The sequence below is a fragment of the Saccoglossus kowalevskii genome, chromosome 4, assembly GCF_978046115.1.
Source record: "Saccoglossus kowalevskii chromosome 4, keSacKowa6.1, whole genome shotgun sequence".
In the NCBI taxonomy this organism is placed as follows: domain Eukaryota; kingdom Metazoa; phylum Hemichordata; class Enteropneusta; family Harrimaniidae; genus Saccoglossus; species Saccoglossus kowalevskii.
Window position 1 is genome coordinate 12,971,972 of NC_140644.1, and position 113,397 is coordinate 13,085,368.

General features: G+C 34.9%; 5 protein-coding genes across 5 annotated transcripts; 2 read left to right on the forward strand and 3 right to left on the reverse strand.

The window, feature by feature from the left end:
• Nucleotides 1-1,297: 1,297 nt before the first annotated feature.
• Nucleotides 1,298-17,179, reverse strand: LOC102801757 (uncharacterized). The gene is made up of 4 exons (XM_006817727.3): nucleotides 17,087-17,179; nucleotides 11,544-11,832; nucleotides 9,409-9,612; nucleotides 1,298-2,639 (listed from the first exon to the last, which is right to left on the reverse strand). Exons 1-4 carry the CDS (start codon nucleotides 17,153-17,155, stop codon nucleotides 1,786-1,788), a joined length of 1,416 nt encoding a protein of 471 aa, XP_006817790.2. The 5' UTR covers nucleotides 17,156-17,179; the 3' UTR covers nucleotides 1,298-1,785.
• A 7,758-nt stretch (nucleotides 17,180-24,937) lies between these two features.
• LOC146746629 (uncharacterized) lies at nucleotides 24,938-45,219 on the forward strand. Its single transcript, XM_085497800.1, has 5 exons — nucleotides 24,938-25,075; nucleotides 28,016-28,181; nucleotides 28,874-29,023; nucleotides 40,141-40,368; nucleotides 41,060-45,219. Exons 1-5 carry the CDS (start codon nucleotides 25,061-25,063, stop codon nucleotides 41,758-41,760), a joined length of 1,260 nt encoding a protein of 419 aa, XP_085353926.1. The 5' UTR covers nucleotides 24,938-25,060; the 3' UTR covers nucleotides 41,761-45,219.
• A 2,261-nt stretch (nucleotides 45,220-47,480) lies between these two features.
• On the reverse strand, nucleotides 47,481-65,872 carry LOC102801854 (uncharacterized). Its single transcript, XM_085497799.1, has 10 exons — nucleotides 65,751-65,872; nucleotides 62,468-62,594; nucleotides 61,577-61,635; nucleotides 57,586-57,842; nucleotides 56,035-56,118; nucleotides 55,425-55,529; nucleotides 54,076-54,105; nucleotides 53,415-53,504; nucleotides 52,103-52,354; nucleotides 47,481-51,208 (listed from the first exon to the last, which is right to left on the reverse strand). The coding sequence occupies exons 2-10, from the start codon at nucleotides 62,489-62,491 to the stop codon at nucleotides 50,487-50,489; spliced, it is 1,623 nt and encodes a 540-aa protein (XP_085353925.1). The 5' UTR covers nucleotides 62,492-62,594; nucleotides 65,751-65,872; the 3' UTR covers nucleotides 47,481-50,486.
• A 7,910-nt stretch (nucleotides 65,873-73,782) lies between these two features.
• Nucleotides 73,783-75,796, forward strand: LOC102801868 (carbohydrate sulfotransferase 1-like). Its single transcript, XM_006817728.3, has one exon. The coding sequence runs from the start codon at nucleotides 74,188-74,190 to the stop codon at nucleotides 75,493-75,495; it is 1,308 nt and encodes a 435-aa protein (XP_006817791.2). The 5' UTR covers nucleotides 73,783-74,187; the 3' UTR covers nucleotides 75,496-75,796.
• Nucleotides 75,797-86,829: 11,033 nt separating this feature from the next.
• On the reverse strand, nucleotides 86,830-105,075 carry LOC100374320 (uncharacterized). Its single transcript, XM_085497801.1, has 7 exons — nucleotides 104,948-105,075; nucleotides 97,141-97,270; nucleotides 96,319-96,375; nucleotides 94,497-94,736; nucleotides 93,574-93,702; nucleotides 90,397-90,708; nucleotides 86,830-87,138 (listed from the first exon to the last, which is right to left on the reverse strand). The coding sequence occupies exons 1-7, from the start codon at nucleotides 105,049-105,051 to the stop codon at nucleotides 87,043-87,045; spliced, it is 1,068 nt and encodes a 355-aa protein (XP_085353927.1). The 5' UTR covers nucleotides 105,052-105,075; the 3' UTR covers nucleotides 86,830-87,042.
• Between the last annotated feature and the right edge of the window lie 8,322 nt (nucleotides 105,076-113,397).

A 113,397-nucleotide genomic window follows, 5' to 3' on the forward strand; every position in this document is an offset into this window, starting at 1 on the left:
CCTTCATTCTAGTTAGGTTGTAAAATCTGAAAACAAATTCTGGCCCACCGTTTCTATAGCAACAGCCAAAAAACTATTTTTTTAATACATCCGCGCCAAATGTATCACACCCTACATGTCTATGATTAAAAAGCACGGACATAGCTCATTCTACACAGCTTGAGTGTGGGCATAAATTTACTGTTTTTTTATGTCTATTTTCATTACAGATAAAATTGACCTGAAAGTTGGGATAGCTTTTCACCAGCAACGGCTTTTAACTGCTCTGTGATTTTTTTTGGCTTGGCTGATTTTGTCCATACTTGACAGGCAGGTCGTACCGTCACTAATTCAAAAAACAATTGACCCACCGCTGCCATGGCAACAGCCAAAAACTTATTTTTGAATACTTTCGCCCCAATTTTTTACCTCCTACCAGTCTTGTAATAGCAGAGTTCAAAAGATCATGCTTTTTATTTTGGCTACGTTGCACACTGGTAAGAGATCACTGGCGCCGACATTGTTACATTGTATCAACGTAATCCCAACGCAACTTTGAATGAACTGTAAATGCTGCCTTCAATCCACGGTTGGAAATAATAAATTTAACAACAGAATACGTCCTAACAATAAAATAAAGTAACTTCTAAAGACTGAATGTTTTGTGTTTTTTTGCGAACTTCGTATACGTGATTCGGTTTTAGTTATAAACCTACGTTATCTTCACGTTCATGTCCTACCACAACAACAGCCGAAAACGTGTTGCATGTTTTTTGAGCGGCTTGTTAGGCCAATGTGGGAGCAGACTTTCCAAAGACTCTGATAATGCCTTAAAAGACATGGTTCTATGACATAAATACTTCCAGAAATTGCAGTTCGTTTTGGAGCATTTTTAGAACACAACTCGCATTACCAATTTTGAGGTGCTCAATTGTCCAGTAAAAGGGTTGGCTGGTGCGGCGTCACTCATAGTCACTATTCTAATGTCAGTGGGAGGTATTTTAAGGGATGTTAGGCGAACAATACTGGACATATAAAGAGGACTTCACATACATGAGGAGAGAGGTTTCTATAACAACTAACTTCAGTTGTACCAAGCGAAAAAGGCTTCCTAGAAACAGAAAGGACTTGAAATGTTATCCTGTAACGGTATAGGCATGCCAAATGTAGGAATGACATTCTTGAGGAACATATTCTACAAACTCACCTTCTCAGGAGAAACTTGAATGTAAAGCCCAATCACTCAAACAGGATTAACTAAGAGGAGTGCATGTGCATGTCATATTACATAGCCCTTTTGAATAACCATCAAATAAACTTCAATTGAGGTCAAGCAGTTTATTTATGTATAACAGACTGAAATTACACTTATATAGATATGTAAAAGTTTCTTTCTGGAATTAAACATAAACAGTTTATATGGCTGACTCCTGGTATTAAAGCGGGGAAGTCGTCACATGCGCATGCGTCAGATGGCCATAGCTTGACAATGTTTACAAACAAGCGTCTACCCATGAGCCTTTGCGTTTGTTAGCGCGTGTTATCGTCGCTTGGAACTCGATTCCCGCGCGTGCGCAGGTGACGACTCTTCCGCTTTAAGGTTGAATACTATGTTAGCTACTTAGACTAACTAGCATTGCCGTCAAGTGTGTCGTTCCAGAGTTGTTCAAATATATGTGCGTAACGTTCCGTATAAAAATAGTGAATAACTATGCAAATCAGTTAAAATATAATCAAGATTTTGTGTCTTGGTAAATAATATTAATAATATTATGTGAATATAGTGTTGAAAATATCGGTGGATGTTTAGACTCTGGTTCCGTTATCAGAAAATATCGACTGCTCGGATAACATAATATGTTCATCTAAACTGCACATTTTGTCATCAATATCTTGTTCATATCCACTATCACGTGATAGACTGTTTATACGTGAACCCTCAGACAGTGGTTGGCCACATACATTGATTTGTAACACACTTTCAATTTGAGACTTTCTCTCAATTAAATCCGCAGAACGTACACTCTGGTTTAATTCAGTTTCTACGTTTAACGTATAGTATGACCCACCGTATGAGTGTTTGTTTGGCAAGCGTTTGGTGTCGTCTTGCACGCCCAAATTATAGTATTTTTTATTAGGTTTATTTTTTTCGGTACATTCATCTTCGTTGTTGTTGTTATTTTGGTCATCGATATCCGAATACTCGGGATGTGTGTCTGTGTTGCATTCTATTGACGCTCTCTCATGGCCACGCTCGACGAAATTTGTCGACCTCTTCAAAAGGGATTCTTTCTCGTTGGACCGTGTTATGCGTCGATTACGATACGTTATAAGAACGACAATAGGAATAGCAATTGCGATTGTGGTTATAATACTCAGTATCATGATTATAATTGGCGTGTGGTGGGCTGCACTCTTCCATTTTTCGGTTTGCTCAACATCTATCCGCGTTAGCATCCCAATAGGAGGACCGGTATTAACTTTTGTGAGATCTCGTTCATTACCTTTACATGTGGGAATTGTGGTACCGCGAGAGAGAAAATTCTTTGTTGTAGCAACTCCAAATCTATCTTTGGCTGTCACTATATTAAACATGGCGTCTTTACTATTACCATCGCCCGTATCACCTAGCTGCACAGCTTCTCTATCTTCCGAATATTCTGAAATTACGAAATAAATACAAAAGTTTACGCAATTTCGAGATAAAAGTTTGCAAAATGATTTATGTCTAAATGCCTCTTATCGTACCTAGCAAACGTCTCTTTCACGTACAAATACAACGTGTCGAGAAACAATGGAAAGAGTTATACTATCCTTTCCCGTTCTTCCATTGGCTGAATTATTAGTTTGCAATTATTATAACTTGTAATGATATGGTAATTTATTCCAGTTTCAACATACGGCCAAAGTGTAGAATGCAGATCACTGGAACAGTAAATGTGGTAGTACATCATACATTTCAGATATTGTCAAAATTTTAGCTGTTTTTTTTATAAAAGTAATGTTCTAGTAGTATTTTGGATCATACCTGACTCTTAGATTATAGTAAATTGGCCCATTCTAACTAGAGGTGACCTTCGTCTTCTATATCATTAATTAATATTAAATTTAGTACTATCATAATATCTTATATACAGCATATGATTCTTGATACTGACATTCTACAGCTGTCCGAATTACTGTGACATGTCTACATGTAAACAATGGCAACAGCTATGTCAGTAAGAGTAACCAATATTACTAGTATTTAATAATGTATGCATACTTTCAGTAACACGTGGCCTAGGAAGTGATTTAAACGTGTGGTTGATGGTCGCTATTTATAGAAATTAATGTGGGCAATTAATATAAACTGAAATATGGTGAAGTGAAAAATGTATAGGTATTATTAGTAAACATTGTCACCTAAGGGGCGTTAGTCGTCGTACCACGCATGCGCGATATATGGGTCTCATATAAACAAAGATGGCGATTTTGACTGTTGCGCACATCACCTAGTACAAACAGAAGTCGAGGCAAGAGTTAGTGGCGCAAGCAAACAAGTTAGGATGACAAAACCGAATCAGTCACTGAGACAGAGACATTATATTCCATTATATTACATCAGTAGGGTAAAAATAACCTGTCTCACGACGGTCTTGAAACCGGCAGAGAGGGGAGATACAGCAGCAAAATACCAACCTTCAATTAAGTATTTTTTAGGTGATTGGAAGGTATCGAAGGAGTCACCGGTGGTAATTGATGCAAGTGCAGGGGCGTCGATCCATTCTGAAAAGTGAGGGGGACACTTTTGTGTCCGCGTAAACGGCCAATGTCCGCGCTTGCGCGAACAGGGGGGGTGTCTGAGAAGGGGGGACTGCCCTGTGTTCCGACATCTCTATGTTCCGACACCACTATGTTCCGACACCACTATGTTCCGACACACAGTATACTTGTGTCAAACTTAATCTGACTAGCAGTGCGTGACCTTTTACTGCCTTGATATAACCAGGATGTCCTGTGGGTTAATACTGGAAATCCAACTGTAGTGTTGTCCGGCCATGATGCTCGAAAGTCCGTGAAGGCGGGATCTTGCATAATGTTATCGGATAATTATCAGAGAATTATCAAACAATGTTGCCCATTGTATCATTCTAATACTTCGACAATTATTTGACAATATCCGTGTCTGTTGGATGTGGTTCCAACCTTAAATTCCAACCTCCAATTGTCTAACTATCGAAGTTTTAGATCGATAATTATCGGAGAATTATTTTACCTTTTTCATGAAAGTTGTACTTCGATATTCGTCAGTCGCGGAATTGCAAGGTTGCCGTTTACATCCGGTAGCACCTTTCCAAGTTTATCTACATATTAATTAAAATCATTTATTTATGTATTTATTATGCGAGAGATGAATAGGCACTGCATTTAGCATTCCGTAGTGTTTGCATAAGATTCTGAGATTGCCAAAAAATACAAAGGTTTCACACTATCTCTTTCCATTCCTATGTTGTGTGTTTTCGGCCAACATTCCTTGTTTACCTCCACACGTTATACGTTTTCCTATCAATCTAAGACATTGATAGGTCTTAGAGAATTCCATGTTTAAAAAAATTAAACCACCACCCAGCTGTAGACCCTGTCTAATACCAATCTAAAACATCGAGAATTATCAGATATTTATCCGATAATTCAAATATACAATAGGCCGGCTTCCTCTAATGCGAGGATATTGCACAAGTTTATACTACCTGCAAATTTGATGCATAATTCATCGTTCAAGATTAAGGTCCATATTAGACAGATTTCCTTAAGGAAGTCAGAAAGCACTATTCTATTCTATTCTTCGTTGTTCCATTGCATTGTTCTGATATTCCTCTTTATTCTGAAAATATTCCCATATGTTACACTCATAAATTACAGTTGATATAATACACAATTTAAATACTTATCCTTATATCTGCCAAAACATGTATATCCCGTATTTATACTTTACATTATTTTTTTGTCAATATCCTTCGTGTTCTGCAGATGTATTTGAAACTGCCTATTCGCTCCATTGTGCAGTCGTCAATTTTGTATTTCACGTTTGTGTAAATTACCCAAACTTCTTTGCTATATATGTTTAATGTACTTATGTAAATCTTAGGTCAGGCAACGTCTCGCCATCTATTTGAATTCCATTTTTATCTATATGTAATTTCTTGGCAGTGTAATAGCGTTCTCTTAAATAAATAAATGAATAAATATATAAGTAAATAAAATATTGAGAAAGCATAAAAAGACTTACTTTCAAATACATGTATATGTAATGACTAATTCATTTTATCATAGACAGCATTTGCCCAGAAAATGCCATTTGATGATTTTGAATAACGTATAATAAAGTTAATGAATTCATAATGTCAATAAGTAATGGATTATACGATGTAATATCCAACGTAATACTTGTACGCTACACCAATATAGCTTTAATTTGATATATAACACGATGGTGTTTGTCTGAGGTATTGCTATTTAATATGTGACAGGCTATTACGTAATTATATTATATTCCCTTTTTATTTGACGCTGTGTATAATTTTTTAAAGCTAACATATTTACTCTGATTTTCGGGGGCAAAACGGCTCAGATTCTACAGCCAAAATTGACCAAATTAATTCCCATGTTTCTGTTTATTTTATGGCATGTAAATTTGACAGCCTTGTCTTAATTTTATTTGTACAGTCAGTATTCTGTAACTAGACTGATCGCGCTGAACAGAGAAAAAACATGTTGCTTTGTTCTACCATGAAGAGGGGTATTTATTCAATTTTGGCTTCCGACCACTAGCGTACATATTTCCATTGAAAATATGGCACATTCTGGCCGGCTCAGAATTTATTGGATGATCGTCGAACATAAAAGTACTAAACAATGTAATTTAGGTCTTCCCGAGTACAAGTTGTCAGGGGCCCAGATGAAGACTGTCAGGTACATAGTTTATTGTTGATCTGAACGTTTGGCAATAATTAAAAAAGCTTGATAGGATACATCGCGTCTGAGAAGATTGCCGACGATGATTCCAAAAACACCTCCATGAAAGCCCATGGTCAGAAGAGTGGCAAGTATTATAATCCGGCATAGTTATTTTTTAATGTAAAGAAATGTAACATTGTGTTACAAAAGGTGAGCGTAGAATAATATTTGAAGAAGGATAATGATATTTTTTGTTATAGTAAAGAGATAAAAACGCAGTGAAATGTCAAAAACGTTTCTAAAATTTCGTAGGTGTCAGAACCTATTAGCATCTCAACATAGGGTTGTCGGAATATAGGGTTGTCGGAATATACGAATGTCGGAACATAGAGGTGTCGGAATATAGGAATGTCGGAACATAGGGGTGTCGGAACAGTGGCGGATCCAGAGGGGGGTCATGCATGAAAATGCATCTGGATTACGCATAGCATCGTCTGAATCGCACGGTCCCTTGTATTCGACCTATAGGCCTGGACCCCCCCCCCCCAATACATTTTGCTGGATCCGCCCCTGTGTCGGAATATAGGTGTGGAACCCCGAGGAGGGATGTGTCCCTCTCGAAAGGTAGGAATTTTTGAAAAATGCAACCAAAATGAAGTTATTTGGTGCATACTTGGGGATTTTCATTCTTGATCATTAAGAATACAGTACATGTACAGAGAACCAAAGGCCTTACACAAACGCAGGCTTTGATATAAGCCTAATATTGATATTTGGGTAAGTCAGGAAAGTGGAGGGGACAGTTGATATTGTGTCCCCCACCCTTCAGAAAGTGGGGGGGACCTGTCCCCCTGTCCCCCTGATCGACGCCCTCTGTGCAAGTGGCGTTCAGGGCATTGGATTGTGGAGAAAATGAATGTTTATCAAGTCAAATGTCGCACATATGCGGCGCGATGTGACGACGATTCATCCGCCTCCAACTAAATATGAGTTTACCTTATCGTTAAGGTTCGCTTTGTATTTTACTCAACATTACATTACAATACCAGACCCTAGATAGTGAATTACGTTATTATATTCATCTGCAAATAAGCTTCTTTGACTATTATGAACGAGAGTAAGAAATCCGCAGAGTAATATTTGCTAGCTGGAGCTTGGGTAGTTTTCGGTTTTAAGAAACTCTAATATTTATTGAGACACATTCCTTTGCTTTTCTTTTTTTTTTCTCTGGTGACTGTCAGTTTACGTAAAACATAACAGGCCCGTAGTTTGGGGGGTTCGGGGGGTTCGGTCGAACCCCCTAAATTTTGGAAGTGAATAGATTGATGATCGTAGATTAGAACATAATAAAACAAACAGTATAAATTATCATCATTTAAATCACTTGACTCAGTGAGGTAACTATCAGACTCAGCCGAAATTGTATAGTAATGAGCATTTTGGTGGCTGCAAACTTTAAATGTCAATCGCGAAGTTACGTCTCAGCTCAACAGCAGCAAGTCAAAAAAAAACGTTGTTATAAATGGGCAAGCTTTTATTCGGTGAATCCGCGATGGTGTAATGAAGATCGCGTTCAAGCAGCTGATGTTAAATATTAAAACAACATTGAAACAACGTAATGGTAGTCACTTTCTGAAGGATGTGATGGTCCTGATTAGGGCAGCTTGTCTTGTGCTAGTGTTCGCTCAGTTAGTGAAGTGTGGGGATCGAACGGGATTGACACGACAACACGACACTATACTTTCCTAGTTTGGTTCATTAGTTTTGTATTCTTCAAGTTAATGATGGCATATATACTTTTTTGTTCCAAGTGTATCAGCCAAATGTAGTTAACTTATTGTATTAGTACGTGTAGCCTCTGTTATTGGACAATAGTGTACAGCTACGGGTTGAACATATTATTAAAAAAATGCCGAAGATTTAACATCACGAGTTGTATAGGTCGAAGAGCTTCTTGCAGCCAACAATTTACCCCACAGTGTTGCTTCAGCATTGAAACTATGCAATTCAATCATATTTTGTTTGATGTCTGAGAATATTTATTACATGTATATTTTTAGTGGGTTCATATAAAGGAGATGTAGTCATTGAAGTCTATTGAGACTGCAGCTAAACTGCAACTGTATGCATATTATTTTTTCGCCCTCTAAAAATAGATTTACAGTGAACCAACAAATTTACATACCTTGGTGGTATGCCATTGGTTAGTGCATTTAATTTGTTTGATGCAATCATTATGCCACCTATTTCTTATGGTAGCGATAGGGGGTACGAAAATTCGAAAATCGAGAGGGTATAGACAACATTTTGCAGATATCTACTTGGCGTTAATAGTTGTACTAACAATGTAGCGATGTTGGACGAATGTGGAAGGCTCATATTGGTTAAAATAATAAAAGATAGCTGGAACCGCAAAATATGTTATATCATGCTTAAACTATTAGACAAGACCGACATACTTACGGTAAATGGGAAACCCACATAAAAATCTCCTGTTCAAATATGGTTTCGGCATTGTCTGGTTTGAAAAACAAGTTGGAGATACTACTGAGATATTTACTCAAAGAATAAAAAAATTGTCAACAAGAATGGCATGCCCCAAGATCACAATCATCCAGGCTGTGTATTTTCGGAAAAATCAAAGTAGTATATTTATAACCTAAAAGATTTATTGGCAACAATTATAGACTAAAATATATACTGACGGGTTAGGCAGACACACAAATAAGCAGTTAGATCAATATTTTTTTAGTTTTTGCAATGATACATTTGAATTTAGCATGGTAGAAAATGTGTCCATTTTATAATGATCTAAATGCTGATCTTTTGTCAATAACCCTATGCAATTATGCAAATACTGACAGTCTGGGCTTACTTCGTTGCTACACAAACTGCCACACCATATATCAAATAGTTCTGTATCTTTCAAAAGTTTTCAAGCGACGAGATGAATATGAATCCCGCTTAACTTAGTATCATATGTTTACATGGATGTTGTATTGTTTTTAAAACGTGATATGCACTTTTCTACCCATTACATTTTGTACAATAGGCTGAGGCTCTGTACAGAAATAAAATTACATAATACAACATTGACTAATACTAAAATGAATAATTGTAGACAGAATTCGACATGAAATCGTGTCACTTTTATGTGCACTAACATCTGCAAAAAGCAAAAAATTCGTGAGTAGCCTTTTACCTTAAAACAATAGACAATAATGCTAAGATACACTTGTTGTGTGTTTGTCTGTGAGCGGGGAATGGCTCGGGACCCCTTCTCTAAAATAGTTCAAAGATGTTATGTGAAATAACTTAGCAACGTAACACAAAGTAAACCAATTGAATTTAAAAGTGAGAATATAAAAATGTCTGAAACAGCTCAAAGACACTTTTTGAATATTACAAAATTCACACGTTTCACGTCAAATATATTATTGTTGTTTTCGAACCCCCTATTCAAAAGTGCTGGCCACGGGCCTGACATACCTTGATTGGTGACAGGCAGTGTGCTTTCACTCCTCGAAGACATCACGAAAGGACGGTGTTCATACGCACTTTGCATACACTGGTAATCCACCGGTATCTCCGATCTCATGCAATCGTCTAATCTTGGCGTGAATAATTCAGGACGATCAGGAAAACACCACGAACACATTTCACAATTGTCACTTAATGTGTCAAGATAAAAACCTGTGATGAATAAAAAAAGGACAACTCAACACAATAACAAATAATTGTGAACTCATAAACTCAAAGCAACCGCGGCAGCCAAGGAGTTAGATCACGTGTTATGTAGTGCAGCGTAGTGTAGTGTAGTGTTCTGTTGTGTTGTGAGCAACATTATCTTTACTTTCAAACTCATAGTTGCTGTCGACAGAGGAAGTAAAGTAAGCAAATAACACCGAATAAACGGCAAGGTAAATACTACGTCTAATTATAGTAAACACGTACTTTTTGGGGGGATGCCCGGTGGCCAAGGGGAAGACGTGTAGTGGTAGGTGCCGTACGCGAGCGCCGGTTCGAGTCACGCACGCAGTACGTGTTTACTATAATTAGACGTAGTATTTACCTTGCCGTTTATTCGGTGTTATTTGCTTACATTATCTTTACTTTACTTTACTTTTATTAAACACATAAAATTTCCAGGGGGAATTAAAATGGTCACATTTACACTAAACAAAACTAGACTAATAATACAAAACACTAAGTAGTGATTTAAAAAAATAATAATAATAATCGAAATAAAAGAAATAAAAAAAAGCATGAATAGTAATATATCCCATCATTAGCAATAATAAAGGTAGAAGAAACCATTGTTAAAAAGTAATAACAATAATAATGCGTTAAGACATTAAGAGTTACAAATCTTGGAGGTGTTTCTGTCTTAAGTCGAGGGCAGTTTAAATGAATTGTCCAAGTGTGATATGTAATGAGGTTAAATTATAACTCATTGTCAGTGCAAATTTTTCATCAATTGTAGAATTATCAAAATTATTAATTTGTTTCTTACATTTTTCAAATATTAATTTTCTTTGGTCACTGTAAAATGGACAAGTTATGGTGAAATGATGTTGTTCGTCTTCTATTTGTTTTTTTGTGCAAAGTTCACATACTCTTTCTTTTACATGTGTTTTTGGTTTGGAATGTCGTCCTGTTTCTATTTTTAAGTTGTGGTTGCTTAGTCGAAATTTACATAATGTTTGTCTTAGTTCAACATTTTTCAGTGATATCAAATAGTTTTCTAATTCGAATTCATTTTTAAATGTTCTGTATGTTCTCAATTTATTACCATCTCGATCATTATTCAATTCTTCTTTCCAGTACTGTTTAAACTATTTTTTCAATTTTATTTGTAAATTGTTTTTTTTTTCAGCAGTTGTTGTTATTCTGTCCAAATTAATTGTGCCACTTTCATTGATGTTGTTCAATTGTGTCGTTATTGCGTTATACCATTTACTGTTCATTTGCTTGTTTAGTATTGCTGCTTCTTTAATTAGTACGTTAGGCGAATTTATTGCGCGGTTGTAGTATTTGATCATTTGTTTTTTTTTATAAATAGATGTAGTAAATATTCACCCAACTCTCCGTATATTGCCATTATGGGAGTGTTTCTCTTGATACTAATAAATCTGCAGAAATGTAAATGGATATCTTCAACTTCCGATTTATAAGAACTCTCATAGCCCCATATATCACTGCCATATGTCAGAATAGGTCTTACGATCCTATAGAATAAAGACATCAATGTTTTTATGTTTATACTAGGATGTTGTCCTAGTTTCCTAATTAAAGAGAACATGACCGTTTGACCTTTACGTTTTAAGTTTTTTATGACTTCTTTGAATTTTCCATTTGGGCTTAAAGTGATACCAAGATAATTGATTTTTTTAACAATATCAATTTCTTTGCTTTCATAGAAAAATATGTTATCTTCTAATAGTCTGTTCGATTTGTTGAAAACCATAATTTTAGTTTTTTCTGTGTTGACTGATAGTTTCCATTGTTTTGTGTAGGTGGATAAGGTATCTAAACAATTTTGTAAGCCGGTCTTATTTTCTGATAAAATCAACAGTTTGAATAGAGATCAACACAAAATGTCGAAATTGACCGGCCGTACTTACCTACGTCACAATTCTTGACACATTTTGCATTCCTTGTACTGGTGCACTCTCTAATGGTCCGTTGGTGTGGGCTACACATCGTACAAGGTAAGCATATCCTTGTAGCGCTCCACGTACCGGAATAGGTGCCTTCTGGGCAACGTTCACATACGGTGTCACGTGACCCCTGACACTCGACACTGACCCCTGATCCCGGTGGACACTTACTGCATTTCTGGCACATCTGGTTGCCATATGGATCGTGAGAGAGATATTTAGGACTGTGACCACCGTCACAAGTCAGTGCTTCCTGTAAGATAAATCACATAAAGTAAAACAGTATTATGACCACCACATCGTACAAGTTGTCGGTAGTGATGCTCATGCTCGCTCGAGCTAACCAGTCAAGACGGCAGCCCATTATACAGGTATCATTTTACTTCATTTTCCTAGCGTAATAAAAAATTAAATTAAATTTTCGAAAGCTTCTGATTTAGTATAAATAATTGGTATTCATATTCTGGAGAATAAAGTTGACACCATAAGCCATGAATAAATGGTGCATTACGCTATATTTAAACATGGCTTACATAAATTATATAGGATATCATCCAATCACAATAATGTAATCGTAGCACAGGTACAATATATTACGATACACGATTAGCAGTTTCTGACATGTTCCAGTGTTGAACGCATATACTGTACAAGGTAATGTTCAGAGTCGTATGCTCGGCTAATTGTGTGTTGACATTTATTGAAACGTTTGAGTAATAACAAAATGTTATACGAGTAAGTAGTAAAACAAATTAATAACTCCAGAGGATAACTAAAGTGCAAAACACTGTTTGAAATTACAACATTGGGACAAAACAGTATCGGGTTCCAGACTCTTCAGAAACGCAAACCGATCCACCATCCACCCCTGTACTCCCCTGTTGCTTGGGATTCAATTCTTGCGCGTGCGCAGGTGACGACCCTCCCGCTTTAAACGAACAGGTTTGTCAATTGAAATTATAGTAAACTGCATAGTCCTGTAGAAGGACTGTGCGTAGCGTCAAATTGCTATAAGATTGAATTTCTCGTTTTGTAAATACAAAACAATAAATTTAAACATATAATTACCCGGTCACAAGACTCTGAATACGACACACCATAACAAATAATACATGTACTCTATCTGTGGATAAAGTTTGTTACTTTTAAGGTTTATTTTCCACCCATAGACAGCATGGAAAAGTTGTTAGGATATAACGTTAGATGTGAAGCAGTTGAATGCTTATCCGTACACGATGAGATTAGATTGTGAAGAAGTTACAAATTACGCGTGTAGAAACAATTTTATGAGCGTACGTAATTTAAAGCGGCGGAGTCGTCACCTGCGCAAGCATCAGATGGCCATAGCGTGTCTTTGTTTACAAACAAGCTTCTACCCATGAGCCTTTGCGTTTTTAGCGTGTGTTGTTATCGTCGGTTGGGACTCAATTTCTGCGCGTGCGCAGGAGACGACCCTCCCGCTTTAAAATATTTTGGTTTTTGAACTTGTGTTATTGAACTTGTGCGCACGTTGAGAATCTATTGCAAGCCATATATATAGATTTTTTATTTGTATTGGCTATAATTATGTGCGGAATTAAATGTCTTTTTCCCCAATGTATGAGAAACTTTTGTTTTGAGTGGCGTAATCAATAGAATTAAAATTAGTTTCATAGTGCATGGGTTGAGTGCAACATGACTGTTAAGCGGAAAAGGAAGTCGGATATAATTCCTAAGAAAATAGTTAGACTCTAGTGGCCTTGCCCTTCGTTGGTTTTCTTTAAAAGTGATTTTGTTACTCTGACAAGGTTCCCTATTTCATTAGGAACAAACCCCAAATCACGAATTAACTTGGAAACATACGATGCAATCACTCAAAGAGCAATATGTAAGAACTCTGAATAATGGTTTAAACAACGAATAGAAACTACTGTGATGAATTTGTTTTTGCGTATCTGTTCATCGACTTATTTAGTTGATTACTAGTACTAGCGAATTGCTGTGTTATGTCTGGCACCGTTTAGGCCATGTGAAGTTTTGGACGGAACTTGGCTCAGTGATTTGGAACTAATTACGAGATAACCGTCGCTATTCGGACTACTATTTCTGACAGTTAGTATTCGTAGTTATTAATGTAGTGAACGATTAATCAAAAGATATGACGTTTCCAGTACTTAGTGTGATTGGCTTTATGATTGAAGGTTACGCCTTAGAGTCTTTTTACTGTATTGCAATTGGTTAATGTTTTGAAAATGAATAAAGAGAGTTTGACTTGGTCTTGGCGAGTACACCAGAACTGACGCAGTGCAGTCCTGGAGAGTCTTGGGCGAGTCTTGGGTCAGCCTTGCGATAGTCTTGGGGATTTTTCCCCAGGGCGCTGTGTCTTATAGAGTGCTCAAATGACCGACTAAGACGAGAGTTGAAACGTATTTCGTTGTGTGTGTCTTGTTTGACTGTAAAGCTTAAGTGACTTTCCCGATCCCGTACCTCAAGGGGACGCGATAGAGAGACGAGACGAGATTCCCCCCTGACACGTGTAGAGAACCCCATAGGAGAAGAATTTTACCCCTGATACTACCATGGAATGAAATTACCAAAGCAAACGTTAGTCAGTTTAATATTACTATGAATTCCAGAATAATCCATGTCAACTTTTAAACATACATTAAAATGCTAACTATCTAGATAGTTAACAAAAACATGTTCGAGGGAGCTTTTCTACTTTTCACATGATATTACTGCAACTGATTTGGGCTGAGGTTATTGCCGGATACACATTCACGAATACAAACCCAGTGCCCCGTCAATTACATATACACAGTAAAAAAAACAGATTTGGGGCACACCGCTGAAGTTAACAGCATATTCATATTCAAATGTTGAAGTTAGCAACATATTCATATTCAAATGTTGAAGTTAGCAACATATTTACATTCAAACTGGTGTGAATGTATCTCATGGGCAGATGCGCATAATGTAAAAAGAAACGTAACTGTAACGGTATAGACGTTAACCTGTGTTGTAAATTCAACCTGGTATTTAGCACACAATTTTCATAACATGATATCTCATGATATGTTCACAAAATCCAACTTTATACTCATTGATGATATAACCAAATATGATATTGTTTAGATACAAATTAATGTCCTTCGTAATAATTGTGCGGAATATTTTTACTTTTGTTTGTATATTTATATTTTCCTTTTTTGTTATGTTTTAATTTCTTTCTGTGTTTGTTTATTGTTTCAAATTTTCTTGACAATTACTAAAATAGTTATATTTCATCGTCACTATGTTTTCCTGTAGGACTTTATTCAATTCCTCTTTATTCTGTACTTATAACGTTCCCTATGGTTGATTATTAGAGACTCTGTGAGGGGCTGAAAAAAATATGAACATTATTGTTTCCCCCCCCCCCACTTATTTTGAGCTATTTTTATCAGGATGATGATTATTATGCTGGTTTTGCTTCCTCTATCAAATGTGCGTATTTTTATCAACATATTAACTTCCTGTGATTAATTCTAGATTGTTTTGATCCACTAAATCCAAATATATCTTCCTAACTTAAACTGACATCCGTTTAGTTGGTATGTGACAGGCACAAATAATGAATATTTTCATAATCAAAATATAATTGAGTCTTAGTAAGCAAAAAAACGGGTCAGATTTAGTTTGGAATAGCTGTTTCATAGTCCGTACTAAGCGTTCGCTCCTGTTTTCTCAGTACGGGCTAACGTGTTCGACCTCTTTGCCCGTGCTAAAGAGCTGGGCGTGAAAGTATAATGGCGGTTACACTTGGTAACCGTGGTAGGATGTAACATATATTTTTATATTGCGAGCACATTTAATATGTTTTACCTCCTTCCTACACGAGCAACAGTGCAGTGGTTTTGGGACAAATTGCATAGATTTGCAATACCCTTTTTTCTAGTAGTTGTTATATGTTTTTACTTCGCTCACAGCAAAGCACGTATTGCCGAATAAGGAAGAGATACATACCGGAAAAACGTGTGTTGTAGTAATTTCAACGGACGTGTGAGTTCTGTGACAGGATTACGTAAGATATATTAAAATGTATAAACAGACAAATGGTGAAACATGTTCGACTCTAATTTTAAATTTGTTTCACCGATACTAATACCGAGACTAAGGCTTGGGAATTCCCAAACTTACGTAGCGTCTGGCAAGTATTTACTACAGGTTAAAGGTTGGCCCCCTTTTACGTCTATTGTTAGCGACGTGACTCTCGGCATACAGTTTGAACAATAGTTGATCAATAGTAAACTTTGCTACAGGTCATAGAAAACTTATCAGAAAAAAAATATATATAATAAATCTAATCTTGTATATAGTATTGTTCGGTAGGATTGGCGAACTGCGATTCGGGTGAAAAGTTCGCGTGTACAGTTTGTTTTAGAAGGTGGATTTGCGGGGTGACGACAAATGTCAAACGACCGGCCGTCGGTATTTCCATTTTAGGAATCGTTATATTTAGAAAACCGAGAATCAGTGCTGTAATTAAAAAGAAATTCTAATTTGAAAATAATTTTAGTACTTTGTTTTATTGTGAGAGTGCCCCAACACCCGGCCGACCGCGATTTGGAATTTCGTGTTATTAACCAAACAATACATTTTACTCGCGCGTAGTCCCATGGGACAAGACCAACGAGAATCAATTATAAGTTATATTAAGTTAAATACTTTATTTAATGACAATTTTTAAATGATTTTATTAAATTAGAAATGTTAAGTGAATTCAAAATAATTCGTGTTTTGTGTCCCATTCACATTGTCGGTAAATAGCCTGTAGCCAATCACTCTGTATTATAACGTGTTGTTATAATACACAATCACCAACATGACATACCGTGTACTCGCGGTTGTCAAAAACATTTCAACTAATAAGTGCCACAAGACGTTGGCTACGCAGTGGCGGCGGCACAGGGGGGGGGGATCGCGCGCCCCGAGAATTGTTGGGGGCGTCACCCCCCTAAAATTAAGCTGAAATCCTTTGTGGCGGCAAAATTTTGCCCTCAAAATGCAGGAAATAGCGTTTCAGAGGGTCTAGATTTCAAATTTATTAAGGGGGAGCATGTCCCCGTACCCCCTAGGAGGGGTGATCAGATCTTGCCCCTACATGCACAATTTCGTGCCACCGCCTCTGCTACGAGTGTTTGTATTTGTATTTGTATTGACGACGCCTCTAATATTTTGAGATCTTAACATTCCATTGAATATTTTAGGTTACCACCCAGCGACCAACCCTAGTTGTCCCCAACAAAATGAATCATATATAGAGTACGGGTCCACGAACACGTAGATTCATGTCGGGTGGGAGGCGGGTTCGTGCCGTGAAGTTACTTACGTATACTAGAAATGTATACCGTCTGCTGGTTCAGACTTGCCTGGATACGTGCCAAATCTGTCACCAGGCTTGTCCCAGGCTAGTTCGACGAACTTTTTTTCTTCTCATAATACTGGCAAAAGTTACCATCGATTGACGTAAACGAAGATGAACTTACCACGTGTGCACCTAGAGTCAATGTCAAGCAGACTACAGCGTTTGTTATGATTACTAGTGGACACGCCATGTCGGTGTTGCCGTGTCGATTCCAAGAATTATACTGGCGTAGTTACTACTCAGGACAACACTCGAATCAATAAAAAACACACGTGACTCGAATGGAAAAACCCATACCCAACCGGAAATAGCTAAATTGGTTAATGATTTTTTTATTTTTTATTATTTTTAGCTCGATGTCAAATCTTTCTTTAGTTCACGGTTATTGGTGACTTAGTTTGTATGTGACTTTATCCCCACTCATGCCCCTACACGTAACGAGTCAGAGTTTCCTTCGAAAATGTAACGAACTTCATTGCAAAGAATTCTAACACAACACAAAGAGCATGTATTGTGACTTACTATAAGGCCAGAAAAAAAACTTACGTTGCCTCAAGTCGGCCCGAATCGGTCGGATTTTTTTAAACTTAATTTAAAGTTTAATAGTTGATCCAGCTTTTGCTGTCATGCACACAGCAAACGTGTTCGCCATGTTCGCTACCGCTGTACGTACTAACGTACGGCACACGATGACAAACCCGGAAGTGAGAATACTGACAGCGCTAAAACAACGTGCAAAAGCCGTCGTTTTGTTTGTGATGTAAGCCGGATGAGACAGTGGCGGATCCAGCAAAATGTATTGGGGGGGTCCAAGCTACGCTTAAGATATACGGAGCGTAAATCGCAGAGAATCTATGCATAATCCAGATCATATGAATCGTCATGCGTTTGGGGGGCGCATGCCCCTCCCCCCTCTGGATCCGCCACTGGGATGAGAGTTTTAATATTATATGTCACGTTTTGTAAATTCAATAACATTTTGTGCATTTCATGTATTAAAAATTATATTTACGTATTGTTTTTGATTCAAAATAATGTTTTTATTTAATTAAGAAAATACTGGGTGCGGCGATATTTTTAATATTGTGCACAAACTGTCCTTCGAATCGCAAATGTCAAAATGGCCTGAAATGCAAAAAACGTGTTTGCTCTTCAGACTTCATAGTATTCGGAACATGTCAGAGAAATACAGATCAACCCGAGGTTCAAAGTCGCCACTTAACCCCAGGGGACCCTGGGGATAAAACAACGGTCCGGGAAACACTTTTTACTGCCTAAAATGGTGAGTTTTTAATATTTAGACCTATTAAAAAAAAAAAAAACGCGACCCGATATTTCATATTTTTCGGTCGGTCGCTAAGGGCAACAAAACAATTTGTTTTGGCTTATAAATATATGACTGACTGACGGCCATTTTGATTCTCAGATTTGCCCAATTCTGATCATCCGGTACCGTTTATCGAAGATGAACAGGCGGCTGTATTCAAATTTTATATAACGTTCATGGGTTACAGGTGCACGTAATATATTTTTTGAGATTCGAACAAAAATGGTCGACTAGCGGGTGTTTTGTTTTTTATTCACGTCCATGTTTAACATCTCAGCTGAAATTGTGCACATAAGCACTATTCCCATGGGTAATAGCGTATCTTGTGTTATTTTGTGACTTGATCAATTTTGTAGATTTGTTTGTTATTTTGTTAAAAATCCTAAAATCACATTTCTCGGAAATGAACAGGCTGATTTCATTCGAACTTTTTTTTGTATCAGGATTATGCATATTGAGTTACAAGTGTACGACATTTTCAAGGTTCGATAAAAAAGGCCGATTTAGGGGTATTTTGTTTGCATTCATGTTCATGATGATTCCTCACTTATATATTTCCCTATTCAGTACTTGTGTTATTTCGTGATTTTATCCAAATTATCGAACTGTCTAAAATCCTGAAATAGCAGTAATTGTTTTTCAATATCAGCGCCATACATATTGAGTGCACATCTTTTTTTATTTATTTGAGATTTTTTTAAAGTTGTTTTTATTTATTTCCCATATTATACAAAGTGAAAATAGTTACAGTAGAAGTAAATAAATAAATAAATAAATAAATAAATAAATAAATAAATAAATAAATAAATAAATAAATAAATAAATAAATAAATAAATAAAAGTCTACGTAAATATGAATAATATGGTTGGGAAGCAGAAATAGCTATAGCGAAGCTAGTCGAACCTGCTTCCCAAAGTTTGACTCGTAAGTAATCTTAAATGAATGAAATATAAGGGCGACAAAAGTGGCATATTGTTCTAATAAGGATTGTCCAAGGCAGAAAAAAATATATATATAAATAAATAAATGATAACATAAATATTATATACACAAATAAATAGTAACTAAATAAGTAATTTTATAATAAACTATCTAAATAACTAAATAACAGAAAAAAAGCATCTAGCGAAATTACATGGTATAGGGCACCGGCAAACAAACCCAGTGTCATTTCATACCTTGTTAAATAAATAAATAAATAAATAAATAAATAAATAAATAAATAAATAAATAAATAAATAAATAAATAAATAAATAAATAAATAAATAAATAAATAAATAAATAAATAAATAAATAAATAAATAAATAAATAAATAAATAAATAAATAAATAAATAAATAAAAACTAAAAGCAAATGTTGCGGAAAGACCAAGAGGAGATCAAGTATTTTTTTAATTCTTTTTTTAAAACCGGTTCGACTAACAGTGTATGTTACATGTGCTGGCAAATTGTTCCAGAGTTTAGCGCCTTGGAAGTCTATTGAAAATTGGCCAAGGGGGAAGTTTGTAGCTGGAATGCGATGAAAACCGGGTGCAGTGCTGATGATCAGATAAAGTGAAGTAGTGTTCTGTTATCCGAGAGAGTCTATGGTGGAGCAGATCATGGATGAATATGCATAGTTTGTATTTAGGTCATATATATTCAACATTCTTAATGAGTGAAATAATGGTTTACTGTGTGTTAAATTATCTTTGAAAAGCATGATACGAGTTTTTTGTAGCTTGTAGATTTGGTCTAATGTTGTTTGATATGTACTATATACCCCATACTTCAAATCTATAAGATATATGCGGTAAAATCAGCGAATTATATTGAAGAATTAGGGCAAATTTGGGGAGAAGATAGCGTACTTTGGCAATCAGTCCAATCAGGGGTGGAATATTTTACATAATTTTGTTGATGTGGGGTTTCAAGGTTAAGTGATTGTCAATAGTTAAGCCAAGATATGTTGTGGTGTTTGTTTCATTTATCGGATGGTCATTCAAAAGGAGAGTACCTATATGTCTGATAATTTCTTTGTGCAGATGAGAACACCATGAAGTTGGTTTTATCTGTATTGTCTGTTAGTTCATTGGCTGTGCACCAAATGCTAATCAAGGACAGGTTGGAGTCTATGTCAAGTGAATTATGAATAGGATTGTTAAAAGAGTGAAACAGATTATAATCGTCAGCAAATAACTTGAAATTAAAGAACGGTGATGAGGAGGGGAGATCATTTATATAAACCAGAAAGGGGACCTAGAATAGAGCCCTGAGGAATACCATACCTAATGGGGAGGGGTGTGGAATTACAACTATATGCATTAACATACTGAGTTCGGTTAACAAGATAATTTCCAAACCAATTTCAGGGGAATACCTCGAATGCCAATGTTGGATAATTTGGAGAAGAGGATATTGTGGTTGATAGTGTCAAAGACCTTTGCAAAATCAAGGAAAACACCAAGAACTATATTACCTTTGTCAATGTCTTTCAACAATTTATAGACAGTATCAATAAGGGCGAGTTTAATGCTGTACTTTTTACGAAAGCCATATTGGTTCTTGTGAATGAAATTTTTGTTTTTCGAGAAATTGCAGAAGTTGTTTGATGATACATTTTTCAAAGTTTTTGCTGAGAACTGGCAGAATAGAAATCGGTCTGTAATTACAGGGCTGGTGTGGGAAACCTTTCTTGCAAATAGGAGTAATTTTGGCAATTTTTAGCTGATTCGTGAAAATGCCAGAAACAATAGAGAGATTAATTATGTGATATAATGGCTTAGTGATACATTGTATAAGGGATTGCATCATGTAACAGACAGGAGTTAATTTGAACGTGTCCACACGACTTTTTTGGGGTCTAAAAGTGTTAGCTCTGTTTCAATTTCATGTTAACACCCGACACTGAACTAAGGAAGAACGATTTGCGTTGTTATTACGAGGGAGATAGTGCAATGGACAGGCCAAGTCTTTCCTAATATTTACAAAAAAAATTGTTGAAGCAATTGAAAATGATTTGGTAGACACGTGACTTCTAATGAACTTTAACATCAAAATCAACTGATAGTTATTGTACGTTAACGGAAATTTCCTGTCATTTTTTCCCTCAAACTTTTACCTGACCGATGCTCCAAAAGTGGCCGTTAATTTCTAATACCTTACGTAGGGTAGACAAGTTATACTGCGAATTTGATAAGTTTTAGTGTATTATAATACTTTGTTTTTTATGTAGAACTGTCGTGGGTTGATAACATCCACATATCACATTGAACTATATTCCATCACAAATTACCTGCTTGTTCTATGTTTAAACATTCCCTCCATGGTTTAAATGCGGTAGCAAAGTTGTACTTTCCACCTGGATTATGCGAATACAAATTCATAAAAAAAAACAGTTTTTAGTTGTCAATCATTAATGTTAGAACAGTTAATACTGTATACATTGGATTATATTTTTAAAAGTGGTGGTGTTGGTAATGATTCAGAATAAACTGTTGTAATAGACTTCTATTACATATGATAAGGTGAACTATACCAGATACCTGTCTCTATACTATATAGAGCATTCACGACAGAACAATTTACAGTGCAGACGTTCAGCAACTTCTACTTTGGGCGAAACCCCGTGGACCAAACCATTGAGGCGGACATTCTGACTCCAGGAAGTACAGCTAATTTGAGGCTGAAAACTTGAGCTATCAAATGGTATGACATAATAGGTGAGCATCACAGAGCATTTCTATGACAGTTAATATACATGGTTCAAAATAAAACAAATGAGAACTTCACTGTGGAGCTACTGTACAGCAAAGAAGAATCAAAACAGAAAATGAAGGAGTTTCAGCAGTTGTTGGCATCATTCATGGCTGGGTCAAACAATTTGCAGACCTATTCAGCGTATCAAGACAGTTCCAAAAAAACATCGCTACTAACGCTTCTGAAAACTATGCCACCTTCAAGGATTCAAGATTCAAGACTAACTAACAACAAGCTAACAAGCTGAAGTCATTCATCAAAATGTGTAAGAAGAAGAAAGTGAAATCATTGTGAAATCAGACAAAACTCTATTTGGTCGCATTATTAATGTCATGATGTATGTTATACCCAACATAGGTTGTACTATATGCAGTATTGGGGCACTATATTCTGGTATGGTGAGTCATTGTATTAATTAAAACTACATCCTGAAACTTGGAATCCCTGTGTGGGCAGATGTACAAAACATGTATTGCATTCATTTTCGAGTTGATGTTGATGATGAAATAACACACGATATATATAAATACTGTGTGGGTATTGGGTATTTTCTCTAAACTATGGATTGTAAGGCGACGTGCCTGGCATGCGACCCGGCTAAATGGATACGTGTATATTAATTAGTGGAGGCCACTGATTGGATGGTACCTAAGCATGCATGCATGCAGCACGTGATCCGTTTTAAGTCGACTGCAACTCTGTTGAATTATCCATGCTGTTTTTGCTGCTAGAGAGGGATATTGGTCTATGGTAGTGGGTTCAGAGGGCACATGTTCCCATTATGTCATTGGCATTTAATGACAGATAGACATTCCACTGTTTCAGAATGTGACACAAGTATAGATGCATGTGGTTGTGATACAGTTAGTGACTTTGCATATAAGGGGAGGGCCCTGAAACTTTTACGTAACAACAGCAGGGAAGTCCAACAGGTATTCCTGGAGTTGGATCAGGAAGGTTACCTTACTCAGAAACTAATTGACAAACTAGAAGCATTCACATTACCTTCTCTATCTTCCAAATCGTCATATACAAAGGTAAATAATACCAGCTACCACCTGTGCCAAGAAAGATGAGACAGGGAGTCATTACCTTCCACTATGAATTTCCTAGCCGTGTTGGTAGGGGTTGGAAGACAGAGAAGAACAGATGTCTGAACAGTTGACAGTGCCTTGGATAGATCGTCAACTAGCACCTCAGGCCATCTTAAATATAATCGCCTGTTAGTAACTGTCTAACGAAGTGTTTTAACAGATGCTGTTCATCATATATGTTTTTTTTATGAAAACGTTTTTTTATTAATAAAAAGGTCCAGTGCTTTAATATTTGAAAGACAGAGACATTTAACACCTGACATCTACTGAAATATTCTCACCTTGTAGTAAATATCAGTCACTGTTGTAATGCTTTAATAGTAGGCATAGGAATGTATTCAGCTAGAGTGTTGCCTGCAATCTTCAATGACGATACATGTACACTCAAATTCGTGCATTGTAGATCAACTAATAACCCAATATGTAGCAGATGCCATGTTAAACAGATATCATGACGTGACAAGGCTTATGTCAAGCCATGATTTTGTTTGGGCATTTTATAATTTATATCTAGACTATCAATACGACCCAAAACCCAAGTTCACATGTCAATGTCAGTATAAGAATTGTCCGTCACACATATATAAACACTGCCATACGTATATGTGTTAGCGTCATGGTGACGAAATGAAATGGGTCCGCTTTTCATGAAAAAATAGGCAAATTAAAAAAAAATTTAAGAATTTTTGAGCCAGATTTGGACTAATATTTATGGAAAGGACACAATTTGTATCCAAAATACGCCTTCAAAACAATCGATGAACACTGCAGTGCTTTATAATGAAACTTGTTACCAAGCTCAAGATTACCAAACTTGAAATAGTCTTAGACAGATTTATAGTCGATTTCTGCCAGTATTTCACCTCATTTACAATGATTTTGTAAGCTTTCACAAAATCTAGTGGGCGCAGAGATGATCGTTGAAATTCTCAGATGAGCCATTAAAGGTGCAGCATTATTTTATGCCTTGGTAGTTTTTGATCTGGTATGTATGATAGGCATGAGATTTCGCAAAAAATAGAATAGTCAAAATATAGAATAGAATAAGTTAGAATAGAATAGAATATAATAGAATAGAATAGAATAGAATAGATTAGAATAGAATAGAATGTATATTCTGAGCATTTCATTTTTTAATTAAATTTAAAACAGTGTGTTTCGCCACATTTATAATGTTTTCATCCGTATAGATTAAAATATTAATTACCGGTAATAACTAATAATTATATTCGGCTTGAGTCACTGTGCCCTCAACGACGAACTCACTCAGATGTTGTTTGTGCGAGTCTATCGGTGAGGGCACATAGCTCGTGCGGCTATAATAAAAAAATTCACAAAGATTCACACTGTGTACAAAAATAAAATAAAAATGTTGGTGCAGCATTATTTTTATAATTTCGTCTTAAATTTTGAAAATAATGAACGTGCCTGCTGTATGACTACATATTTACAATCGATTTGTTGTTGATTATTTGTAGTTATTTTGTAATTTACTGGTGATTTTCAATGAAAACGGGACGGGTTTGTAGAAATTTTATCTGTCGAAAGAAATGACATGTAGGCAGGTAGCTGGCTAAAAGCGTGTTCCCCGCTGCCTACAGGCTCTGCTACCAAATTTATTCAGTTATTCAAATTTATTTTTTATTATTTATTTTGGATGGTCACAAAATCGAGCTCAGCGTTCAAAGAGTCGAATGCAATGGTGTTCATAACTTTGAATAATTTGAGCATGATTTTTTTCATTCTAATACAGAAACTGTAGTATTGACTAGCTCGACTGACGTTCGCATGGGATGCCGGGAAATGGGGGTTCCCCTGATTTTTTTTAATGATGTAATAAAGACGACCGTACCCAAATGTACTAGATGGAAGATGAGATATAGCTGCGTTCGTTTTACCGCTGTTATTTTTGACAAATAAGACATTACGGCAGAATGGAATTGATTCTGGTAAGAACCAATTCAATATTATTATCATTTTACGCTTGAGAAAAATATGTAAATGGATTCAAACATGAATGACATTCTCCCGCGTTTTTTTAAAAACAGCATATGGATAGAATCTTTTTTTAAATGTTACAATTTAAAAAAAAAAAAATATGAGTGTTTATGAGAGTTGATTTACTTTAGTATCCCCCACAAAATGTGGGGTCAAAACAAGTGACAATATTGCTGTGTTTGTGGCATGTATACTTTACCAGACCGACCACAGTCAGACCTGACAGTAACACAAAAGAGAGGGACACGCCAGCTGACTGGTCCGTACGATCACAGCGAATCCATCTATGAGGTGAAGATAGTAGTACACCCTCAATGCTTCCATAGAGGATATTCTGCAGAAATTGTGCGACCAAAATTATTGACTCCTGTGTGTAAGTCTTTGTGGGTACGCTGTCTGTCTGTCTGTCTGTCTGTCTGTATAATAATAATAACTTTATTACACAACTGCACCATCAGTGGGTGCTGTATGGTAAGGATACAGATCAGAAAAAACAAACACAAATAAACAAAAACAACAAAAGTTTCAAAATTACAAAATTATAATGTATTATGTATGCCTGACCCATCGTTATCGCAAAAAAACGCTGGTCAAATTTCAATTGTAATTGGTACATAGATGCTCTTGGACAAAGTTCAGACCTGATTAGTGATTAGCCTTTGCTAAAAATCTGTGCACATTAATAACCTAGTTTGCATATTGATTATTCAATTTTCGGCATTTCTACTGATATCTCAAGTACTATTATTTCAATGTAACTTTGTACATGGATGCCAGTGGCGGATCCAGCAAAATGTATTGGGGGGGGGGGTCCAAGCTTTGCTTAAAATTTACGAACCGTACATCGCAGAGAAGCTATGCGTAATCCAGATGATATGAATGATTGCCAGGACTAAATAGCAGGGTAACTACAGGCAGTAGATTATAAAAAATAATAATAAAACAAAATTTAATATTAATTCAACAGCATAATTAAGAATTATCACAAAACTGACACATTCTTCCTCAGAATGTTAATAAACAAATTAATAAATAATTATCACAATTATCACTGCCTGAAATAAAAATGCTGCTGCAAAGCCAACATACTAGTAATAATTAATAACATTATGACTTTTTTAACATGGTCACAAACATATGTCACAGCTATTTTAATATGACCACAGATATAAACTGTGATATTATAGTTACTTATATTATACATGTTATATAATGGCTTTGAACAGATTTTTAAAATAATAAATGTACAAGTAATATATATAAATAAATAAATAAATAAATAAATAAATAAATAAATAAATAAATAAATAAATAAATAAATAAATAAATAAATAAATAAATAAATAAATAAATAAATACAAATAAAGTCAATTAATACACTTTCAAAATAAAACAAAAATGCACTCATATAGTCATACTCATCTTTTACTTCAAGATGAAAGTATTTGTAACAAAAATCAAATATGTGTGATGCTATCACATAAAGTCTTAAGAACTCCAAGCCACATTAGGCCTACATAATAAAATCCAGTCTTCTTGCACTAGAAGTAGAAAATGAGTCAATCACTTCATCTACAGTGGCGTCCTGTTTCGATGAACCTGGAGTATCAAAAGTAACTCTAGCCTTTCCTCCCTCATACTGGCCCTCAGAAATGTTAATAGGCTACACAGTGAAGCCTTTTACAATAAGGGGGGGGGGGGGCGTAAAATCAACTTTATTGAATCTGTATGAATAGTGGAAGGGGGAGGCTTACAATAATACTTTTCTATAGGGCTATATTACTATCGGCGAAAACGTGGGTCTTCCACTGAAACCATATATATACAAGCTAGAATATATATTAAATTGGTTGATAGTGCTGCGACTGACCTAAAAAATATACACATTAAGCACACTAAAATCCACCCGGGACCTCGCCCCCTACTACCTCTCTAAACTGGCCACACACACTGTCCTAAAAAGTTAATGGTCTACATTTAATAGGTCCCTAATTATGCTTTAAGCAGTCGTATGCATAATAATAGACCTATAATGTTTTAGATGTCTCTTGAAAATCTATTTTAGCATGCTTATACTGATAATAATTTATAATTTTTGTTTTCGTCATGCGTTTTTTTTACCTCATTTGCTTAATTAGTCAATATTTGGCTTTTTAACTGATATCTTAAATACTATTTACTGATTTGCATAATAATTAGTTCTAGCTCTTCCATCAATATCTAAAGTGCTTATCATCTTATGAATACTCTAAGACAAAGTAATGACCTAATTAGTTTTGGGTTTATATACATTATATTAATTACCTAATTTGCATAATAATTTACTTTTGGGGTTTTCACTAATTTTTTAAAGAATTAATCATCACATTATAATGAAACTTGGTACATATGTGCCCGTTTACAATACACAGACCTTATTGACAATATGACAGATGGCCATAGCATGTCATTGTTTACAAATAAGTGTTTACCCATGAGCCTTTGCGTTTTTAGCGTGTGTTGGTATCGTCGCTTGGCACTCAATTCCCGCGCATGCGCAGGTGACGACCCTCCTGCTTTACCCCAAAATTCCCTAGGATAGATAGAAACAATCTTTAAAGATTGACTATTAAAGTGAATGTTTTTCCAAGTGATAGAGGCAACTAGATTATGCTGTATAAAGCTTCCATGCTGAGGAATTATAAAAATCTCTTGATGTGTTGTTATAAATTGACGAATGCTAACAGTAACTGTTCGGTTGCACATGACAAATATTTTATTATATTGGGGCCAAACCATTAACTTTCTATAGATTTATTAATTGCCCCATTTAATCATGTATAATATTCTCACTTGAAGCCATTGACTTATCAGGAAAACAGTTGTGAATTATCTATATTTATATTCAACAGATTGCTATTCTCGCCTTGTTCAAAACGACCAGTGCGCTTGAATGTCAAGGTCATCGGCCACAGTATAAAGTTAAAGATGATGATGGCTACTGGTACTGCAGGGAATGTTCGAAGTGTCCACCAGGACACGGAGTATTTAAGGAGTGCACTGAGTTCAATGATACAGGTACTTTCTTCAAATTTAGTTGTTTAGTTACTTCTACTTTCAGTTCTCGAACATTGAAAAAAAACAAAGGCACACTTGTAGAATATGTAACCAAGGGTTTCTATCACATGTGATGGTTTACTGTTGCATGTTTGTTTGTTTTGTGATTTGATTCAAAATTCTCTATTTGTGTTTTTTACCCTAATTTTATTCGAATTCTAAGGGAAAGGTATATGATGGAAAAACATCTTTCCTTTCACCCTCATTGACAACACTATATTACTATATTCTTTCTGTACCTACATACAGCACTTTGCTGTCACTTTGACTGAACCAACCCTAGATATGGTGTTATTGGATGACAATTTTGGAAATTTGCGGAGGCTTTCAGCAGGTGATGCACTAACAGGCTAAATGTTCCCCCAACATTTAATTATAATCTATCTACAAATTTCACTGTTTATAATTATGACAGTTACTGAAAAGTAGATGAAGACTATGTCATTAACCATGACTTGTTTTCTGAGATTTTTGAACAGTATCATTTAAGTTAATCATATCATCATGTTTAATGGTAGCCAACTGACTCAAAAAGCCAGAATTTGAATAATTTCCCTGGGAACTGTACATTAAATATAATACGAGTACGAAAATAGTGATTGTTAAACAGTACAAGCACTACATTGTTGAATTTATTATCGTTTTTGTTTCAGTTTGTGCTCGTTGTATTCCCGGTATAAATTATTCGTCATCAAGCAGCGTAGACGATACCTGTGTCCCCTGCACGATGTGCTCACCAAATCAAGAAGTCTTGAGGAACTGCACAACAACAAACAATTCCCAATGTGGTGAATGTAAAATAGGTGAGCAGCAATCAAGCAAAAATAAAAGTGAATGACATCAAGTGACGATAGAGAGGAATCAGATAGTGACAAAGAAATCAGTGAAATCAAATGAATAGAAGTCAATAACATCAAATGACAAATAGATAAGTGATATCAAATGACTGAAAGTCAATGACATCAAGTGACAAATAGATAAGTGATATTAAATGACTGAAAGTCAATGACATCAAGTGACAAAATAGCCAATATCAAGTGGCCAAAATTCAATGACATCAGGTGAAGTCAATAAGTCCTGGCATTGAAACAACAGTAAATAACATTGACAATGAAAGAGTCTGTGAAGCCAATGTAATTAGTGACAACAATAGCAATGACCATGACTGTGACAATGAACATGCTATTCTTGTAGTGTATTCATCAATGAATAAAGTGTATGTGCTATGCTTGTAGTGTATTCATCAATGAATGAAGTATATGTGCTATGCTTGTAGTGTATTCATCAATGAATAAAGTATACGTGCTATGCCTGTAGTGTATGCATCAATGAATGAAGTATGCATAATATTCTTGTAGTGTATTCATCAATGAATAAAGTGTATGTGCTATGCTTGTAGTGTATTCATCAATGAAGTATGCATGCTATGAATGTAGTGTATTCATCAATGAATAAAGTGTATGTGCTATGCTTGTAGTGTATTCATCAATGAAGTATGCATGCTATGAATGTAGTGTATTCATCAATGAATGAAGTATGCATGCTATTCTTGTAGTGTATTCATCAATGAATAAAGTGTATGTGCTATGCTTGTAGTGTATTCATCAATGAATGAAGTATGCATGCTATGAATGTAGTGTATTCATCAATGAATAAAGTATATGTGCTATGCTTGTAGTGTATTCATCAATGAATGAAGTATGCATGCTATGCTTGTGGTGTATTCATCAACGAATGAAGTATGCATGCTATGCTTGTAGTGTATTCATCAATGAATGAAGTATACATGCTATGCATCTAGTGTATTCATCAATGAATGAAGTATGCATGCTATGCTTGTAGTGTATTCATCAATGAATGAAGTATGCATGCTATGAATGTAGTGTATTCGTCAATGAATAAAGTGTATGTGCTATGCTTGTAGTGTATTCATCAATGAATGAAGTATGCATGTTATTCTTGTAGTGTATTCATCAATGAATAAAGTGTATGTGCTATGCTTGTAGTGTATTCATCAATGAATGAAGTATGCATGCTATGAATGTACTGTATTCATCAATGAATAAAGTGTATGTGCTATGCTTGTAGTGTATTCATCAATGAATGAAGTATGCATGCTATGCTTGTAGTGTATTCATCAACGAATGAAGTATGCATGCTATGCTTGTAGTGTATTCATCAATGAATGAAGTATACATGCTATGCATCTAGTGTATTCATCAATGAATGAAGTATGCATGCTATGAATGTAGTGTATTCGTCAATGAATAAAGTGTATGTGCTATGCTTGTAGTGTATTCATCAATGAATGAAGTATGCATGCTATGAATGTACTGTATTCATCAATGAATAAAGTGTATGTGCTATGCTTGTAGTGTATTCATCAATGAATGAAGTATGCATGCTATGCTTGTAGTGTATTCATCAACGAATGAAGTATGCATGCTATGCTTGTAGTGTATTCATCAATGAATGAAGTATACATGCTATGCATCTAGTGTATTCATCAATGAATGAAGTATGCATGCTATGAATGTAGTGTATTCGTCAATGAATAAAGTGTATGTGCTATGCTTGTAGTGTATTCATCAATGAATGAAGTATGCATGCTATGAATGTAGTGTATTCGTCAATGAATAAAGTGTATGTGCTATGCTTGTAGTGTATTCATCAATGAATGAAGTATGCATGCTATGAATGTAGTGTATTCATCAATGAATAAAGTGTATGTGCTATGCTTGTAGTGTATTCATCAATGAATGAAGTATGCATGCTATGAATGTAATACATTCATCAATGAATAAAGTGTATGTGCTATGCTTGTAGTGTATTCATCAATGAATGAAGTATGCATGCTATGAATGTAGTACATTCATCAATGAATAGTGTATGTGTTATGCTTGTAGTGTATTCATCAATGAATGAAGTATGCATGCTATGCTTGTAGTGTATTCATCAATGAATAAAGTATGCGTGCTATGCCTGTAGTGTATTCATCAATGAATAAAGTATGCGTGCTATGCTTGTAGTGTATTCATCAATGAATAAAGTATGCATGCTATGAATGTAGTGTATTCATCAATGAATAAAGTATGCATGCTATGCCTGTAGTGTATTCATCAATGAATGAAGTATGCATGCTATGCTTGTAGTGTATTCATCAATGAATAAAGTATGCATGCTATGAATGTAGTGTATTCGTCAATGAATAAAGTATGCATGCTATGAATGTAGTGTATTCATCAATGAATAAAGTATGCATGCTATGAATGTAGTGTATTCATCAATGAATAAAGTATGCATGCTATGAATGTAGTGTATTCATCAATGAATAAAGTATGCATGCTATGAATGTAGTGTATTCATCAATGAATAAAGTATGCATGCTATGAATGTAGTGTATTCATCAATGAATAAAGTATGCATGCTATTCTTGTAGTGTATTCATCAATGAATAAAGTATGCATGCTATTCTTGTAGTGTATTCATCAATGAATAAAGTATGTGTGCTATTCCTGTAGTGTATTCATCAATGAATAAAGTATTCGTGCTATGCCTGTAGTGTATTCATCAATGAATAAAGTATGCGTGCTATGAATGTAGTGTATTCATCAATGAATAAAGTATGCATGCTATTCTTGTAGTGTATTCATCAATGAATAAAGTATGCATGCTATTCTTGTAGTGTATTCATCAATGAATAAAGTATGCGTGCTATGCCTGTAGTGTATTCATCAATGAATAAAGTATGCATGCTATGCCTGTAGTGTATTCATCAATGAATAAAGTATGCGTGCTATGCCTGTAGTGTATTCATCAATGAATAAAGTATGTGTGCTATTCCTGTAGTGTATTCATCAATGAATAAAGTATTCGTGCTATGCCTGTAGTGTATTCATCAATGAATAAAATATGCGTGCTATGAATGTAGTGTATTCATCAATGAATAAAGTATGCATGCTATTCTTGTAGTGTATTCATCAATGAATAAAGTATGCATGCTATTCTTGTAGTGTATTCATCAATGAATAAAGTATGCGTGCTATGCCTGTAGTGTATTCATCAATGAATAAAGTATGCGTGCTATGCCTGTAGTGTATTCATCAATGAATAAAGTATGCGTGCTATGCCTGTAGTGTATTCATCAATGAATAAAGTATGCGTGCTATGCCTGTAGTGTATTCATCAATGAATAAAGTATGCGTACTATGCCTGTAGTGTATTCATCAATGAATGAAGTATACGTGCTATGCCTGTAGTGTATTCATCAATGAATGAAGTATACGTGCTATGCCTGTAGTGTATTCATCAATGAATGAAGTATACGTCCTATGCCTGTAGTGTATTCATCAATGAATGAAGTATATATGCTTTGCCTGTAGTGTATTCATCAATGAATAAAGTATGCATGCTATGAATGTAGTGTATTCATCAATGAATGAAGTATGCATGCTATGCTTGTAGTGTATTCATCAATGAATGAAGTATGCATGCTATGAATGTAGTGTATTCATCAATGAATGAAGTATATATGCTTTGCCTGTAGTGTATTCATCAATGAATAAAGTATGATAGACATGCTTGTAGTGTATTCATCAATGAATATTTTGTTCATCCATGTCTTGGTTTTGATTTAGTAAACAGTTTTAATTCTTTCAATTCTTTTAATTCATCAATTGATATCAGTTCATTGCTTAGGTGAAATGACTCACTAAACAGGGTATGCAATTTGTGAATAAACTAAATCCTAATTGTTATATTGTTTATGTTTTTGGCAATAATAATGGGATAATATCACTCCAAAAACTGGACATATTTAGGACTTACTGGAATTAATGAGAGCTATTCTTGTATGGATGACATTCAATTTTCAAATTTACATTTACCCCAGCTGTCTGCATCTGTTTTCTCCACTCCACTACTCAAATGTGAAGGGGAGACAACAGACGATGGCAGCTGGGGTAGCATGTCTGCTACACAGTCACAACTATTATGTTTAATGGTCACTTGAGCATTATAAATTATTTGTGCATGGGTTAATATTTAATGAAGTGGCATGAGATATATATAATTGTGATTCTGTGTGTATGCAAGTCTACTTCACTCTGTGTTTTAATCTCAAGTTTTTAGTAGTAGTAGTTAATTTTATAGTACTAATTGTTGACCCAAATTTGAAGTGATATAGTTTACATGACTATATAAAATAGGGATGTTGTTAGGCCCAATGATGTTTTTCTTTTTTTAATTATCATAAAATATGCTTTTTTTTTCATTTTTTTTTTCTGAAATTTTTTTTTTTTTCTGAAATTCTGACAAATATAACAAGCCGATTTTAAACCAGGTACATTACTATTTATTTTCTAATATCAGTACTATAATCAAATCTTTTGTACCCTGATAATCTAATTGACAAATTATTTATTGTAAGTATATCTTAAAGTGTATTGCTACTTTAACATTAACATTACCAAAAATTCATTTTGTGTATATTGCCAAAGGAAGTATATATTTAGCCCACACATGTTTTTATATGTGTGTTTACATCCGGTATTCAGATAGTGTGTGGGTGTAAATGTCACGTACGTGGAAATACTTTAATGCGTGATGGCGATTTGCAGTTGTGCAGTTATCTTTGGATAGTCCAGTCAAAATAAATATGAATGAATCTTTAGTCACTAATATATAAATAAATTCTGTTTATGTCTCTCATGAAATAATTGGATAAGATTATACTAAAAATGGAAATAAAAAGTAAACAAAAGGCTTATAGGTCATCGCACTGTGACTTCATATGCTTATATTTTACTGTGAAATATTTTATTTTCGCTGAAAAGGCTTTTTGAGCGTTTTGTAGGAAATTATTTTCACTGATTTTTGATGAGTTTAATGTGAAATATAGAAAAAAAGGTAAAATTGCTGGATTTTATTTTCACAGAATCACCCCTTCAGCGAAAATAGCGAGAATAAATTCCAAGCGAAAATAAAGTATTCTACAGTATCTAAATAGAATGCAAATTTCTAAATATAAACATTGTTTTCACTGAACAGCATTACCTCGCGATCTGCTGTGAGAACATCCCTGATTACCAAATTAAGTTGTTTTATTAACAGGGACATGTACATGTATATTTAAAAACAACAGCAGTGGCCAACATAATTATTTCATCTTTGTGTGCGAATGACTAGATATCATCAACCAGTTACAGCTCATGCATACACACGTATGCAAATTGTAAGCATGTGCGATGACGTAAATCAAATCGCTTATGTGACTTGCATGTACGTTGGCGTTGGCGTAACAGACACGGTCTTCTGTCAATAAAAAAATTCTGGGAGATTTTCTTTATTCAAAATGATGAACATCTGCACAATCAAATGTTGTTTACTTTTCTTAGGTACACACACAGTGTGTATATTTAATAATGACAACAGAGATCCTAGAACAACGCCCATCTTGATACCTCAGCTTCAATCGAAGTTCGCCTCGCCATCCTATTATCCATGTAATACAAGTACAAGCATAGCAAATCTAAACAGGTGCATCTTATAACTGACATGCGTGAAGATTTAGATTCTAAATGTTAATTAACAGATAAGATTTTTACTCAAGTTAATTTCTTGTTATGCAGCTGATTCCACACCTGTGCATGCAATGGTGATCTGGCAAAATCCCAGCATGATGTGGCACATGGAATTATACAAATAGCAGGGTTTTTCCTAGAAAAAAAACTGCAAGAGGGAGCACTGCAATTCAGCGGCGCCACCAGTGGAGGATATAGGGTTATCCCCACCAGGGTGTGGAGTTTTTGATAATTCTAAATTAAAATGGGGCATTTTATGGCTTCAGACAGGTCACAGTTGAAGACCGAGGCCACATGTGATCCCCAGTCAATCAGAATTTTATGGTTGCCTGAGGATCTGCTTCCCAGGGTAAGGGGGCGAATGGCCATGGCATGAGGGAGCTGTGCTCCTGTTCCCTTGTTTAAAAAAATCCCTGAATAGTGTGCACGAATAAATAATCCAATATTTTTTTATTTTTTTATTATTATTTTTTTGGAGAATTTCTTTCCCAACAATTTAAGAGTTTGGACACTATAGTTTAGACAGAGAAATACCATTAATTCATGATATAAATGTGATACAATCTAGCAAATAAAATAGGTGGTTTATCACACGGTGTATTATTTTTCTAATTTTCTTTTTCAAGAAAAATATTAACAAATTAATCAGCCAGAATTTTATTATCCCAGCTGTCTCTCTCTGTTTTCTTCCCTTCACTACCAAAAAAAACCCACTGACTAACTTTTAGTATCTGATTCAGTTGTTGGTGCTGGCATTTCTGAAATGTGTACAACATGGTAGAGGTGTCAGCAAAGTAAAAATTGTTCAAAAACAGGACCAGTCTACATTAGCTTAATTCTGTTTGCTCTGTAGGCTGTTGCTATGCAATAACTATTTTAATGGAATGATTACGTGTATAAAACGTCTACGTGTTTTAATGGAATAATTAATGTATTCAATTTTCAGTGTGATGGGAATACCCACATATGCCATTTCTCACGCTATAAATAGTATTGCTGTTATAACTGCACTATAATAAAAAAAAAAATAGGTGATATATTTTCGTAATCTATTCCCGAAATGTGGAAAGTGGTTTCACTATATTATCACAATTTTCGAAGACAGACATGTTTCTTTGTTTTTAATTGACACATGGTGAATTTGAATCAGTGATTCAGTTACTCACCAGACATTCACAATTTGCTGGTATTGTTTTTTTCAAAATGTCCTAATCGTTTCAGAGAAAAGGCCTCAGTGCATTCTGTTAAATTTACAGTTTTTTACACCCAAAATATGGCAAATATTTAAAAATGTTCCATGATGTCCTGTGAGTTGAGACCACTTTCATTTTCGAACACATAAAACACAGGTTGCTTTATTATTTATTATTTTTTGTTTATTTATTTATTCGGTTTACTAACAGGAATAAATTTCCCAATTACAGGTTCAGCAACAAACAACCTAAGAAGACAAACTACTAATAACACTTAAAATACAATTAATACAATTAACAATTAATTAATAAGATTATCTATAAAAAAAATCAGCAATGCAGATTTAAATTTACTAAAACTACTAAATCTATCTACCGGTATAATAAAAAAATTAAAAACATTCACTATATATAAATGTTCTTATGTTTTCCACTCGCATGCTTGTCTGTCTATCCATCAAAAAAATGTTCAACACCAACAGAAATATTGGCCATTCATTGATTCCAAAAAAAGCTGTGTACATATAATATACTTGTATATAGGTCATGCATGACATTTTAGTTTTTATGCCCACCTTTATTTCACAGCCACTATAAATGAACTTTAAATTACTTGGTTTTGCTGTGTATTTTATACTGTCATAAGAATTACGTCATGGAATGCAAACAGTTTCATTTCAAGTGTATTCAAGTGTCTATTAAATGCTGGTTTCCTGTTACATGTACATATTTTACATATTACGACATTTCACCCACATTTATGGTCTTCATGTAACAGCACAATGTTCACTGTAAACTGCTTCTAATTTATGAGAGACAAATATTCGCGAGTCAGTGAAAACTGTGAAATTTTATAATTCAGAGTGTTAGTGAAATCTTGTCTTAAATGCAATTTTGTCTTAAAATTCATGAATGCCAAAAAATCTTCAAATCATGATAATTCATTCAGTGAAATATAAATGAGAGTATTCTTTGATAAAACACACTTTAATATCATGGAATGTGAAACTATTGACACCAATTTACACTTACTGTATTTCATTTTAGTTTTTACTGCCATCTAAATAAAAGAATTCACTCAACTTCAGCAAATTCTTGTGTTATTCTTTAAGTATTTTGGCAGCTGCAGTATATGCAAACCAGTTGAAAGTCAGCTAGGGATCGATTTAGATATGTACCTCAAAAAAGTAGGGCAAAGTTATGCAGTGTATTTGAGGTCAAACTAGTTGTACCGTAAAGGTCAGTTAAGGTTTGACATGTACCTAAAACAAGTAGGGCAAAGTTATATGCAGTCAGTGTATAGGTAGATTGATATTTTATTTAGCACAAAATTTAGCATGAATTAAAAAAAAAAAATAATAAATCAGTGGTCAAGAAAAACAAAAAAAAAGACTACATGTATATGGGGTTGAAATAGTTGTACTGTAAAAGTCAGTTAAAATTTAACTATTACAGTATATAACCACAAACTATTGGGGCAAAGTGTGCATGCATGCTGTCATTAAAGCAGTAATTTAAGCTTACACTGTGGCTGAACTGTTTATTATATTGTGTGAATGGTCTGTCTAGACATAGTTCACACATTATTGGAGCTATGTAAAGTTCATAGGGGGAAAAGTTTACCAGTTCGGTAACCTCAAATAGTTTATTTGTGCGGTTTCACTTCACTGTGTAAAGTTTTGTTTGGAAGCTAGGTTCCTGAAAACATCTGCCATTCCAGGAAACGCCTCATCATTTCTGTTGAGCCACATCTTCTTTTGAATACAAAACTTATTTTCACTTTCAATAGGATCTTGATCTGCAGAATTTGTGAATTCTGTCAGTCATTTTTCTAATGGACTGGATTACAATCAGCTCAGTATTTATAGATGATTTAACACCCATTGCTCATCAAAACATTTTGAGTAATATGAGAAATGTCAAATGTACCTTTAAGTTAGTAAATGACCCAACTCTCACTTTTTTTTCATCGACATTCCTATTATTTATATTGCAGATATATGGAAAAATGTGTTTTATTTGAAAATGTTTAATATGAATACAATCATAACATCAATTTAAGGCTGACAAATAAAAGATTTATTTTATTTTTGTCATTGTATGAAACTTTTGCATACAAGTTATATTTTAACTCTGTGTTCACTCCCATTCATGTCTTTTATGGTTTAGAAGTAACAAAAATGGCTGCTGAGAACACTGTGTAACTTGTGTATGTCTGTTATTCCTTTTTACACTTTATTGTTTGAGACGGTTTCAACATTGTCCAAACGCCATATTTGTTTCGTTTATGACTTTTTGATTGTGTGGATTCAAAATTTGATTTAAAAATGAACTTCCTATCGCCATTGCGGCATGAATCTTGTTTTGTGGTATTCTGTTCATCAAAGTCAAAATGCCAAATTGTAATTATTCTTATTTTTGCCTCCCCTGTTCAAGTATTGCAAGGCACAAGAGCTAGCTTCTTGCATGTTGTAGTATAATGAGATGATACCATTTTGTGCCATAGAGGGCACTGTTTTAACCCTGAGTTCACACATGTCTCAGAACTCGGGGTCAAGACCAGCCCTTTGACCCTGAGCTATAAACAAACTGCTTAAAGACAAGGTTCATGTGCTCACACATATTTTTCAATAGTGGTTTAAAATAAGCTTAGTGTCAAGCTCTGCGTTTGCTACGTATATGAACACTGTATTTATTTGGTGTATTCAGTCATCACATGCTGTAATTATGAAATGGGATTGTATGATTATATTTCATAGTGGAATAATTATTTGAATATTATACATAGTGCCATAAGTTACAGGGTGCCGTAATTTTGCGGTAATTTACAGGGTATTTTCATTCTACCTTAAAAGGAAATGCGAATCCAAATATGGAATGATTACGTGCGTAAGCGTCCTCTAATAATAAAAACACCAGGGTTTGACCAGACTCCACACAAAGAAGTTTGCTGATTCTGTTCTAAACGTTTTGGATTTCGGCATTTTCTCAATTTCTGACAACAGTGGATATGATGTCACATTTTACCCACAATCCTTTGCTGGAGAATCAAGATGGCGGACTACATAATATTGGTGAAAAGTCGAATATCTAGAGAGAAAGAAAAGTGATATACAAAAACTGTAAATTGCATTCTTATACATTTGTGGAGCTCTTTCCTTGGGGAGCATTATGTTCTTTGGCTTGACTTCCCCTTTAAATAACTACTTAACTATAAGCTCCATACGTAATAGAACTAAGCTGAATAACGATGATTATAGTATTTTTCTGGTTTGCAAAATGAGTCGTATACTGTTAAACATATTATTTGTATTTCTGCTAAACTTTTGAACATGACACAATGCCATTGCTCCTCTAACTAAATCTAACACAAACGGACTTTCTAAAATGACCATGATTTTCTTTACTTTTATCCTTATTTTTTTTTTTATAAACTGGAATTTCAGTGAATTAGTGCAATTAGTTGCCTCACAGGGAATCTCTGGGCACCTGTAAAGTGTGAAATTATTCACTGACTTTTAATTTTGCTATGTTTTTTGTGAATTAAATCTGCTAAAATAAATCAACACATGGACACATCATTCATTTTTTCACTGAAAAATCTGTGAATTTTCTTTATGCACTAAACCTATGTACCATAAACACTGCCCTCTCACATTAATGTATTGATTCTATTGTCTTTACTGCAGGTATTTGCTTGATAAGCTGACATACCAGTAGCAAATGTGTTGTAAACACTGCCCTCTCACACCCTTATGATGATTCTATTGTTTTTGCAGCAGGTACTGTAAAAGGGTTACCGTAATTATTCACTTGGTGCTTATTTCGCTGACTGGAAAATGCCCTAAATTAAAACCCAGTGAATATGTAAAATTGAGCATAGAACACATTATCTAAATGATGAAACCGTGAATTTAAAACCCACTGAAATGCTAAATCAGTGAAATTTAAACCCAGTGAAAATTGGTCATTTTACAGTATTTGATTGATAAGCTGTCTGATGTACCCCATTTATAATGAATACTGCCCTCTCACACCCTTGTGGTGAATCCATTGTTTTACTGCAGGTATTTGATTGATATACCCCATGTATAATGAATACTGCCCTCTCATACCATTGTGTTGATTATATTGTTTTTACTGCAGGTTATTTTCTTGATGAGTTATCTGATTTCTGTGATGAATGTTGGTATTGTTATCCTGGTATATCTATCTATATATCTGATTGTGACAGACCTGGTGTACTGAGTGGATATCATTGTATGCAGATTAACAATCCCCCATACCTCCCACCAGCACCCACAGACCAGATAGATGCCAAATTCAAATTAAAGCATTATCCAACACAGGAGGAATCGTTAACTACTATTTCTGGTAAGCAATTCATTATCTCCTCAGTCTGACTCACAAAAACACTTAGGACCATCATTAATGATATTTTTTAGCTCTGCTGTTGTCATAGATGACAAAGCGGAGCTGTTCATATAGGTAATTGTCTGTCTGTTGTCTGTCTGTTGTCTGTCAACAATTGTATTCTTGACTTCTTTAAAGCTGCCAGCTCAATCACTATTCAATTTCATCTTGGGTGGACCACTGTTAGATTTGTTCATTCACTGACAATAATTTCAATTCTCTATTTTTGGCGAATATTTTTTGGGGGAAAATGCTATTTTTCGATTTTTCCTTGAAAAATACCAGCTAAATTGCTTTGATACTTGGTATGTAAGTACCTTGACTGGACTCCTGGACTCATTTTGTGATGATATCTTCAATGCTCTATTTTTGGCAAATATTTTTGGTAACTTTCTAAAATTTCAAAAATAATGCCAAAAATATAAAATCCCCATTTATCTGTCATCTTCGAGGTTTGAATTATTCTGACACCTACATGTACCTTACAAACATGTATAACTTTTCTATGTGAATGAACCCTCCGCTACCACCATCACTACCACCACCATTCACCAATCACTGATTTTATGAAATTGTGATTCTGTTAGACTCAGTAACTGCATACATATAAGCTACTGAAGATTGATTCTATGTTTTTTTTATTTTCTTCCAGCAACTGTTAATACATGTACGTCATCTGTTGGAACAAAAGAAAACATGACATCTTATAAAACAATCAAAGAACCTGGAGTAATGATGATTGCTTCAAATTCACAGAAACATGTAAATATTGCATGGATTATTGTACCAGTAATGCTGATTACAGTATTATTGGTACCCGTAGTGATTGTTATAATTTTCAAACTGGGCAAGTTTTCAAAAAAGTATTACGCAAGGCCACTCAATTCGATAAGTAAGGATGTGGAACATTCTGATGGTCACCAGACTAAACACAATAACGATACATCCCAGGTAGGGGGCATTAGCAATGAATCCAACAGCCTTGTAGAGCACAATGAAACATGCAGTAGGGGGAGTTCTGATAATTGTTTAAACAGCCAGGTACCTGATGATTATTCTAGTAAGGTAATGTGTAAAACTACTAACACTGAGTCAGAATCATTTAAAGTTGAGTCACTATGTCCTGATGAAACGGCAAAGTTGTTTGTAAATCTTGTGTCAAGTAATTGCAGCAATGAAGCTGGAAAACTGGAAATTCCTTTGATAACTCGGCACATTTCATCTGATTCGGCATACGATAGTGAATACGATGAGATGGCAGACGATTACAGTATAAGTGCAGATGATCGTCATTTGATTCAGAAAACTCAACTCAACTCTACTCCCAGTAGACAAAGTCAGGTTGATGCATAGAGTAGATTATTGTATGTATGTCTTCTGCACAAATATCTCAAGAACCGCTTGTCTGATTTTAATGAAACTTACTATGTAGATGCCCTAAGTCATTGTACAGATCTGTTTAGTTTTGGTTTGAAATCCAGGCATACTAATCACCTAATTTGCATAATAATTAGCCACATTTTTGGTATTCTACGATATCTCAAGAATAACGATAGACTTAAATAAAACTTGGTACATATATGCCCTGGGACAATGTACAGATCTGATCAATTATGGGTTGCATAATAATCACATAATTTGCATAATAATTAGTCAAATTTTTGGTATTCCACGATATCTCAAGAATGATTACACACTTAAACGAAACTTGATACATACGGTATATGCCCTTGTACAGATCTGATCAGTTATGGGTTAATAATCACCTAGTTTAATAATTCATCATTGTATATCAATCAAGAATTAATTTTCATGTTACAATGACACTTGGTAGGATAGATGCTCTTAGAGAATGCCCAGACCTGATTCGTTTTGAACATGCAATCTTTGCTTAGTAATAATAGTAATTGCACAAATTATAGGTATTTCAAAGATATCTCTGGTACCATAAATTTGAATGAAACTTGGTTCTTTTAGATAATCTACAGACCTGGTTACTTTAGGGGTGAAATCCATACATAATAATTACCTATTTTGCATAAATTGGGCAATTATCTGATATTTCAATTACCACATATCAGATTTCAATGAAACTTGGTACATATAGGTACACTGTGGTAAGTGATATACATGTTTAATATAAGATTAAATTCTGTGCATATTGATTACCTAATTTGCATAAATTAACCAATTTATACATTTTCCACTGATATCTCCAGTATCACTTGTCAAATTTAAATCAAATGTGATACATAGGTGCTTTTAGGGTTAAAATCCATGCATATTATTACCTAATTTGCATAAATTAACCAATTTATACATTTTCCACTGATATCTCCAGTACCACTTGTCAAATTTAAATCAAATGTGATACATAGGTGCTTTTAGGGTTAAAATCCATGCATATTATTACCTAATTTGTATAAATTTTACAATTTTCTGATATCTCAATTACCAGATTGAAATTAAACTTAGTACATGAGTACCACAGACTGTAAGTGGTATGTATTATAAAACCTTATTACTGTGGACAGATTGCTTTCATAGTATAGTACATCTCGAAGGACAGAGTTTTATTAGCCACAGGCATCTGGTTCAAAAGGCAATTATTAAATCAGTAATTTATTTTAAATAATTGATATTTGTACTCAAAGACCCTTAGCATACGAGAGTTGTATCTAAAGTTTTTTTGATTTAAAAATTAGACTCGGAATTGAATAATATATTGTTTTTGTAAGTATATAAACTAATCAACACTGCCAGCTCAGCAGAGCACATTTCCTTTATGCAGGTGAACTAGACCAAAATGTCAACAACAGTAATTATAGTTTGTAAATAAAACCAACCATACTGTTACTAACGTATGCCGATGTATTTTGGGCAAAATGTGTAAAACACTCCAGATGTTACTGCCTCCTCATTTTAGTATTTATACCAATCTATACCAAAATCTTTCAATGTGTATTGAATTTTAAAAAATCTGCAATATTTATATTTATTTAATTACTTAACACACATTGAAATGGATTATACTACCGTGAAAACTCTAAAATTCCGACAACTCTTTTTTTTTTTTAATGGTCGGGTTTTTAGAATACAAAGTAACCACAAATTTTCAGCAAATTTTTTTAGAGTAAAAGTTCAACAAATATAAAAGTTGGGTTACCGGTATATACAGTTGCAGAAATAGAATAGTTATGGAGAGCAATTTCTGGTGAGGTCAAAATTGTGGAGGTCAATAAATTACAAAAATTCGCCAAATAATTAGGTGGTTGATTTTTTAGAGTAGGTGACATTTTTTAGAGTTTTTACAATGGCCAATACACAAACAAAAGAGAATGCATGGCCAAGCTATAACAAAAAAAAGAAAACTTAAAAAATTGCAAAATGAAACATACAAGACTAGTAAATCCAAAAATTCATAAGATCATCTAGGAGGTGATGCTGTCAAGATCCATACCAGGTTTCAAATATTGGCCTAAAGACGGATTTAATGCTCACATTAATGTTGATTTTGTCATTATGGTAAATTTTATTGAAATTTGTGAATATTTTCCATAAACGGAATGTTTCTTTGTGGAGCACGGGGAGGGCAAGACATCATCACTGAATGGTTCTTCATCTTCTATCAGATTTGTGTTACGGAAAACACAATTGCTGGCAGTTGAGTACAAAATTGTTTTCTTGTGCAAAGTACTGAATATTACCTTAAGTTATTAAATGTATATACATGGTAAATCTCAAGCACTAAATATACCAAGAAAACATTGTTGTAACTATAAATAACGATTATAAACAGAATACAGTGGAGGGCATAAAACTGGTCATTATAAACATTCTGTAAATATAGATTTTTATAAATCTGAATGGATGTAGAATTCAAATAATTGACCAATCCAGAAGTGGTATTGTGACATCAATGCTAGTATTAATTAATATTAATGAGATGGCTCATCCAATAAGCAAGTGCCTCATTTTGTCTCGTGAAGACACGTGCACACATTAATTATGGGTGTAGACAATGTTCAGATATGAGCCAATCACTCTTTAAATATTTGAATGCAAGCAGATTATTGGTATTTACCCCAGCTTTGTGCCTTTCGCTGTACTGTTTCATCTGCAGCAGACTTTATAACTTATTCAGTAAAATAATATGGGGCAATCACAGAAGAACTGGAAAAAAGAGTTTGGTTTTATATAGACAGGTTTTACTGTTTATGCTAGTGTTAAGGCTAGTTTAGATGATCAGACTAATTTTATCAGACAAAAACTGAGTAATATATAAATTTCAAAAAATCTAATGTGTTTCTTTCTCATCAGATTAATCCGACAGTGTCATAGAATGCTGTACAATCTGAACTTTGTGTTTTTCATCTGATTATTTCCATCAGATATCTGATAAGATGAGTCCTATAAGATTGTTCTGACCACTTTGCGTGATGCATAAACGCTTTTATATAGTATTTATTCTTAAAATTTATGAAAATATATTTTCTTATTGTTATCAAAAATAGACTAGTTTGGTTTCCATCTTTCTGTTCATGTATATTTGTCCTTCACATTTGTTAGCCATGATATATTGTATACGATATACCTAACAGCTGTTGTAAAATGATTTTTTTTTAGTTCACATTTCAGACTTTGGTTGATATGGAAACATAGCGACATTTGCAATGTGTTAAATACATCGTTCGTTTACATGTAATTCGAACATGTGTTGCATGTTGACCACTGCCTTTAATGACGTGTTCATTAGCATGACAAGCAGGTTTTACATGCTTAATGTAAAAGTGAAATAAAATGATTTCATTATGTTGCGTCTTTCAGTGATGAGCTATAGGGAATGATGAATGCAATTATAACATTTTAGGCCAGTTTATTTGCTTATCACAACATGGTTTGGATTTTGAAATTTAAATTTAATTTTCACTATAAATTCTGGTGGTAGGTGTTAATCACAAATTTGATTTTGTCAGGGATTCAGAGATGATCAATGCAAACTTGCATGCAAGTTAGCGGACATGAGATTATTAAACTATTGCTATTCTCTGTGTATTGAAATTTATCTGTTTTACGATAGTACATCTTGGAGTCGAAAACATCATTTTTTTACCAAAAATATTCACTAAAATTAGAGAATTGAAGATATTATCATGAAATAACCAAATCTTAGAGGTCTACCCAAGGTGCATAGGCTTGTAGTTTTTTAAAAGAAGTCAACACAGACAATCACTCATCAAAGTCGACAGCGGAGCTAAAAATTCATCAAAATCAAACATTATGAACTTGTTCATGCATTGACAGATTTCATTGAAACTTGGTACATAAATTGAACATTATGGAACCTTGATGCACATCAATTTGTTTTAAAGACCAATCCAAAATTTTCAACTGGGGCCTATATTGTTTTATTGAATGCTGTTCCAGAGCCATGATTGTTCATAGTGAAACTTTATACAATTCTTAAACTTGATAACTTGTGTACTAAGTAATACATATTTTTCTTGTCCTTTTTTTTTTTTTTTTATATTGTGTATTCAATTCTTTGGCAACAGTATTGCATTCAAGTTTCAACTCATTTTTTTTTATACTGTGAAATAATTTATTTTTACTGGAATTAATTTTCGCTGAAAAGACTTTTTGGGTATTTTGCATGGAATTTATTTTCACTGATTTTTGGCGAGTTGAATGTAAAATATAGGAAAAAAGGTATATTCGCTGGATTTTATTTTCACTGAATCACTCCTTCAGCGAAAATTTATTCCAAGCGAAAATAAAGTATTTTACAGTTAGTCTATATTAGTCACTATTCAGATAAAGTCTAAAAATGGGGATTTATATGCACCTCTTCCTTTACCTGTATTCAAACACATCCTATTCAAACTTCACACGTACAGCTTGGGTTATGTACATGCATTCATTTCGTGATCATGCAAGGATTTTGGAGGCATAAATGATTTATACATGGTCCTACATATCAAACACATATCCGGCGAGTGCTATCTAAGAAATAGATCAGTCTTGCAAATGTCTTCATTGTTGAGCTTAATTTTATGACTAAACAAGTTTTATTTTGCCAAATTTCCTTGTCAATCTTATTATTCCTGCTAGTTGACCAAAGTAAGCATATCTCGTTGGACTAGTTTAGTTCCTTGTTCAAACAAAGTAATTGTTTTTCCAAAATAAGAGCATTTTGATTTTAGTCGTGGTGGTAATTAGTTTTTGATTTCACAGAAGTCTTGTGTGCCCTCTCCAGGATGTTCTGTGCACTAAACACTAAAACAAGGTCTATCAAAGCACTTTCTCCTTTCTCACTTTGTTCTCCTTAATTTCTTGACTTATGAGTAATTTATTCACTTGGTGTCAGTCTTTTTCAGACTTCCATGCAAATGCATGCAAACTTCAAAAAGCATACCCCTTTCTTTCCCTGCAAAATTCAGAATGCATGCACGTATCCCTTGGCTAGCAAACTGACACCCTGAGCAGTCCAATTTACTGTAACATATAGAATACAACATGGTACTTGATTTTAGAAAAGCAATTATGTACACTGAAATAACAAATATTACATGTAGTTATGTTATATAATATCAGAGGTACATTACTTGGGGTTTGTAACTACGGTGACATGATACCAAGATCCCGTCACAATCTCGCGCTCACATAAGCGTTCCAACTCAGAAAAATGCGAATGCGCATGCCCGAGGTAACTAGGATACTGGGATGTCCAGGTGGATCAAAATAGCTGCTCACGATATGACGGATTACGAGAACTATATTTTCTGTACATTTTCGATGTATCACATTTTTCACTATGATAGCGACAAGAAAAGTTTTATTTTTTCATTACAAACCTTGAACATTGATATGTGTCATGTCAGAAGGTCGTAGCCTCAGTCTCGCTATCTACGAGAAGAGACTTGAATGGGATCTTGACATGATGTCACCATACAGTACTATGCGAGTTGCAAACCCCAAGTAATGTACCTCTGATAATATATATATCAACCAACTAGACTACATACAAGATATGATACAGAATGGCTTTCTGGAACTGCAGAATAATACTAAGATTTGTGGACACCCTTGAAATTAACCATTTATTAAAACAAACATAAAAGCATGGTTTCTTGAATCACATCGATTATGTCAAATATATACAAAAACAGAAATTGCTTGAAATCTTTAAATAGTGAAATTCCACTGAAAATGAATTGTTTTAGAGTACTATGTTTGTGCTACTGTAGAATACTTTATTTTAGCTGGAATTTATTTTTGTTGAAAAACTGTTTGGGTGTTTTGTATGAAATTTATTTTCACTGATTTTTGACAAGTTGAATGTAAAATATAGGAAAAAAGGTATATTCGCTAGATTTTATTTTCACTAAATCAGCCCTTTCGAAAATAGCGAAAAATAAAATCCAAGTATAAATTAAGTATTTTACAGTATTTTCCTATTACCAGTATATTGGCAACTTAACGTGATATCTCACTGACTGTATAAGACCAAGTCAAGCATGAGCACCTGCAGACATCAACCTTAACCGAGATTCCCTCCAAAGTCCCATCCCAATCTGCCAGTATCTTTGGCCTCCTTTTTTGCGGTGTATCTGTGGCACACTTTCAATTCCTCCCTTTCTGGCTATGTACTCAGGACCACAAGTCTAATGCAACAACTGCTATGCTCTGTAATGAGGAGGCTTAAATCTGTAATAACACACCAAACATACGGCAAATTCTTGGTGTGTTTAACACCTACATGTACGAGTATCACATTTATAAAGCTGGATTAATTTATTAAAAAAAGTCACTTTTTCAGGTCAAGGTTTGATTATTCACACAAAAATTTAATTAAATGCTGTGCATTATATGATTTCTCAATCAAATTGAGGTGTGATGTGATCGCCGATGGAATGGGATTACATAACTGATCATTACTCATCAAGGCAACACAATTTGATGATATCTCTACAATAAGTAAATTGTACTTCAAGCAAAATTATCTTTTGAAAAATGATATATTAAGTCAGTTCGTCATTCCTACTTCGTACTGAATTCAATATTTTGTTTCTAATCATAATTGTAAATGGTTAAGGAGGTCTGCACTGAATTTAACTTTTGACATCTACTGTGATACGTCAATTTATTCAAAATTTGCAACAATGTCAATATATCATGTCACCAGCCAAATTTTGTAGATATGATGAAAAATATATTATGGTATATAGAAACAATTTTTTTTTTGACTCCCACTGTTCCTTACTTTGGATGGTGGCCTCGTATTTCATCAATACAACTTCATACAATGTATCATGAGGCTACCAAAAATGGGGGGACCAGACAATGTTTCAAGATACAATAGTCTTAAATGTCATAAAAAAAGGTCAAAATTGGTATTTTTACACTGCATTGTGGAGAAATTTTTCTTTATAACTCAAAATTTTTCTTGTTGACATGGGATGAAAGTGTGATATGAATTTGATACAAGCAGTCTGTCGGCTGAGATATAGCTCCACTGTTACCGGTAGCAATGCACTTTTCAATTGAAGAACTGAAAATGAACAAATCTGAGAGAGGTCCACCTGAGATACTATGACAGAACCCTTTGCATATGGAAGTTATTTTCACGAGTGATGCGGTGTATCCTGCGGCCGTACTTTCACAAGCGAAGCATGGAATACTATGATTGGGAGAACTTAATGTATGTTGACCACCTGGAAACTGAGCCACGGGGAGGGTGTGGGGTTCTGTCATAGTATAATATCATAGCAATCAGTTGCTGTTTTTAACAAGTATATATCACTTCTTACCAAAATGCACTAATATTAAAAAATTGAAGATATCATCACGAAATGAACAAATCTAAGAGAGGTCTACTCAAGGTACATACATACCAAGTATCAAAGACATCTGACTTGTAGTTTAAATTTAAGAAGAAGTCGAAAAAGTAACAAGCGACCTTGTGGTCGGTAAAGCTCTGCTGTAATTGACAAGTGCAGTTACTACCCGGTAGATGAATGGGAGAAGTGGAATCTATGACAGATTAGTAATTGTGGCAATGCATGGTCACTGGAAGGGCATATCCTCTAAGAGGAAATGTATTTGTGTATGTAATGCATGGATATGTATAATTGATAATGTGGGTATATACAGGAAATTAAAGCTGAAAGTTGTTGTCACTATTACCAGAATATATTTTTGCATTTTATAGTTACTGTACATGTGAATGACAATGTACAGTCAATATGACATGTGATCTTGAGATGACCCTAACCTGGCCTTGAAGATTTTGGAGAGGTGTTTTATTGATTCCCTCCAACCCTCACTGTTCAGTATCGCACAAATAAAAGCAGCAAACATATAAACCATTTTTGGAAAACATTGGCCCATCCAGTTCATTTTCAAAGACAATGCCTAGCTTCCAACAGTTGATACATAGCCCATATATAACATATGGGAAAGTGAAGGAATCCAAAACATTAATAAAAAAAAACACAACTTTCACAAAAATGAAGATATCTTCACCATTTGAACAAACTTGAGAGAGGTCCAGTCTAAATTATGAATTTCAAATCAATGTGGCAGGCAGTTTCAAGAAGAAGTCGAAAATGCAATAAAACTTGACCCTTGCATATGGTGCCATGAAAATAATAAGTCTGAGTGTAATCCATGTCAACAACATTCATGTTAAATTTCAAAGCAATCTGACAGTGGTGGAAAAAATCATTTTTAACCATAAATGACAAAAATTGTCCAAAAGTACATAGAGGTTTACATGTCATGAAATGAACAAATCTGACAAAGGACCATCCCAGGTATGTGTGGTATGAATAGCAGAGCAATCCAGCTGACGGTTTTGGAGAAGAAGTTGTTTGATGAAAAAAATTGATGGAAGACCACAGGTGTGGTCAACCCATGAGCTCAGGTCGGTCATCTTCAATGACAACAGAGCTAAAAAGTTGAAGCAGGCGATGACAGACAATCAGTCATATAGGCTCCACTTGACAATTCCATTTGAATTCAACTTAAACTGTGTTAATCCTTCTAGCATTTCACATTGGATTATAGCCATCTCTTTTTTATGCAGGAATGGAAGATAAGCACTCAATATTGTTATAATAGACCTGACATGCTGGACAATCCATGTGATATTTTTGTATTACCAGAATATCTTCATTTCTTCCAAGACGATTTTGAAGAAATCGTATAATCTCCACACATTTCAAAGCAGGGTTCTTTGATTTCATTTTCAGAAAAACTTTCTTTGTGGCAGAATCATTAAGATCAGAATAGTGTTTCACAGCTTTCATTTTATTTGGATTGATATCAGTAAACTCCTGCGCAAGATAATCCACAGCATTTTTACCGCACAACGGAACATCTAAAGACACCAACTCGTCCATGAGGTCAATGTTTCCTTCCATTTCAGTGACTGTTAGCTTACACTTCAGGTTCCCAATTTTCTCATAATAGACTTGACACGCTGGACATTCCTTGTGATATTGTTGTATTACCTCAACAACTTCATTTCTTTCAAGATGATTTAGAAATCGTATAATCTCCATACATTTCAGTTGAGGATTTTTTGATTTCATATTCTGAAAAACTTTCTTTGTGGCAGAATCGTTAAGACCAGAATGGTGTTTCACAGTTTTCATTCTATTTGGATTGATATCAGTAAACTCCTGCACAAGATAATCCACAGCGTTTTTACCGCACAACGGAACATCCACAAACACCAACTCGTCCATGAGGTCAATGTTTCCTTCCATTTCAGTGACTGTTAGCTCACATTTCAGGTCTGTAAAGAAGGAAAAAATGTATTCTAAATTGTTTGCAGGAGCTTACAGGACACATTAAAATAAACAACTTGGCCACCCTTTTGAAATAAGCTACGAAACAAAGTGATGTGAAATAGTAACCTATCATGTGTATTGTTTTCAAAGACATTCAAATTGTAATTTGAGTTTTTTGAACAATATGATCACTAGTCAGTAAAAAATCAGTGAAAAGAGTATATGAACCAAACATGAAATGAATGTGTAGCAATTAAAAATTAATTGTACTAATTAATTCATAACTCATGAAGGATTTTTCTAGTCCAGGTATATTTATTGATATTATAAATCGCTATTTTTTTGTATTGGTGTTATGATACAGACAACAGCTGTATTTCGTATGCAAATTATCTAATTGATATGCATAAAATTGCATAAACTCTTATTAAATATTTGTCTATACAAATGGTATGCATGTTTCTATCTATTTGATAAACTTGCAGAGATTCACAAAGAGCATGCTAAAACCAATTAAATATGCAAATCACTTATTAATAAAATGCACAGATTAATTGAATCATGAAACTACATAAACAGTACATGTATGTACAAAGTTTCAACCCATTCAAGCTAACTTAGAAAATAAGCAAAACATTCTGAAAGTATTTTGCAAATTACCAAATTAATATGCATGGATTTACATGGACGGACTTTACAGGGACAAACAGACGAGTGGATGAACTTAATTGGGTACAACATTACATTGTGCAGAGTATGAATAAGAGATAAAAAACAAGTAGAACTCAGGAGAAGAAACAAAATGGCCACCAACCGGCCATTTTGAATCAACTCATGAAACAAAGTGGCATGGAAACATGGGTGATGTCAATATACCAATTGGGCAATAAAACACTTACTTTCAGAGACTAGTTTATTATCATCCATTCTGCTCATTTCAAGTTCATTATCTTTGTGATTATTAATCCCACCAAGAATGTTACACTGTGTAGGCAGTTGCTGATTTGGTGGTGGCAAAGCTGTAACACAAGCTGTCTCGCCACTGACGGCTGGTTTGTCTTCAAGATGGTTTGGGGAACCATCCTCATCACCGTCACTGTAAGGCGTAGCTCGCTGTGTAACTTCATCTTCTGTTTGTACATCTGCAGGGACTTGAAAGAGGAGAGATTTAAATATATTATAAATTCAGAAGTTTGGTTTTGAAGAATATCAAAATTGTATACAAGATTGCACACAGGAGTGGTGACAGAGAAAAAAAATAACAGGCATGAAACAAAACATCACAAAATTTAGATGTCAAAACAATCTCATCATAAGTTCATGTTATCACTCCCTCATAATCATCATCTGTGGAAAATACTTTAACAAGTAAGTTTAAGAAATTTCAACACAAACAGTCAGAGATGTGGCTCCAAAACTGAATTTGCTGAAACAAAATGACCACAATCTAATCCGGAAAACAAAACAGATGTGCATCAGGTCCCATATTGTATGCACTATTTTTTTGGAGTAAAATTCATGCACACATGACTGAGATGTGGTTCTGGAATGGCGGAAAACATTCAACAAATTTTTGACATTAAAATGGCCACCATTCAGCCATCTTGAATTGAATTGTCCAATGATTATGTGCATATGTGTGCCATGATGTGTATATAATGTTTGAATATGACCGATCAAGGCATGTCAGAGATATGGCTCTTGAACCGAATTTGTTAAAACCAAATATCCGCTAGTCAGCCATTTTGAATCAGCTCTCACGAAAACAAAATGACGTGCATCAAGGTGCAATAATGTCTAATGTATCGTATGCACCAAGTTTTCCATACCAGGCCAGATTTGGTTTTGAAATGACAGAAATGCTTGATTTTGATGATTTTTTTTTGGCACAAAAAAGGCTGTCATTCAGCTATCTTGAATTGGATCAGGAAATGAACAGACATGAATATGTCACCAAAAATTTGTGAGGTATTTGTAAAGTTTGAATGTGATCAGACCAAGCATTTCCAAGATACAAATGAAGACGGACACAAACTTGCATGCACAAATACTTGCACACACACAGAAGTCAAAACACAAGTGCTTGTTTTTGGACTGCATCCGAACGGGGACTAACAAGTTCAGTGACAATCCTAATACCAAACCAAACATGATTAAAATATCAGTAAGTACACACTGTGTTTCTAACAATTAGTTAACAACTCAAATTACCTTGAATAGATTCCTGGGAATTACTAGAACTTGGAACACTTTGATCATCGATTCCTGAATCTGATAGCTGTTCTACCAGAATTTTATATTCTGTGAAAGAAACACAAGATACAAAACATCTAATGTGAATCATTTAAATGTTATAAATATATAACAAAAGTCAGCACTCGTCAATCACCCAATATAATGATTTCCTATATGGTATGTAATTTTTTGCTCCCATGTGTAAGAAGCAAACAAAGGAAGACAATGTGTTTGGTGTGTCTGTTCGTGGTCTGTCTGTTTGTCAAATTTACCTTGGAGTAATGTTCAGACATGAATACCGGTAGTTTTGGAGCCATGACATGCATAGTCAATCTTGTGCATTAACTCAAGTGTGCGACCCAAACTTGGCAATATAACACCTTCATTTTTGGTAGACGTACTGAGGTCGGTTGGAGAAGGTAAGGTAAGAGTACTCTTTTTTTTTTGGTGTGAAAATATGCCTGCCACACCCAAAAAGGGACTTCAAAACAAAGTGAAAGGAAAACACAAAGTTTTTGAACTTGAAATGTTGTAACTAATCAGAATCCAACATTGTTTTTTTGTTCAATCAATGCATATAAGAGAAATAGATAACAATTTCATGAGTCTTGTAGGATAAGATTCTGTCTGCACTCACCTGAATTTTGGCCATCTGTAGACTCTGAACCTAAAAAAATGAAATGTTATAGATGAATGTTACATACTTAACATGACGTATGTATACATGATATATTATACAAATGACAATTTACACATTTTATGTTATATTTTCACTAAGTGATACTTCACACTAAACATAACATTATCCTCATTAAAAGTTATAATTCGGTGATTGTCCAAACAGTATGTGGAGGAAACCAAACCATGCGACTATGATATGAGAATTTCAGATTGACTAACAATGACAAGATAAAAATAATTCTTAACAAGTCATTGAAAATGACACAGTCCCCGTTAAATTTTTGAAAGTTCTCTTTGTGCTCGCCATATTAAAGCGGAGGGGTTGTCGCGAGCGTGTCCTTGAAACTTGAGTTCCAAGTGGTGTATACAACAGATTGTTTATTTACATCAAAACACATGTTCCGTGTAGTAGTAATATGTCCAAAAAAAAAAAAAACAGCCGTTATTCGGCCATCTTTGATCTGATTATGAAACACACTGATATGTATGATGTATGTGCCAAATACGAATGAAAATGGTACATAAATTGTGGAAATATAGTAGTAAGGCCAAAAAGTCAGATGGCTGTCAATCGGCCATCCATATTTTGAAACAAATTGTCATGGACATGCATCCTAACATGTATAAAGTACGTGTATGTGCCAAATTTGAATGAAAACTGACAGAGCACGTCCAGATACCGCATAAAAAAACAAACAAGATGCCTGCCAGTCTACCATCTTTGATCCAATTGCTAAATAAATCGTCATGGACATGTATCCTAACATGTATATTCTATGTACCAAGTTTGAATGACAACTGACAAAGCATGTCCAAAATACATCATTTTCAAAAAACAAGTTGGCTGCCAGTCGGCCATTTTGAATCGAATCGCTAAGCCACTGCATGTGCATATGTCCCACATAAGGTACAAGGCACATGCAAAGAATGAACGGAATCGGTCCACAGGATTCTGAAATATGACTCTGGACAGATTGACGCATCTGCCAACAGTCATGAAATGTTGTAACAATTAAGTGTCAAGTATCAAAGCAATCAGGCAGGTAGATTAGAAGAAATTCCATTTTTTTAAACAAAAATTATAGGAGGATATTCTCAAAGGAAAAAAATAAATACATGTAATAGGTCAACTCAAGGGATCTCCATATGCATTTAGAACATCAGAATAGTGGGTTTTCAAAGAAAAGAACACTGATGGGTGATAAAAAATCATGTATACTGTATGTGAAAAATGTGGTTCTGTCAAGTCTTCAGTGACAGTGGAGATAAAATGTATATGGCATTAAAACAAATTGTATACAATACCTTGATTATTTCTGGATTTATATTTGTTGCAACATATGCATGCAATGATAACAATAGCAATAATAGGAATACCAATCCCAATCCATTTCAGCCATTGTACAGAAGCTGAAATGAACAAGATTAAAAATATTAAATTGATATAACAGCATGTCAAAAAGTGCGTCTGTTATCAGATAATGATATAAGCAATTCAACAGCATTCAAGTACCGAGTTTCAATAGATTTGTGCAAACAGATGCAATAATAGACGATGAAAGTTTATGCCTAAACAAATTATTATGCAAATTATCTCATTAACATTATTATCTAATAAGCACAGATTTGACCCCAAAGTCTAACTAGGTCTGGTGTTCATAATATGGTAGCTGTATACCAAGTTTAATATCAATATTGTTCACAGACAGACATAGGTAGCTAGTTATTTGTACATGCCTTACTCATGGGTGCCAAGAATTGACACTGAAGTAAAATCCACATACCAAAGCATTGGTGGTGTTTTTCAACATCGCTTTAACTAATGGTTTAATTGCTTTGTGAAATTTCATTGTTTTTAATGACTTTTTCACATTGCAGAAGTGTGCATTCTACTGGTACTGAACTCTATACTTACATTTTGCGGAAGGTACTATAGGTTCTATTGGAATGGGAACTGTTGTGGCATTGGCAGTGGCATTCAGAGACGTACCGGTAGTATCTAATGATATAAAATATTACAGAATGGATAATTAAACTACCTCTTACATTCAAACATAATCCTTCCAAACGACTTTTTTATTAAAAGAACAAATGCACATATTTGCAGTATTATTCATTTATAATATCAATTTGACTAATTAATAACAATCATGGCATTAAAAACATTTGGTAATAGCTGTTCTAAACTGACAAGTAGCATTCCTAATTTGTATTACAGTATATGCAGGACATGTCCCACTGACTTCTGTAATTGCGTAAAAAAATAATAAAATCAGTTGCTATGGCAACAAATTTTGAAGTGTCCACTACATGTCATAGTGTCCATACCGTACTCGACCACGTTAGCGCCCAGGGGCCTCAACTCAGAAAATCGCCATTTTTAGGGGTGGCCGCTTACCCGAGCACTCCCCTCGAAAAAGAGTGCAAATGAAAATTTTGATTCATCATGTGACAGATTACGTCTTTGAGGGAAAATCAAATTACGAAATTAGTTGCGTCGTCATTGATTTTTACGATGAAGAAACAGAAATAATCACAAAAAAATATGCACATTTTATTACAATATTAATTACGTACCACTAGAATTTACAAAATTAAAAACATTAGAGTCTGTTGGAACACAGTCAAAGTAAAAATTCTCATCATTATCTCCACTGACGAATGTGTTAGATCGTCCACAAACTGTCAATGAAATTCACTTTCCGCCATGATGCATTTGCTGATTTGACCTGCAACAGTGTCCTTTGACCTAATGGGTCAAGTTGGTTATTAACGAATCAGAAATGCCGAAGACTTTCCGGTAACGCAATGCGGAAGTGAATTATCGATGTTGAAGTATGATCTCTTGGAATTGACATGGTTTTTCCAAAAAACTGGTAACTAGCCATTTTTGAGAGGCAAACTGAATATGGCATGAAATATTTACTGCATTTTACTTGTATTAACAGGTCATTGTCAAAGCGTAGTTTACACACAGCGGTCAATAGCCACCACGCTGTATCATGATATAAAAAATGATTACCAGTATTTGTCAAGCAATAATCAAAGACCAAGCTTTAAATTAGTTGCATTTTGAAAGGGTGGACGCTTTGCCGAATGTTACCCCGAATATAAAAAATGCGCAAAAGTGGGGGGTTGGCGCTTGCCCGGGGGCATGGGCAATAACACGGTCGAGTACGGTATATCAAACATAATTTTCCTTGTTGTAATCACTCAAATCCATTTGCATATAGGCATTTTGAGATAGGCAATAGGAGAACTTCTAAATCAGATTTTTTGGATTCTGTTGGATATGTTTTTTTCTTTAACTGTACAACAACCAAATTCCTTATTAAGCTTACGATGCTTACAGGGGTCAATGAGAGGTTTAATTTATACAGTTAGACAAAGCTGGAATTTAATTGTCATTTATGTAGCAAATCATGTACAACAACCAGAAACCTCAATAATCCAGTGAAACACAAACCTGTTGACTGCTGCTGAGTACTGATCGTGTTACTACTGGTCTTACTACTGCTGTGAGTGGTGCTTATGTTATTGCTGACTGGCAATGCAGGGGTTGTAAAATCACAGGAGCATTCAGATCCTTGTTTGGGTTCAAAGCACCACTGAAATGGTTTCATTTCCTCTGAACATTTGTCAACAAATTCTTGTCTGTCTATCTGGTCTTGACAACAACAGCTACAGTCCAGGCAATATCCAGCAAGAGCATCACAATATTTCCTGCAACAACAAAAAAACCCACAGAATTATACTTGTGAATAAATGAATTAATTTCAAGATATACTTAACTATATCATACTCTAGTGTTTCACTGACACACAAATGAAATGAGAGATGAACTAAATGTTTCCTTATGTGTTGATTACTATATGCAAATGAGATATACATTTATATACATAAACAACATGCATGAACATGTGTCAAGCTTGCAATACTTCATAACTATATGTCGAGAAAAACAGCACAAATTCAAACATGAAACAATCCTTAGCAACCAAATTTATACACGTTAGACATAGTATTCTTGTTACACTGTTCAGCAGTCTCAATAAACATCCCATGAAAGTACTGTTTTCAGCCTTTGTTTTCACCGTGATGGTTGCTAGGAGATGAAAATGCCTGGCTGTCTGCTCCCAAGAATAGGCAATAATAATGCATGTAACAAGTTCTAATCCGTTTAAACATTTAGCAAAACAAAACACTAGCAAATAAATCTAAAACAAAAATGTTGAAAGTAAAGCTGAAACTATCTGCAAGATTCAGAAAATCATTGTTTTTAAAAGTTTAGAACATGTTTCCCTCAATTTGCTCATATGACATCCCAAAATATCCTTAAAGTTAGACTTGATTTCCAGTTCACATAATCCTGCTTCAACTGTACTTGTATATTTGGCTTCTTGGTTTATGCATGTTGAACACTACAGTATTTGTTTGGAACATATGCAGGAGACCTACTGGTGAAACTTAACTATGGGCTAAACCAGGGCATACTAAATCTTACTAGATCTGTTATGTAATAATATGGTTATTTTAGGACTATTTTGACAAGCTTAAGAAATGTTGGATGTATCATGTTAATAATCACTAAAACTAGAAAACAATTTCAACAAACCATGTACATTTTTGTGAAATCATGCCCAAATTGTAACTCGATGTTCAATTACCACCAAGCTTCAAGTTTTTTGTTTTGTTGAACATTGTATGTTGCCTATGACTCAAAGTTCTGTCATTTGAAGATGTCAGCATCCCATATTTTATGTTTTTGTCATATTACCTCAAACCCTGCAAATGGAAGTGTGCATGGAATCATGGGAAGAAACAGTGTGCATTGCCTTGTGATAACTGTCATAAAAGTGATTGACAGGTCATATTTGCTTTCAACTCTGGAAGGACAGTTGAATCTACCAGGTGTGCTTGTGATTTACATAACAAAGGAGCATTTACAACTTTGGAAGGAGAATTGGAATCTACCAGGTGTGCTGTTATTTGAATCATGCCTATAAATTAGACAGACTCAGGACAGCTGGGGTCCTGTGTGTGCTGCTACGACATTGTGTGACAAGTGATACAGGCTTGGATCATCATTCTGTGAGACTTGTATGAACTGCTTAGCGGTGCCTTCCAGAATAACAGCGTCTCTCTGCAAGCAAGACTCCGGTATTTCGACGTTGTTGTGTTGCAGTCCTTGATTGTCGTCCATTTCTACATTCTGGAACTGTGAGTTATCACCAATGCACACTTCCCTAAGCAATCCCCTATTTTAGTGACATTATTCATTGTATTGTTCTGTGCTTTATTTCTTGTAATTATTTTGAGAGGTATTAAAGCCAGTACTATTGTCTTGTCTACCCAATTCTAGCAGTGAAAGAACACCCTGTGCAGTATGAGTTCTGTGGGTGGCCCTCTCAATTGCGATAACAGGCGTTGAACTGTGACAGAAGATTGAGTTACAATTTGGGCATGGTTTCTAAAATACGAGCATCATGGAGCATGGTCATGTTTTCCTAAATCAGCATCAAGATATAAGACGTGTATATTATATATCTCGTCAATCCGACTTATTTTTATCGGGAGCGATTATTTTTGATCACTTGATCGCTTCGATAAAAAAAACAGACCCGCCATGATGTTTGTGAAACATTAGCATGTGTCCTTTGACCCGATGGGTCAAAAATTCCATTAACCAATCAAAATGACGCATGGTAATGCCGGTAGAACCCGAAGTTTTCCGAATGGTAGTGATCATAAAAATTACATTGCGGAAGTAAAGCGATGTCGTAGCACGATGTGTTGGCATCGATTTCAATTGAAAACTGCATGACAGCTTTCGAAAGAGGTGATTTGCAATTTTTAAAAGGTAAATTAGGTCTTGAAAGAAGAGTTTTTACATGATTCGCAATGATAACAGTTCAAATGTATTTTACCAAATCACGCAATAAACACGTTGTTTTTTTCTTGAGTAGCGTGAACTGATCGTGAACTCCGATTTGACCATGTTATATCGAGGTGGAATTGATTTTGAAATAATTTTAGCTTTAAATCTAAAGACTGTGTCTATCGCAGAAAGTATTTACTTACAAAGAAAGAGGTGCTAATTCCACAAATTTGACTAGCCGCTACGTATCGTGCGACTAGGTCTATTGTTTATAAATTATAATCCACGACTGGCAGGATGCGTGTCGGTCGGTACGTAATTAATAGTCCTCGTCGGAAGCATTTCCGTGGTGGTCACTAATTTTGAGTGACGGTCGGGGCCGACCGGCGTGGTGAACAAAGCTTTTTCACATCTGATATTGGCATGTCAAATATGAAATCAAGCGCCGAGGTGGGAACACATAGCGCCGAGGTCCCAAGTGAAGCGCCGAGATTCACAGCAAAGTTAGATTTACAGAAATATTTATTATGAAAAGGAATGAGTCTGTCAAAGAACTGGTCGGCGTTCATCCCTAATACTAGCGTCATTGCATGTTTGCAAAGTGTGTATTACATTCTTGAACACATCTCTAATCTTGCTCATTTCTGTCATTTCTTGCCTAATCAATCCACTGTGTTAAGTAATGCCAATTGTTAGAAAAGTGGGATCATGGGATCTTTATAACATATCACTGGACATAAATGTTTCATACACTGCTAGCATAGTAGTTTTTACATGACCTTGCATCTACCAATCTTAACACAAGAGTAAGGCTAAATAAAACAGATATTGTGATGTTGTGTGTTAATAAATAAATAAATAAATAAATAATCCACTGGCGGAGATTTATTCACTAACAGATAGAACTTTAAGGACCACGGTTGAGGTCCCCATGAGCTTGTGTTTGATCGTCTTGATTGAAGCCAGGACAGTGCATTGAATTGCCATTCGACAGAGAGATAGCGTTCACAGCCCTGTCATGTCAATATTAATATGTCAGCACTTACACTTCGACCTTAACATAAATAAACTCAATGTCCGGAACTGTCTCCTGGCACATTTTTTTTTTAAATTAAAAAAAGTTACCATACACATCATCTTATAAATCTTTGATTGGAACAAAAATATCTAATTTCTTTTCATTGAAAACCAAAAATTGGCTCAAATTTCATCTGTTGGCTCCAAAATTAGGGTTCATTTCCAGAAATATTGAAGAATATAAGAAAAAAAGTGTAGAATAATTTCAATGAGAAAGTCTGGTGGTGAAAAGGTTAATAGTTATAGAATTACAATTGATAAAAATGTCAGCATTATGCTCTGAATAAAAGTTGTCAAAAGGACAAGTTACTTGTGATAATATTGTTTATTGTCACACCTCAAAAATGATTGACACGTGACGGAATGTTTCCAGTGACCTGAGCGTGGGGCTAGAATCAACCTAAAAGTTAAACCTCAGTGAGCAACTTTGAAATCAGTAACAAATATTTAACTTAAACAGGATGACTTATATTCATTTTTAGAAAGGAGGAATATTTCTTACCCTGATGAACAGTCACGATTATGGTAACAAGCCAGGCAAGAACCACTCAAAAATAAAACCTGTAATTAATTAGAACACAATAGGATTCAATTTAAAAATACAAGATTCATTTGTCACTATCAAGTGAGATCCTCACTTGCAGCTGGCACAACTATCTCACAATCATTCTTGGAATATTGCAATATCTCAAAACAACCAGAGAAATATTCATGGTAAATTGTAATTGTATGTACCAGGTAATGTAACTATGACAATGCATACATACCGGGGTATTATTATTATTAGTAAGTACATATACAAGGCAACTTGGATACATGAGGACAGATATTTGTAAAATACTGACTGTTAACTTGACTACGGTAGTGAATGTATGTTGCAGAATCACATTTAACAACAAAGAAACAAATAAAAATGCATGATATATGTCACGTACATGCACCACAAGTTAATTTGACAGCTCCTCCATAGTGGTTTATAGAAAGGAGATCATATCTGCATCACTTATTATTATTATTATTATTATTAAGTACATATACAAGGCAACTTGGATACATGAGGACAGATATTTGTAAAATACTGACTGTTAACTTTACTACGGTAGTGAATGTATGTTGCAGAATCACATTTAACAACAAAGAAACAAATAAAAATGCATGATATATGTCACGTACATGCACCACAAGTTAATTTGACAGCTCCTCCATAGTGGTTTATAGAAAGGAGATCATATCTGCATCACTTATTATTATTATTATTATTATTATTATTATTAACCATTTTCATTTGGTGGAATGTTAGACAAAGTCAACAGTGGAGCTAAAAACATACTATTTCGTTTGCCAAAAATTTACAATAAGAATTATTTCATATACACTAAATAAAAACACTTACCAAAATGAAAAGAAACCACGTCATAATTTGTAGAGTTAATAACCACCAGGATACTGATGAATAAATGACTCCACAATTCCTACTTTCATGATTGACAACTCATTAGAGAAAACTATATGAGGATAATCTGGAAAACAAAAACAATGAGTACATACCACTAGATTAAGTGCATAACTGTCTAACATGATAAATACATGTTGGCGATATTTTGTATAGCGCCAACAGTGTTGTATTTGTTATTTTATCTGTGGTACGTTGAATCAAAATAAATAGTGAATGAAGTTCACCTGTGTCAGTGACTGTCTATGCTACACACAGTCTCTGTTGCAATTTGGGGAAATGTTAATTATGCCTAAGATGAAGTAATATGGCCGAAAAGAAAGACGGCTGCAAATCTGATCACAAATTTAATTAAGTATTACTGTAAAATACTTTATTTTAGCTGGAATTAATTTTCGCTGAAAAGACTTTTTGGGTTTTTTGTATGGAATTTATTTTCACTGATTTTTGACAAGTTGAATGTAAAATATAGAAAAAAAAAGTATATTCGCTGGATTTTATTTTCACGGAATCATCCCTTCAGCGAAAATAGCGAAAATAAATTCCAAGCGAAAATAAAGTATTCTACAGTACTAAAAAATACATGTACATGTATATGGATGTAAGATTTTCTCCTGACATGTACAGTATATATCAGCTCGTATACATGATTACGATTATTGGCGTGGGTAAACTTTAACTGACACTCTAAGCTTTACATTTACAAACATACCTTGTATGTTAGTCACTTTGTACACATTCATGTTTGACTTGTACTGTGTTCTCATTAAACTGTAAAGTGCCTTGATTTCTCACTATGAAAACATTGTGAGATGAGTGTCATTGAATGACACTATAACAAGTAAACTTGTACACGCTTATAATACTAGAAACATGCAGTTTACATTGTAGGCGTGAGTAGGCCCTCGTCGGCTGAACGACATCAGACCTCACTAACGTCTGACAGAATAGTGTATGTCTCATCGGCAAAATCAATACTGCAAATTCGCAAATTTCTCGCCTTCTTGCAATGAGTTTCAATGAATATTCATTTTGGTGGTTATGGCAACACCATCAATCAAAGCCATGTTTGCTTTGTCGGCAAAAATCACAGACTGTTTTCAACAAGATGATAAACATTGGGCGGAAATAAATTCAGCCGTAAATGGTTACGGTACTCTTTGATGGTTGTCACTATCTGACATTCCTGCAATTTGATTAGTGCAGACAAAAAATCGTTGGGGAAGTGAAAAACTACATCGTTCTGTCAGGTGTGTGTTTGGAGCACCGCGGAGAGCGCAACTCATGTGACCTCGTCAGGCTAGTTTACTCAAGTTTACATACAAAAATTGCATTTTAGAAATAGCAAATAGAAATGTACATTGTTTGTAAAGTTTGTGACCATATATTAAATTGCAAATTTAGAAGTTATTTAATAAATCTGATTTTTGTTGATGCTAGATTAGTCTATTATTCACTCTCTATTACACAGTATATACTATACTACTAAAAATAATTAATCTGGTCATGTGATCAGTGATTTGCATATCCAATTATACCTTTAAACATGTATTACACATTGAGCATAACAATTGGATCAAATCATTAAACCACTGCAAATGCTGAATCTGAATCATAACATTTTTAAAACATAATAAAACAAAATGCTAGTAATTTTATATATAATTTCAAACTTAAGGTTGATCGATGCAGTTTTGAAAAAAAATGGTGGGTGTGAGGTGGACATGCAAGAGGCTCTAAGATGAGATATAGTACCGGTAAGTCCTTTTATCTGATAGAGGGACTGTGCATGAGAACATAACTTCAGTTGAAATGAAAAGGTTGTGCTTACATGTGTAATTTCAATTATATGATACTGAAGTGTTGGAAAGAAGGGTGAACTTCAGATATAAATCAGACATCATTGAAAACTCTAAATACTTTGCCCAGTATGATTTATTGATTTTTTTCCTTACTTCAGAGCTGGTTTTTTTTCAGTGTAATCATGTAGCGATAAGAAATCAGAAGAAAATTAATACTAAATAGTACTGATCATGAATTTTCAGTCCTCAAGTGACCATGTTAGGAAAGTTGAATGGTACTCCTGCGTTTTTGACATTTGCACATAGTTTAGCTCATACAGTAGTGACAATAATTTGTGTCAAAATCTGAAAACAATTAATCTATTTAGTAATCTACAGTATTTGAACTTTTTGAATTCACTTTCAACTTTAAAAAAAAAAAACTATCAATAATATGTATAAAATGAAAATTTAGTTTCCATGAATCACAATAAAAACTCGTATGTCATTTATAAATTCACTAAAAATGTTGAATTGTTATTACATGTATATCAAAACATAAACAATTATCAAATTTTACTTTATTTGTCTTTTGTTATCATTTTTTACCGTACCTTACTAAACCCACAGATGGTTAAGTTGCGTAATAAGGTTATTATTATTATATAACGAGTGCGGCGAGAGCAACCGAATGCTGCTCGCGAAGCAAGCTCTATAGATAACATGTGTATGTACAGAAGAGTATGGAAGGAATCTATATACCCTAAGAATTTGAAAACGGAGTACTTCCGGTCAATGGGAGCCGCCATTTTGTTTCAAGTTGTTGTTTAACAAACTATGCAAAGCGAAAGAGTTTCCTCATGATAAAGCGTGCCTGCTACATATTATCATATCAATTTACAACACTATCATTTTTTACTATATTTCACTGGCCACAATTTTTAGATATATTGAGATATATCCTTGCTATAGGAAACAATAGTAATGCCCTAAAACAAACAAAACGTACTATTTTCACTCCATTTTATACCCATGTTTTTATTTCATTTTATTCATCCTTATATAATGAAATGTCACATATAGAAAAAGAAAATGATATTTTTACTTTTGACTAGGTTCTTTCTTAAAAACACCTTTGTATTTGATGTGAGCATATTTTTATCATGGAACTAACAAATATTTGTTTACCTCCATGTTTTTTTTGTTAAGATTTGAACACATAGTTATCTTTCTAGTTTCGGAACAAATCTTTACAGAATATCGTCACCGTCTGAGTGTAACAAAAAGTAGCAGTGTGTCAAGAATCTAGGCACCATGTTCAAATGGTTCCCGGAAACTAATATGATTAAAATAAATACGATATTATTACGTGATCAAGTTTGTTTCCCGGTCAACATTAAAACCAAGAACATGACGGCGAGACTTCTAAAGTGAAAGCTTACCTGATTCAGCATATATATATATATAGAAAGAGAGTATCTCTTTGGTGAGTGGATATTTCGGGAATTATGCCAACAAATACTTCGAGATATTTCCCAAAACACGTTGAGTGAACATGGCTTCCTGATGGTCATGTGACGATGTCGATGATATAGTAGAATCATATTCGTCAGATTGCCTAAATAACACTTGGATCATAACAACTTTAAATTGAATATTTTGTTTAATTTCACGAAAATTTATATTTTATTTACGGCTGATGTTTTTTTCTTGAAGTTCCTGGTTTGCTAAATATTCTTTCGAATTTTGTGTGTCATGACGAAACATTCTAAATTTAGCAGCAGGGGGATTTCCAGGAACTGGTGACGTCATTGACAAAACATGGAACGACCAAAGCCAAACGACTCCAAAACGAGCAAAACGGACCCAAAACGAGCCAAAGGAGTCACAAATCATAGACCTTAGAAAGAGATCTCTTTCTAAGGTATATGCACAAACGAACCAAAACTAGTCACAAAATCATAAAGGGTTAGTGATCAGCCTTTTTGAAAGGAAGCTTTGAACTGGTAGTTGGGGGCGCTGTTCTCATCTCGCTAGATATGCCCCAACGACGCAGAAGTCAACATAGGTAAATAAATAAAAAAAAAATGTAATGAATATATGTACGTGTGGAAATAAATGAATTATAAAGACAGTCATACAGAATAATAATACATCAGCAAATAATAAATTGGTCCGTGGCTAACTTAAAGGACGGCCAAGCGAATTGTAATATTTTCCGGAAACTACTAGTATTTGTCTTTTGGCGTAATTTCAATGAAATAATTAGCGGTGACGTCACACCCACCACGGCAACTATGTCACTGGTAAAACGTTAAAGTTGTACTAGTAATTGCTGCACATGCCCGTAGTTCGGACGACCCCCCCCCCATTCGCGCTCGAAAGACCGTCCCCTAATGTGAGCTGGTACACAGGTTACATAAAAGAAAGGGCATTTTACGTTTTTACAAGGAATAAAATGAAAGTTCCATTTACAGTAAAAATGTGTTTTTACACTTTACAGATAAAACAAATTCATAATTACATTTTACATTTTTTTATATATTTAATAAGATGTGTTTAAGAATGAAGATTCAAACAATATCACACATTGAATAATCCTTCGGTCGACGCGTTCTGATGTGACGAATCTTCTGGGTTTGTGTGACGCGCATGCGCGAATCAGGCCAGGATTTAATGTCGAACGTTAACGTGCAATATTATTCCGGTATGATATACTTCCCGGCGTTCTACTAAGAGCAATGTTTGCAGAGGACACTTGCACAAGGCATTAAATAAAGTGTAAATAATATTGCGTACATGTCATTGTAAAAGTCAGAATATTTGGGAACATCGTGTTAACTTCGAACGTAAATGGCGCATTACTTTAGCAAATAAGCAAACAAATTAAATATGCATATGATCATGACATGTATAATCTATACAGATACAGAAGATAAGGGAGGGAACTTTTGACAAGTTTTATAGTGACAAATTATAAAAAACAAGCCGGTAGGCTGGTTGGCGATCCGCTCCGCTCAAAAACAAGCAACATGTTTTTTGGCTGTTTCCATGGTGACATAAACGTGAAGCTGACGTCGGTTTATAACTAATACGAAGTTCGCAAACACCATTCAGTCTTTAGAAGTCACTTAGTTTAGTACTAGGACCACAGTTACTCTCTCCTAGTAGAGTGACTGTGCTAGGACGTATTCTGCTGTTACATTTATTATTTCCAACCGTTTTGCGATAGCATTTTTTAGAATGAAGAGTTTCCCGTAAATGCTGGAAAGCGAAATAATGAAATGGTAAATATTTACCTAAATTGCAGTGTGTTGACCTTCATAATAATATACTTCATAATGCAAAACACTAGTCACAGTGAGTAATTTAAATATACGACTCCTAATCGAAAAATGTGACCACAGTCCAGAATTTCAGACGGATATTAAGCAACCTAAGAGCATATCAGAAGCATTTACTCTAAAATATAAAAAAAGAACTGCAGTCAAAAGTCAAGAATGCCAGCAAATAAAGGACTCTGTCCCACAATCCTTTGTGCGCGTTATTACGGACACGCGCAAAAAACTGTACCACGCTTGTCAAATCTGGGTCAAATATACAGTACGCTACTATCTTGCCACAGATTGTTTAGTAGTGGAGTGTTCGGTGACCATTGAATTAGCCCGTGATTCATATTTTATGTGTATTAATTTATTCATCAATTTTCGTGACTGACAGTACTGCCCAAATTTTAGTCAAAAAACGCAACTGGTGAAACGGAAGAGCATCGCCAGGCGATGGACGCAGGGCTCTTTGGCAACGACCGCATAGAGGTCAAAATACGCGTTCTATTTTTACGCGTTAAATTTGGCTCTTCCGTTTCGCCCCCTCCGGAATGTTCTACTTTTGCAGCCTAATAGCAGGTTTTTCGAAAAACGTCTAAAAAACACAAGAATTAGTAGAAATGTTCCTGTTTTGGGCGGATTATTGATAGAGAATAATGTCTTTATTACAAAAATGCTGAAAAACCGTGAGTTGTTGCCTTAGTTATTTTTTTATTGGCGAAAAACTGCGAACTCGGCAAATTTGGTTGCACAACTTCCCTTTATCATATACACCCAGCGACACCGATGCCAGCTGACTGTGTACAAAACTGGTAGGAGGTAATACATTTGGGGCGAAAGTATTCAAAAATCAGTTTTTGGATGTTGCAATGGCAGTGGTGGGCCAGGATTTTTTTCCAATTAGTGACGGCACGACCTACCTGTGAAGTATGAACAAAACCAGCCGAGCCGTTGCTGGTGAAAAGTTACCCCAACTTTGGGGTCATATTTCTCGGTAATGAAAACAGATATCAAAAATTCAAATGGTAACTTTGTGCCCACACTCAAGCTGAGTAGAATGAGCTATGTTTGAAGTGTTTTATCCCAAATTTGTAGGAGGAGATACATTTGGCGCGAAGCTATCCAAAAATCAGTTTTTTGGCTGTTGCTATGGCAACGGTGGGGGCAAAAAATGTTTTCAGATTTTTCCTTATAACTAGGGTTAAGGTGTGACCTACCTGCCAAGTTTGAACGAAATCGGCCAAGCCAAAAAAATCACAGAAGAAATAATACGTGAACACTGGAACACTGGAAATGTACACACAGAGACACACACACACAAAACGACAAAAGTGATTATAAGGGCAATCCTAGCGGAGCGGATCGCCAACAAGGCGAAACAATGATCATCATGGTATGTTGTAAGGATTTGCTCTTAAGCTTACTAAAAATTTACAATAATTATTGTATATTTTCCTTATTTTATCGACATAATCATGATAACCACTAATTATAACAAGTTTTGTATTTGCGAATACTGAATACTAGTTATTTTTAGCTCCTCTGCCATCGAAGATGACACAGCAACGGATTACGGATTAACTGTCGTCCGTCCTTCAAGAATTGCAAACTGCAATTGAAAACCAATAGCCCGAGTGTTTTGAAGTTTGGTATACTACTACCTTTGTTTGGTGGGTCTCTCCCAGATTGTGTGTCGATATTGTATGTTTGTGAATGTTTTGGGTATTTTTTGTCAAAACTGCTATTTCCGACGACTTCTTGAATACTAGTGATTTGATACATAATATCACAGTCCCGGGATAGAGGGACTGTAATAATATGTATCTTGGGTTAATCTCTATAATTTAGATTGTTTCTTTTTGTGACGATATCAACTATTCTCAATTCTTAACAACTATTTGTTCATGTTCAGTAAAGAAAATGATACGTGGTCATTCTTGAGATGTTTGTGGAATCGTTAACAGAAGGGAACTAGAAGAGACAACTTTTTCACATTTATTCTAGTAAAACAATAGAATAGTTGAATTACAAAAAATGCGACACGTATTATGTACAACGTCAGAAGTCGGAAGTCGGCCACCATTCGCCACCCCGAAAATAGTTTCGACGACACACATGTTTTATATCCTATCCCTGCAGTTATATACATATATTTAGATTTAATTATTGATGATTTTAAATATATTTACTAATATAATAGCGTATTTGTATGCATTTACATGTGGCTTTAACTCTTACGCGCATTTATATTTATTTACCAATAACTCACACCTTACAAGTATGGCGTATTTACATTCATCTAATAATAACTCAGGCTCGTTGCGTATGTTGCAAGCATGATGTATTTATTTTTATTTAATATTAAATACAATTACATGTATAAATAACTGATACGATTATAAAATCTAATATCTATTATACATACACAACCAATACAAATATAAACTTGTTAAAAATGCGTCTGGTGCGTCTGTCGATGCAAATCTTTAAAAATATATATTTTTCTAAATCAATATCAACAGACTGCAAATTAAACTAGTCCTGGAAAGGCATATAATTGTCGAAATACAAGAGTGTGAATAAACATTTCTGAACTGATCATCTCTGCAAATTTAATTCAAATACACTGTATTTTCTTTACTTCCGAGTCGATTAGCAGTAGTCTTTTCTCGCGGGCTTTGTGGCAGGTTTGCGTACTAGTTACTAGTATACTGCTTGACCGGAATGGTCAATGTAACATTTGACCTATATAATTCACCGCGACGTGGGAATTAATCAATGGAAATTAAATTATTACCTGTTTCAAGAATAACATTACCACTGGAGATTCGTAGCCTGTGGCAGTGAAACTGCTCTACATGTTGTATGTACTAAACATTTAGTCATGTGACTTATTATGACAGCCGTAACATCATGGCATCGTCCTAACAGTTTGAGCCGAGTGAAAGTAACCTTCACTCGGTAAACTGTTTACACGGAGACCTCAAGTTTCAAAACTAAATCATTAACTTGACTTTTCTGAGATATAAGGTGGTCTGTCAGGCATGTCGTTCACCGAGAGAAATACTTGGTGAAAGAGTAACACAAATTTTATTTGAGATTTGAAATATTCCCCTTCTCGTATTTTAGCAGACGCCAGAAGAACTCATAAGCCAACTGCTTCAGACTGAGGAACTATAATCAATTGTTAGCGTAGTCTATACAAGCGAGAGGGGGGGGGGTCGGCTTGAATCTAGTGCAATAAATGTCCAGCGAGACCGTATGTTTTTAAAGTGAAAAAAAAACAGACGAGAAGAATGTAAAATATAATTTATAAAAAATATCAACTTGAAGAATATTAGTTGTTCGTTCAAATTTCACAGCGAGTTACGACTTGGTTAGCCTCGTCCGTGATCATTCTTGTGATTGTTTTTTGACAAATTCCCAAATTAGGCACCGCCTCCAACTTTGCTGTACTGTACCATGCTTTCTGTATAACCGTTAATTGGTTGGAGTCAATTTGTGTAGTTTTCTTGATCATTCATTCTGCCGATATAAGTAAAATAAAGTCTTTGGTGAAATTTGAAGGAGCAAATAATATTCTTCAAGCTGTTATTTTTTATAGATTTTATTTTACATTGTTTTCGTCTGTTTTTTCCAGTTCGCTGGTTATCCCTTGTATAATATTCCAGCTGATCCCCCTCCCCCCGCATAGCGAATGGGCATACAATTTATGGGCTCCCCTGGCCTGTTGTGTTTCTCTATCAATGTCAAACATGTCTGCGTGAGTGCGCCCTCTATACAAGTTATATCGCATGTATTACTTCAAACTCTAGACTCTTGGTATTTCTAAGTTGAATTATTGGCACAATATCTTCGGCGACATCCAGTATATCCAGTAATAGTTTACCTCACACGCCCGGGCCCTCAGCGTCCCATCATGTGTCGCCGTACAGTATAGACCAGACTACGTACAGTATAGAGCGCCACTCACGATGTAATGGGGGCAGTCATGAATCCAGCTGTCACACCTACGGCGGTCTGATGAGCTGGTGGATGAGACAGTGACAGGAATGAACACGTGACCTACCCATGACGTCATCATGCGTATATGCATATACATGTCAAGAATATGTATGATAGATAACATAATGTGACTGTTATAGATGAGTGACGCGTGAACATTATGAATAAGTCACGTGACACGTCACCTAATAATAGTAAATTATTATTAAAATATTTATACATTTTTTGGACGTATTTGGACAAAGTGTATATACTAGTAATATGTTATTATTATTACAAGAAAAAAAGGTTTAGCGGACAATATTCTGATTTGCCTGTGATGAAATTACATTCACTGAAACCAAAAGTAGTTTCATTTGAGTTCTTAAAAATGTATTTACTTGTGTGACTACATTTCTTGTTTTACTAATTTATACTCGAGCAAAGAATTGTTATAAAAATGTATATATACTAGTATAATATGATCATGTGTGTTTAGGGATTGCCTGGCTTGGTCAGTCATTATGTCTTGCCTGTATGACATTATTTGTATACGTTTTATATAGTGTGTAATGACGTACAAAGCAATGACGTGAATGCTTCCGACGCGGAGTCAAGAATGCAGATGTATCCGTCCCATTTGATGTAATCAGGTATAACCAATCGTTTAATATATGCCAGTTACCATGACAACGTTCTTACTGATTTAAGTATTGTGTTCAATAGTTCCATTGACAAAGTGTTTGTTATAATACCGTTTAATTTCCTCACTTCATCGTGGTATTGTAATTATCACTCAGTATGTTCTGGAAAATCTCCAAATCGCGTAGTTGAGTTTTGCAGAAAATTTAATGTAAATATTTCTGTATTTATTTTTTCATCCTCTGATCGGGCTGTGCTTATCTATATTCGTATATCAGAGTAACAAATAGTGGCTGTATACACTTTCCAGATTTCTGATTAAAATCTGACGCATTGTACTAGCCTATATTCTGATTATTTGTCATTTGTTATTGCGTATATTTTATTTTAATAACTATCGCCACTTGTGTGGATCGGGTTTCACGGTATAATTTTAAAAAGATTGCCAACAAATAAATTTTAATCTAATATAAAATTAAATATATATTTAAAAAATAGAAGCAAAAGAGGATAGTCCACAAACTAGGATCTTATTTTATTCAGATTGTGGACAACATAAATCACAATACGCAGACAAAAAGGGTAGTGGAAAATAACTTTCATATACGGCTTCTTCGTCATGACGCAAAAGGGAAGTTCACTTTCTGAAAGTTTTCCCCGCAGGTGTACTTACAGTAATTGTATTACTGCCATCACGTTATTGTAGTGTTTACCGTTTGTTTGTCAGAATCGTGAAGCTTCGTGGGAAAATTACGGATTACCCTTCAGACGTCACTAGAAACACACAGTCGTCAGGAAATTACATTAGTCAATTTAAATAATACCGGCACACACTGATTGGTCGGTTAAACGTCACACACTATCAGATAACACGATGATGAGCGGTACGCAGGGGAAATGTTTCTTTCAATAATAAATGTGCCGGTTGCCAAATGCGACGCTTTGTGGTCGTTTCAATGATTGCATTTTCTGTTGTTAAATACAAAAAACTTATCAGATAAAATATTACCCATTGTTCATTCGATAATTACATCCATAGCCGTGATCAACGTTAATAGGTAGTTTCTCGGACGATATAAGCTAATTGAATGGCCTCGGGAACAACGATGTAAATGTGCGCGCGCATCTATCAGCGCACGCGTAGACATTTCAGGAAACAATAGATACACTACTGATGGGGGTTTAAGATATCATCTTCTGTAGCCGTTTTGTGTAAAATTCAGTCACCCCTGCTGTTGTCGAAACTAAATATACGTTCGTCACCGGGGAGGCATTATGTCTCCATATTAGCTGCCAGCGAAACACACGGATACTCGAGTCATGTGAGACGCGTGAAAGAGGGCAGCCATTATGATCTTTATTTGCAAATCTGCTCTAGTAGTTGGAACATTTGAAACCTGCTCCGACATCTTCAGCTTTCTGGTCGTTCTGATTTCACGGGAATTAAGTAGTAACCTGTGCTTTCTCCGTCAGCGCTAATCAGGGAATGCTTTCAAGTTCAAGAGCCGTTGTGTACCATTGATTGCGGCGGCGTTATATGGTTCGTATATAATATAGCTTCCACCGACAGCTGAGACGGGGCACTAGCGGGGTCACGGTCGAAGTGAGAAAATCGCTCAAAGAAACTGTTCGGTATATCGTTAAAGAAAACTAACTATATGGTTGTATGATAGATTTTCTGGTTATGACATTTAAATTACACATACTGATGACGTATACTATCCTTTGCTGACTTAGATCATGGGATTTATAGTACTTTTTTGATCAAAGCAGGGGAATAATTTATCTACTACGGAAAAAAATGTCATGAATATTCTGCTACGACATACATGTGTCACTGATCACCGAAACAAGACTTTCTTTTGTCGTCTTATCTTTGTAACATATAAATCATATAACATATAAGTCCGCCGGGGTTGACATTATCATGATATGTCGCGTTAGCTCGCTGCCTTTGTTCTTTTTCTTACTGTCTATGGCCGTCGCCTTCCTTATTGTCGCCATAGCACCGAGATTGAAATACGTTTCACCGATGATCCAGCGATTACGCGGGAGCGAATCAGACTTAAGCCGACATCGTCAGCTTTTCAAATACCCCGGCAGGCCCCTATTTCATTCGTTCCATGACCGTCAACCTTATCGTGCGATAAATCCTGAGTTGGAACTCAATCATGAAACCTGGAGCGACTATCTTCACGATGCGTTGGATACAGACGGAGACAATTCTACTAATAATACCCGTGTGAAAGTTATAATATTGGCTAAAATGAGAACCGGTTCATCTTTCTTGGGCGAGTTGTTCAACCATCATCCAGATTTCTTTTATTTATTTGAGCCGTTCCTAGTTGTCAACCAAATGGTCCGCAGCGGAGTTTTGCAAAAACGGAAGTTCACATCCGAGATGATCCGACTTCTTGGCAGACTTTTGAACTGCGACACGTCTGATTATTTTGTACAGTATCTGAATCGAGAGAAATGGATGGGACTACAACAATCGAACTCAATTAGCCCTGGTTTTACTCGCAAAACTTTCAGAGAACTATGCAACAACCAGCGGCATTTTTCACTAAAAACTATCCGTGTCGAGAATATACGAGACATGTGGCAGTACGTTAGAAACGCTTCACAAAATATCAAAATTTTGCATTTGGTAAGAGACCCACGCGGAATGGTACATTCACGTCTGAAGTTGAAATACTTGACCAATAAGCGAATCTACGGGATGGGCGGGGTGATGATGGACCCACAGCTTATACACACTACCCGAGATACGTGCCAGTGGATGGCAAGGAACGCCCAAGAAGGTTTCAACGGCCCTTTTTGGGTGCGTAACAACTACAAATTAGTCAGGTATGAAGACCTCGCCGAAAAACCGTTTAAAACCGCGAAAGAGATATTTAATTTCATGAATATTCCTATACATCCAAATGTTTATGAATGGATTGGGAAAAATACCGGAGAAGAGCCCCAGACTAAGGACAAGCATAAATACCCGTACCAGACAAAGAGGAACTCGAAAGCGACCTCACAGGCTTGGCGGTCTAAGCTTACTGCATATGCTATAAATGCGATAGAGAATGCATGTGGCCAACGAATTATGTCCATGTTCGGATATAAAATTTTGAAAGATTCGAAAAACTTGGGAAACAAGAGTTTTACTTTCGTGTCTCCAAGCGTACCAGTCTTGCCAGATTACGCGTCGTTATTGGACGTCAGTCGCGCCGATCAGCTATAAGAAATACAACAGGTTTAAGAATTCCACCCACTGTAATACTATGATATCAGTGCACGATATACCAATCATGGGATACCTGTCATCGCCATGTATTACCGCATTCATTGCACTGTCTTATCCAGTCCATACCCTGGGTTCAGTCAGCCAAAGACACTAGAAAGGATTTTCTAGTGTCTTTGGTTCAGCCAGAATTCAACCTCAAGTTAAAATATATGCAAATACGAATTGTAGCCATTGTCTGTTAATATTTGCACTGGATTTCAACGCAGGAATTCTTGAAGATACTTTTATACGTTTTGAAGTATTTTTTTTTCCTGATATTTACACGCATTACCCAGGGCATTGTTCTAGATTCAGCAGGGTCGCGCAAAGAAAAGCAAGTTAACGCGTGTTACGCGTTTAGGGTAACCATTTCAGTCAAAATATTGCTTTAAGGAATTCAATGATCGCAAGAGGAAAACGTCCGACCCCCTGGTTAACGACCCTCGATCACGGGCGATCACGGCATATGACCAACCCGTGCTTACACTGAAGGGTTAGAAAGCTCAAATATCACGAGATCAGGCGCGAGTTCAAGGTGCGTGATCTTTTAGCTGTGGGTGAAAAGGGTACAAAATGTCGACCTTTTAAAACGTGTTTATGGTCATTTTGAAAACCCCTTTCACAGACATGGGTTCCAGGTATTTCCACAAGTCGGACCCCCCCGGTGATCGATGCGTTTCTCTATGTGAATGAAGTGCCACATTCGTCAAGGTATTTTAAAAGTATTTTATCCATCGCATTGGACCCATATTTCATTTGACATCAATCCTACGAAACTTTTTTTTTTAATTTTCAATTATATAAACTCAGTCCACAGCTTGTGGTCAACATCACATGACGACCAGACTTTTTAATCCGTTCCGAACCCCATATAATGGAACTTGAAAATAAATGAATTTCTCGTGCCGTTATGTTCACTTTCGTTTGACGACACAGTACATATATAAATTGTATATGGCAAGGCCTTTTCAATCGGCGAAACAGTGCTAGTACCGTACTAGTACTTTAGTACTAGTTAGCTAGTACTTTACTTATGCCTCTAATGATGTGTAATAGACAAGGTATATAGAGAAAAAAGTATGTTTTTATTTGTACATAATTAATTTATTAGTCTTATCCTTGGTAAAATAATTAGCTACAATACACTTTTCAGTCCAACATATTTGTATCCAAATATTTTAAGTTTACATATGTGATTAGTCCCAGCGGGGAGAGACTGAGAATGAATACACATTTTCTATATAACGCGCCCTCTAGTGACGAAGTTTTTTAATGACGTGAATGGGTGACATGAAATTCATTTAAAGCGTCAGTATCGTTCTGATATGTAGTCGTTCATCAAAGACGGCTAAACAATCAAACACAATGGTCGACTTGAAAGACATCTAAAACTTCACAGTCGTCGCACTGCGCTGCGTGGCGCTATGTAACGACTGTGACACTGCGTGACGTCCCTTGCGCTCTGTAACGACTGTGGCGCTGCGTGACGCCCTTGCGCTATGTAACGACTGTGGCGCTGCGTGACGCCCTTGCGCTATATGCGACTGTGGCGCTGCGCGACGCCCCTTGCGCTAGGTACGACTGTGGCGCTGCGTGACGCCCCTGGCGCTATGTAACGACCGTGGCGCTGTCGAACTCCGCACAGTTCGATACGCGTTACTTATCATCACTGCACAAAGCAGATTTGCATATGACTCATTTGCATATTCGAATATGTTCGAACTATAAGACCCAGTCGGTTAACAAAGTTAGGCGTAAGTCACTTGGTTACATTAATCATTTTAATAAGACGTTTCACGCCCGACTCCGAATAAAATGTTCAGTTAATTAGATTAAAATATACAAGACTTGCGTTAGAAAAGTACGATCCTTTCCTACATGCCAAAGCATTAGTTTCTACTATAAATGACTAACTTTATAAACGTACTAGAACCTTTGTGTTCTATGGCTGTTAGACGCGCAAAATCGAACCCGTTCAAGCCAGAAATAGTATTGAAATATTCACCAGAATACAAGATAAACGGAAAGGCTAGAAAACTCCTTTCAGTGAAATTAGTCTTTAATGTTTCTTTCCCAACTATATACGTTAACAGAACGTTTTTTCTCCCCAGTTTTAGTGTATCACGTGCGCCATTTCACTACAGTAACATTACCTTGCAAAACATAGTCCGCGATAAAATGGTTCGTATTTACGTTTTTACTTAAGTCTGACATTAATAAATAGTTCGGATGTCACGTACGTTTTTTCCCATTTTTTGTAGTTCGGTTTCAAATGAAACAACCGCGGAAAAATGACCGTGCGTAGTGAGGTGATTGACCACAAAATTGAAGGCTGCCTGTGGCAGAGGCACTATTGCGTAAAGCGCAAAGGCCTCTGGGAAGGAGATTGTGGCGCTGTGTGACGCCCCTTGCGCTATGTAACAACTGTGGCGCTGCGTGACGCCCTTGCGCTATGTACGACAGTGGCGCTGCGTGACCGTGACGTCCCTTGCACTATGTGGCGCTGCGTAACGCCCCTAGCGCTATGCAACGACCGTGGCGCTGCATGACTCCCATGGCGCTATGTAACGTCTGTGACGATGCGTGGCGACTAAAACTGTGTGACGACTGACACTACATAAAGACTGGCGCCGCACTGTAGTGCTGTGCTACGACTATGGCTGTTTTATTATGAGACTAACGTCATGAGCCAAGCTTATGTAATAGAGTAGTTTACCATCTTGAAAGATTTAAGTATGTTAATAAATTACACTACCTCATATATTACAAGATGTGGCGTATATAAATCGATTACCCTTGTTATGCGAAATATATACATGAAAAAAACTGTGCCTTAGCCATCCACAGATGGTATGCGAAGGAACATATATCGGTTGGTGGTTGTATCTAATTGCCATAGTGACATGTTTTCAAGCATGTCTCGCTAATTGGTCGTATACCATGGAGTTCGTCGAATTGCCTATTTGCATACTTTTATGAAATGAGCGCGTTGCAAGCTTCAGGCGCTGTTCGTGGATAACGCCAGTAAAACTAATCAGTAGATTACTCACATCCGTTATTGCTGCTTAAAATGATAACAGAAACTCTAGAAATATTATTTATTTATTTATTTATTTATTTATTTATTTATTTATTTATTTATTTATTTACTTACTTATTTATTTACTTATTTATTTATTTACTTATATTTATTTATATATAAAGTTATTTATTTATTTACTTATTCAATATATATATATATAATTATATTATTGAACATACGGGGTCACGCACTCGAACTCATGGTGGTAGCTATAAGATTCTGTGCGGAGCAATTTTCTCCAAGTGTCTAGCCTGTGCATCTAACAGTTTTCTTTGCAACACCTTTGATGCATTTTTTGTTCTCTCTCGGTGTCTAGCTTGCAAATTTGTTAACGAATATTTCAGCGATCTCTCATAATTCCAAATTACTGCATTCTCTGTAAATACAGTAAATTATTGGCCGTGTGGTTTGATATGTGTCTCAGTTGTTCGTGGCTACAGCTACACTGTGGGATGACTCTTCTGTTAATTATTTCCTCTCAAGTATCGGATAAGAATATTACATCCCGATTTACACTTCACCTCATCGTAAAGTAAACGGCCGAGTGAAAATGTTCAATATATAGATATACATAGTACAACGCACTCAACAATGTACAATTAGTGCGAATACATATTTCCATGGCAACACTCCGAGCAATCGTAGATTCAATACAATCACAGCATGATCATTACAACCACTAGTACGCTGTCTCTAACGAATATGAAGTGTCTACTTGGTAGGCGTGGTTTATTATTAATATCGGGAAATGATGCGAGGAGCCCTCATTACTCGGATGAAGTAGAACGTATGACAAAGGTGAATGGGGGGGGGGGAACTGTGAGGACATTTACACTATGTGGTTGAATGTGTGTTTACAGTAAGAGTAAGTCGTCTACGACGACATCTATTGAGCAATCACCTTCGTTATAGCAGGTCCTTTCTTAGTTGTTATATATTTGTGTTTAGTAGTACGTGTTGAAGACAAAATTGGATTTGTATTTATCGTAAATTAAACACTACTACGCATCTGCAGTAGTTGTTAGTCACTGTAAATACAGAAACAATCAGTGCGCATGATGAATTAGTATCAAATGTATGTATCAGGCAACACTGATAAAAAATTGCATGACTACGTTCTTCTTTATGTAGGATCTTTAAACATGTCTTATCCGGGAATGAATAATATATGTTTAACCTTTTAACAGAAGTGGGCATGGATAATGGAACTTAATATGACTGTGTAGGTGGGTGTAGACACAAGAAAAGGTCTTATGTCGAGACTTTCTAACTCAATTATTAGTTAAAGTTGTCCGTGTGACGTATTTTTTTATTATTTGTATTGACATTCGAATATACTTACTGGAATTGGCATACAATTTAAAATGTACATATAAAAACATTTGTTATGCCCTGTACTATAAAAATTGTACATGTAAACACAAGCATCACTTTCATGAACCAATTAATTAAAACCCGATAATGAATCAAGATGTAATTAATATTACAAATAATAAATGAGTACTCTGTGAGTTCCATTATACAACTGACGCGTCGTGACAATGCTACGTTATCAGTGACATCCTCGTCATGACATTTAGTGACAACGGGGATTCCTAGTTTTTACGGTAATGCAATTTACTTCAAATCAATTCAAGACTGAGACTATCTGCATATATACAAGCACGGGCGATCCCTGTGGTATTTAGTTGCAATTGCAAGACGTTCTACGTTCACAGTGAATACCTCATGATTTGAGCAATATAGTCATGTATAGCATTGAACATCAGAGTATAATTCCTTTGTATGCTATGTTCGTATACAACTTACATCAATTCGAACGAAGCTGTCTTTAATTGAAGAAATGTATGATTATCGCCCCTAGATACATTTGAGTTGCCATGGTTTCATACTGCGACATCACTGCTAAAGTGTTCTTAAATAGTATCCCAATCTGTGCCATGTATATGTATGAAACGTTGTGTGTTGAACTGGGTTACCCTGGAACTACACCCGGGAGCCTTGTATGTCATTTTCACATCACGTGGTGGTACAAAATAGAAGTGGTGTGCAATGAATTTCAATGAGAAAATTTTACGTTATTGTCTTGGCGACGTGTGTGTATATTGTGAAGGTTAACACATTTCCTTACATTTGAACATTTATGTTTATTCGGAAATGATTATCACTTTATTCCTTCCTAGGATATTTTACTGCATTGAATGGTGATAATACATTACTGTATTGAATGGTAGGATATTTTACTGCATTGAATGGTGAGAATACATTACTGTATTGAATGGTGAGAATACATTACTGTATTGAATGTTGAGAATACATTACTTATTGAATGTTGAGAATACATTATTGTATTGAATGGTGAGAATACATTACTGTGTTGAATCGTGGTAAAACATTATTGTATTGAATCGTGGTAAGACATTACTTATTGAATATTGAGAATACATTATTGTATTGAATGTTGAGAATACATTATTGTATTGAATGTTGAGAATACATTATTGTATTGAATGGTGAGAATACATTATTGTATTGAATGGTGAGAATACATTACTGTATTGAATCGTGGTAAAACATTACTGTATTGAATCGTGGTAAAACATTATTGTATTGAATCGTGGTAAGACATTACTTATTGAATGTTGCGAATACATTATTGTATTGAATGTTGAGAATACATTACTGTATTGAATGGTGAGAATACATTATTGTATTGAATGTTGAGAATACATTATTGTATTGAATGGTGAGAATACATTACTGTATTGAATCGTGGTAAAACATTATTGTATTGAATCGTGGTAAGACATTACTTATTGAATGTTGAGAATACATTACTGTATTGAATGTTGAGAATACATTACTGTATTGAATGTTGAGAATACATTACTGTATTGAATCGTGGTAAAACATTATTGTATTGAATCGTGGTAAGACATTACTTATTGAATGTTGAGAATACATTATTGTATTGAATGGTGAGAATACATTACTGTATTGAATCGTGGTAAAACATTATTGTATTGAATCGTGGTAAGACATTACTTATTGAATGTTGAGAATACATTATTGTATTGAATGGTGGGAATACATTACTGTATTGAATGGTAAGAATACATTACTGTATTGAATGGTGAGAATACATTACTGTATTGAATGGTAGGATATTTTACAGCATTGAATGTTGAGAATACATTACTGTATTGAATGGTGAGAATACATTACTGTATTGAATGGTAAGAATACATTACTGTATTGAATGGTGAGAATACATTATTGTATTGAATGGTGAGAATACATTACTGTATTGAATGGTATGATATTTTACTGCATTGAATGTTGAGAATACATTACTGTATTGAATGGTGAGAATACATTACTGTATTGAATGGTGAGAATACATTACTGTATTGAATGGTGGTAAAACATTACTTATTGAATGTTGAGAATAAATTATTGTACTGGATGGTCGGGAAATATTGCTGTAATGAATGGTGAGAAAACATTACTGTATTGAATGTTGAGAATACATTACTTATTGAATGTTGAGAATACATTATTGTATTGAATGGTGAGAATACATTACTGTATTGAATGGTGAGAAAACATTACTATATTGAATGGTGAGAAAACATTACTGTATTGAATGGTGGGAATGCATTACTGTATTGAATGGTGGGAATACATTACTGTATTGAATGTTGAGAATACATTATTGTATTGAATGGTGAGAATACATTACTGTATTGAATGGTGAGAAAACATTACTATATTGAATGGTGAGAAAACATTACTGTATTGAATGGTGGGAATGCATTACTGTATTGAATGGTGGGAATACATTACTGTATTGAATGGTAAGAATACATTACTGTATTGAATGGTGAGAATACAATACTTATTGAATGTTGAGAATACATTATTGTACTGAATGGTCGGGAAATATAACTGTAATGAATGGTGATAATACATTACTGTAATGAATAGTGAGAAAACATTACTGTATTGAATGTTGAGAATACATTACTTATTGAATGTTGAGAATACATTACTTATTGAATAGAGAGAATACATTACTGTATTGAATGGTGAGAATACATTACTGTATTGATTGAATGGTGAGAATACATTATTGTATTGAATGGTGAGAAAACATTACTGTATTGAATGGTGGTAAAACATTACTTATTGAATGTTGAGAATACATTATTGTATTGAATGGTCGGGAAATATTGCTGTATTGAATGGTGATAATACATTACTGTATTGAATTGTGGGAATACATTACTGTATTGAATGGTGGGAATGCATTACTGTATTGAATGGTGGGAATGCATTACTGTATTCAAAGGTGATAATACATTACTGCATTGAATGGTGGGAACATCATTACTGTATTGAATGTAGGGAATGGTAAGAAATCTTTGAAATCAAGAGGGGAAACTTTTCACATACACAAATGTCATTTGTATATCCTTGTATGTTTGATAACACATTTTGACGAAGTCGTTGACTTTCAAATACAAATAGTACAAAAAAAAGTTGATTTTCTTATCTGTGTCATGGGAGATTGTGCCCTGGAATTGTTTTCAATAACTACTTATCAGATCTGGTGAGCAACATTTTTCTGACTGTACTCACTGTTTATCTATTCGGTCTGCGCACTTTCGCATACTTTCAGTCTTCTAGCAATACATGGATGATAGCTTCATCTTCAGGGGTTATCTAATACATACATACATTTCCATTATGATTGTTATTGCACAATTTGAACTACATCACACATAAGGCCAAAAAAAAAATTGTTTTGTTGCCCTCAGTGGCCGACCAAAAAATATGGAATATCGGGTCGCGTTTTTTTTTTTTTTTTTTTTTTTTTTAAATAGGCCCAAATTTTAAAAACGCACCATTTTAAGCAGTAAAAAAGTGTTTTCTTTAAAAATTAACGATCCTGGACCATTGTTTGATTCCCAGGGTCCCCGAGGGGATAAGTGGTGACTTAGAACCTCGGGTTGATCTGTATTTCTCTGAAAAAAAAAATCTAACCGACCGACTAAATTTTTCAATTTTCCGACTTAAGGGCAACATAAGTTTGTTTGTTTTTTGGCCTAATATGGAATATATCCGATGATTGACATTGATCCAAAGATAGGTTGACATATTTATAAATTATCAATTTTTCTGCAATTTGATATCGAAAAGAGCATTCGAAAAGAGTTATTAAAAGTCAGGCATGGAACGAGTACATAGATAGGTAATTGTAGGTTACCTGTATATTCTACTAGCTATGTCAGAATTACATCGTGAAGTTTTTTTTTTTTTCAGACCATAGTTTATGCACAGATAGATGGACTGTGGTTTAGGCCAGTAAAATGTTTAATTTATCAAAAGCTTGGATAAACAACACAGATACTAGTATTGATGAGAAATTAGATCGACTTAATGATCCTGATTTTTCTATATTCATACTATAATTGCTTGAAAACATATTTGTTTGTTGGTGACATTTTTTTAATTGAACATGATTTTTTTTTATTTAATTGCAAATTTGACTTTTGTTGTAGCAATAGACTAATTATTCTTTTTAAAATAATTCCAATTCCATGTTTAAGAACCAGTTCATCCAATTCAGCATTGACCATTTGAACGCAAAACTTGTTGATACCTTGCATGCAATCCTTTTGTTGGTTATTGATATCTCTTTAATGTGTGCGAGTAGGGGTGGTGTCTAATAGCAATTTGTATGATGTAACATGTTTTAGTTACCTTAGAGGGTGACTATTAGAAACTAAGGAAGGGTGATTATTTAAGTTTAATCTAGAGTTTGTATTGGTCAACTTCTCATATTATTAAAATGTTCATGTTTTATCCGATATGGATTCATTATTGATTCGTTCCCATTAAATTGTTCAGACCAAATTCCAGCGATATCACAGACTACTTTCAACACATGAACAAATTTCACCACTGTAAACAGGTTCAGAATGTTTTTGACACAAACGATTGTTTCCTTTGAAATAAATTTGAATACTTTGAATTTTTATTCAGGTTTTGTCACAGACTTGAATGAACATTTCACTCATCAAAATAATCTGAAAGATCAATAATTTGTAGTGTATTTTTCTATTGTTGCAAACATTCTCTTGCAATTGTGCCAAACTTTCAAGTGAAAAACGAAATGAAGTCAAATTTTATTGGAAATAATAAATATTTTATTCATCAAACTTTTAGTTGGTAGATAGTTTACACAAAATAAACATATCTGTTAAAGTACAGATGACATGGTTAACAGTAAAAACATAGTCGACTAGTTTTGCAATATGTATATGTACGAATGTGTACTACAATACTATGTAAATTACTGTACCTAGTTTGTCAAACACAGTCATTCCACCAGAGACAGTAAAATCTAATGCCAATACAGTCTGGCTTTCATTCAGTCTGTCATACATACAAATGCATCCATACATCGATGAAATCCACTTCACTCATCTTTTACCCATTTTTCATGCTTGCATCACACATTATCATTGTGTATTTTCTGCACCACAATTGGGATCTAATTGACTGGCCATGAGGAAAGGATCATAAAAGTTAGATTGCAATATTTGTGCATTCCAGAGTAAGGGTAAGGCAATAAACACACACAACCTGAAAATGAACACTCGGTGATGCAAAAGCAACCAGAATGTGATAAATGCATTATCCTAACCCAAAAATAATGGCAGGATGCCTGAAAACCATACTATTGACACACCCCAAGCTGTATTTTGAAATAATTACATCATTTAATCTCATATTTTTGATACATTCAAATGATTTTTACTGAAAATCTGTCTACATATATACCATGTATATTTCACTCAGTCTTAAGACGGCTCATCAAGCTCATCATGTGTACACTTAGAAACAGGAGCACAAGAAAAAAATAAAAATCTCAATATTTTTTGAAAAATGATATATATATATATATATATATATATTAATTGCAGTCATTAAAATGGCTCGCTATACAAACCAGATTTATAATTTAGAAAAGGCACTTTACAATCATGTAAATAAAAATACTGACCAACCAAGACTACCATATCGCATTCATAGCAGTGGCAATAGTCTGTGGTTTGAGTCAATAATTATATTTCAAAGGACAATTTTTCTCTAAAAGAAGTAATTATTTATATCTTGTAATACAATATTTTTTTTATATTTGGGTTAATATTCATATCTCAAATGGTACATTACAATATATTGTCTACTATTTGAACTCAAGATGTGGTCAACATTTATATGTCACAATGAAGTCTCTAGATGAGGTCAATATTTATATGTCACAAAGAAGTCTTCTCTAGATTAGGTCAATATTAATGTCACATTGAAGTCTTTTCTAGATTAGGTCAATATTAATATGTCACACTGAAGTCTTCTCTAGATAAGGTCAATATGTATATGTCACACTGAAGTCTTTTCTAAATTAGATCAATATTTATATGTCACACTGAAGTATTTTCTAGATTAGATCAATATTTATATGTCACACTGAAGTCTTCTCTAGATTAGGTCAATATTTATATGTCACATTGAAGTCTTCTCTAGATTAGGTCAATATGTATATGTCACACTGAAGTCTTCTCTAAGGTCAATATTTATATGTCACACTGAAGTCTTCTCTAGATTAGGTCAATATTTATATGTCACACTGAAGTCTTTTCTAAATTAGATCAATATTTATATGTCACACTGAAGTCTTTTCTAAATTAGATCAATATTTATATGTCACATTGAAGTCTTCTCTAGATAAGGTCAATATTTATATGTCACATTGAAGTCTTCTTTGGATTTGGTCAATATTTATATGTCATAAATAAGCCAGGGTCTCTTATGTCAATATTCTATAAGTGCTGTCAAAGTATTTTGATTTACAATAATTATATCGTTCATTGCAGAAAATAGATATAGTGGATGACACAAAAACTAAAACGAAGATAGAATGCTATGGTAACCACAATATCAATTACAACTAGATTGCTATGACAACCACAATATCAATTACAACTAGATTGCTATGACAACCACAATATTAGTTACGACTAGATTGCTATGGCAACCACAATATCAATTACAACTAGAATGCTATGACAACCACAACATCAATTACGTCTGGAATGCTTTAAAACTGAACTGGGAATCACAAATAATCAAATTTACAAAACTTTGATTCTATATTAGAAAGGCTATGTTTTAATTAACAAAAATAAGAGAAATGACATTGACTGAAACCTGCTAAAATATCAGCTTTTCCATACAAATTCACTGAAGCTGTATATGTACAGAAGAGAATAAGCAGGTCTTTATTTTAAATGTTATTGATTGTTACCGGTACTGTTCATTTTAACAGATTCGTTTATATGCTCTTCTTTTGGTCATTATGCATTGATGATTTTCTTTGCCACGGCAACATTGATAGCAGCTTGGTAACCAAGGTCTGGTCTGCGATCATTGACATTTACCATATCGGGAACCTGAATTGAACATAGAGATATATTACTTACCAAATTGATTTAAAGTGTAACTGAATTGGGACAATTGACTTTTTTTGTGTGCAAAATTTATTTATAAAAACATTATGAAAAAAAATCAAGTGAAAAATGTACATAAATTAAGTAAACGATCAATAATAATGTTCTGGATAAGGACACGCCCACGTTCAGTTTCTTGGTCGACTCAGAGCGAGGCTCCAACTAGAGTACCTAATTAGCATACAAGGGTACTTTGTGACGTCACGGGGGGAACTTGTCATCGTCTCACAATGGCCGCTATACGTATGCAGTGCTCGGAAAGCGACACGGAGTTTATGTTATCGTCTGACGAGAGTTATGAAATCGAAGAGTATGATGACAATGAGAGATGTCACGATTTTGTTTTAGAGTGCCAGGAACAAATTGGCCCATACAGGTTTGAACCTGCAAGAAAAGTACGCGATGTGGGTGATCGTGTACCTTCCCAAAATGACCGTGACACAGAGTTTGAACATCGTGACCGGCTTGGTTTCCAGTTTCTGTCTTTTGTTCATCCAAATTCTAAACACATATCAGTGTGCAATTTTCAGTTTCTTGATCTTCTGAAGAAATCATGTAAAGACACAAAGTACGTGAACGGTGAATGCGTCCAGTGCTTACATTTTCCAATCGCCATTTTGTGTTTTGTTGTTGTTGTTCCACGATCGATCTAGTTATTTCGACTCTGGCATAATAACATGAATACATTCTAAACTTTTCAAGCAAATTAATATTCATATTCTACATGGAAAATATTCTTCTTCTGGTTATTTACACAGTTATTCCTGAAACCCAAATAATTCATAACGAATCCAGATGGTGGATCAACAAATGATTCGGGCGTAAAATGGACACTGCAAATAACGGTATATGGAGAAGGTCCATCCCAATGTTTCCTGGTGTTCTTGACGGCTTTGGTCCACTGATGTCATAAATTCGAATCTTTTGGGAACCCATAAAGACTTACGCGATCGCCGTGTGTGTTACTACACCCGCCAACAACACAGCGTTTCCCCATGAAAACGATCGTGGTAACTCGTTGTATATGATGGTAACTCGTAAGAATTCTCGATCTTGGTAACTCGTTGTATATGTTTACGAAACGCGTGCGTATGGAAAATGATAAACAATCCTGTCTGCTAGCTAGCTCATGCTTTATGCTCCCGTTGGTGGCGCCATTTCGGTTACACTCGTAATGCCGAAAAAACTCGAAGGTGATAGGAGAGGGGGGCGTGGCGCGATTTCGGAATATCATTGACTGTTTACCCAATTTATATACCCTTTTCACTTGATTTTTTTTCATAATGTTGTTTATAAATAAATTTTGCACACAAAAAAAGTCAATTGTCCCAATTCTGTTACACTTTAAGGTAGCGATAGGAAGTAAAATGAGAAAAAGAAAATTTTCCTAAAAAATCTCTGATTATGTAACATTATATGTATATTTTTATTGTTGGTCCAAATTTACTGTTTTTTCACCATTCCTGTACTGTTTTTTAAACTTAGTTGTAGGTAAACATCCCACTATACATTAACATAACCAGGTCAAGTGCCGGACTAAAGACAATTAAATATAAATACTGATTGAATCAATACAATACAATCAAATACTTGTATATTTATAAAGTACCATCAAAAAGGCATACATTTGACAATAAATTAATTGAATTTGTACAAGAACTAATTATTGACTTTCACAACGATTGAAAATATCAGCTTGTAACACTATTTCCCTCATCAATGATGCTTTCACAAACGAAACCATCCATTCACATCAAAATGGGATAAACAAACATAGATGTTTTTGTGTGCCCCATTTTGCAGTGGTTTACATTTGGATTCAATACGATGCAAGTGACTTTTGCAAAATTTTGTCTGAAAATACAAATCCATAAACATAGTTAAACTCTGGTAACCTTGCCATTTGTTATATAATATTATTTCCTTTATCATAGTTTGTTTTTATATGAATATGCATTGTCATGTTTTAGAACTGAAACAGGGATTATTCATGTATGTAATATATATCTCTGATTATGAGCTAAGTTGAACACTTTTAAAAGTGTTCTGAAAATACACAGGAAAATGTAATGGGAATGTAGATTCTCAGGAGACAACATTACTGTTGACTTCTCTATCCACTCCACACCAACTAACTATTGTTAGAAACATGATACATACTTCAAGGCTGAAGCTGATTTTCAAACAAAGCATAAGCTAAACTTGATAGTTATTCCTAGAGGGCTCTTTTTACTTTTCAAATAATACAGAAATGCACAATGAATATACTGAGGAAGTTCATATTTGTCTCAGTAATTGATTAATTTTTGACAGAGATACCTGTACAAAATACTTCTGTATTTTCTGTTATCTTGCATGTTTTATTGTTCTGTTCACATCTAAACACAGCACTTTTTTACTGAGATGAGGTATTTGTTTTTAAACTAAAATATCTGAATAACTTTGAATAATATTTTGATTTGAGTTAACCTGTATAAATTCAAAACATGAATTATGGGTATTAAAACTATTGTTTATCAACAACAAATTAACTCATTCACGTTTCGTCACAACTGTAGCCATTTTAAAAAGAATTTCACATTGTTGTACTCACTGTAGAATAAATAAAATAAAACAGAACGAGCTACTAGCTAGCTGAAAAGTGAATCATAAAAATATGAATTTTTATTTTCAAAATTTATATATAAACAAAGACATTTTGTCGAATGAATTGTATGTCAAATACAGAATATATATTTTTTAGTACAACTTTCCTTTCAAAATGTGAATGCAAAGTTTTGCCTGTTATGTATTTTTGCATTATTTTTGTTTTGATAACTTTGGACTAACTGACGTAATATTTTATTGGCTTCAGATCTTGATCAAAGGTTTGAAGTTATAGGAGTGCTTATATCGCTTATCTTATTTCTTGTTTTCTGTTAACAATATTTGAGCTATTCTAGCTAATCTGTAATTTTGGTAATTCAAGATGTTCCTAAATAAAAAAAAAAAAATTTTCACAATGAGATTGTTAACACTTTAAGCTAAATTAAGATTCTGTTAATTCATGCATGGAGTCAAATTTGCTAAAATGGCATGTAGCTATTTAATTATATTTTACAGTGTTGAATGAACACTCAGCTGGGGGATAGACCCCACTACTCCCGTGTTGTGAGACTAACATACTATAAACACTGTACCTTGCTTTATAGATTTACTTACATGTTGTGAATTGACAATCACACATCCGGCTTCTTTCATTTTATTCTTCATTTTTAAAGCATCAGTACAATCTACACTGCGGCAGGCGTCTTCAATAACCGTTGTACGAAATCCATGCTCTGCAGCGTCAATAGATGTGAAACTGACACATATGTCAAAAGCAAGGCCACACAAATATACATCAGTGACATTTCTTTTACCAAGTTCTTTTGCGAGAGGTGTTTGTGATAATTTCATATTGTCCCAAAATGCAGAGTAACTGTCAATGTTTGAATGGCTTCCTTTTGAGATGTTAAATGAATTGTCTACAATCTGAAATAAATACCAAAAATATATTCTTATTATTATTAATTTTTTATTACAAAGAAGATTACAGTTTCACAAATTTATTTGATATTAATGTGCAGATTGCAGAATAACAGGAAGTCATTGTCAGTTCATTTTTTCTTGAGAACAATATCTATAAGTGTGCTTGTGTTGATTGCCATGTCGGAAACAGTATACCTAAATAAATAATTATGAATATAATAGTAGATCTTCCAAATTAACATTGAATACAATGGTGTTTGGGTACTTAGCCTGAGCTAAGCCTGAGGAAGCCTGAGCTAAGCCTGAGCTAAGCCTGAGCTAAGCCTGAGCTAAGCCTGAGCTAAGCCTGAGATAAGTGTTCACACATACTTTGTTAGCCTGTACTAATGATCTGGACCAAGTCTTAAAACAAGCAGCCTCTCGGCTGAGATAGCTCCGCTGTTAGCAATGCACATTTCAATTAAAGAACAGAAGATATCATTAGAAAATGAACAATATGCATAGTATCAATACAATGGGACTTGCTGTTTTCAACAAGAATTCAAAAATATCATTTTTCACCATAAATGATTGTGGTTTTTAACAAGAAGAAAATATCACTTTTTACCAAAAATGACAAAAATATTCATCAAAATTAGAGAATTGAAGATATCATTACAAAATGAACAAATCTGAGAGAGATCCACATGTAGTACCTATATATGTAATATCAAAGCAATTGGACTTGCGGTTTTTAACAAGAAGTTGAAAATATCACTTTTTACCAAAAATAATAAAAATATTCATCAAAATTAGAGAATTGAAGATATCATCATGAAATGAACAAATTTGAGAGTGGTTCACATGTAGTACCTATATACTGGTATGTAATATCAAAGCAATTGGACTTGTGGTTTTTAACAAGAAGTCGAAAATATCACTTTTTACCAAAAATGACAAAAATATTCACCAAAATTAGAGAATTAAAGATATCATTACAAAATTAACAAATCTGAGAGAGGTCCACATGTAGTACCTATATATGTAATATCAAAGCAATTGGACTTGCGGTTTTTAACAAGAAGTTGAAAATATCACTTTTTACCAAAAATGACAAAAATATTCACCAAAATTAGAGAATTGAAGATATCATTACAAAATGAACAAATCTGAGAGAGGTCCACATGTAGTACCTATATATGTAATATCAAAGCAATTGGAATTGCGGTTTTTAACAAGAAGTCGAAAATATCACTTTTTACCAAAAATGCCAAAAATATTCACCAAAATTAGAGAATTGAAGATATGATCATGAAATGAACAAATCTCAGAGAGGTCTACCCAAGGTACATATACACCAAGTATCAAAGCATTCAGGCTTGTAGTTTTCAAGAAGAAGTCGAACAAGTAAAACATTGACACGGACGACAGACACCGGACGACGACGGTTAATCACTCATATGATAAGCTCCGCTCGACAAAGTCGACAGCGGAGCTAAAAAGAGGCCAGATTTAATCCATACTTAGTGTTTCTTAGCCTCTGCTACATGTTCAGACATGTTTTCTTAGCACAAGCTAAGTTATTCGTCATGACCTCTTAGACTGTGTGCTAATATTTATGTACATGTAATTATCTGATTATAAACTGCCCAATATGTGATTGTTTCCCAAAATGTCATACCATCTTTAGTTTATAATGGTACCCGAAACAACACTCACAGACTTTAGAATTATTCTTGAAGATTCAATGTTGCTAATATGATCACCAATGCACCATGTTTTGCTGCTGTGGAACGCCAGTCGAAAAGCCAGTGAAAACAACCAAATTCAAGCTAACAGCACAAACTCAATTTGGAGCAATCATAGTTGTAATCTTGTTACACTGTTCAGGGGGATTCTCAACAATTAGCCCAAATTACAGTTTTTGATTGTTGTATTCACGGGTTGTGGTTGCCAGGCGGTGAAAAAGCATAGATGTTCGCTTTTGAAAATATCAGAACACCTGGTGATATTGTTTTTATAATCACAAGGGGGAGAGTCTACTAATCCTCTCCAATTAGCATAGTTTGATAAAAGAATTGTCTGTCTTGGGAACCAGTCAATATGTTACCTTGACAACAAAAGAACATGAATGCAATTTGTTCAAATTAATATTTATGACATCAAATCTGTGTAATGCAAGTGTACCCATAGTCATTGTTATATATACATTATGATAGAGAGTTTTACTGAGAATACTATGAAGTTATCACAAAAATTCCACAAAATATGCACAAAGGAACGAGCAGTAAAGTTTAATGCAATCTAGTACTAACTAAGAGCATACTTTGAAAACTTTAATTCGATACAATTTGTTCCTGAATTTGCAAATGTGGTTGTCATAATTTTGTGAGAGATTAAAACATGTCAACAAAAATAAAAAGTATTTTTACGTAACTATCTGATACAGTGACATGACTTTATTTTAAATACTGTGTTGTTGTAGAGTCAGATGTAAACTAGGGAACGGGTTATGAATGTGATTTTAGATTTCCAATGTAGGAAAGAGTGTAAATGCATTTTAAACACAAGACTTATTTATTATAAGTATCATACGTTCAATAATCAGGGCTTGAGCTTCAAAGTTGTGAGATCACCTAATTTCAAAAAGTAAAATCGATATAATTGTATTATAGGAATAATATAGGGATATCAAAGGACACCAACTCGCTTTCATGGAAACTGTCCTTGATGTCTATGTGATGTACAAGCCTTGAATAAACACTGTTCATCATTAAGGATTGATTATTGGTAAATAAATTCAGAGAAAATGGTTGTCTCTTTGATCATTTGTAACATAGTGTTATTATCTGCGGCTCATGCCAAGCATAAAGGTATTGTAATACTCACTTTTAAGTCTTTATGATACTCTGCTCCAACTGAGTTCTGAACACAATGTGTTGGCCATAGTTTCTGTTCAGTTACTGGTGGTCCAGCAAATCTAACAACATCAAAAAGTTTGGCATCTTCAGAACTTACCTGCAAAATATATGCAGAACCGAAAAGATTTGTAAGATTTTCACAACCATGCATGGTATGGTCTTGTACTTTGTGAACATTAGAAGTGAGCACATTTCACATACATGTCAATCAAACATATTTCTAAGAATAAGGCCATGTCATGAAATGAACCAGATCAAAATATTCAAACAAACAAAAATGCATGCAATTTGTGCTACGGATCCCATATCAACATACTGCAAACCGCTTAATTTTCATGGTTTTATGGCATTCGTAGAGACACAATTTCATAGGACCCAGGGATTTTTTTAAACAAGGGAACAGGAACGCAGCGCCCTCATGCCATCGCCATGCCTTACAATGGGCAGCAGATCCTCTAGCAACCATAAAATTACATGTGGCCACAGTCGTCAACTGTGACCTGTCTGGTAGTAATTTTGACCCCAAGGAAGCCATAGAATGCTCCATTTTAACTTAGAATTATCAAAAACTCCACACCCTGGTAGGGGGAACCCTATCTCCCCCACTTGGTGGCGCCACTGAATTGCAGTGCTCCCTCTTGCAGTTTTTTTCTAGAAAAAAACCTGGAGAAATTATGACAGTTACACAATGTTATAACTTTTCCCAACTCAAAAAACCTGTGCAATTTGTCTCACACAAAATCAAAGCAGTTTACAATATACAATCCGTGTGAAATACAAAGTTTGTTTACATGAAATTTAAACTTACTTTATCTATTATGACAAGTGAATTATAAAAATTATAACCAATACATATAGTATGCCCTCTAGAGGTAGAGATTAGAAACTCACCAATGAGGAATGGTCCATTTCTCTGTGTTTAGCATTTTCTGCAAACGATATGTGGTCAGCAGGATGCCAATCACGTGTGTAGACAACAACATCAAAGTTAACTTCATCTAGCAATTTATTAATAACCGGCACAACTTCCTCTGCATCCTGACCCGAAGGGCAATGTTTTAAAGCCAGCGATCCACTGATAAAATCATTTTGTACATCAATAATAATTAATGCTGATACCGGTGAAAGAATCTGCATGGAAGACAAAACAATCATGAATATATATTGACAAGGATTTATAAAATGTATACTGGGTATGCATGAGTGTGATATGCAATGGAGATTGAAGAGATTGCGAGATGGTCACAAAACTGAAAGATAAAACTACATTTCTAGAAATTCTAATGCAAATCAGTGAGTGTAAGGAAATACCATAATTAGTGTTTATCTCATATCGTTTTTGATATGTCATATGTCCATGCTTATTCACAACACCTATAATATGTGTGTTTTGTGTTTCTGTATACAACAATAATATTTTCTGATGACGCAATAAAACTTATCCAAACGTAAACCATGTTCTGTGACACTAGTGTTTAGAAATTAAATTGACACTCATAGAAAAGGATTGCTTTCAAACTTCAGCAAAGCTTGGGAGTTTATCTCTTGTAAGATCTGACATGCATATATTGATGCATTGTTATATTGATTGAGGCTCTACCTGGTTAAGTAAGACATACACCAGACGAGATGTTACAATGTATGTATAAGTGTACAAGCGGCAATTGCAATTTATTTACAAACTACAGGACATTAAACGACACACACACACATAAAACAAAATGGCAACCAGCATCCACAATAATGAATAAATAAAACAAGCAGCCTGTCGGCTGAGATAGCTCCGCTGTTAGCAATGCACATTGCAATTAAAGAAAACAACAGGACTTACTGTTTTCAACAAGAATTCAAAAATATCACTTTTTACCAAAAATAATCTTCAAAATTAGATAATTAAAGATATCACCACGAAATGAACAAATCTGAGAGAGGACCACATGTAGTACCTATATATGTAATATCAAATTAATTGGACTTGCGGTTTTTAACAAGAAGTTGAAAATATCACATTTTACCAAAAATGACAAAAATATTTACTAAAATTATAGAATTGAAGATACATGTATCATTACAAAATGAACAAATCTGAGAGAGGTCCACATGTAGTACCTATATATGTAATATCAAAGCAATTGGGTTTTTAACAACAAGTCGAAAATATCACTTTTTACCAAAAATTACAAAAATATTTACCAAAATTAGAGAATTGAAGATATCATCATGAAATGAACGAATCTGAGAGAAGTCTACCCAAGGTACATATAAACCAACTATCAAAGCATTCAGGCTTGTAGTTTTCAAGAAGAAGTCAAAAAAGTAAAACATTGACACGGACGACGACGGACAATCACTCATATGATAAGCTCCGCTTGACAAAGTTGACAGCGGAGCAAAAAAATGGCTTGCATCAACAGCTGGTCATGTGTGCAATCTTTTTAGGGGGTTCAAATAGAAAACATACAGGTATACAAAAGAAATTACTATTCTACCAACTTTATACAAAGTGTTTTAGAAGGATGCATTAACTGAACACATGGACATCCAAAAATTATTCTATTTCTCAGATTAAATATAAATCAATATAGCATTATCTTCAACTTAGTAATAAGACTAATTCACATTTGCATGGTGTAAGTATTCTCTCAAGTCAAGTCTGATCTTGAGCAGAAAAGACCCATTACTTAATAGCGCCCCCTACAGTTCCATGTCTTACCTGCTTGAACCAATACCTCCAACAGGCTTTAAATTCTTGTAAACTAATTTTACCATCCTAACAATAGAAAGATTAAAAGCTAATAATTACTATGCAGATCAAGGAGTAAATAAATACTAATAATAAGAATAAATATTGCAACAATTAATATCTAGAGCATAATTTGTTAAACCTATAGTGTAATAGTGGTGCGAGACCTATAGTGTAATAGTGGTGCGAGACCTATAGTGTAATAGTGGTGTGAGACCTATAGTGTAATAGTGGTGTGAGACCTATAGTGTAATAGTGGTGTAAGACCTATAGTGTAATAGTGGTGTGAGACCTATAGTGTAATAGTGGTGCGAGACCTATAGTGTAATAGTGGTGTGAGACCTATAGTGTAATAGTGGTGTGAGACCTATAGTGTAATAGTGGTGTGAGACCTATAGTGTAATAGTGGTGTGAGACCTATAGTGTAATAGTGGTGTGAGACCTATAGTGTAATAGTGGTGTGAGACCTATAGTGTAATAGTGGTGTGAGACCTATAGTGTAATAGTGGTGTGAGACCTATAGTGTAATAGTGGTGTGAGACCTATAGTGTAATAGTGGTGGGAGACCTATAGTGTAATAGTGGTGGGAGACCTATAGTGTAATAGTGGTGTGAGACCTATAGTGTAATAGTGGTGTGAGACCTATAGTGTAATAGTGGTGTGAAACCTATAGTGTAATAGTGGTGTGAGACCTATAGTGTAATAGTGGTGTGAGACCTATAGTGTAATAGTGGTGTGAGACCTATAGTGTAATAGTGGTGTGAGACCTATAGTGTAATAGTGGCAAATCACCTTATTCTCATCCAATTGTTCTATCAAATCTATGACTTGTTCTTCTGTTAACTGATATCGACCACCATGATTCCTTATAAATAATGATGCACATAGTTTACCAAACTCTTCTGCGTCTAGAAGTCCATCACTGTGAAAATATTGTGATAAACACATTGCTGAAAACCTCAGTAGATAACCAATTTAATGGTACATGTATACAACAGTGTTACCAGTTGATGTGTTAAAGAGTTAAAGGATAAAGCTTATCTGATTAAAATTACCAACCCCAAGACAGGTAATTAGTGTGAACAACAATATATTTACCCAGTGATACCAGGCTATATTTACCCAGTGATACCAGGCTATATTTACCCAGTGATACCAGGCTATATTTACCCAGTGATACCAGGCTATATTTACCAGGTGATACCAGGTTATAGTTACCGAGTGATACCAGCCTATATTTACCCAGTTTTACCATGCTATATTTGCCCTGTGATACCAGGCTATATTTGCCCTGTGATACCAGGCTATATTAACCCAGTGATACCAGGCTATATTAACCCAGTGTTACCATGCTATATTTACCCAGTGACACCAGGCTATATGTACCCAGTGATACCAGGCTATATTTACCCAGTGATACCAGGCTATATTTACCCAGTGATACCAGGCTATATTTACCCAGTGACACCAGGCTATATGTACCCAGTGATACCAGGCTATATTTACCAGGTGATACCAGGTTATAGTTACCGAGTGATACCAGCCTATATGTACCCAGTGATACCAGGCTATATTAACCCAGTGTTACCATGCTATATTTACCCAGTGACACCAGGCTATATGTACCCAGTGATACCAGGCTATATTTACCCAGTGATACCAGGCTATATGTACCCAGTGATACCAGGCTATATTTACCCAGTGTTACCATGCTATATTTACCCAGTGACACCAGGCTATATGTACCCAGTGATACCAGGCTATATTTACCCAGTGATACCAGGCTATATTTACCAGGTGATACCAGGTTATAGTTACCGAGTGATACCAGCCTATATGTACCCAGTGATACCAGGCTATATTTACCCAGTGACACCAGGCTATATGTACCCAGTGATACCAGGGTATAATTACCTAGTGACACCAGTCTATATTTACCCAGTGTTACCAGGCTATATTTACCCAGTGTTATCAGGCTGTATTTACCCAGTGTTACCAGTCTATATTTACCCAGTGATACCAGGCTATATTTATCCAGTGATACCAGGCTATATTTACCCAGTGTTACCAGGCTATATTTGCCCTGTGATACCAGGCTATATTTGCCCTGTGATACCAGGCTATATTAACCCAGTGATACCAGGCTATATTAACCCAGTGTTACCATGCTATATTTACCCAGTGACACCAGGCTATATGTACCCAGTGATACCAGGCTATATGTACCCAGTGATACCAGGCTATATGTACCCAGTGATACCAGCCTATATTTACCCAGTGTTACCAGGGTATAATTACCTAGTGACACCAGTCTATATTTACCCAGTGATACCAGGCTGTATTTACCCAGTGTTACCAGGCTATATTTACCCAGTGATACCAGGCTATATTTACCCAGTGATACCAGGCTATATTTACCCAGTGATACCAGGCTATATTAACCCAGTGATACCATGCTATATTTACCCAGTGTTATCAGGCTATATTTACCCAGTGAAACCAGGCTACATTTACCCAGTGTTACCAGGCTATATTTACCCAGTGATACCAGGCTATATTACCCAGTCATACAAGGCTATATTTATCCAGTGTTACCAGGCCATATTTACCCAGTGATACCAGGCTATATTTACCCAGTGATGCCAGGCAATATTTACCCAGTGATACCAGGCTATATTTACCCAGTGTTACCAGCCTATATTTACTCAGTGTTACCATGCTATATTTGCCCAGTCATACCAGGCTATATTTACCCAGTGATACCAGCCTATATTTACCCAGTGTTACCATGCTATATTTGCCCAGTCATACGAGGCCATATTTACCCAGTGTTACCAGGCTATATTTACCAAGTGATACCAGGCTATATTTACCCAGTGTCACTAGGCTATATTTACCCAGTGTTACCAGGCTATATTTACCCAGTGATGCCAGGCAATATTTGCCCAGTCATACGAGGCTATATTTACCCAGTGTTACCAGGCTATATTTACTCAATGATACCAGGCTATATTTACCTGGTGATACCAGGCTATATTTACCCAGTGTTACCAGGCTATATTTACCCAGTGATACCAGGCAATATGTACCCAGTGATACCAGGCTATATTTACCCAGTGATGCCAGGCAATATTTGCCCAGTCATACGAGGCTATATTTACCCAGTGTTACCAGGCTATATTTACTCAATGATACCAGGCTATATTTACCTGGTGATACCAGGCTATATTTACCCAGTGTTACCAGGCTATATTTACCCAGTGATACCAGGCAATATGTACCCAGTGATACCAGGCTATATTTACCCAGTGATACCAGGCTATATTTACCCAGTGATACCAGGCTATATTTACCCAGTGATACCAGGCTATATTTACCCAGTGATACCAGGCTATATGTACCCAGTGATACCAGCCTATATTTACCCAGTGTTACCAGGGTATAATTACCTAGTGACACCAGTCTATATTTACCCAGTGATACCAGGCTGTATTTACCCAGTGTTACCAGGCTATATTTACCCAGTGATACCAGGCTATATTTACCCAGTGATACCAGGCTATATTTACCCAGTGATACCAGGCTATATTAACCCAGTGATACCATGCTATATTTACCCAGTGTTATCAGGCTATATTTACCCAGTGAAACCAGGCTACATTTACCCAGTGTTACCAGGCTATATTTACCCAGTGATACCAGGCTATATTACCCAGTCATACAAGGCTATATTTATCCAGTGTTACCAGGCCATATTTACCCAGTGATACCAGGCTATATTTACCCAGTGATGCCAGGCAATATTTACCCAGTGATACCAGGCTATATTTACCCAGTGTTACCAGCCTATATTTACTCAGTGTTACCATGCTATATTTGCCCAGTCATACCAGGCTATATTTACCCAGTGATACCAGCCTATATTTACCCAGTGTTACCATGCTATATTTGCCCAGTCATACGAGGCCATATTTACCCAGTGTTACCAGGCTATATTTACCAAGTGATACCAGGCTATATTTACCCAGTGTCACTAGGCTATATTTACCCAGTGTTACCAGGCTATATTTACCCAGTGATGCCAGGCAATATTTGCCCAGTCATACGAGGCTATATTTACCCAGTGTTACCAGGCTATATTTACTCAATGATACCAGGCTATATTTACCTGGTGATACCAGGCTATATTTACCCAGTGTTACCAGGCTATATTTACCCAGTGATACCAGGCAATATGTACCCAGTGATACCAGGCTATATTTACCCAGTGATGCCAGGCAATATTTGCCCAGTCATACGAGGCTATATTTACCCAGTGTTACCAGGCTATATTTACTCAATGATACCAGGCTATATTTACCTGGTGATACCAGGCTATATTTACCCAGTGTTACCAGGCTATATTTACCCAGTGATACCAGGCAATATGTACCCAGTGATACCAGGCTATATTTACCCAGTGATACCAGGCTATATTTACCCAGTGATACCAGGCTATATTTACCCAGTGATACCAGGCTATATTTACCCAGTGATACCAGGCCATATTTACCCAGTGTTACCAGGCTATATTTACCCAGTGATACCAGGCTATATTTACCCAGTGATACCAGGCTATATTTACCCAGTGTTACCAGGCTATATTTACCCAGTGTTACCAGGCTATATTTACCCAGTGATACCAGGCTATATTTACCCAGTGATACCAGGCAATATTTATCCAGTGATACCAGGCTATATTTACCCAGTGTTACCAGGCTATATTTACCCAGTGTTACCAGGCTATATTTACCAAGTGATATGAGGCTATATTTACCCAGTGTTACCAGGCTATATTTACCTAGTGATACCAGGCTATATTTACCCAGTGATACCAGGCTATATTTACCCAGTGTTACCAGGCTATATTTACCCAGTGTTACCAGGCTATATTTACCCAGTGATACCAGGCAATATTTACCCAGTGATACCAGGCTATATTTACCCAGTGTTACCAGGCTATATTTACCCAGTGATACCAGGCTATATTTACCCAGTGATACCAGGCAATATTTACCCAGTGTTACCAGGCTATATTTACCCAGTGATACCAGGTTATAGTTACCTAGTGATACCAGGCTATTTTTACCCAGTGATACCAGGCAATATTTACCCAGTGTTACCAGGCTATATTTACCCAGTGATACCAGGTTATAGTTACCCAGTGTTACCAGGCTATATTTACCCAGTGTTACCAGGCAATATTTACCTAGTGATACCAGGCTATTTTTACCCAGTGTTACCAGGCTATATTTACCCAGTGATACCAGGCTATATTTACCCAGTGATACCAGGCTATATTTACCCAGTGATACCAGGCTATTTTTACCCAGTGATACCAGGCTATATTTACCTAGTGATACAAGGCTATATTTACCCAGTGATACCAGGCTATATTTACCCAGTGTTACCAGGCTATATTTACCCAGTGATACCAGGCAATATTTACCCAGTGTTACCAGGCTATATTTACCCAGTGATACCAGGCTATATTTACCTAGTGATACCAGGCTATTTTTACCCAGTGTTACCAGGCTATATTTACCCAGTGATACCAGGCTATATTTACCCAGTGTTACCAGGCTATATTTACCCAGTGTTACCAGGCTATATTTACCCAGTGATACCAGGCAATATTTACCCAGTGATACCAGGCTATATTTACCCAGTGTTACCAGGCTATATTTACCCAGTGATACCAGGCAATATTTACCCAGTGATAACAGGCTATATTTACCCAGTGTTACCAGGCTATATTTACCCAGTGTTACCAGGCTATATTTACCCAGTGATACCAGGCTATATTTACCCAGTGATACCAGGCAATATTTACCCAGTGATACCAGGCTATATTTACCTAGTGATACCAGGCTATATTCACCCAGTGTTATCAGGCTATATTTACCCAGTGTTACCAGGCTATATTTACCCAGTGATACCAGGCTATATTTACCCAGTGATACCAGGCAATATTTACCCAGTGATACCAGGCTATATTTACCTAGTGATACCAGGCTATATTTACCCAGTGTTATCAGGCTATATTTACCCAGTGTTACCAGGCTATATTTACCCAGTGATAGCAGGCTATATTTACCCAGTGTTATATAATCTGAATAACACCAAATTCGCACTGCTTCTGGGCGATATGAATGTGTTCAAGTAAACTATTTTAGAATTTTTTTTTTTTACTTGTTGTGATCTTATAAAAACAGTATTTTGACCCTAGCACACTCAGACTATAGCAATTCACAAGGTTGCTCAACATATACAAATAAATTCTAAACACATACATCATTGAAATCAAAGTCAACAGCGGAACTAAAAGTTGCCTCATTATAAGACGGCCCAAGCAGGTTGCAGCTTTTAATGCGTCAGTTGACCCTATGGAAACCACTACTCTCTGCGACAGGAACAACTGGATCTTTTATAGGCACTGAGGATAGAAACAGTACACAAGACTGACAATTTTACATCCCCCTACTGAGAGTGCAGTCAACCATGGGGGTTGAACCCAAAATCTCCATGTGGGAAGATGGACGTATATGCTAAGATTACAGTATTTGCAAATGTAGATTTCTATGAGCACTACAGAGTACTGTTCGCTGCTTATTTCAAGAGTAGGTCACTGCAATTAATTTAGGCACACTTCAGGGCTGAAATTTAATTTACATACAAAGCTAAATGTTAATTACCAATAATGTCAGAGTGAGAGAGTAACTTGAGACTGTTAAGAAAAACAACTATAGGTATGCAGAGGCTAAAGTTCAAGTATATTAAATAAATCCTGTATATTGTTTTAATTTTGCAAGAATTGCATTTTCATAAATTACGCAAATCAGAATTTATAGCTTGTGAATTTATAGCAGAGAAAATTTCTCTGGGTCCCACAAAATGGAGTCTCAGTGACATTTGCAAAATTTTGTCTTCCACAAATGCTATACAATTCTGAAATTGAAAACATTTCTAGCAGTGAAAATTAAACACATAATACAGTATAATATTATAATGTTAACCTCAGAGACAGCCAGAGTTATGAGACACAATTTTGAATACAATTTAATTCACTAGTTTAGAGACGACGTCAAAAGATCGATGTCGGATAAAAAACTTATTTGCTTTAGTTTGGGGGTGGGGGGTTTTGACCTCAAAAAGTTTCTATCCTACAAAAACGATTTTATTTTTTAATGAAGTCAAAAAAATCTTGGAGTATTTGTAATTCGTTTTTTTTCTCTATCCAATCATGGACAAAAATAACAGAAAATGAAGAAAAAAACATCCAAGACGAGAAAATGGTTTGGTCCGAGTGTAAAGCCTTTTTACACCCACTCGACAACCAACTGCTACGCCATACTACTGTCGGATTATCAATTTGAATTTAATGGTGAATGTATTCTGACGCCATGGTCAATATTTATCAATTAAGTTTCAGTGGGGGGTAGGGGGGTTTGGGAAAAAAACTAAAGGAATTAAGTTTTTATCCTACATTGAACTTTTGACGTTGTCCCTTATGACCTTTTCACACAAGATTTTAGACTGATTGATAATATAATCGTGAAAGGATTAAAATAATTGTTAATCTATTTATTGTATGTACTTAACAATTATACTGCCACACTCAATATCATTACCATCATGCTAGATTTCCACATACTTAAGTAATTCACAGTAAATGTCAACATAAAAAAGTTTGAAGAAAAGATTATTTCATTGTTGATAATAAATCATGAATGAAATTGAAAACAACAACATCGCCACAGACAGACAAAGGTCCCTCATCTACCTGACCCTTACATTTACTTTATGGGCAAGAAGGCAAAAATAAACATGTTTTATTTTTTCCAGTCATTCTGTGTACAATTGATGTATTCAGTTGTACCTGAATACAATGCAAACAATGACCCTGACCCCATAGGATTTACATGCAATGCATTTTACTACCAGTACTAGTGTTGGTGTGATGAGCGATTGTCACTGGAATTTTATGGATAAAATCATATGTTTTAAAACTTGTCATAATTGTACGTGCTGTGCCTGGTGACGTAACTCCAATTTGCATCACAAACAAACAAACCGAACAATAATTATGTGTCGAGTCGATATACGGGTCATGGCTCCAGGTCCTGTTTTGACGACTGGAATATGGGGGTCAAGAGTAATACCCCCAGTCGCTAAAACATACCCTGCCTGCAGCCTAGAAACCAGGGAAAAGCACCAGGCAGATACGTAATCGCATATCATTATCAATATTGCATTGGCATGGGTTTGTTTACACTGTACATTCATCACACTGTCACAGTGACAGACGGAGAAGATAACTGCCAGGTACAAGATTTGGGGTGGAGAGCCATTATTTTACGGTGGAAAATAGTGACAGTAAGACGGGTAAAATGCCTTATCACCTGTATACATCAATAAGATTTGATTTACTGCCAGTACATGCAACCAAATGCCGAATGCAGTGTCGCCTGTCGGTTCGAAAACTCGACGAAAATAACAAACGCACATCCATTAGAAACGGTTATAACCAAGCGTATCGTAATATCAACGAAATGCTTACCCATCTGAGTCGAAGTGATCAAAACATTCTCTCATTCCACTCGCCTGCGAAAAATTTGCTTTCCTGTAGGGGGCGAAATAATCGTTATCGCCTTCTGCAGCCATGTTGTTCCGTTGTTCCCGATTCCTCAGGTGATCTTACAAACGGGAACACGAAAGTCACGCGAGACCGAAGGCACGAAGCGTTACAGGATACTCGTATTTGACCTGGGCCTACACAATACAGAGCTTGCACAAAGTCCAACATATATATTATAAATATTTCATAAAAGTTTACAATTAAAACAAAATAGCCAAGCTATGGCTGAAGACTAATGCAATCTTCCATGCAGTTTATGTTTGCGTATGTGTGTAATCTAATATTATGGTGGAAACTGATTTAATTGAGTAAACAGTTACTCCATGGTTACCATATCAAACGTCTTTGTTTTCAAAAGTGTAAAGAGATATACACAAATAAGCAATGGACAAAAACATTACTATAAATAGAAACACAAATGAGGCAGTTGGTGTGTTATATTTTTAATTTATATGATATCAGAGGTACATTACTTAATGTACCTCTGATGATATATATATTTTTTAATCTATTATTGTTTTAGTATTTATTAGAACGATGTTTTGAAATAATCTTGTTCTTAATTTTTTGAATAATTATAGAATTCTGATCTTTGATCATAACAATTGAAGGCATGAATTTTTTGTTGTTGAAAATTTTGAAAATATTTATAAAATTTATTCGCCCTGAGAGACCCACGCTTCACTCGAAGCCATTTGGTGACGTATATAACCCATGAGTCTTTGTAGGTTTCCTTAAATATATCGGCCGATCTATTTCCATGTTAACGTGTTATATGATTGGTCAATTTGTTTTTAATAGTCATTTATGTATTTCATATACAAAATATTTTAATTTTTTTTATAAACTATTTTATATATATATAAAAAAATCACGCCTCATAAATTTCACGTCCTACTTATGAGTAATTATTTAATTGTTCACGAGTATCAATATTTTATGACTCCTGGATATATGGAGAGGGCTGCACAGTTAACCCATGAAAGCATGAATGTGTTTTTTAATGCAAATTCATAAAATATTTATAAAATGTATTCACCCTGAGTGACCCCCGCGCTTCACTCTATTACCCATAAGTCTTTGTAGGTTTTTCTTTAATTTAATATACTGGTCGATCTATTGCCCTACACCCGTTAACGTGTTATATGATTGGTCAATTTGTTTTCAATAGTCATTTATCTAGTCATGACTAGATCTTAATCAACATTTTTTCTGGTATGGAATTTGGAAATCAAAGAAACGTACAAACTAGATCTAGGAAATGAAGGTTGCTGCATTAATGGGCATTCCGGAAGTTCAAAACTAAAATGCTAAACATTTTCTAAAAGAGCTAAAATAATTACCCCATATCGCGTAAACCTGACCCAAGGAAATCTATATGACATAGAAATGTCTAAATGTGCCTGAATAACCTAAGCAACTGGTCAGTTCAGTTGACTTCAAGTTTTAGGAATACTTGCACCAGTTTATCCAAATTTGTGCCTCTGGAAATCTGTTAGTTGTTGTTTTTAGGTATACATATGTACATGCTTTATAACTGCCTCATACAACCATAGACCGACATGTAGGCGTGAGTGTCGCCCTCACCGACTGAACAACCTCAGACCCTATGTTGGGTTTTAGAGCACCGCGAAGAGCGAAACTCACGCGACCTTGCCAGGCTAATACAATCACAACGATACTTATAGTAATTTCAAGTTGATCCTTTTGTTAGAATATAACATATTCACTTATTTTATTTATTAGAGCCGTCGTAGCTGCGTTTATTCCCATAAATTGTCTGTGGGTGTTACCATACCCTAAATCGCCCGGAGATAATCCGTTCTATTTTCTATTCATTTTTCTCAGCAAGAGGAATAGTTCGCCTCTGAAATGTATTTATTCATGAACCAACATGTTACTCTAATAACAGGTTCAGTTTTAATGGACTATAAATAATTTCTAGTGCGAATATACACATATAGAATCATTAAAATCGTTAAAAAATATCAATATGTACACTTCATTATATTTGCACGTGGGTAGGCTTGACTAAAAAGAACTGCGATGCAAGCAAACAGCACGAGGTATATAGAATTATCTGTACAGGCATGTTTGGTATAATCACAGTCCCTCAACACCGGATTGGGGTATAATATAATAAGAATTATACATTTTTATAAAAGAAAATTTTGTCTAAAAGATCTATGAAACAGGTCAAAGTACGCCGAAATACGAAAACAAAAATATTTCACAAATGTTATCCGAACCTTCTTTAGTTTCTGAATAAGGTATGTTTGAAGGGGAGATCAGAATAATAATCGACGTGGCTTGTGACAGGGGAGATGTTAAAATGTTTACATAACACAAAAACAGAGCATTTTAAAAGCTTAAGACACAATTTCGTTCGCCCACAACTTCCTAGTAGCATGGACTATTAGGTCAAAAACGTTAGTCCGTGCGCAGAGGGACTGTGGCTCGTGCTAAGAAAACGTATGCAAACGCTTACCACGGGCTAAGGAACAGTAAGTACGCATTTATCAAGCGTATTGTGTGGGCACGAAGCAGGAGTACGAGCTAACCTGACCCTTTTTTAAAGCGTGGTAGTCGTCGCGCTGCGCATGTGCGACATTTGTGTTGATAAACATTGATTTTCCCCACAATCCAATGCGTTCTTCAAATGGAAATCACAAGTATGAGGTTTAACCTGGGCGCGACTTGCACTGATTACCCACAGTGACTCCTTCGATACCTTCCAATCACATGAAAATTGCCTAATTACAGCTTGGAAACGTGTCAGTCCGTACTCGTTGATCTGTGCAACAGTCAAAGTCGCCATCTCACCGATCTTTGTTTATATAAGACCCATATATCTCGCACATGCCCAGCGCGTCGAGTACCACGCTTTAAGACCCGGTCTAAACCATTAGAACGGGTTAACGAGGTTTGCGCGAACGCTTTGCTGGGACCAAGCGCTCAAAACATCATTCATATGTATTCAATGTCCATTTGGAAGATTAACTACATTTATTAAAACTTAACTTTTCATTTTAAATTTGTTCTCTTCATCCCCAAACTAACATTGGTGTTGTATTTTATTCCTTGGCTGAAACATTATACTTTGAAAATTCGAGATGGAATTTATAAGAAAGGCTACCATGTGACGAATCGACCGCCCCACTCCCATTGATGTGCTTGGAGTGCGCCCTCGACGAGTGAGAACAGTGGGGATTTCATACTGTTTGGTTCAACTGCTAGTCCGATTTATTATATCATTAAGGGAGCAGCTGTGGAAAACAAATTAAATTTATTATGCGACTCAGATGTTCTCTAAAAGTTACTTAACATGCTACAACAACCTATACACCATATGACAGCATAGATATAGGCTCAGACAACCAATCTATGAATCGATTGGTTGTCCGAGAGGTGAATACGGTAGCGCATATGCCGAAATCTTAAGGTGGTTTTACGCTTTGTGGGTGTTTTCTGCTCCATATTCATCCCGAAGCGTTGTTTTTTGTGAACAGTTATTCGTGACAGTGTACCATCTTGAATTTTCAAGATGAATGCTCCAGCAGCACTTCAGGACACAGTCACTTGGGGGCTGAAAATCAATAAATACTAATTTTTAAAAAAGAAATCATCCACTATACGTATATAAAAATTGATTTTCAGCCCCCAAGTGACTGTGCTTCAGGAGAGGAAGGGATGTCTGAACGGAACAACACCATGCAGTGGACGATGCAATGTACAAGAAACTTGCATTTCGATTTTGTTTGATTTTGAAATTTACTTATGTATTTCTCTGACCATTATTGAAATCAATGCATTGTCGATTGTGGATACATGGTTAATATTAATAACAATGCAGTGCACTGTAAAACACAAGATGGTTACACACACTACACCTTACACAAGAATTTAGAGCAACTAATATTTTAATTAATCACATAAAATACCCTGAATGCATTACAGCTTTGTTTAAAAAAAGAAAAATCCACTTTTCAAAGTAACTAGACAAATATCTAGCATAAACATAAAAAAAAAGATCTATCAGATCTTAATCAATTCACTACAAGACAATCAGATAAATGTTACATATTTCAGAAGGAACAACAAATATTAAAGTTTACAACTGATAAACACTTTTGTTGTAAAACTAAAAAACCCTCCCACACATAACTAACGGCTCATTCAATCATGGCCAGGCATCTTAAAAAGTAAAGCTGTATTCGATCTGTCAATAATAGCACATTATTACTCAAGTATATGAATAACGTGTATGTAAATAGTTTATTGTAAATACAACATGCAAGTTACAGAGACGAATCGCATTTCCTGTCAGTACGATGATGCAATATACGATCAGGTGCCATGAATCTAAAATTGTAACATGTTGCGCATAATAGGAAACCCAAGACAAGATTCTTGTACAATTTTGTACAATCGCTGTCATTTTTTAGATCTCATTTCTCAAAACTTAGAAGCTTAGGATCATGTATAATAATATTGCAAAGTATGCATTCAGTCAACTGCACACCCCTATTTGTCTTTAAGCATACTTTAAAGTTTTCCTAATTCAAAAAAACCTCATACTGCAGAGTTTATCTGTTGAGTAACCCTAGGCATCAACTGCAACAGGTGCATTAGTTTTAGCTCTATGATCAAATTAATGTTAAAATAGAATAAAAAAAAAAACATTTTTAACACAAGAAATTTAAAAAACCAAAATAGTGAAATTAAATATAAGGGAATTAATGTTTTTTTCGTACATGTTAACACCATTAAAATGGGTATAAATCCACTTTTATATTGACATAAAAAGTTCAACATAAATGCCCGTATGAATAAATATATAATAGAAATCAAAATGTAACAATATAACTCTGTTCATTTAAAAAAAAAAATCACCAATGTATTATTAATGTACCCAATTTCACATGGAATGTTTCACTCCTATCTTATACACTAGAAAGTATAACAACTATGTAATCAATCAAGTATTCATAAATAAAGGGCTTGCAATGTAATATGTAAAGTGCCTTGTGAGAATTTGTTTAACTCCATTGCCAAATTTGCAATTTATATGATTAAAATATGCATTTACCTAAAGTCAGAAAATATAGCAAATGAAGCATCATGGGATATCAAAGAAAGCTTAGAAAGAACTCTCGTGTGCTGAGAGTATTGAAGACACATTAAAAATTAATTAAAAATTACTTGTACATGGGATATTGATAGAAAAGCTGAAAACTAATTATGTACATCAGGTAACTAATATGAACAGAACAGAACAAAAAAATTATGAATTATTATGCTAATTAGAGAATTAATATGAACAAATTTTAACCCAAAATTAATCAGGCCTGTCTATTGTCCTAGAGCATTTATGTACCAAATTTTATTCAAATGTGATGATCAGTAATTGAGATATTAGTGTTAATTAATTATGTTAATTAGGTGATTAATAAGCATAAATATTTACCAAAAACTAATTGGGTTTCTGCATAGTTCTCTTTAAAAGTTTCATTAAAATCCAATTTGTGGTTCTTTATATATCAGTGGAACATTATGTAAATTAGGTAATTAATATCCAATTAAAACTAATTAGGTCTCTGCATAATCCTAGAAGATCTATGTAGCAAGTCTCATTGAAATATGATGATTACTACTTGATATATCAAAAGCTGAAAAATAATTAATTATGCAAATTAGATAATTAATATGTACTTATATTACCCTAAAAACTATCAGGTTTGTGCAGTGTCCTATGACATCTATGTACCAAGTGTCATTGAAATGTGATGATTACTACTTGAAATATCAAAAGCTGAAAATTAATTAATTATGCAAATTAGCTAATTAATATATACTGATATTAGCCTAAAACTATCAGGTCTGTGCAGTGTCCTATGATGTCTATGTACCAAGTGTCATTGAAATGTGATGATTACTACTTGAAATATCAAAAGCTGAAAATTAATTAATTATGCAAATTAGGTAACTAATATGTACTCATATTACCTTAAAAACTATCAGGTCTGTGCAGTGTCCTATGACATCTATGTACCAAATTTCATTGAAATGTGATGATTACTACTTAAAATATCAAAAGCTGAAAATTAATTAATTATGCAAATTAGGTAATTAATATATACTGATATTACCCAAAAAACTATCAGGTCTGTGCAGTGTCATATGACATCTATGTACCAAATTTCATTGAAATGTGATGATTACTACTTGAAATATCAAAAGCTGAAATATAATTAATTATGCTAATTAGGTAATTAATATGTACTCGTATTACCCTAAAAACTATCAGGTCTGTGCAGTGTCCTATGACATCTATGTACCAAGTGTCATTGAAATGTGATGATTACTACTTGAAATATCAAAAGCTGAAAATTAATTAATTATGCAAATTAGGTAATTAATATGTACTCATATTACCCTAAAAACTCTCAGGTCTGTGCAGTGTCCTATGACATCTATGTACCAAGTTTCATTGAAATGTGACAATTACTACTTGAAATATCAAAAGCTGAAAATTAATTAATTATGCTAATTAGGTAATTAATATCTACTGATATTACCCTAAAAACTTTCCGGTTTGTGCAGTGTCCTATGACATCTATGTACCAAGTTTTATTGAAATGTGATGATTAGTACTTGAGATATCAGTGGAAAAGCCGAAAATTGATTAATCATTATGCAAATTAGGTAATTAATATTGCAGATTTTTACCCAAAGCTAATCAAATCTGCGCATTAGTTTGGAGCATCTGTGTGCCAAGTTTCATCAAAATCCAATGAGTGGTTCTTTAGATATCAGTTGAAAAGTCATGAAACAGCTAAAAATCAGCTAATTATCATGCAAATTAGGTAATTAATATGCATGGATTTTTACCAAAACCTAATCAAATCTGCGCATTGGCCCAGAGCATCTATGCACCAAGTTTCATCAAAAACTGATGTATGGTTCTTGAGATATCAGTGGAACAGACGGACACACATACACACACACATACACACATACAGACACACTAATTGCAAAGACTCCCTTTTTGTGCTTCGCACACGGGAGTCAAAAACTAATCTAACTGCAAAACAAAATAGTCAACTGTTATTAGAAGATACAACACCCAGCAGTACAGGAAACAAGTGGCAAAATATCAAAGTAACGGAAAGCTGATGAAGTCAATTTATAATTTAGGTGGTCAGACGACGACGACGACGACGACATCAAGAAGAGCTACTTTAAAATCTCATTGTTGAAATTATGGTATGAAGAAAATAATTAAATATTTTGAAATTAATGCTTTAACAGGAAAACATATTGTCACCCACTGCCTCAATCTGGGTTGGGAACAACCAGCTTTCAATACCAGCATGTCTGGAAATCAAAATGTTTAGTCCAACTTGGGGAATTCACTGCTGCAATTGCTTACACAACCAGCTGCAATATTATTAGATCTTACGAAATATCCAAAACCTCTTGATGGTTAACAATTAACTATTGAAGCACCAACAGTCAAATTTTGTGCCAACAAACAATTGAATCTATTTCTAATAGATTTCTATAATCTCTGAGTGTAACTCTGCATACTATAATTGTACCCACCAACAATTTGGTGTAAATTTTGGCTTATTTTTCTACAATATTTCTTGAATTTTACACCCAAATGGACATAATTTATTATTCGCTACACGTCTAGATCGGAATTTGTTTGGAAGTAAAGAAATAAAATAAATTATGTGGATTTTATTTTATTATGAAGCATGACCAAAAGTTGGCTTGGACTTGGTGTTTTAAGAAAATAATTGTACACAGATTTCTAAGTGATTTTAAATTTTTCTGATGTCACATAATGCAATCTTTCTTTCAAATATTAATAAAATAAAACTGAATTATGGAAATGTTTCAAACCCACAATCATGAGCTACACAATGAGATATGAGAGGAAAGTATTAAACAATACAATTGTCACAAATTTGCGACAAAATATCCATGTGCTTTTCTTCTAACCAGGCGATACTGAGAGAAAATTTCAGTAAATATTTGAGGAGGATTCTGTTTTATATTATTATTTAATAAATACAGTGCTGTTTTTTTTAAAAACATATTTGTATATACAATTACAATGCTAATTCATGTGAATGATATTGATTATAGAATTGAATTGTGGGATCTGGTAGATTGTTTTATAGATAGTAAGGTTGTAATGAGTCTCTGAGATAAATAAATTCTAGTTAATAAAACAAGGCAGTAAAGACATCAACAGTGTCACTGTGATTATCCGCATAATCATTGCTTTTTTCAACACAAGTTAGTGTTTTTAGTGTTTGCAATTTCACATACGTTAATTCCAATGATATCCTTTGACTATA

What these genes read in the sequence shown, in the direction of transcription:
- LOC102801757 (XM_006817727.3), bottom strand. Translation starts at nt 17,155, where the DNA reads ATGGCGTGTCCACTAGTAATCATAACAAACGCTGTAGTCTGCTTGACA. An exon ending in TGACTCTAGGTGCACACGTG is followed by an intron (nt 11,833 to 17,086) that starts GTAAGTTCATCT and finishes TTTATCTTACAG; the next exon opens with GAAGCACTGACTTGTGACGG. An exon ending in ACTGCCTGTCACCAATCAAG is followed by an intron (nt 2,640 to 9,408) that starts GTATGTCAGGCC and finishes TCGTAATTTCAG; the next exon opens with AATATTCGGAAGATAGAGAA.
- LOC146746629 (XM_085497800.1), top strand. An exon ending in CACTGAGTTCAATGATACAG is followed by an intron (nt 28,182 to 28,873) that starts GTACTTTCTTCA and finishes TTTTTGTTTCAG; the next exon opens with TTTGTGCTCGTTGTATTCCC. An exon ending in ATGTGGTGAATGTAAAATAG is followed by an intron (nt 29,024 to 40,140) that starts GTGAGCAGCAAT and finishes TTTTTACTGCAG; the next exon opens with GTTATTTTCTTGATGAGTTA.
- LOC102801854 (XM_085497799.1), bottom strand. Translation starts at nt 62,491, where the DNA reads ATGACGTGGTTTCTTTTCATTTTG. An exon ending in CGTGGTTTCTTTTCATTTTG is followed by an intron (nt 61,636 to 62,467) that starts GTAAGTGTTTTT and finishes AATTAATTACAG; the next exon opens with GTTTTATTTTTGAGTGGTTC. An exon ending in TTCCCAGGAATCTATTCAAG is followed by an intron (nt 52,355 to 53,414) that starts GTAATTTGAGTT and finishes TCCTCTTTCAAG; the next exon opens with TCCCTGCAGATGTACAAACA.
- LOC102801868 (XM_006817728.3), top strand. Translation starts at nt 74,188, where the DNA reads ATGATATGTCGCGTTAGCTCGCTGCCTTTGTTCTTTTTCTTACTGTCT.
- LOC100374320 (XM_085497801.1), bottom strand. Translation starts at nt 105,051, where the DNA reads ATGGCTGCAGAAGGCGATAACGATTATTTCGCCCCCTACAGGAAAGCA. An exon ending in AACAATTGGATGAGAATAAG is followed by an intron (nt 96,376 to 97,140) that starts GTGATTTGCCAC and finishes TTCTATTGTTAG; the next exon opens with GATGGTAAAATTAGTTTACA. An exon ending in TGATTGTCAATTCACAACAT is followed by an intron (nt 87,139 to 90,396) that starts GTAAGTAAATCT and finishes TGTTCAATTCAG; the next exon opens with GTTCCCGATATGGTAAATGT.